Source organism: Mauremys mutica, chromosome 12, assembly GCF_020497125.1.
Source record: "Mauremys mutica isolate MM-2020 ecotype Southern chromosome 12, ASM2049712v1, whole genome shotgun sequence".
Taxonomy (NCBI): Eukaryota; Metazoa; Chordata; order Testudines; family Geoemydidae; genus Mauremys; species Mauremys mutica.
The window spans coordinates 53,830,026-53,946,171 of record NC_059083.1 but is presented as its reverse complement, the minus strand read 5'-3'; the positions used below and the strand labels follow the sequence as shown (position 1 = coordinate 53,946,171).

At 47.7% G+C, this 116,146-nt stretch overlaps 2 protein-coding genes and 2 pseudogenes across 2 annotated transcripts; 3 read left to right on the top strand and 1 right to left on the bottom strand.

The window, feature by feature from the left end:
- Positions 1–21,658: 21,658 nt before the first annotated feature.
- LOC123346167 lies at positions 21,659–22,580 on the bottom strand (annotated as a pseudogene).
- Positions 22,581–37,520: 14,940 nt separating this feature from the next.
- LOC123346983 (putative olfactory receptor 2B8) lies at positions 37,521–55,757 on the top strand. The gene is made up of 2 exons (XM_044984412.1): positions 37,521–38,115; positions 54,820–55,757. The coding sequence occupies exons 1-2, from the start codon at positions 37,584–37,586 to the stop codon at positions 55,755–55,757; spliced, it is 1,470 nt and encodes a 489-aa protein (XP_044840347.1). The 5' UTR covers positions 37,521–37,583.
- A 2,283-nt stretch (positions 55,758–58,040) lies between these two features.
- On the top strand, positions 58,041–91,966 carry LOC123346982 (annotated as a pseudogene).
- An 8,763-nt stretch (positions 91,967–100,729) lies between these two features.
- LOC123346981 (olfactory receptor 2B2-like) lies at positions 100,730–101,671 on the top strand. Its single transcript, XM_044984410.1, has one exon. The coding sequence runs from the start codon at positions 100,835–100,837 to the stop codon at positions 101,669–101,671; it is 837 nt and encodes a 278-aa protein (XP_044840345.1). The 5' UTR covers positions 100,730–100,834.
- The last annotated feature ends 14,475 nt before the right edge of the window (positions 101,672–116,146 follow it).

The window sequence follows — 116,146 nt, the reverse complement described above, 5'->3', positions numbered from 1 at the left end:
ATCCTGCCCTGATATTCCTATTACCTCCAGAGAAAGGGAAGAGCCTAGAAGATGTAATAGGAAACTTGGTATGATAGAATCCTGTCTGGCAAAAAATCATTTATCAATAGCTGGGATGTGAAATCCTCATTTCCGTCACTGTAGTATCCACTTCCCTATTGTTTGTCTGTATAATCTCTGTCTGGTTCTGTGATTGTTTCTGTCTGCTGTATAATTAATTTTGTTGGGTGTAAACCAATTAAGGTGGTGGGATATAATTGGTTAAATAACCATGTTACAATATGTTAGGATTGGTTAGTTAAATTTCAGTAAAATGATTGGTTAAGGTATAGCCAAGCAGAACTCAAGCTTTACGATATAGTCTGCAGTCAATCAGGAAGTAAGTGGGGAATGGAAACAGGGAATGGGAACAGGGACACAGGCAAGGCTCTGTGGTGTCAGAGCTGGGAAGGGGGACACTAAGGAAGGAAACTGGAATCATGCTTGCTGGAAGTTCACCCCAATAAACATTGAATTGTTTGCACCTTCGGACTTTGGGTATCGTTGCTCTCTGTTCATGCGAGAAGGACTAGGGAAGTGAGAGGGTGAAGGAATAATCCCCCTAACAGTAGATAAGCCCTAAACCTTATAATGGCTCCCTCTTTTAAAATCCACAACCTGAGGAATATTGGGCTCAAAATTAATAGGTTAAGCCTATGGTTGAAGACAATTTTTTTCTGCCTAATTTGAGGTCAGTTGGACAAGGAGTTCATGAATAATAATAACCACAGGCACAGACTTTGTCCTTTCAAGGGGGGTGCTTGAAGCCAACTCTGCACCAGGCTCCACCCACACTCCACCCCTTCCTCCAAATCCCCACCCCACCTCTTCCTGCCCCTGCCCTTCCCAGTCCCACCTCTTCCCACCCTGTTCTGCCCCCTCTCCTGAGTACGCCCCCCCTCCTCTCCCTGCCACATCACCTGCTAAACAACTGGGAGAGAGGGGAAGGCACTGATCAGTGGGGTTGTCGGTGGATGCTGAGTACTCACCATTTTTTTCCCATGGGTGTTCCAGCACTGGAGTCAGTGCCTATGTTGACAACACACACACACACACACAATGTTTATGAGAGTTTAAAATAAGGGAGGGGGGAAGAAGGCTCTTCCAAGAAAGAAAGAAAACAGAGGAGAGAAAGTTTACTGCACTCATTTAGCCAAAATCTGATGTAAACCATCGAACTTGAGGTTAGGGATTCTTGTTTTAAAAATTTAGGTGCGGAGGCTTGGTAAAGACAGTGTCACATAGGCTGAATCTGCCAATCAGTGCAAAGACAGGTGGTCAGTCTGTGATGTGGGAGCTGGAACTGAGACTCACCAAACTCATTTCACACAGGGCAAACCAGATCTTGACTAGATGGGATGGGAACAGCTGTCTGTCCTTGCTGAGCTGGGCTGGATTCCAGCTGGTGTCCCAGAGGTGCAGACTCTGGAATGCATTAGCTGCACCCTGAGGCATTTGGTCTCCCAGGAGGTGCTAATGGAAGTGGGGCATCCACAGCTATAATCTCCCTTACAGTACAAAGCAGAATCTTAGAACCTCATTCTTCAACTGCAAACACATATCACACTGCATAGTACAGCTTGGCACACGTGTGGGCATTAGAGAGTGACTAACAGCCGGCATCAGGCTGGCTGGAGTTGTCGAGACAGCAAACTCCAGGATCTGTTTTCCTCTTTCCTGTGTGCTCTCATTTCTCAGGAGTGTGGGTTCAAATCCCACTTCTCACATTCCAAGATAGCAATGACTCTGAAAAAGGGTCACAATGGACAAGCAACTCTACATGAGCTCCCAGGGTGATGCTGTGGCCGGAAGGGCTAAGGCAGTCCTTGGATGTGTGAAGAGAAGAGTGGGAGTAGGGAGGTTATTTTACCTGTCTATATGGCATTGGCCAGACCAACATTACAATGTTGTGCTCAGTTCTGGTGTCCACACTTCAAAAAGCTTGTTCAGGAAGGACAGGTATGGAGAAATTGGAGGAGATGACGCATCGTACATCAAGAATATATACACTTGTTCTGAGGTCCAGAAGGAGGTGGGAGACAAACCAGTTGAAAGTCTCTGGGTAAGGTAAATGGGGTGAAAAATAAAGGTGACATTATGGTAGGGGTCTAATATAGAACACCAAATCAGGAACTAGCTGAACAAATCTTGGAACCTTTAGCAATTATCTTTGAGAACTCCTGGAGGAAAAGTAAGGTCTCAAAGGACAGGAGAAGGGCAAAGTTGATAAGAGAACAAAGAGAACCCAGGGAACTATAAAGCAGTCATCCTAATTTCTATACCTGGAAAAAGAATGGAACAAATTAGTAAACAAACAGTTTGAAGAAACCTGGAGGATAATTGGGTTATAAGGAATAGCCAGCATGGATTTGTCAAGAACAAACCATGCCAGCAAACGTAATTTCCTTCTTTGACAGGGCTATTGGTGCAGTGGATGTGGGGGAAGCAGTACACGTGATATATCTTGATTTTAGGATTTTTGATATAGTCCCACATGGCATTCTCATCAGCAAAGTAGGGAAACATGGTCTAGATAAAATTACTATCAAGTGGGTTTCCCGGTTCCGGGTGACCACACCTGTATTTCCTCAACAATGTTTCAGCGAGGCAGCGGCGTATTATCGCCTAGGCCAACAAGGCCTAGGCCTAGGGCGGCAAATTTGCAGGGGCAGCAAATTTGCTCATGCCCCCTCCTCAACTCTGCCCCTTCCCCAAATCCCCAGCCTGCCTCCTCCCCCAGGCGCACCGCGCTTCCCTCCTTCCTCCCAGGTTTGCCGCGCGAAAGCGCTGGGAGGGAGGGAGAAGCGAGTAGCGGCGTGATCGGAGGAGGCAGAGCAGAGGTGAGCTGGGGCCCGCGGGTGCAGGGAGTAACCAGGGGAGGGGGGGATGGGAACCGCTCCCCGCCCAGCTAACCTCTGCTCCACCGCTGCCATCCCCCGAGCAACCGCAACTCTCCTTCTCCCCCCTCCCTCCCAGGCTTGCCGCGAGGGAGTGGAGGTGAGCTGGTGTGGGGGTGGCAATTTTTTGTGGGCCTAGGGGCGGCAAATTTGTTAATCCGCCACTGCTGCGAGGGCATCCACTCTTGGCTTTCAGCTCCTCAGGAGTTGCACACTCAATGTGTTCAGTTGCCTATTTATACCATTTTATATAGAAGCAGATATTTAGTATACAAAGGTTCTCTTTCCCCAGGGCTTATCTTCAAAAGGTTGGCTCCAGAGAGAGAGAGAATTTGCATCCTCCTCATCACTTCATCTCAGGGTATTTCCTAAGGAAATCCACTTAACACGTTGTTCCAAAAGGGACCCTAGAGGAATCCAAAAACTTATTGCCTTGACAGGTTTATTCCCTGGATGGCAGTTTTGCCGTTACTTTTCCCAAGTTTCCCATTTCTCCTGTTCAGTTGACAAACATTATACTAGAAAGCCAGCAGACAACCTTCTAAAATCCATACAGAGTTGTTTGTCAACCCTCCTGAATCAGTTCTCTATTTGAAACCAAGAGGCTTAGCTTTCACATAGATTCATAGATTTTAAGGTCAGAAGGGACCATTATGATCATCTAGTCTGACCTCCTGCACAATGCAGGCCCCACAATCTCATCCATCCACTTCTATAACAAACCCCTAACCTATGTCTGAGTTATTGAAGTCCTCAAATTGTGGTTTGAAGACTTCAAGCCGCAGAGAATCCTCCTGCAAGTGACCCATGCCCCATGCTGCAGAGGAAGGCGAAAAACCTCCAGGGCCTCTGCCAATCCGTCCTGGAGGAAAATTCCTTCTCGACCCCAAATATGGCGATCAGTTAAACCCTGAGCATGTGGGCAAGACTCACCAGCCAGCACCCAGGAAAGAATTCTCTGTAGTAACTCAGATCCCATCCCATCTAACATCCCATCACAGACCACTGGGCATACTTACCTGCTGATAATTAAAGATCAATTGCCCAATTAATTGCCAAAATTAGGCTACCACATCATACCATCCCCTCCATAAACTTATCAAGCTTAGTCTTAAAGCCAGATATGACTTTTGCCCCCACTACTCCCCTTGGAAGGCTGTTCCAGAACTTCACTCCTCTAATGGTTAGAAACCTTCGTCAAATTTCAAGTCTAAACTTCTTAGTGTCCAGTTTATATCCATTTGTTCTTGTGTCCACATTGGTACTAAGCTTAAATAATTCCTCTCCCTCTCTAATATTTATCCCTCTGATATATTTATAAAGAGCAATCATATCTCCCCTCAACCTTCTTTTGGTTAGGCTAAACAAGCCAAGCTCTTTGAGTCTCCTTTCATAAGACATGTTTTCCATTCCTCGGATCATCCTAGTAGCCTGTCTCTGAACCTGTTCCAGTTTGAATTCATCCTTCTTAAACATGGGAGACCAGAACTGCACACAGTATTCCAGATGAGGTCTCACCAGTGCCTTGTATAATGGTACTAACACCTCCTTATCTTTGCTGGAAATACCTCGCCTGATGCATCCTAAAACTGCATTAGCTTTTTTAACGGCCATATCACATTGGCGGCTCATAGTCATCCTGTGATCAACCAATACTCCAAGGTCCTTCTCCTCCTCTGTTACTTCCAACGGATGCGTCCCCAGTTTATAACTAAAATTCTTGTTATTAATCCCTAAATGCATGACCTTGCATTTTTCACTATTAAATTTCATCCTATTACTATTACTCCAGTTTACAAGGTCATCCAGATCTTCCTGTAGGATATCCCGGTCCTTCTCTGTGTTAGCAATACCTCCCAGCTTAGAGTCATATGCATACTTTATTAGCACATTCCCGCTTTTTGTGCCAAGGTCAGTAATAAAAAGGTTAAATAAGATTGGCCCCAAAACTGATCCCTGAGGAACTCCACTAGTAACCTCCTTCCAGCCTGACAGTTCACCTTTCAGTACGACCCGTTGTAGTCTCCCCTTTAACCAGTTCCTGATCCACCTTTCAATTTTCATATTGATTCCCATCTTTTCCAATTTAACTAATAATTTCCCATGTGGAACCGTGTCAAATGCCTTACTGAAATCGAGGTAAATTAGATCCACTGCATTTCCTTTGTGTAAAAAATCTGTTACCTTCTCAAAGAAGATCAGATTGGTTTGGCACGATCTACCTTTTGTAAAACCATGTTGTATTTTGTCCCAATTACCATTGACCTCAATATCCTTAACTACTTTCTCCTTCAAAATTTTTTCAAAGACCTTACATACTACAGATGTCAAACTAACAGGCCTATAGTTACTCGGATCACTTTTTTTCCCTTTCTTAAAAATAGGAACTATGTTAGCAATTCTCCAGTCGTACGGTACAACCCCTGAGTTTACTGATTCATTAATTATTCTTGCTAATGGGCTTGCAATTTCATGTGCCAGTTCTTTTAATATTCTTGGATGAAGATTATCTGGGCCCTCCGATTTTGTCCCATTAAGCTGTTTGAGTTTGGCTTCTACCTCGGATGTGGTAATATCTACCTCCATATCCTCATTCCCCTTTGTCATCCTACCATTATCCCTAAGCTCCTCATTAGCCTTATTAAAGACTGAGGCAAAGTATTTATTTAGATATTGGTCCATGCCTAGACTATCCTTAACCTCCATTCCATCCTCAGTGTTTAGCGGTCCCACTTCTTCTTTCTTTGTTTTCTTCTTATTTATATGGCTATAGAACCTTTTACTATTGGTTTTAATTCCCTTTGCAAGGTCCAATTCTACATGGCTTTTAGCCTTTCTCACTTCATCCCTACATGTTCTGACCTCAATAAGATAGCTTTCCTTGCTAATCCCACTCATCTTCCACTCCTTGTAGGCTTTCTGCTTTTTCTTAATTGCCTCTCTGAGATGCTTGCCCATCCAGCTTGGTCTACAACTCCTGCCTATGATTTTTTTCCTCTTTCTTGGGATGCAGGCTTCTGATAATTTCTGCAACTTTGACTTGAAGTAATTCCACGCCTCCTCCGCCTTTAGATCCCCAAGTTCTTCAGTCCAATCCACTTCCCTAACTAATTTCCTTAATTCTTTAAAGTTAGCCCTTTTGAAATAAAAAACCCTAGTCCCAGATCTATTTTTGTTTATCCTTCCATCTAGTTTGAACTGAATTAGCTCATGATCACTCAAACCAAGGTTGTCCCCTACAACCATTTCTTCTATGAGGTCCTCACTACTCACCAAAACCAAATCTAAAATGGCACCCCCTCTTTTTGGTTCTTCAACTACTTGGTGAAGAAATCCTTCAGCTATCACATCTAGAAAAATCTGAGCCCTATTATTGTTACTAGCACTTGTCCTCCAGTCTATATCTGGGAAGTTAAAGTCTCCCATGATCACACAATTCCCATTAGTGTTTACTTCATTAAAAACATTAAAGAGGTCTCTATCCATATCCAAATTAGATCCCGGTGGCCTGTAGCACACCCCAAGCACTATCGCAGGGGAGGCTCTAGTAGCTTTCTTTCCCAATGTGATTTTTGCCCAGACAGACTCTGTCTTATCCATTCCATCACTTCTTATTTCTTTACAGTCTACCTCATCATTGATATACCGTGCTACTCCACCACCTTTGCCTTTATTTCTGTCTTTCCTAAACAGCACATACCCTTCAATACCTGTACTCCAGTCATGACTACTATTCCACCATGTTTCTGTTATCCCTGTAATATCCGGTTTCACTTCCTGCACCAGTAGCTCTAGTTCCTCCGTTTTGTTTCCTAGGCTCCTCGCATTAGTGTACAGACAGCTTAATTTTTGCCGTTTGGCTTCACTGAGATTCTTTACCCGGTTAGGCACAGACATTCTATCACCAGTATCACCTATTAGACTGGTATCTACACTATCCTTCCTCCTTATGTCCACTCTTCTGCCCACGGCTGTATCCTCTCTTACTTTGTTTTCTTCCCTCTCAATGTTAAATTCCGGCGTGGAAATTACCTGGACATCTCCCAATGATCTCTCGCAAATTCCTAGTTTAAAGCTCTCTTAATCAGTTGTGCCAGTCTCCATCCTAGAAGTCTATTTCCCTCCTTACTCAGGTGAAGTCCATCCCGAGAGAACAGTCCTCTGTCCATGAATGCATCCCAAAGCCCTCCTTATAGCACCACTGCCTGAGCCATCTGTTGATCACCATAATCTTGTCACACCTTTGTTGCCCTTCTCTAGGAACAGGCAAAATCCCACTGAAGATCACCTGAGCCTCAATTTCCTTAAGCGTCTTCCCCAGTCTGGCATAGTCTCCCTTGATACGTTCCAGTGAGAATCTAGCCATATCATTCATTCCCACATGAAGGACAATCAACGGATTCTTTCCCGCTCCCGTTAGGATCCTTTTCAGCCTCAGGTCCAAATCCCGTATCTTAGCACTCGGCAGACAGCACACCTATCTGTTCTCCAGATCAGCTCTAGTTACAGGCCTGTCTATTCTTCTCAGTAAGGAGTCCCCAATCACATAGACCTGCCTTTTCCTGGTGACAGTGTGATTCTCTGATCTATCCCCTGCTCCCACTGGCTGCAAGTCCTCTTAATTCCTATTCACCCTTGCAATCCTCCACAACCCATCCCGTATCCTCCTGGGGCTCATATTTGGTGTTGTCTCCATTGATCTTCCCCTCTTCCTATAGGACTAGCTGCTCTTCTCTTTTTCCTTGCCCTCTCACCTTCAGCGACCACCTGCTGTGCCCCTTCTCATTTTCCAACTCTGCAAACCTGTTCCTGAGCTCTATTTCTCTTTCACTGGCCCGTCTTTTCCTCTGCCTGGTTCTCTTAGTCACATGCTTCCACCGTCCACTTTCCTCACCCAGCAGTCTATCCTCAGAGTTCTTTGGTCCTGCTTCCATCTGCAAGTCTGAGCTTATCCCTTCAGCCTCCTCATGACTTTGCTCCATCATCCGCTCAAACCCCCTTCTAAACTCAACCAGAGTTTCCACCTGCATCTCCAGTCCTCGGATCTTTTCTTCCATCAACTCTATCAGGCGGCACTTCATGCAGACAAAACTCTTTTCAGGTACCCCCTCCAGGATCATGTACATGCCGCAGCTTCCACATCCAGACATCTGCATTGTGTCTTTCACTGCTGCCTCTGTATCGGTCATAGCCTTCCCACCTAAAACCTGTTAGTCCAAGAAACACAAACCAAAACAAACCCCCAACAGGCACCAGAACACCGGCAGACCACCACCCACTCCCTTCACTTGGCTGTCAGTTCCTCTGCCTAGGTCTCTAAGTCTCCCTCGCAACCTCCCCCTGTAAACTCCCACTGAAACTCCCCTGTTTACAGCTCTGTTTGCTGGCTCCTGTGCAGCTGCAGCTGTCTATGCCGCTGCCTGACTGGCTGGCTACCTTTATAGGACGCCTAAGCAGAGAAGCCCCGCCCCCTAAGCAGGGCTCAGCTTCTCTCCCAGCACACTGCCCCTACCAGCCTCCACACATACAAACTACAAACTACAATACACAAAATACAGAAACCTGCTCCTCCAACAGAACTCCCACTGAAACTCCCCTGTTTACGGCTCTGTTTGCTGGCTGCTGTGTCGCTGCAGCTGTCTATGCCCCTCCCCCCCTCACCGCCATTACCCCAAGACATTTGGGCATAAACTTGAGACCTGGTTCTTCTTCCTGTCCCATTCGCTTTCTAGGGAGTGTGAGTGGGTCCCTTTTTACCCTAAATGAAGTAATCTGTCAGGACTGCCTCCCTCCATGCTCTCAGCCATGCATTGCTTTTAACAGCAAAAATGTCAGGCCAGGGAGAGTCTTCAAACCTCCCACACAGCCCAATTCCTTTCTCCATCCCACCTCCCCTCAGGCTGGAACCCGGCAACTCTGCTGGCCTAACCTCAGCTTTCCTGTGGGGAGGAGGAGGAGAATTGATTCCCCACCCCCCAATTCAGAGGTCAGAAAGTCACCATCCCAGCTGACCAGTGGGGTTGTGAAGTGGTGGTGGCTTGGTGCTTGGTCCAGTACCCTCTCCAACTCCTCATAAAAGGGTCGGGATGACAATGAGTTCCAGGTTGCAGTTCTAAGCCCTGGCTTTCCAATAGTCAGTCTTCCCTTTATCCACTCCCTGCGCTGGTCACCGGTTCAGTGACTCCCCAAGCTGCCAGCTTGTACCAGCGAGTAGCAAACACGTGGTCATTCCTGGAACTCTCCCTAAAGTCAAACTGTTTGCTCACCTTGTACAAGAGATTCACCAAATAGCCCTTTGTTCATGGTGCAATGTGGGAAAACTTGATTGTCCACTGCACATGTTCCAGGAAGTTTGACCAGCTTGCCAACACATCCTGCCGAGCCATCATTTTGCTCTCTGACCTCCCAGAAACCAGAGGCAGCAACATGGAAGAGGCATGATTGGAAGAATTTCTTGTTTGCTCGGGAATGTATTAGCTGGTCCTGAGGCATGTGTTCTCCCAGGAGGTGCTAATGTAAATGGGGCACCCAAAGATATGGTCTCCCTCCCAATACAGTGCAGAACCTCAGTTGCACTCTAACGCTTCTCCACCAAACATATACCATGCTGCATCTGGACACACATCAAAGCTGGTGTTGCTGGGGCTGTGATAAAATATTTGGATTGTACTGTGAGGAGATTAATGTACTCTGTTTGTTTGAATCCATGACCATGCAGAGTCTGACTATCAACGGAAACATGTTGAGTGGGTATTGTAATGTGGCTAGAGTTGTCTCGAGAGCAGATTCTGTCTTGCCTTTTCTTGTATGCTTTGTTTCTCAGTGGGGGTGTGGGTTCAAATGCCACTCCTTACACATTACTAGAAAGCAGTGACTCTGAAAAGGTTTCAGGGGTCATAATGGACAAGCAAACCAACATGAGTTCCCAGTGTGATGCTGTGGGACAAAGGGGCTAAGGCGATCTTTGGATGTGTAAAGAGAGGAGCATGGAGGTTATTTTCCCTCTCTACATGGCATTTGTCTGACCAATATTATAACATTGTATTTGGTTCCACTGTCCACACTTCCAAATGGATGCTGAAAAACTGGAGAAGGTGCAGAAGAGAGCCACAAAAATTATTCAAGGGCTCAAGCTATTTAGTTTATCTCAAAAGAAGGTTAAGAGGGGGAGAAAATACCAGGTCCTAGAGGCCTCTTTAATCTTTCAGATAAATGCAGAAGAAGAACCAATGATTGGGAACCTAAAGACACATGTATTTCAATTACAAATAAGGCATAATTTGTTAGTAGAGAGGGTGATTAACTCTTGGCACAAACTCCCAAGGAAAGAGGTGGATTCTCTATTTCTTGATGTCTACAATTCCAGACCAGGCTTTCTTGAAGATGCTTTAGTCAGACACAAGTTATTGGGCTCAATACCAGAGTAAGTGGATGACATTCTCTGTCCTGTGTTAAACAGGAGATCAAATGAGATAAATCATAGAATCACAGAAGATTAGAGTTGGAAGAGACCTCAGGATGTCATCTAGTCCAACCCCCTGCTCAAAGCAGGACCAACACCAACTAAATCATCCCAGCCAGGACTTTGTTAAGCCAGGCCTTAAAAACCTCTAAGGATGAAGATTCCACCACCTCCCTAGGTAACCCATTCCAGTGCTTCATCACCCTCCTAATGAAATAGTGTTTCCTAATATCCAACCTAGACCTCTTGTCCTTGATCTGCTGGAAATAGGGCAGACTGCTGACTCATATCCACCGTAATCCCCAGGTCCTTTCTGCAGAACTGCTGCTTAGACAGTCGGTCCTCAGCCTGAAGCGGTGCATGGGATTCTTCCGTCCTAAGTGCAGGACTCTGCACTTGTCCTTGTTGAACCTCATCAGATTTCTTTTGGCCAATCCTCCAATTTGTCTAGGTTACGTTGGACCTATCTCTACCCTCCAGTGTATCTACCTCTTCCCACAGCTTAGTGTCATCTGCAAACTTGCTGGAGGTGCAATCTAGCTCATTGTCCAGATCATTAATAAAGATGTTGAGCAAAACAGGCCCCAGAACCGCCCTCTAGGGCACTCTGCTTGATGCCATCTGCCAACTAGATATCAAGCTGTTGATCACTACCTGTTGAGCCCGACAATTTAGCCAGCTTTCTATCCACCTTATAGTCCATTCATCCAATCCATACTCTTTTAACTTGCTGGCAAGAATAGTGTGGGAGACTGTATCAAAAGCTTTGCTAAAGTCAAGATATATCACGTCCACCACTTTCCCCCTATCAGGGAGTTATCTCATCATAGAAGGCAATCAGGTTGGTCAGGCATGACTTGCCCTTCGTGAATCCGTATTGACTGTTCCTGATCACTAGCCCTCAGGCAGGGCTGAGCAGTAGCAATGGAAACAGTGGCAATAAGCCCAGGCCCTGGGTCAGGGCAGGGCAACAATGAGTCAGGAGCTCAGGCCCTCAGACAGGGGCTGATCAGTAGTAATACAAACAGTAGCAATAAGCCACGGCCCTGGGTCAGGGCAGGGCAACAATGAGTCAGGAGCTCAGGCAGGGCTGAGCAGTTGCAATGCAAACATTAGCAATGAACCCAGGCCTCCAAAGGGCCTGGGAGAGGGGGAGACGGCACCCGTGGGTTGGGTGGCAGGGGAGACGCAGGCCCTCCCACTCCACTGCATCCCAGCCCGGATCCCTAGCAGCGGCAGGAAGACTCACTGCTTAGTCAGTGGGGATCCTGGCTGCAGCACACTGATGTAGGCTCTGGCACTGCTGCAGCCATACTAGGGTTGGCTGCCCCCAGGATACTTCCAGACTCCCCCTTTGGAGGTACCTGGGTCATGGTGGTGTCCTCCGGGGGGTCCAGCACCATGGGTTCCTCTGGGTAGTTGGCGCGAAGCAGATCCAGCAACTCCTCCGGGTAGCTAGCTTGGGGCAGGCCCAGCAACTCCTCCGGGTAGTGGGTGAGGGGCAGGTCAGGCCAGTCCTTGGGTGCACATAGGACCACAGGGGCTTCCCAGTTGCAGGCCAGGCTGGAGGTGTCTGGCCTCCCCAGTGGCTGTCTCTCCAGTGAGTTCTGAGGTTGAGCCTTTGTACTTCCAGGGTACTGCCTGACCCTCTGAGGGGCGAGTTCAGAGCTCCCTAACTCCGCCCACTCCATTGTCCAGAAGGGCTGGTCCCTCTCCGGGGCAGCGGGGAGCCACACCGCCTCACTACAGGGTGATTGAGACCAGCTCCTGCCCTGCAAATGAAGGCAGATCTCCTCAAGGTGGGGAGGAGAGTGTATTGCCCGTTAGGGAGAAAACTGTCCAGGTTGTTAGCTGCCAACTGCTTGCAGATAGACCAAGGACAAGCCTCACTCTAGGGAGCATAAGCAGATGTGTCCTAGGGGGAGCCCAGATAAGGGTGATGGAATCATACAAACCACTGAGGAGATGGGTGAGGGTTCCTTTACCACTGCACCTGGGGGCAACACCACCTCAGGAAGTTAGGGGGGGTGTAGCCCCTGACTGTGAGACAACTATCCAAGCTGTCAGCTGTCAGCCCTTCATGGCTGAAAAGGGGAGAGATCCCACTCTAGAGAGCATAGGGGTATGTGCCTTAGAGGGGGTCCAGAGGAGGAAACTGGGGAAGAAATAGTGGGAGTACAGGAATGTCTCCTCGCTGATCACAGCTGGTTTGGCATCTGTACACCCAGGCACCCAACCTGTGGCTCAGGTTTTGAGAGGGAACTGTCTAACTGACCTCCCAGAGAGGAGCAGTCACACAACTGACCTCTCGGGAATAGAGAGATGGGTGATGGAGGGTACCCTAATCTAGGTCCCAATTTTTCAGGACTTTTTTCCTGACATGCTTGTGGCAACTAACTCTGTCTCTTTAAGACAAGATGCAGATCCTACTGAAGAGATGGTGGTCTGTGAAAATGCTGATGACTCACTTGAGAGAGAGGAGGAGGGACATAATTGGGAGAGGGATAACTCAGTGATTTGAGCATTTGTCTGCTAAACCCAGGGTTATGAGTTCAATCCTTGAGGGGGCCACTTAGGGAACTGGAGCAAAAATCAGTACTTAGTCCTGCTAACATCACATCCTTGGTGGCCTAGTAGTTAGGATTTGGTGCGCTCACTGTGGCAGCCTGGGTTCAATTCCTGGTGAGGGAAGGAAGCTTTCTGGGGGAGGTATAGCTCAGTGGGGTTTGAGCATTGGCTTGCTAAACCTAGGGTTATGAGTTCAATCCTTGATGGGGCCACTTAGAACTCTGGGGCAAAAATCTGTCTGGGGATTGGTCCTGCTTTGAGCAGGAGGTTGGACTAGATGACCTCCTGAGGTCCCTTCCAACCCTATTTAAAAAAAAAATCTCTGTGCTGGTAAGACACAGAAAGCAGCTGTGAAAGAACTTCTAGGAGAAGACACGCCTCTTAGCACAGATCACTAGTCCTTAGGACAGGAAGTGGGGATCACAGGGAAACCCCAATGGGTACTGGTGGAATTTCTGCATGGGCATAACCATGTGGTTGGGAAGCAGCTCCACAGAGGGATAGCCAACATGCAAAGTCCCCTTACATCCTTACCTCACCAGACCCTGGAATACCAAGACTCTAAAGATGACCTTAGACTGGGATCCCATTGTGACACTACCCCAAATATTCTTCATAGAGATATTGTTATGATATGAATATGTAATAACTACGTTATGTTTTATGCAAGATGGTCATGTGAGATATAATTGGAAAGGTTATTATTTACTATCCTATTTGTGTGCATGTATCATTTCTGTATCTGAAATTAGGAATATTGACTATGTATCAATTGCAAAAGTGTTTGCACCTGGGGAACGCCCAGCAAACGGTAGGCAATCAGCCTGAATGGGCCTTTAGAGAGAGCAACAGGACTTGGAATATGCTAATCTCCTACTTTCCTGAGAAGCTTCATGGGATTCTGCTTTGACACTGCAGGGTCATGTGATCATGTCACCTGGTACTGGACACCATCTTGGATTGCTGGTCCACTAATAGGGGGTGGGGATCAAACTGGGAAACAAAGGATTCCCGCCATATGTAAATCCTATTTAAGGCTGGAGAGTGAGTTATTCAGGGTCTGTTTTTCACTGAATTCCCACCCAAGATGACTGCTAAAAACACCTAAGACTGAGCTGGGGAAGAACTGGACCAAGGCTAGAAGGTGTCTGGCCTGTGAAAGGAATATCTGGAATTCTAAGCTGCAAGCAAAAGAAGTTTGTCTTCAAAAATCACTGTAACCTGCTTAACCCAACTTTTAGGGTGAGAAATTACTACTTGTAGCCAGGTGTTTTAGTGTATTAAGTTTAGTTTGCATGTTTGCTTTATTTGCTCAGTAATCTACTTTGATCTGTTTGCTATCCCTTATAATCACTTTAAATCTATCCTTTCTAGTTAATAAACTTGTTTTGTTTTCTTGTGCAATTCTTAACAGGGATGGATGCGGGGAAAGCTGTGCACATCTTCCTCCACATTGAGGGAGGGAGCGAATTGCATTAGCTTATGCTGTACACTCCGTGTGTGTGTGTGTGTGTGTGTGCGCGTGCGCGCACACGCACACTGGGCAATCCCTGATCTGAGTCTTCCCACACAGAGCTGATCTCAATGTCTGTCTTTTTGCAGCTGTGTGTAGCCCTACCCGTATGTGTGTGTGTGTGTGTGTGTGCTAGAGGAGGTTGAGCACCAGGACAGGATGAGGGAGCCCAGGCTGGTGGAACTGGTGGGCTCAGTGGGACCCCAGTACATCAGGTGGCACTCTGGAGGGGGTGGCAAGCCGGAACATCCACACGAAAGGGACACTGAGGGGAAAGGAAAACCAGTAACTGAACACATGCTATGGTTCAGGGAGGAGTTGAAAGACACAATGGGTACTGAACAAACCAAACAGTCCAAGCAGAAGTCATGGTATAATAAAAACACTTGGAAATGACTACCTATGATAAAATATTTGGTGTTATTGTTAAATCTCATGATGCAAAGTTTTTTGCTAATGGTAAACCTTATAACGAAGAATTTGGTACTGATGGTAAATCCTATGAAAAGGTGTAACATGCATGATATTTGGGAAATGCTTTTGGACATGCTAGGAGTGGTATCTAGGAAGCCCTATAATGATACTGCTTCTCAGCAAATACTGAGATCAACACACACACACCCCATCCGCCGCTCGCTGTCACCACTCGCTCCTCTAATCCTCCAATAGAGGAGTGAATCAGCAAGTGGCGGGGAGTGTGGGCTTCTGGGGAAGGGGTGGAATGGGGGGGAGGAAGAGAAGCAGTGTGGGTGAGGCCACAAGGGAAGAGCAGGAATGGGCCCTCATGGCAGAGTGTAGGTGGGGAACAACCCAGGCATCCATTCTCTCAAAAGTAGAATAGAATCATAGAATATCAGGGTTGTAAGGGACCTCAGGCGGCCACCATGTCCAACCCCTGCTCATAGCAAGACCAATCCCCAACTAAATCATCCCAGCCAGGGCTTTGTCAAGTCTGACCTTAAAAACCTCTAAGGAAGGAGATTCCACCACCTCCCTAGGTAACCCATTCCTGTGCTTCACCACCCTCCTAGTGAAAAAGTTTTTCCTAATATCTAACCTAAACCACCCCCACTGCAACTTGAGACCATTACTCCTTGTTCTGTCATTTGCTACCACTGAAAACAGTCTAGATCCATTGTCTTTGGAACCCCCTTTCAGGTAGTTGAAAGCAGCTATCAAATCTCCCCTCATTCTTCTCTTCTGCATGTGCTCCAGCCCCCTACTCATTTTTGTTGCCCTCCGCTGGACTCTTTCCAATTTTTCCACATCCTTCTTGTATTGTGGGGCCCAAAACCGGACACAGTACTCCAGATGAGGCCTCACTAATGTTGAATAGAGGGGAATGATCATGTCCCTCGATCTGCTGGCAATGCCCCTATTTATACAGCCCAAAATGCTGTTAGCCTTCTTGGCAACAAGGGCACACTGTTGACTCATATCCAGATTCTAATCCACTGTGACCCCTAGGTACTTTTCTGCAGAACTGCTTCCTAGCCATTCGGTCCCTAGTCTGTAGCAGTGCATGGGACACTTCTGTCCTAAGTGCAGGACTCTGCACTTGTCCTTGTTGAACCTCATCAGGTTTCTTTTGGCCCAGTCCTCTAATTCGTCTAGGTCCCTCTGTGTGCTATCCCTACCATCCGGTGTATCTACAACTCCTCCCAGTTTAGTGTCATCTGCAAACTTGCTGAGAGTGCAGTCCACACCATCCTCCAGATCATTAATGAAGATATTGAACAAAACCGGCCTCAGGACAGACCCTTGGAGAACTCTGCTTTATACTGGCTGCCAGCTAGACATGGAGCCATTGATGAACCCTGTTGAGCCCGATGATCTAGCCAGCTTTCTATCCACCTTACAGTCCATTCCTCCAGCCCATACTTCTTTAACTTGCTGGCAAGAATACTGTGGGAAACCGAATCAAACGCTTTGCTAAAGTCAAGGAATAACATGTCCACTGCTTTTCCCTCATCCACAGAGCCAGTTATCTCCTCATAGAAGGCAATTAGGTTAGTCAGGCATGACTTGCCCTTGGTGAAGCCATGCTGACTATTCCTGATCACTTTCCTCTCCTTAAGTGCTTCAGAATTGATTCCTTGAGGACTTGCTCCATGATTTTTCCAGGGACTGAGGTGAGGCTGACTGGCCTGTAGTTCCCTGGATCCTCCTTCTTCTCTTTTTTAAAGATGGGCATTACATTAGCCTTTTTCTAGTCATCCGGGACCTCCCCTGATTGTCATGAGTTTTCAAAGATAATGGCCAATGGCTCTGCAAGCACATCCGAGAACTCCTTTAGCACCCTTGGATGCAGCGCATCTGTCCCCATGGACTTGTGCTTGTCCATCTTTTCTAAATAGTCCTGAACCACTTCTTTCTCCACAAAGGGCTGGTCACCTCCTCCCTATGCTTTGCTGCCCAGCTCCCAGTAGTCTCGGATCTGTCCTTTTTCGTGAAGACAGAGGCAAAAAAAATCATTGAGTACATTAGTTTTTTCTACATCCTCTGTCACTAGGTTGCCTCCCTCATTCAGTAAGGGGCCCACACTTTCCTTGACTTTCTTCTTGTTGCTAACATACCTGAAGAAACCCTTCTTGTTACTCTTAACATCCTTTGCTAGCTGCAAATCCAAGTGTGATTTGGCCTTCCTGATTTCACACCTGCATGTATGAGCAACATTTTTATACTCCTCCCTGGTCATTTGTCCAATCTTCCACTTCTTGTAAGCTTCTTTCTTGTCTTTAAGATCAGCAAGGATTTCACTGTTAAGCCACGCTGGTCACCTGCCATATTTACTGTTCTTTCTATACATCGGGATGGTTTTTCCCTGCAACCTCAATAAGGATTCTTTAAAATACAGCCAGCTCTCCTGGACTCCTTTCTCCTTCATGTTATTTTCCTAGCCAGGGCCGGCTCCAGGCACCAGCCTACCAAGCATGTGCTTGGGGCGGCACCTTGGGATGGGGCGGCGATCCGGGTTTGTTTTTGTTGTTTTTGGTTTGGCCAGGCGGTGCTGTGGGGGCTGGGACTTGGGTGGCGCGATGCGGCGCTAGGGGGGCAGGGACTTGGGCGGTGCGATGCGACATGGCGCTGGGGGGCGGGGACTTGGGCGGTGCGATGTGATGCGGCGCTCAGGGGGGGCGGGGGGTGGCGCGCTGCGGCGCTAGGGGGGCAGGGACTTGGGCGGTGCGATGCGACATGGCGCTGGGGGGCGGGGACTTGGGCGGTGCGATGTGATGCGGCGCTCAGGGGGGCGGGGACTTGGGTGGCGCGATGCGGCGCTAGGGGGGCAGGGACTTGGGCGGTGCGATGCGACATGGCGCTGGGGGGCGGGGACTTGGGCGGTGCGATGTGATGCGGCGCTCAGGGGGGCGGGGACTTGGGCGGTGCGACGTGGCACTGGAGGGGCGGGGACTTGGGCGGTGCGACGTGGCACTGGAGGGGCGGGGACTTGGGCGGCACGACGCGGTGCTGCGGAGGAGGGGACATGGGCGGTGCGACACGACGCTCAGGGAGGGGTCGGGCGGCGCTCGTGGGGGCAGAGCAAATAGCAACTGTACCTCTATTGTTTTGTTGACTACCTCTTCTAGCCTGATTAAAGAAGAGTAAATGAACAGATGTGTCCCTGCGATATCAAAGCAAACTGCATACTTACCAGAGGTTCCTTCCTCTGCATCAGGCTCGCTCGTGCTGGACTGTAGGAGCAGGCTTGAGGTTTTCCATATATAGGGCCCCTAGATTAGGAATCCCCAGATTCTAGTTCACTGAGCTGACCCTCCATGGGAACAAGGTGCGTAAAGGTATGGTTGTGGTTTTGTTGTTGCAGGATTGGGGCAGAGGATCTGATATGATGCAATAGGAGAACGAGATGCACTGGGGCCTCAGAAGAGCAGGCTGAGTGCTGTTTTCAGGAGTGCTGTGTTTTCCACAGGCCTGCTGGGTAGCAGAGAATGGCTGCACCGCATTGGCCATGAACTGCCCTATACCCAGCCCCATCTATCTCACTGCCTCCCCCAGCTCACCCCTGTGACGTGATGGAGGACGGGAGCTGGGTAGAGTGCAGTCCTTTTGTCAAGGATTCCACTGGGGCATGAGCCTTGGTTTCCCATCTGTAAAATCCTGATCTTTGTCCTAAAGCACTTTGAGATATGGCTATTATTGCAGGAGGGCCAACAGATGCAGTGGGACAACTGTTAAATCGCTGCTGCCATCTCCTGGATAGAGTCAGAACTGCTCACCTGTGTGCCAGCAATTCCTTACCTCCAGCATCTGGGCTATTGGAGCAGAAGGGTCTGGGGTTAAAACTTGCATCCATTAAATTCTGAAAAGCTATGGCAGTGGCAATCACAAAGACCTTGCAGGCGGGGGGGTGAGGCATGCCCTGAGTAGGCATAACTCTTAGCACCTGCTGAGTTGGGGAAGGGGGGGCATTATTTAAGGAGAAGATTGAACTAGGGGAGGCAGCTTTGTCACCATGGTCCCGTGGACCTGCTGTTTTGCCCCAGCAAAGGAATTGGATCATCAGCAGGGATCCACTCAGGGAACTTCAGCCCTAATGGCGAGGCCCTTCACTACCTGAGCTATAGGAGCAGCTCACTCTGTGCTGCGGTAGTAGGCTGTTGTAGTTACGGTGGCTGGCTGCTGACTTGAGGACTGTTTGAGAGAAGCTTTGCAAAAGCAGACGGTGATTTGGTGCTGAGTGTGACATGATTGTCTCCTGATATTTGGTTTTCTGAGAGCCGCAGCTTCTGGACGCACATGGTTACAAGAGGATCCTGGCTATCATTTTGAAAAGGAAATGTCTGGCTTTCGTTGATATGGAGATAGCCTGAGAACATGGCCCGAGTCTGGCCTCAAGGCTCAGAAACCAAAAGGAAAAGAAAAAGAACCCACAGGTGTCAGGGGCGACAAATTCTTCTTAAAAGTGTGTGTGGGGACTCAGGGCCCCAGCTGCTCTGTGGCCCCACCCCTGCCCCTCCTCTTCTCCCCAAGGCCCTGCACTGGCCAAGTCAGAAGCTGGGCCTGGGAATCTGGGCCCCTCCACTTGTCTGGGGTGGTGGGCCTGAGAGCAGCCCCCAGCCTTTGTTCCCGACCCCTGGACTCCCACCCAGGGCAAGTGAAGAATCTGCAGCTCTGCACAGCTGCCCGCATGGCTCTTACCTCGACCTGGCTCTGACTTCCAGCCTGGCCTGGGGGCGGGGCCTCGGGGGTCAAAGAGCCACAACTGGGTTATGGTAAGAGGTGGGGAGCCGTGTACCCTTCACCTGCCCTAGACAGGGAGCCCAGAGAGGTGGAGACATGAGCCGGGTGCTGATCTCAGGCCTCCCCTCCCTGGGCAGGTGGAGGGTCTGCATCTCCCCATAGCTGCTGGAGCTCCCCAGGCCACTCTTACCTGGACCGGGCTCCAGCTTCTGGCCTGGCTAGGGAGTGGGTCCTCAGGGGGAAGAGGAGGAACAAGGGGCCGGGCCAGTGATGAAAAGTGGGGGGGCCATGACCCCTTGCCCCCCCGCCCCGCTCTGGTGCCCCTGACAGGTGTAGCCCATAGGGCTAGCTTAGCCGTCATCCTATTCAGCTGTAATACAAGGACCCTACAGATCTGTATCCTGTAAATCATTAGCTTAAGCAAGTTAGCATAAGTATAGTCAAGTATAGTAGCCCGTGAACTTTGGCCTAGCTAAATGGTCTGACAGTTACCCTCAGATTTTGGGGAACTCAGACTAGCTTGCTCAGTGGCAGGAGTTGGACCTTAACGGTGAATGGCAACGGCAGGAACATGGAAGTAATAGCTGCAAACTGGCGTAAGCAAGAAGTGACAGGTATGATAATCAGTTAAAATGATATTAACATGTTAACCTACAGGCTAAGAACAGCTCAATATTACGTGGGTGAGAAAGTTAGATTTGGGCACGGAAGGCTGAGCATTAGCATGAATATTCAAACCACCAGGTGGCGTTAAGTTTTTGGTTTTAGCTTCTTCCATCATTTAACCCTTCAGCTCTGCCATCAGTCTAGAGCCTGGAGGAACCTGGACCATTGGACTCATTCGGCATGCCAGAGACAGGGCTGGTCCTTTGTCTTTTGCCATCAGGTTCTCAAGGAAGGGTGTAAGAAGGCAGATTTAAAAGCATATGCCAAGAATGATACCACAGATATCACCAATACTGTGTTATTCCTATCTGTTTCCGTGGCTTGGAGCTTTCCTGGCTTTGTTCATTATTTTAATAAAGATCTCTATGCTTTTATGTTGTCCTCATTGTGTCATGCACCACAAGCCTGCCGACAAGGTACAAGTCATTGGCTTTAATGCTGTGTAGCCTGATTTGGGGACTAGAACCATATGAACTTCTGATTGATTGGCAAACCATCCAAATGTTATTCACCTTTAAAAGGGTCAGGCAACTTCAGTTATAATTTAATAACATATCATGTAATCTCATGCCTCTAGGAGCTTTAAGCAAAATGAGAAATATTGCGAGCCTGGTAATAAAATTGTGTGGGCAGTACTGTGTGTTGGCCCATGGAGGGGGATTCAGAAGATTGAGGTTCTATTCCCAGCATGCTTCTAACTTCCCGTGTGAATTACAGCAAGTCACTTTACTTCTCTGTGCCTCAGTTTCCCCTTTCACCTTTTCTCTATTTGGAGCATGAGCTCTTTGGGGCAAGGACTGTGTGTCTGTGCAGTGCCTGGCACAACCCTGATATCAACTGCTGCCTCCTTCCAATCAAAATCAAAATAAATAAAAATAATGTCTTTGGGCAGGAGAACAGGGATAGTTCCTAGAGGTACAGCTAGGATGGTGTTGACTGTATTGGAAAGCAGAGGGAAGGGGTGTTGTGTGAGCTGACAGAAGGGTTGTGTGGGGTGGGAGAGGGCAGGCAGGTTGTTTGTGTGGGAGGGTAAGGCAGTTTTATTCTATGGGGTGGTATAAGGGTTGTGTGCAGTAGGATAGGAAAGGCAGGTTGTATATGGGATGGGAGAGGGGTTGCATGGGATAGGAGAGGGAAGGCATGTTGTGGGGCAGATTATGGCAGGTTTTCTTTGTAGAGTGGGAGAGGACAGAAGGATTGTGTGGCTGGAGAGGTCTGGAGCTGTGGACAGAGCAGAAGGCTCCACATGGGCACAGAAGAGGTTACAGTAGTCATGAGAGGTACAGATGGTTCTGTGCCAATTGCTCACCCAGATCAGGTCCCCTTAGCAGTGGGGTTCCTCCCTAGCACCCTATGCAGGGCCCCATGCACCTCCTTGTTCCTTAGTGTGTAGATGAGGGGCTTGAACATGGGGGTCACCATGGTGTAGAAGGGGAGACCATCTTGTCTCGGTTCTGGGAGTAGCTAGATGGAGGCTGTAGATACATGGAAATGCCCGTGCTGAAAAAGAGCAACACCATGTCTAGGTGGGAGGTGCAGATGTTGAAGGCCTTGAACCTGCCCTCAGCTGACCGAATCCACAGCAAGGCAACACCACTGTACCCATAAGAGACCAGGATGAGGCATAGTGGCACCAGCAGGAAGATCACCGAGCTGGCAAAGATCTTGGATATGTTGGCAGAGGTGTTGACACAGGCCAACTTGAGCAAGGCTGGCACCTTGCAAAAGAGGTGGTCTATCTGGTTTCACCTGCATCGGGGCAGTCTCAGCATCAGGATGGTATGCATGGTGGAGTTGCCGAAGCCACACAACAAGGCGGTGGCCGCTATCTGCAGGCAAAGGCGGTGGCTCATGATGGCCATGTAGCGCAGTGACTGGCAGACAGCGGTGTAGTGGTCTTAGGCCATGATGGCCAGCAGGAGGCATTCGGTGCAACCCAGCGAGAGGGAGATGTAGAGCTGGGCCATGCATCCGGCCCAAGAAATGGATTTGCAAATGCTGCTGAAGTTCACCAGCATCTGGGGGCCAACACTGGTGGTGTAGCAGAGGTCCACGAAAGAGAGGTTGCTGAGGAAGAAATACATGGGCGTGTGGAGATGGGGGTCAAGCCATGAGACCACGATGATGGTGGTGTTTCCAAGCAAGATTATGATGTAGCAGATTAAGATGAGCACAAAGAGCAGCATCTCCAACTGCGGCTGGTCAGATACCCCTACAGGATGAATTCCCCGAAGGAGCTTTGAAATTAATCTTCCCGTGTCCCTTTGCCATACATCACCTGTAAGGTCCAGATTTTTTGCCGCCTGAAGTGGTGAAGCGAAAAAAAAAAGATAAAGCCGTGATCGGTGGCACTTCGGCGGCAGCTCCACTGTGCCGCTTCATTCTTTGGCAGCAATTTAGAGGTGTGTCCTTTGCTCTGAGAAGGACTGAGGGACTCGCCACTGAAAGGACTCGCCCTTTCCATTGGCCACCCCAAGCACCTGCTTCCTTAGCTGGTGCCTGGAGCTGGCCCTGTGTGCCAAAAAGAGTAAGGGTGAAAAATAACCCACAGCAAGGAGACTTGTGATAATAGGTGTTGGTGTTAGCATTGGGGTTGGCAGTGGGTATTTTTGGAATAATAACCTTGAGTCCTAGAAGACAGGTAAATGTTAAGTGAATGGGTTTGGGAAAGACTGGAATGTAGGATCTGTGCGTAGTGGTGGCAGTTGTGGGATCTATGATAGCGTTGGTAGGAAACGTGTATTTTTTGGGGGGAGGGGCTATGTGAGAATTACATATTTAGGTGTTTAAATCACTTAATGTGTAGGTATGTTCCAAAGAATGTAGAACCAGGATGATCTGGGAAGATGAGGATTTGGGGAATCAAACAAACATGAAGAAAGCTGACTTGGGAGAAGTTATAATGATCGATTGGTGCCAATCTGTGTTAGCAATGGGATCCAGAATAGCTTTTTTAGTTTGGTAGCCAATAATCCAAATTGGTGTGTGGGAGATGAGTGTCCAGGGACTAGAGGGGAGAGAGGATTAGCTAGAGGCTGGGCTGATGGGTTTGTGGGTACTGGTATCATCAGTGGGATCCATGATAGGCCTGGTGACAATAGCGAGATACCGGACAAGTCTTTTAGAGCCTATGTGAGAAACATCTGTTCAGAAGAGTGAGTGCTTCGAGATGCAAAAATCTAAATAATAGTATGTTAGCTATAAATAAGGGTGGTGGGCAGAGCTGATAGTTCATGGGTAAGCCACACACACAGTGGATTCAGATGGGACTGGGATGATGGATTTGGAACAATTGATGTTAACAGTGGGAATACATTAGTTATTTTTCTTTGGTCACCATGAATCCTGGATGGTTAGGGAGAAGGAACATTCAAGGCCTAGATACACAGAGAGAGGGAGAGAATGGATTTGGAGAGTTTGGGATAGTGGGTTTATGAGCATGAGATCCACAACAGGGGTTCACAAGAAGCAAAGGTTGGTGAAAACTAATGAAGATTTAAGTGTATTCCAAAGCTGTATGAAAGTTTGGCCACCATGAATCCTGCAAGGGCAAGCTAGCTGGGGAGATAGGGGGTAGGTACATGGGGACAAAATGGATTTGGGAGAGGCTAGGACAATGTATTTGGAATAACTGGTGTGAGTGTGGGCTCTGTTAGGGTTGGCATGGGGTCAAAATCAGCAAAACAGCCAGAATGCAGATCAAATAATCTGGAGTGGATTTTGTAGCTGAGGAATGACACTGATGAAAATTAGAGAGGCAGGAGGGTGAGGTAATATCTGTTACTGGACCAACTTCTGTGGGTTAGAGAGACAACACCACTGCATACAGTGACTAAACATATTACACTTTGCCATCTGAAATGGAAATGCCACAACATGAAGAAAGAGGAAGCAAAGTTTAACAGCAACTTTGGCTCTCTCACCAACAGAAGTTGGTCCAATATAAGGTATTTCCTCACCCACCTCTCTAATATCCTGGGACTGACCTGGCTACAACACTACATAGAATCACAGAAGATTAGGGTTGGAAGAGATATCAGGAGGTGACCTCATCCAACCCCCTGCTCAAAGCAGGACCAACCCCAACTAAATCATCTCAGCCAGAGCTTTGTCAAACCTGACCTTAAAAACCTCTAAGGATGGAGATTCCACCACTTCCCTAGGTAACCCATTCCAGTGCTTCACCACCCTCCTAGTGAAATAGTGTTTCCTAATATCCAACCTAGATCTTCCCCCTTGCAACTTGAGACCATTGCTCCTTGTTCTGTCATCTGCCACCACTGAGAAAGCCTAGCTACATCCTCTTTGGCACCCCTCTTCAGGTAGTTGAAGGCTGCTATCAAATCTCCCCTCAATCTTCTCTTCTCTTGGTGAGATTGGGGGGTTGTTTGAAGGCCAGAAGTGAGGGCTCAGGAAAGATTTCTTTCAGGATGTGGTCCCCATCAAGTATGCATTGTAAATTCATAACATTGCTAGACACTAAAAATTATGGATTGGATTTATGACATTACAACAAACAGTAACCCACTAACCCTCACCCCCAGTTGCTCTCACACCCACCCCTCCTTTCTCCACCATAATAGGAGAGGTGTTAACTGGCCACTTCACCTTGAATGGTCCCTTGAAATATGTGTTAACTGCTTCTTGGACCAGTTACTCCTGGTATCTTCAAGAGGAGAAGCAATTCTTGATTTAGTCCTAAATGGAGCACAGGATCTGGCCCAAGAGGTGACTATAGCTGAACCGCTTAGTAATAATGACCATAACATATTAAAATTTAACATCCCTCTGTGGGGGAAAACACCACAGAAGCCCACCATGGTAGCTTTTAACTTCAGAAAGGCGAACACAAAAATGAGGAGGTTAATTGACCAGAAATTAAAAGGTAGAGTGCCAAAAGTGAAGTTCCTGAAAACTGTATGGAGGTTTTGGAAGAAATTGATAAATTAAACAGTAATAAGTCACCAGGACCAGATGATAGTCACCAGGAGTTCTGAAGGATCTCAAATGTGAAATTGCACAACTACTAACTGTGGTATGTAGCCTGTAATTTAAATCAGCTTCTGTACCAAATGACTGGGGGATAGCTAATGTAACACCATTTTTTAAAAAAGTCTCCTGGAAATTACAGGCCTTTAAGCCTAATTTCAGTCCCAGGTAAATTGGTTGAAACTATAGTAAAGAACAGACACGTTGATAAACATGATTTTTTGGGGGAAGAGTGAACATGGTTTTGGTAAAGGGAAATTATGCCTCACCAATCTACTAGAATTCTTTGAGGGCATCAACAAGCATGTGGACCAGGGTGTTCCAGTAGATATAGTGTACTTAAATTTTCAGAAAGCCTTTGACAACGTCTGTCACCAAAGGCTCTTAAGTAAGCAGTCATGGGATAAGAGGGGCCTTCTCAGGGATCAGTAACTGGTTAAAAGTTAGGAACCAAAGGGTACGAATAAAAGGTCAGTTTTGAGAATGGAGAGAGATAAATAGTGGTGTCCACCAGGGGTCTGTATGGGACCAGTACTGTTCAACATATTCATAAATGATCTGGAAAAAGGAGTAAACAGTGAGGTGGCAAAATTTGCGGATGCTGCAAAACTGCTTAAGATAGTTAACTCCAAAGCAGACTGCGAAGAGTTACAAAGGTATCTCACAAAACTGGGTGACTGGGAAATAAAATGGCAGATATCAGTGTTCATAATGAAAAGTAATGCAGATTGGAAAACATAATCTCAACTATACATACAAAATGATGGGATCTAAATGAGCTGTTACCACTCAAGTGATTTTGGAGTCATTGTGGATAGTTCTCTGAAAACATCCACTTAATGTGCAGCAGCAGTCAAAAAAAACCATACAGAATGTTGGGAAAGGGACAGATAATAAGAGAAAATATCATATTGCCTCTATATAAATACATGATACTCCCACATCCTGAATATTGCTTGCAGATCTGGTCACCCCATCTGAAAATGATCTGGAGGATGATCTGGAGGATGGCATGGATTGCACCCTCAGCAAGTTTGCAGATGACACTAAACTGGAAGGAGTGGTAGATACGTTGGAGGGTAGGGATAGGATACAGAGGGACCTAGACATATTAGAAGATTGGGCCAAAAGAAATCTGATGAGGTTCAACAAGGACAAGTGCAGAGTCCTGCACTTAGGACGGAAGAATCCTATGCACTGCTACAGACGAGGGACCGAGTGACTAGGCAGCAGTTCTGAAGGAAAGGACCTAGGGGTTACAGTGGATGAGAAGCTGGATATGAGTTAACTGTGTGCCCTTATTGCCAAGAAGTCTAATGGCATTTTGGGCTGTAGAAGTAGGAGCATTGCCAGCAGATCGAGGGATGTGATCATTCCCCTCTATTCAACATTGGTGAGGCCTCACCTGGAGTACTGTAAGACTGTAACACAGTTCAAAAAAGAACTAGATACATTCATGGATGAGAGGTCCATCAATGGCTATTAGCCAGGATGGGCAGGATGGTGTCTGGCCTGTGTTTGCCAGAATGTGGGAATGGGCAACAGCATGGATCATTTGATGATTACCTGTTCTGTTCATTCCCTCTGAAGCACCTGGCATTTGTAGCCTGACCCAAAGTTGGGTAAATATAATTGTAACTTGAGGATTAACAGGTTCTTGTCCCAAGATCAGGCCCAGTAAGATTATTGTAAAACTATCATATAATTTGGGAACCCCGATGTGCACAGGTGCAACACTGACACTATAGGAACTCTTTCTCTCTCTCTATATATAAAACTATATGATTTATTAATAATTTAGCAAAGATTGTACACACACTTAAACTTAACAAAGCAGATACGGATAATACAGAAAGTACATTTGGACGTCTGTACTCCCCCCTTATCTTTCATACTTAACCATTATCTTTCTCATCACTGTCATCATCCTCATCTTCCCTGGTGGTCATCATTCTGGCCCCTCCCAAGGTCTACATCTTTCCAACCTATCTGCTGCCCCTGGGATGTTACTTTTATAGAAGGTTAGGCTGATGCTGCCATGATCAATGCATATTCAATAGAGGCCCTTATTTGTATTTCTTCCCTTTAAGGTGTCTGTATTCTATAGGTTAGTATATGTATGATGTTACCCTATTAGCATACTGTAGCAGGGTGCTTACCCTGCTCCTGCCCTGAAGGGGTTAAAGCCATCCCTGGGAGAGGGCTGAGGCTGGGAAGGAAAGCCTGGGCTGATTGGGAAAGGTGGTAACAGCTGGGGCCATGACCCAATCAGGCCCAGCGGGTCCCAATAAGAAGCTGTGAGCCAGAAGCCCCAAAAGTCTCCCTCTGCCTGCAGGGAGCGAGACACAGGGTACCTGAGTGGAGCAGGGCTGGGGAAAGGCAGAGGAGCTGGGGCGCTCCAGCATGGAAAGCCCCAGGCTGCGGCCTAGCATAAGGCCAACAGGTACTGGGTGTTGCAGGGGGCAGCCCAGGTGCAGGCCAAGGCAGCAAGTCCAAACCCAACCTTGCCAGTGATGAGTGGCTGATACTGCAGTCTGACCTGGGGTGTGGGGCCTAGATGATGACTGGCAGTAGTCTTATACTGAGGCAAGGTGGGGATAGTGAGTGGGGGTTCCCCAGGGAGGAGATACCCAGATCAGTGGGGTACTGCCAAGGAGCAGCACCCCAGTTAAAGGGGCACTGGGGTCCAGGGAGGGACACGAGGGCCAGAGGACAGGTGGATCACTGACCTGCAGAGGGCGCTCCTGCCTGGAAAAAGAGCTAATTCCCGGAAGTCACCAGCAGGAGGTGCTGCAGGGGTGAGTCCGCACGTCTACACATACACATCAATTTGCTGTCGTGGCAGCTTTGCCGTTGGAGGTCCTGTCTGGAACTTTCTGGATGCTGGAATCAGCTGTGTTCTGTGCTGGGATCAGCTGTGTTCTGTGGGTGACTGATGTCAGTATTCTGGACAAATTCTCCCTCTGACATGCCACTTTCAGTTTCCTATAACTTACGAGTTACTTAAGTTTATCTATGCCAAAGGTTATAGCCCTCAAGCCTCACACTATCTACTAAAGCCAAATCTTACAGGATAAAAGCCTGTATGTTTCTTGCATTACTATTAAATATAATAAAACAGGATAACAAAGCAATGAATATAATACAGGTAAGATGGCCCACTGGGCTACACATTGGCCACTGTAGGAAGACAGGATACTGGGCTAGATGGACCTTTCATCTGACTCCATATGGCTGTTCTTATTTATGCTTCTGTTTCACTTTGTATTTAGCTGTGACACTCGGAGTACCTTTCCCTGACCTGAAGAAGGGATGTGTGTATAGCTCCAAAGTTTGTCTCATGGTCCCATAAAAGATGTTACCTCACCAACCTTGTCTGTCTGTATTTATAAGACACTGGTCAATATGATAGCAAGTACTGTACGTATCTAGCATTTGTCACATCCTCATTCAGTCTTTTTTCCTCCTGGCTCTACATTTTAAACTTTCCCCCCGCCCTCAATTTCATCTTCACTCCCGTTCTGCCACCTCTTTCCTTCCTTTAACTCTATCAACGTTACCCAAAAGGGCTAAGAATTTTACAAATACATTGGACTCCCTGACAGGGAGTTACATCCATACATGTAAGAGTTGGAAGGGAGGGAAGGGGGAGCAGAGAAATCTGGGTGAGAAAGAAGACAGGAAGGAAGATACAGTCGGTGATCTTTGTCAGAGACCATTCCGTTTGGCCATTCTTTCAAAAATGGCTTCTGGCAGGGGAGTGAACCTGGCAATTGATGTCTGCCCAGTTTACCATCAATCCCTAACAATGTGGCGATGGCCCTGAGGTGAGGGCCACATGGGTGGAATGATGACACAGGAAGAGTCTAGAAGTGATTATGGAGAGTGAGTCAGGATGCAGAGATTTCATCACCAATGATGGTCCAGGGAGTAAGGCCTGGGCTGAGGACTCTGGAGAGCTGGCTTCAATAGCCAGCCCTGGCGCAGAGTCCCTGGGTAATTTTGGGCTAGTCACTTTGTCTCTTTGAGTGTGGGGTCCCATCTGTAAAGTGAGAACAATAATCTTCCTTTTCACCCAACAGTTATCTGTCTTGCCCACTTAGATTGGGGCATGGGTTGTGTGTCCCTCATTTACTGTGTGTCTGTGCAGCACCTGGCACAATGGGTCCCTGATCTTGGCTGGGGCAGGGACTGTTTCTTGCTCCGTGTCTGGGAAGTGCAACCATCATATAGCTCATTTGATCCACTGAGGATCTGCTGCAGAGAAAGATTGGGGGAGAAAGAAAACTTTAGGAGGAAAGTAAAGTGGGGGGGTTGGAGTGGTTAAAAAGAGAACTAGTCTTGATAATCCAGTGAGATCCACCCACTGGACATCCATGCACCCACCGGACTTCCACCAAGGCTCTGCCCAGCCATCAGTGCTGGTGGATCTGAGTTCAGACTGGGGACACAGCATCTGTGCTGTTGATAAACCCATGCTGGTAACAACACAGATTTTGAAGATGTGGCAGGAAACATCCATCCATCCTAATCAATCAGTCTGTCATAGAATATCAGGGTTGGAAAGGACCTCAGGAGGTCATCTAGTCCAACTCCCTGCTCAAAGCAGGACCAATCCCCAGATTTTTACCCCAGTTCCCCAAATGGCCCCCTCAAGGATTGAATTTACAACCCTGGGTTTAGCAGGCCAATGCTCAAACCACTGAGCTATCCCTCCCCCTGTCTGTCTGTTTGTCTTTCCATTCATTGTGCTGTTCCCATGCCCATGCTCTTTCTCTGTGTATTTCAAATTCCCTTCTCCCCAGACTCACCTCCATTCACCTCTGGCTCTCTCTCTCTGCTCTGGTGGCCAGGGAGCTGATAAAGTTATACTAGTGGGATTTAAACCCACAACTTTTGAATGACTACACCTAACTATTCCAGGGAGTAGTTTCTAGAAGCCCAACATGTTTTCCAGCATGAGGCTGAGCTCTGAAGAGTGCTTCTCTTCTCACTACTTTGCACCACTGGCATTGCTGTGGGAAAAGCAGAAGCACACCGTGCATTGGCTGGGAAGTGAAACCAGACCCATTGCTTGGAAAGCAGCAACATTAACCACTACCCCACCAACACGCCGTTGGTAAAAGCCCTCAAGACCCAAGAATGTGCACTGCCTAGAACCTTTCCTCAGCCAGAGTACAGCCAAAGTGAAGCTGGCAGGGTTCAGTCATCTACTCTGCTAGTTTTTTCAGTTCCCCCTGAGGCTGGGGGCAAGCCATCCTGAGAGGCCCTGGTGTCTGACTCCAACCGTCTGGCACGGAACGGATGCCACCCACTCCACGGACAGTCTTGGGTGGGGACTTTCAGTGAGGTGCTACACAAGCCAAATCCAAACACAGGTGTGTTAAGGCCAGCTCATGGTGGACAAAACCTTCCATGGAGCCAAAGGACTAAAGTTGGCTTCATCTTCAGTCTCAATAGAGAGGGTGAAAGCAGGGCCTTGGGACCAAGCAGAACAGCTCTCTGGCTGCGATCTCATCAAAATTGGCCTTTGAGACAAGCCTTTGCATTTCCCCCCCAAGACCTGCACTCCAGGGGGCCCCTCCAGCAGCCTGGGAAAGGGCCCCACAGGGAGCTTCCTTCTTTCTTGTTCCACTGTAATGCCAAAAGTCCTCAAAGACATTTAAGTGCCTAACTCCCATGGGAGTCACATTGTCTGAGACTGACCAGCCACCTAGTATCATGAGATCAAAACAAGCCATATTAGTCCTGTAGTGTTGTCCTATCTCTTCTGTCTGTTTTGTTAAAGGCAGGAAAGGTAACCACCACTCACAGCCATCAAGTCAAATAAAACCCTTTCTCCATGCTACGGGGGATTGTTTGTAAAAATAAGAGATTCTAATTGCTATCCTCTCTGAAAAAGGCCCTTTGAAAAGTTTTGGTTACGTTTGGTTTGCAAAACCATCCAATGGCAGATTCAAACTGATGTATGTCTTGAGTTGAAATTCTTTTTCCTCCGGTGCATCTGATTCAATACATTTCCAAGCCTCAGCATGGATTTCTAGTGTTTTGCTCATGGGATTGAGCCGGCTAAGGTCTCTGCCCTCAAACCTCTGAACCACGTTTCACTGCTTAGTGTTGTACAAATGACAGGGCCACGCTAACACCTGAGAGTCTCTGGGTCCCCTTATTCCACTGAAATTAACACAAAAGCTCTCCCGCTGCACGTGGGACCCACTTGAGTTCGGCTCCCTTTGGACTCACTTAGATTCCCTTTGGAATCTGGAACAGAAAACTTTTTAATGGCCCCACCAGGGGGCTCATCAGATGCCAAGTCGCAAATAGCACTTGTTTTTAATAACACCCAGAGTCCCCAATTGCTGGATCTCCCAGCTGGAACCAGGAGCCAAGACGCTAACAATGCCCAGAGTGTCACATCCCGAAGCCTAATGAGGAGCCCTGGGATATGATGTCTCCAGGCACTGACGCTGCAAGGGACAATTGGCACCGAGCCAATCCAAGACTTTCCTCTGTAATAAGCAGGGGTTGGATCTCTCAGCATGAGATCCTTGGCCAGCCAGCCCAGTACCCAGCACCAAGTCATTGTCCAGTTACTATAGTGCCCCAAACCCTTCTGCACCAGGTCATTGTCCAGTTACTGAAGAGGCTAGAAGAAGCTTCTTCCTCAGTTGTGAATGGAGGTATCTAAATATCTGTTCTGTGCTCCTGGACGCTGATACTACTCTTTTTTTCCATCAGGTTCTGGTTATAAATCAGGATTAAGCTTTTATTTACCAGCCGTCTGCCTGAATTAGCTTTTCCCAGGAAACCACCAACCCTGGTCCCCAGGGCTCCACAAACCTCACCAGCTGCGTGCCAGCCCCTTGGGGATAATGCAGAGAAACAACCATCCCATCACTCCCCAGCTCTGACACACATAAAGGTTTGTCTTCCTCCCCCACACAAAGACCTTTGGAGTTGGGGATGAGGATTCTGAGCTGTGTGGTGAGGAGACACCTGCAGTCTCAGAGACACGGCTGCGCTTTGGACCTTGGCTGGCCCAGACACACACAGATACCATCCCCGTGAGCCCGGAGCCACCAGGGCGTGGGCAGGGGTAGGGGTAGGGGTAGGGGTAGGGGCAGTGGAAGGTGTCTGGTTATTCAGCCACCTTTCCAGCTATTCACCGTACATCTCTACATCTGTCCAGCTCTCTCCTCTTCTGTCCATCTCTCTCTCTCTTTACTGTACAGCTTTCTCTCTGCCTTTCTCTGTCCTTCTACCAATTCACCTCTGACTTCCTCTCTTTCTCCACATCCATCCTTCTCTCTCTCTGATTCCCCCTCTCTATTTCCATCCACCCATGCCTAGCCTCTGTCAGCCCACACACACTCAGTGACTCTCTCTCTCTCTCATCTCTGGCTTTTCTAATGTTCCCAGCACTGCAGTCACTGGGCTTTCAGGAGTCCCTTCCCACTGAGACAGGCTTTGGGTATCCCCACCCAGCTGGGGCACATGTAGTTTGAGGCTCTGTCTCATCCTCAGACCTCTCATTTGCTCACAGAGCAGGTCTGGTTGCCCAGACGGGGGGACCCCAGGACTGTACTACACCAGCTCTGAATGCCCAGCCGATGCCTTCATTTGTCCCATTCTCCTCCCAGTAAGACCCCTGGAACCAAGCAGCAGGTGGGGTGATACCTGTGTCCTCTCGGTTTCCAGAGTCCGAGGTGGGTGTGCTGCCCCAGAATAGGGAGACAGCGTTAGCTGGTCTCCTCCCCACACCCCAAACCCCATAGGCATTCAGCCCTCAGCCTGGGGCTGCCTCCTTCCTGGGCTCTGCAAGCACACAGGGGATCTCAGCACAGTGGCGTGGGGACCACAGCTTAAGACTCTGCCCTGGCATTGGAGGGTCTGATCTGCTCGGAGCTGCCCAGTCAGGAGCGGTCTGGGGAGAGCAGAGCCAGAAGTGAATGGAGGTGAGTCTGGGGAGAAGGGGGTTTGAAATAGGCAGAGCGAGGGAGTGGGGAAGGGAACAGCATAATGAATGGAGACAAACAGACAGACTGACCCAGGGAATCACGATGATTAGGATGGATGGATATTTCTTTCCACATCTCCAAAATCTGGATTGTTGCCAGCATAGTCTTATTGATAGTACAGATGCTGTGGCCCCAATCTGAATTCAGATTCACCCACATCAGTGGCTGGACAGAGCCTTGTGGGGAGTTCAGTGGATTCATGGAACTCAGTGGTGGATTTCACTGAAGGATCAGGACCAGTTCTTCTTTCTGTCTCTGCCGCCTCTGTCTACTTCTCTGCTAAAGTTTTATTTCTCCCTCACAGTCTCTCTCGGGCAGTTCATCGGTGCCAACAAATTATATTATGGTTGAACCTAGAAACCATGACAGATACGGGTGCCCTGTAGTGCCAGACACTGCCCTGACACACAGGGAGGGAGAAAGTCCCTGCCCCAGCTGAGTTCAGAGCCCCATTGTTGCAGGCATTGCACAGACTCCTAGTGAGAAAAAGTCACTGCCGCAGATGAGATCAAGGCCCCAGGTGCTGCACAGACACACAGTAAATGAGGGACACACAATCCATGCCCCAATCTAAATAGGCAAGACAGATAAATGGCGGGTTAAAAGGAAGATTATTTTTCTCACTTTACAGATGGGAACCCAGACTCAGAGAGATGAAGTGACTAGCCCAAAATAATTCGGTCAGTCTGGGGTGAAATTAGAAATAGAGACTTACCAGTATGGAGCTGGGTTGGAGCCAGCTCTGGCCCCTGGAAGGGGCAGGGCCTCAGGCAGAAGGGGCGGGGATAGGGGGCTCAGAGCCAGCCCTGGCCCTCCCTGTACCAGTAAGTGCCATCCCCTGCTGGGGTAGCAGCGGCAGCTGGGGGCTCTGGCAGCAGTTTAAAGGGCCCAGAGCTCCACCGCTGCTACCGCCCTGGGCCCTTTAAACTGCTGCCAAAGCCCCCAGCTGCTGCTGCTACCCCAGGGGTCTGGCAGCAGGACTCTGGGAGCTATTTAAAGGGCCCTGGTCTCCCCTGCTTCTACCACCCCAGCCCTTTAAATAGCCCCCGGAGCCCTGGGGTAGCGGTTGCGGGGCTCCGGCAGCTATTTAAAGGGCCCAGGGCAGTAAAGGCAGTGGGAGCCCTGGCCCTTTAAATAACCACTGGAGCCCTGCTGCCACTACCCCAGGGCTCCAGCAGCAGGGCTCTGATGGCAATTTAAAGGGCCTGGGGAGGACGCACTGGCTCTTGCCGGGCCGCAGTACCAGGGCATACTGGCTTACTTTCACCGCTGGTGTCAGTGCTGGGTACAGAAGCCAGCTCTCCAGAGTCCTCAGCTCAGGACTCACCCACCCCACCCTACTCATCTTTGTGGGTTAAATCTCCCCTCCACTCTCACTCCCTCTCCTTACTCTCTTCTAGAGTCTTCCCTCGTCATCATTTCACTTGTGCTCCCGTCACCCCAGGGCCATCACTACATTGAGAGGGACTCAGGGTAAATTGGGCAGAGAGCAATTGCCAGGTTCATTGTTTTCCCATCACTCCCCCAACCCCTCTCCAGTTCTCGATAGCCAACAAACTAATGAGTTTAATTAATGGCTCTCAACTGTGCTGCTGAGGAGTCCATTTCATTTCTACTTATCTCCACTCCTTGTCTTTATCTTTCTGGCCACAGGCCATTTTTTAAAAGAACACCCAAACAGAATTGCTCTCTGACAACCATCACCAATTGTATCTCTCCCCCATCTTCCTTCTCTTCTTTCCCTTCTTCCCTTCCAAGTCTCACATGTATGCATGTAACTATTTATTCGCAGGTATAAAAGCTTCAGTAGGTGCCCATGCCCCTGTCAGGGAGTCCAATGTATTTGTAACATTCTTAGCCCTTTTGGGTGACAATGATAGAGTTAGAGGAGGGGAGGAGAGAGGTGAGAGAACAGGAATGAAGATGAAAGTGAGGATGGGGGAAAGTTGAAAATGTACAACCTGGGGGGAGAAGAGACTGAATGAGGATGTGATGAATGCTAGATATGTACAGTGCTTGGTATCAGTCATATTGACTGGTGTCTTAGAAATGCAGACAGACAGGGTGGGTGAGCTGATATCTTTTATTGAAGCAACTTCTGTTGGTGAGAGAGACAAGGTTTTGAGCTTACACAGAGCAGGGAAAGGTACTCCGAGGTAAAGTTCAAGGTAAAGTTGCCAATTAACACCTCTCCCCTCATGTAGGGGAAGCAGCAGGGGGAGAAGCTGGAGGAGGGGGCTCAGTGGATCACAGATTACTGTAATAAGCCACAAATCCAGTATCTCTGTTCAATCCATGATTTTTAGTGTCCAGGAAAGTTATGAATTTACAACACATATTTGATGGGGTCCACATCCTGAAAGAAATCCTTCCTGAGCGCCTTCTTCTCGTGCTCAACCTCTCCCCACACAAACCTTGCCAAGCTCAGCTTGAGAAGCAAGCTACCCACAGACCTTGACATATCAGCTCAAAGCAGAACCAGACCCTGCCAGAGCAACAGACACAAAACCTGCAGCCCCATCTCCGCTGCTATGATGACCAACACCATCCACAACACATCTTTGAAAATCCATGGGTCCTACACACGCCTATCACAACATGTGCTGTTCCTCATCCAGTGCACTAAATACCCCAACAACAGCTTTGTGGGTGAAACCAGACAATCACTACACTCTGAAATGAACTCACACAGGAAAACAAGAGAAGACAAAAACACCCTGTCACTGGTGGATGAACACATGATCACTCTATATCTGACCTCTCAGTCCTCATCCTCAACAGAAACCTGCACAACACCTTCAAAAGATGAGCCTGGGAGCTTAAATTCATAACTTGGCTAGACATTGAAAATCATGGACTGAACAGAGACAAAACCTATATCCCACTAACCACACCCCTTTTCACTTATTTCCCCTTCTATTTTCCCCCCATGACTGGAGGCATGTTAGAGGGCACTTCACCTTTCATGGTCCTTTGAAATATGTTTTAACTTCTTGTGCTAAACAGTCTGTTCCACCTTGTATTGAGCTGTGACACTTTGAGTACATTTCCGAGACCTGAAGAAGAGGTCCATGTAAGCTCAAAAGCTTGTTTCTCTCACAAATGGAAACTGGTCTGGATTTGAGGGGTGTGTGCACCCCAGAATGTTATCAAGCTAATTGCAACCATATTTTGTGCATTCGGCCACTCTGAATTAATAAAATAGAAAACCACATTGTTAAGGGTTAATTGGAAAACAGGCTTTTAGAGACAAGGTCAAAACTAGCTGGTAGTTTCTTCTAATCAGAATGAGAGTTAGGGAAAGAAAAGTCAAGAAGTGAGACTCAAAACCTTGGTGGATGGAAGACCTGGAGTCTGGGCACCTCTGATATTAGAAGTTTATTGAAAGTTAGGAAAAGTGACGTTTTTGTGGAGGCCATTATGACCTATGTGTTTTGTAGAAGTTACAAAACTTCTAAAAGTTCACTTCTAAAAGATCAGTGAATACAGTGGATTCGAGAGGAGTCCTCTGAAGCCATTTTGGGAGATGTTATTCTTGACACATTTTCTCCCTGGTGGTTGAGCAACTAGCCACTGAGAACTCGCTGCTAATTACTCAATACCGTTCCAGCTTTTAAGTAAATATCTGGGATGCTCTAAATCTATTGCTTATGTCTATGTGCGCATAAATCTAATAAACTGCAGGTTTAGATAGCATCTACTTACTTGTATTAATATTTCATCAGGCAGAAATGCTGTGTTCCCATTGATTTATCCCTGTCACCATCTGGAGTGAAACAGTTAAGTTGCCCCTGCTGTGGATTCTGAAAACTGTTGGTAACAGGTCCAATAAAAGATATTACTCATCTGCTTCATCTCTTCAATATCCTGGGACAGACCCGACTACAACACTGCAGACAGACAGATGAGAGATTTCCCTGACCTTTGCATAAATGTATGTAGTTCTGCAGGTGGGTCATTCCCAGGTTATTAGAGATTCCATCCTTTCCCTAATCCATTCACTTAACACTTACCTGTCGCCTAGGACTCAAGGCTACCACTCTGAAAATACCCACTGTCAGTCCCAGCACTAGCACCTATGGTCACAAATCTCCTTGCTGCAGAATATTTTTCATCCTTATTCTTTCTGGCCCCTACAGGTGATGTATGGCAAAGGGGCAGGGGAAGATGGAAACTGAAGCTCCTTGGGGGAATTCATCCTGCTAGGTGTGTCTGACCGGCCACAGTTGGAGATGCTGCTTTTTGTGCTCATCTTAATCTGCTACACCATGACCTTGCTTGGAAACACCACCATTATCATGGTCTCATGGCTAGACCCCCATCTCCACACGCCCATGTATTTCTTCCTCAGCAACCTCTCTTTCCTAGACCTCTGCTACACCACCAGCGTTGGCCCCCAGATGCTGGTGAACTTCCGAAGCACTCACAAATCCATCTCTTGGGCTGGCTGTGTGGCCCAGCTCTACATCTCCCTCTCGCTGGGTTGCACCGAGTGCCTCCTACTGGCTATCATGGCCTATGACCGCTATGCCGCTGTCTGCCAGCCACTGCGCTACACGGCCATCATGAGCCGCCGCCTCTGCCTGCAGCTGGCAGCCACCGCCTGGTTGTGCGGCTTCGGCAACTCCATGCTGCAGACCATCCTGACTCTGCAACTGCCCCGGTGTGGGCGGAACCAAATCGAGCACTTCCTCTGTGAGCTGCCAGCCCTGCTCAAGCTGGCCTGTGTCGACACATCTGCCAACGAGGCCGAGCTCCTTGCCAGTGCGTTTTTCTTTCTGCTGGTGCCACTAGGCCTCATCCTGGTCTCCTACGGCTACATCAGTGCTGCCGTTGTGAGGATTCGCTCAGTGAAGGGCAGGCTCAAGACCTTCAACACTTGTACCTCCCACCTGGCCGTGGTGTCACTCTTCTATGGCACAGCCATTTCCATGTATCTACAGCCTCCATCCAGCTACTCCCAGGACAGAGGCAAGATGGTCTCCCTCTTCTACACCATGGTGACCCCCATGCTCAACCCCCTCATCTACACGCTGAGGAACAAGGAGGTGCACAGGGCCCTGTGTAGGGTGCTGGGTAGGATCCTGACCACCCAGGGGACCTGAGCTGAGTGAGCAATTGGCATAGAACCATCTGTACCTCTCATGGCTTCTGTAACCTCTTCTGTGCCCACGTGGAGCCTTCTGCTCTCTCCACAGCCCCGGCCCTCTCCAGCCACACAATCCTTCTGTCCTCTCCCACTCTACCAAACAAACCTGCCCTAATCAACCCCACAACCTGCCTTCCTTTTCCTACCCCACATAACCCTTCTCGCACCCCACAGAACAACCTGCCCTGCCACCACACTCTACCTGCCTGGCCTCTCCCACCCCACACAACCCCTCTGTCATACCACATGGCCCCCTTACCCTCTGCTTTGCAATACAACCAAGCAAAATCCTGGCTGCACCTCTAGGAACAAAGAGATTATTCTTATTGCTTTCTATTGCAGTAACAAAGAGGATCTGACTGAGATTAGGGTTGTACCGAGCACTGCACAGACACACCGAGAGAGGCAGTCCCTGCCCTAGCTGAGATCAGGGCCCCATTGTGCCTGGTGCTGCACACACAGTGAGAGGCAGTCCCTGCCCTAGCTGAGATCCAGACCATGTTCCATGAGACAGGAAATATATGAGTTTAGTGCCTTCTGAGCAAAACTATTGGACATCACAATTGAAGACTGGATTGAATCAGTGAAGGTAGCTGTATGGGTGTTGAGAGTACCTGAAGAAGATCGTGGATTTTGTGGAAGAGCATTTCAAAGGCCAGGCCAAATCCACAGTGAAGTTCATGGCAACAGCTGATAAGCCAGACGTAGAGAAGACATTTCAGATTCTCATAGAAGTGTATGAGACAAAGTAACCATTGGAACCAAACTCAAAGAATTCTATGAGCTGACACAGAATCCAGGTGGGACCATTCGGGCCTGCTCATATGAGCTCCAGGAGAGAATGAGCCAGGTGAAATGCTAGGACCTACAACAAATTCCAGACATGGATATGGTCCTGAAAGTATAGTTAGTTCTGATGATTCCCTCCACTCTGAAATGAAGAAGAGGTTTAAAGATGAGCCCAGTAAGAATTTCCATGAACTCGTGTAAACTGCCATTACATGGTCTGAATTAGAGGAAGTTCCTGTGGAAGAGATGGCCAAGCCCAACCCCCCTACAAAAGGCGTAGGTAATGCAGCTACCAGGAAAAAAATTCTTCCCCAAACACAGTTAACACCAGAAAGTTTAAAAGAAGCTGTCCAGAAACTGGCCAGCTAACAGGGGGACACAATGATGACTGAGGTGATGAAAGGTAAAATCTCCCCTAGTATGCCAAAATATCCAAGGGCACTGGGATCCTGAAAATCCCCACCTTAAAGGCACCTGATTTTCAGAAGGCAAGTGCTCCGGGCTCCCTGAAAACCAACTATTTAAAAATCATGTATCATGCTCCAAAAATCGTGAGATTGTCTTTAAAACTGTGAGATTTAATTAAATTATAACTGTCAGGTTCTTTTTCTTTGCCTTCCAGTTACTGAGATTTAGATCACACTTGTATCACATTCCAGGGTTTTTCTCCATCTCCATGAGGGCTAGAAATGTTTCTTTTTAAAGCTATTTTTTAATTGTAAGCACATTCTTCCAGGCACTGCAGCTTTCAGAAGAAGATCTAGCACTGAGAGACTTTCGTTGGCAACACTGCATCAAATCAGATACCTAAAATCACCAGTCACTTTTGTAAATCTTGGTTCATATGCCTCTCTAGTAGCCTGTCCCTCACTAACTGCAGCAGTTTGTTACTGAAGCCCAGCCAAGGAAGTTGCTCTTTTGGTTCAATCTTCCCTTTATGCTCTGATGCCTCTGGGCAGAATTGTCATTCAGTGACTTTGCTCTGTAGCAACCGACCTCACCTCTGCAACGTGAAGGCTGAGTGCCTGAGTTAATAAATATGCCTCCAGCTTCACTTCATTCTCTGGTCTCTCTATACTGACTGAAGTTTTAGATAGCTAGCCCAGCAGGCTAGGAGGCTGGATAGGTGGATATATTTTAGTGAGACAAGGTTAGTGAGATAATATCTTTTATTGGACCAACTTCTGTCGAGCTACATGGAGAAGTTGGTCCAATAAAAGATATTACCTCACCACCTTCTCTCTCTAACATCCTGAGACCAACATGGCTACAATAAAACTGCAAACAACAGGTAGGTAGGTAGGTAGGTAGGTAAATAGATAGATAGCATCAGGATTTAGACAGATAGGTATAGGTATTCAATTTATTTTTAGGTCTGGAAAGTGCCCAGTTATTTGTCCAGCACAGACACCTAAATAGAACAGAATGTTAGGATATAGACCAGGGGTCGGCAACCTTTCAGAAGTGCTGTGCCAAATCTTCATTTATTCACTCTAATTTAAGGTTTCACGAGCCAGTAATACATTTTAACATTTTTAGAAGGTCTCTTTCAATAAGTCTATAATATATAACTAAACTATTGTTGTATGTAAAGTAAATAAGGTTTTTAAAATGTTTAAGAAGCTTCATTTAAATTAAAATGCAGAGTCCCCTGGACTGGTGGCCAGGACCCGGGCAGTGTGAATGCCACTGAAAATCAGCTCACGTGCAGCCTTCGGCACCCATGCCATAGGTTGCCTACCCCTGATATAGACACGTGTCTGAGCCAGTCCGCTCAACCTCGGGTTGGATCGGAGCCGGAGCCCCCTAGAGAAAAAGAAGCCCCATATTGCATTACTAGATCACTGCTGAGCTCATGGTTTTGAGAACGTCTTGGCAGGAGGAGATTTAGCATTATTTCCTGATGATTTTATCCCTGGTTTACACTGCAGGTGAGGGAGGGAAAGATCAGTTACACTGGACAGTGTGGGCATGTTTTTGTAGAGGTGTCATTCCCTAAGGTGTAAGTGAAACACGGACTTACAGGGTTTAGTAAGAAATTTCCCAGCTGTCCACGAAGCGTGTGATGACACTTCCTCTGAAGCTGGCACTGGCCACCGTTGAAGATGGGGACTGGAAGGACCCAGGTAGGATCTAGCCTGCGGACTGGTATGTTCCTGTTAGTTGTCTTTGTGCTGCGCTTCTCCCCAGCATGTGTAATGCTCCCCGAGGTTGGATCCCTCTTGACACACTTTGATTCACTTCTCAACCTAGCATAGAAAAAATATTAATGGTCTGTCTCTATTATGGAATATCATGAAGTCACCTAGTCCAACCCCCTGCTCAAAGCAGAACCAACCCCTAAACAGATTTTTACGTCAGTTCCCTAAATTGCCCCCTCAAGGATTAAAGTCACAACCCTGGATTTAGCAAGCTAATGCTTAAATCACTGAGCTATCCCTCCCCCAATTTGTGTATTGTTTTGCTGGGGGTCCTACAAGTTACTGTTTCCTGTTTGAGTCCCTGTTTAATAAACCAGTTTGCTTTATAGTTAATTCTGTCCTTAGTTTTCTCTCCATTGATAGATGAGCTTTGGGGGCACGAGTCTGCTGGGTGGGCAATCTGAGGTGTAGAGCCTAGAGTACATCCAGTTAACCAGAGGCAAGATCTCAGTTCCTGGTTAACAGGGTGACCCCAACACATTCCTAATCGAGAATTTCCCCTCCCCCCCAGATGTTAGTTTTGTACTGCCCAGCCCTCTCCTGGCCAGTTCAGATATTTTAGGTCTGTTGCCCTGTGAGGGGAGCAATATCCCACAGTTTGCTACTTTAAATGGAGTTACTCACACAATTCAGTTTAAATGCATCAATGGATCAGTTTGGATTCTGGAAAAAAACACGTTTATTTCACTACAAAGAGGGAGATTTTAAGTGAGTACAAGTATAAGGCATTAAGGTCAGAAATGGTTACAAGAGAAACAAAAATAAATCGCTTCCTACTACTAAACCTTAACAAAGTAGACTCGGTTCAAGGAGAAAGACTGTTCTTTTGTCTTCTTAGGGGAAAGAGAGAGAGATGGATAGGGAGAGATACCTTGGGTTGTTTCTGACACCCACTTTTATTGTCCAGTCCCCTTTGAAATGAATTTTATTGAGGGTTATGCCTTGATAAATTACATTCCTGCTGTGAGGATGGAGATAAGGAGTCTCATGGTGAAAGATGTGCCAGGTTGCTGTTTGTTTAAATGCAGATCAGGTTGTTCATGCCCCCCTTCCTTGCCTAAGACTGCCCACTTGATAGGCGATTGCTTATTGACTTTGATGACACCTGGCTACACTCCCTTGTGTTCAAGAAACTGCAAGTAAATGCATTTCAGACCTAATTTCAGCTTATGTTTATTACTTTGCACAGAATGTTGCTACAAACATTTTGTCATGATAGTATTCACAAGTGAGTTATTGGTTTTCAAAGCTCTCTCCAGCAGGCTTAGAGCAGCTGAGCCAATGCAGCTTTTTAAGTGTAGACTTGCGCTTAGGAAGTTTTCTTAATAGCTAAGCTGAATCTCTGTTAGTACAGGTTAAGGCCATTACTTCTTGTCCCACCCTGGATGGACATAGAGAACCATTGATCACCATCCTCTTTATAGCAACTTTTCCCATATTTGAACACTGTTTCCAGGTCCCCCTTCAGCCTTTTTTCCTCTAGACTAAACATGCCCAGTTCTTTCAGCCTTTCCTCATAGGTCATGTTTGCTAAACCTTTGATCGTTTTTGTTACTGTCCTCTGCACTCTCTCCAGTTTGTCCACATCTTTCTTAATGCACACTATATTATATTATTTGTTAATTAATAGTAATAATTGAGATAATCATTTAGACAACCTACACACATTAAATTATTTCAGTATTTCCATGTAATTAACTCCTTTCAGCCATAGATTGTAGACAGATAAGTCGATAAACAGAAATCTATCAGCCAGTTTTTCAAAGTGATCTAAAATCAACACAAATAGATAGATTACCCTGTAATTTGCCATGCCACATCAGGGACAGAGTGCAGTTAGAAGTGCAAATTTGGGATTTGGTCATGGGGATCCTGACATACATCCTCCTGCAAAAATAACCACTTCAGAATTGCCAGTGCTTATAATGTTTTCCTGAACAGAGCTGGGGAACAAACTAGTTGCAGAAACCACATGAAATGGAGACCAGTGGACTTTCCCTGGGCTCATCTAGTGTCACGCACCAAGAACCAGATGCAAAACGGAGTGGTTACAAAGTTATTGGGTTTGGATTCTGGGTCTATAGATTGGTAGGGATAGCTGATGAAACCTCTGAAAGTCAGGAAATGCAGTGTTAAATGATGCCTCTAGGTGTCATCATAGCAATTATTAATGGTTAGTTAATGTTTGATAATTAATTGACAACTCCAATAAACTGAAAAGCAACAGAGGTAACACAGATAAATGGAAATACTTTTTAGCATGACCCCAAATTAACCTGTGTTACTCATACTCCATGACATTACCAGGGAAAGATTAGGCATTTATTCTAGACATCGGTTCCTCACTGAGGTTGGTCGAGAACTCCTTGGTAAATAAGAAGTTAACTTAATGACATACAATGTTTCTATGACTGCTACAAAAATTACTAATAAGATGCATGACAGTTCATAAGAGTTATTCAAAAAATTGTAAATTAATTTGTAAATTATTTTAAGGGTCAGAGTTCAGGTTACAATCTGAGTTAAAAGCATTTTTCTTTCAAGTTTCTGAGAAGGGCATTGCATGTTGAAATGACCTCATCATATACACTATCAAGAATTCAAATGTTTCAAGAATATACGTTCCCATGATTTAGGATACAAGTCAGCCTCTAACTGTCTGCAGTGAGGAAGACATTTCTGTTATGTCTCATTGCCTATCCCCTGGCATACATATTGTAGAACTGCCACCAACTGCCACAGCTGCACTTTTCCATGACAACCTGTTTGAAGTATTTCTGTAGTCAGGTTGATCACAGGATATGAGCAAAGCAAAGAAGGTGAGATAATCTCTTTTATTTGACCAACTTATGTTGGAGGCTTCAAAAGAAAGCTGCACAACACCTTCAAAAGATGAGCCTGAGAACTTAAATTCATAAGTCTTCTTGTGACAGATTTATGTTACCAATCTGCCCGGGGTGTCAGGTGATCAGGCTGAGGCTGCAGGATCTTTAGAGAAGGCTGATCTGCCTCCCCATGGGACCCCCTGAGTGAGGGGGTCCTTGGGGTTGTGACATTCTGGACAGCCCTGGACTTAACAGAGACTCTGGTTTTATGACTCTGTAGTGAGGCCGAGTGGCCTCCCGTCAAGGGGCAGAGTGAGGCATCATTACACTCCCCTTGGAGGGTGGATCCTAGATTTCCCTGCCCACCTCACTGGAAGCAACGGGTCGTGGCTGGAAGTATAAAAGGCCAGCTCTGCAGCACAGTTGAGAGAGAGCCGGTGGAGGAGAAGGACGCTCGGCCTATTCGGCCACGTCCCCAAGAGAAACGTTCGCCTGACTGTTCCTGATCCTCAGACACTGATGAGGACTGGCCCGGCGTGCCTGCCGCCATGTACCTTGAGGAGCCAGAAGAGGCCTGGAAGCTAGAGGTACCAAACCCCAGGCTGGCAGGAAGTGGCCCGGAGCAGCCATGGAGCAGCGGGCTGCAGAGCCAGGGTTGGCTCAGTTGGCATGTTGCGGCTGGATCCCCACCAACACAGGAGCAGGCAATCCTGCCCCTGCCGGGGCCCTGATCTGGGACATGGTGGAGTAGGGTGGGCTCACATCTCCCTGCCACCCCATCTCAGGGTGGCTGACTCCTACACTGTTCAGAGAAGCCCTAGCCCTGAAGAGGAGCCTCCCTAACCAGCTCTCCTACAGACTGTTTGTTTGCTGGCTGCCTGTGCCCCACCCAGGCTGAAGCCAGCCCTAAGACTGCTTTGCTTGCTGGCCACATGATGCGGGGACTGGGAAACCAGAGGTCAGCCATCAGGAGCCCCAGAAGGCAGAAGACTGTGAAAAGGCTCAGTAGATGGTATTGGGCACTGCCCTGTGTCCTTCCTTGGCTCCATCCATGAACAAAGCTGGCTCTGCTTGGAGAAGACTGAGCAATCTGGGCATCTGGGAGTCATAAGCTCCAGCCAGCACAGACCAGACATACACCTAATATATAATCCCTCTGATTCTCTTTTATTGAATATTGATCTAAAATCCCCATTAACATTGCCCCCTCTCTATTTAATTCTCAGATATGGATAGTTTGGGGGCTTCTTCCCTCTTCTCATGTTAAACTCATGTTAAACTGCAGTTACTTCGCCACCTGGGCAGGATGTTCACCAGAGTCACCATCCTGCACCAGGTGCTCCTGCTCTCATCAATGCTCCTGCTATTCTGGCTGCATTGGTGGTACAGCACAGTGCCATCCACTCCTGGCAGGATGCATGTGCTCCTCCTCTCCATCTGGTGCTCGTGCTCTACCTTCTGCAGCCAGCTTTTCAGCCAGCATCCCGACATCTTCCACCTGATGGAGCTGGCCAAGCATATCTGCCACCTCCTGCCCAGAGGCAGCCCAGAGCTGCTGCAGGGGCCCGGCTGTGACCTGCTCCATTCCTTCTTCCGGTGGGAGGTGGCCATGCTACAGGACTTCATACTGCAGTCCCACTGGGTGTCATAGGTCTTCCAGCACATTGACATTGTGATGCCTTTGGGGTGCTAGGCCTGCTCCCAGGCCTGGAGGCACCAGCCTCCCTTTCACCAGGTGCAGATCTGCAAGACGGCCATGGAGGTCTTTGTGTACAGGCCAGTCATCTCGGAGGAAGAGCAGAGAGAACAAGTGCTTCTTAAAGAAGAGATTGAGGCTCCCACAAAGGGGTGGGGGCTTTTCTCCGATCTCCACTGAGGATTCGGCACAGTGGTTGTACTCTTTGATAAGAAGGCCTTCCAGAGCAGGGACATCATGATGTTCACAGAGTGCCAGGCTCGCAATGGCACCAGCCCCTTTGGGAATGTGGTGGGAGCCTGTGTCATCTACAGCCACATGGCACTGAAGGTTATCAAGTTCTTCCCGCTGGAGGCGCTCTACCCACTCTTTGCGTCCACATCATCCACCTGGTCCATGAACCCCAAGCCATTTACACCTCTCACCCAACGCCTATTTGGTCATGTTCAAAGACTGCCACAGCCAGGACAGCATGTATGTCGCCGCAGTGCACTGCCCACCTCCTGCCCTGTGTGACACTACCTCCTGACCTGCTATAATGACTTAGTCAGGGATCCACTGTGCCAGGTGGCCAAGTGGTACCGCTACACTGGCTTGGCATCCTCTCCAAGCTCAAGCCCTGGGTGCCCAACATCCCCCACTGATCCAGGCCTCTGGACCTTGTGGCACTACTGGTGTGGAGGGATTCAAGCAAGGTCTCCTGGCCCTGGAGGTACCAGCTCATCTTCCACCAGGTGCAGGAGATCTGTAAGCTGGCCATAGAGGTCTTTGTGTACAGGCCAGTTAGCTCAGAAGAGGGATGGAGGAACCTAACACTTCCTAGAAAAGAGATCAAGGACTAGACAAAGGGGTGGGGTCTTTTCTCCAATCTCCCCTGAGGATTCAGAGCAATGGTTGGATGGTTAGATAAGGAGGAGCTGCCTCCCTGAGCAGAGAACCCACTAGGGAATAAGTCACACACTTGTCCAATGATTTTCCCACAAACCAGGGGGTGGATGCTGTCAGTGGATGCTGTGTGGATCAGTCAGGAAATGCAGACCCAGCTACATTCTCTTGTGTGGAGCCAGAGATAGAACCCCTTTCCTACAGCACTAAATACACAAGACCAGTTCACCTAGAAGCAATCTGTCCTGCTGCTAGATCCTTTATCCGCCCTGCAGAGACAGCTAGTAGACAGGACTGGGAGTCAGGATTCTTGGCTTCTCTCCCATCTGTAGGAGGGGAGTGGGGTCTAATAAGTTAGAGCAGCATACTTGTCCTGGATGCTAAGACTGACGAGCCACCTCTTATCCAGATATCTAGAAAAGGTGTACTGCCATCCTATCTCCTGTGTCAGTCTTTTGTTAAAGATAGGAAACCACCAGTCACAGCCATCAACTAAACAAAAACCCTTTCTTTCCTACTATGAGCTATTGTCTGACAAAAGAAGAGAGTCTAATGGCCCCCTAAAATTAGGGTTGTGAGTTCAGTCCTTGAGGGGCCCATTTAGGGATCTCGGGAAAAAAATCTGTTCGGGGATTGGTCCTGCTTTGAGCAGGGGATTGGAGTAGATGACCTCCTAAGGTCCCTTCCAGCCCTGATATTGTATAATCATGTGAATTGCTATCCTCTCTGAAAGGGGCTTTTGAAAAGTTTGGGTAACGTTCGGTTCTCAAAACAAGCCAATGGCAGATTCAAACTGATGTATGTCTTGTGTTGAAATTCTTTTTCCTCTGGTGAATCTGATTCAATACATTTCCAGACTTTGGCATAAATTTTCTAGTATTTTGCCCATGGGATTGAGTCAGCTGAGGTCGCTGTCCTCAAAACCCTGAACCAGGTTTGACTGCTTAATGTTGTATAAGTGACAGGATCATGCTAATACCTGTGATCTCTGGGCCCCCTTATTCAACTAGAAATTAACACAAAAGCTCTCCCGCTGCTCATGGGGCTCGCTCGAATTTGACTCCCTTTGGATTCACTTCAATTCCCTTCTTAATCTGAAGCAGAAAACTTTTTAATGGCCCCACAAGGGGACTCATCAGAGGCCATGTCACAAATAGCATGTTTTTAATAAGCCCCAATTGCTGGATCCCCCCGCTGGAGCCAGGAGCCAAGACTCTAACGATGCCCAGCACATCACATTCTGAAGCCATTGGAGGGCACTAACTCTAACAGGACAGCTGGCACCAGTCCCAGAGTTTCCTCTGTCACAGACAGGGGCTGAATATCTTGGCACCAGATCCTTGACCAGCCAGACTGATAATACATATCCTTCTGCATCAGGTCATTGTCCAGTTACTTCAGTGCCACATACCCTTCTGTACCAGGTAACTGTCCAGTTATTCCAGTACCCCATGTCCTTCTGCAAAAGGTCATTGCCAAGTTTCTGTAATGTGTAGAACAAGCCTATTCATCAGGTGTAAATGCAGGTATCTGAAGTCTGAAAAGATTTGTTCTATGCTGTTGGACACTGATGCAATTCTTTTTTCCAGGTTCTGGGTATAAGCCAGGGTTCAGCTGTTATTTACCAGCCCCATGGCCTGACCTAACTTTCCCCACAAAACTGTCAACCGTGGTCCCTGGGGCTCCACAAACATCACCAGCTGAGTGCCAGCCCCTTTGGGACGATGCAGGGAGGAAACTCTCCCCATACTCTCCAGCTCTGACAACCATAAAGGTTTGTGTCCCTCCCCGCACACGGCCCTTAGAAGTCTGGGACGGAGATCCTGAGCTGTGTGGGAGGAGACACCTGCAGTCTCAGAGACGCGGGGCCCTTCCTGGCCATGCTTTGGACCTCAGCCCACCGAGACACATAGAGATACCATCCCCGTAAGCTTGGAGACACAAGGACGGCTGTAGAGTGGTCTGGCTTGCCAGCCATCCTTCTAGCCATCCACCGTACATTTCTGCATCTATCCAGCTCTCTCCTCTTCTGTCCATCTCTCTCTTTCTTTATTGTCCTCTGCCTTTCTCTGTCCTTCTACCAATTCACATCTGACTTCCTCTCTTTCTCCACATCCATCCTTCTCTCCATCTGACTCCCCCTCTCTATTTCCCTCCACCCATGCCTAGCCTCCGTCAGCCCCCACACACCCAGTAACTCTCTCTCTCTCATCTCTGGCTTTTCTAATGTTCCCAGCACTGCAGTCGCTGGGTTCTCAGGAGCCCCTTCCCACTGAGACAGGCTTTGGGCATCCCCACCCAGCTCGGGTTTCCAGAGCCAGAGGTGGGTGTGCTGCCCACAGGGCAGGTGGACAGAGTTAGCTTGTTTCCTTACCCCCCCTCCTCCCAAACCCTGTAGACATTCAGCCTCTCGGCCTGGGGTGCCTCATCTCCAGGCTCTGCAAGCACAGAGCGGGTTACAGTGAAGGGGAGCAGGGATTGCAGCTAAGACTCAGCCCTGGTATCGGAGTATCTGAACAGCCCGGAGCTGTTCCGGCAGGAGCGGTCTGGGGAGAGCAGATCCGGATGTGAATGGAGGTGAGTCAGGGGCGGAGGGGATTTGAAATAGGCAGAGTGAGGGAGTTGGAAAGGGAATAGCACAATGAATGGAGACAGACAGGCAGACAGACTGACCAGGGGATTATGATGATTAGGATGGATGGATGTTTCCTGCCACATCTCCAAAATCAGGGTTGTTACCAGCATAGGCTTATCAATAGCACAGATGCTGTAGCCCCAGTCTGAACTGGCTGGACAGAGCCTTGGTGGGAGTCCAGCGGGTGCATGGATCTCCAGAGGTGGATCTCACTGGAGTATCAGGAGTAGTTCTCTTTTTAACCAACCCTCTGTCCCACCTTACTTTCCTCCTAAAGTTTTCCTTCTCCCTCTGTCTCTCCCTTAAGCAGATCCTCAGTGGGTACCAACAAGTTATATTACAGTTGAACCTAGAAACTCCCACAGAGGTGGGGTCCCCATCATGCCAGGCACTGTACAGACACAGAGAGAGAGAGAGTCCCTGACCCAGCTGAGATCAGGAGAGTGACCAGATGTCCTGATTTTATAGGAACGGTCCCAATTTTTGGGTCTTTTTCTTACATAGGCTTCTATTACTCCCCACCCCATGTCCTGATTTTTCACACTTGCTGTCTGGTCACCCTAGAGATCAGGGCCTTGTACTTTTGGGTGGTGCACAGACTCACAGTAAATGAGGGACACACAATCCATGCCCCAATCATAGAATCATAGAATCATAGAATCTCAGGGTTGGAAGGGACCTCAGGAGGTCATCTAGTCCAACTCCCTGCTCAAAGCAGGACCAAACCCAACTAAATCATCCCAGCCAGGGCTTTGTCAAGCCTGACCTTAAAAACCTCTAAGGAAGGAGATTCCACCACCTCCCTAGGTAACCCATTCCAATTCTTTACCACCCTACTAGTGAAAAAGTTTTTCCTAATATCCAACCTAAACCTCCCCCTCTGCAACTTGAGACCATTACTCCTTGTTCTGTCATCTTCTACCACTGAGAACATTCTAGATCCATCCTCTTTGGAACCCCCTTTCAGGTAGTTGAAAGCAGCTATCAAATCTCCCTTCATTCTTCTCTTGTGCAGACTAAACAATCCCAGTTCCCTCAGCCTCTCCTCATAAGTCATGTGCTCCAGCCCCCTAATCATTTTTGTTGTCCTTTGCTGGACTCTTTCCAATTTATCCACATCTTTCTTGTAGTGTGGGGCCCAAAACTGGACACAGTACTCCAAATGAGGCCTCACCAGTGCTGAGTAGAGGGGAATGATCACATCCCTCGATCTGCTGGAAATGCCCCTATTTATACAACCCAAAATGCCATTAGCCTTCTTGGCAACAAGGGCACACTGTTGACTCATATTCAGCTTTTCATCCACCGTAACCCCTAGGTCCTTTTCTGCAGAACTGCTGCCCAGCCATTTGGTCCCTAGTCTGTAGCAGTGCATGGGATTCTTCCGTCCTAAGTGCAGGACTCTGCACTTGTCCTTGTTGAACCTCATCATATTTCTTTTGGCCCAATCCTCTAATTTGTCTAGGTCCCTCTGTATCCTATCCCTACCCACCAATTCCCCCGAATCGGGCCCCGCGCCTAAGAGGGCCCCGCGCCCAGTGAGAATCTCTTCCCTGGCTAGAGGCACCTTTTAAATTTTTACTCACCTGGCAGCGCTCCGGGTCTTCAGTGACACTTCGGCAGTGGGTCCTTCGCTTGCTCTGGGTCTTCAGCGGCACTTTGGCGGCGGGTCCTTCAGTGCCACCGAAGACCTGGAGCGAGTGAAGGACCCGCCGCCGAAGACTCGGAGCACTGCCTGGTGAGTACAAGCCCCATGTGTTTTTAAATTTTTTAAAATATATATATATATATATAGTCATCCCTGCCGGGGCCCCATTGAAATGGTTCGAATTGGGCCCCGCACTTGCTAAAGCTGGCCCTGCCTCTGTATCCTATCCCTACCCTCCAGCGTATCAACCACTCCTCCCAGTTTAGTGTCATCTGCAAACTTGCTAAGGGTGCAGTCCACACCATCCTTCAGATCGTTAATGAAGATATTGAACAAAACCGGCCCCAGCACCGACCCTTGGGGCACTACACTTGATACCGGCTGCCAACTAGACATGGAACCATTGATCACTACCTGTTGAGCCCGACCGTGTAGCCAGTTTTCTATCCACCTTACCGTCCATTCATCCAGCCCATGCTTCTTTAACTTGCTGGCAAGAATACTGTGGGAAACTGTATCAAAAGCTTTGCTAAAGTCCAGAAATAGCACATCCACTGCTTTCCCCTAAGTAGGCAAGACAGATAAATGGAGGGAGAAAAGGAAGATTATTGTTCTCACTTTTGAGATGGGACCCCAGACTGAGAGAGTCGAAGTCACTATCCCAAAATCACCCAGTGACTCTGTGTAAGTGCTGGGTACTGAAGCCAGCTCTCCAGAGTCCTCAGCCAGGACTTATCCTCTGGACCATTCTTGGGGATAAGATCTTCCCCTCCCTTCTCACTCACTCACCTTAATGTCTTCTAGACTCTTCCCATGTCATCATTCCATTCGTCATCCCGTCACCCCATGGCCATCACTACATTGTCTGGTACTGCAAGTAGATTGGGCAAAATACAATTGCCAAAGTCACTTTTTTATCCTGTTTTTCCATCAATCCCACAGCCCCTCTCCCGGTTCATCCCAGCTTTTTTTTTAAACAATAGCCAATGACCCAGCGAGTTTAACTAACGCCTGTCAAATGTGCTACTGAGGAGTCTGTTTCCTTTCAACTTATCTCCACTCCTTGTCTTCATCTTTCTGGCCAAAGGCCATTTTTGAATGAATGGACAAACAGCATTACTCTCTGACAACCATCACCAACTGTATCTTCCTCCTTCTCTTCTTTCTCACTCAGATTTCTCTCCCCCGCTTCTTCCTTCCAAGTCTCACATGTATGGGTGTACTTATTCAGAGGTATAAAAGCTTCAGTAGGTGCCCATGTTCCTGTCAGGGATTCCAAAGTATTTGTAACATTCTTAGCCCTTTTGCGTGACACTGATAGAGTTAGAGGAGGGAAGGAGAGAGGTGGGAGAAGAGGAATGAAGATGAAAGTGAGGATGGGGAGAAAGTTGAAAATGTACAACCTGGGGGGAGAAGAGATTGAATGAGGATGTGATGAATGCTAGGTACGTGCAGTGTTTGGTATCATATTGACCACTGTCTTAGAAATGCAGAGAGACAAGGTGGGTGAGCTGATATCTTTTATTGGAGCAACTTCTGTTGGTGAGAGAGACAAGGTTTTGAGCTTACACGGAGCAGGGAAAAGTACTCCGAGTGTCACAGCTAAGTACAAAGAGGAACAGAAGCCTAAATAGTTAACACATATTTCAAGGGATCATTCAAGGTAAAGTTGCCAGTGAAGTTGTCTCCCGTCATAGAGGGGAATGGGTGGGGGGAGAACCTGGAAGAGGCGGCTCAGTGGGTCACAGATTGTTATAATGAGCCATATATCCAGCCTCTCTGTTCAATTTGTGCTTTTAGTGTCTATCAACATTATGAATTTACAACACAGACTTGATGGGGTCCACATCCTGAGCCCCTTCTTCTGGCGTTCAAACAACCCCCCATGCTCACCATGCTCAGCATCGTAAGCAAGCTCCCCACAGAGCAGGACACACCAACTCAAAGTGGTACCAGACCCTGTCAGAACAACAGACACAAAACCCGCAGCCATATTTCCATTTCTATGATGATCAACACCATTCACAACACGGCATTCAAGATCCATTACTCTAAAACACAACAATCACAACATGTGGTGTATCTCCTCCAATGCACTAAGTGCCCCAACAACAAATATGTGGATGAAACCAGACAATGTCTATACTCTTGAATGAACTCACACAGGAACATGATAGAAGACAAAAATACCCTATCACTGGTGGGTGAAAACTTGACACAAAGCGACCACTGTATTAATGACTTATCAATCCTCATCCTCAAAGAAAACCTTCAGAAAACCATGAAAAGACCAGCCTGGGAGCTTAACTTCATAACTTTGCTGGACACTAAAAACCATGGACTGAACAGAGACAAAATTTATATCCCACTAACCCCACCTCCATAAGCTTATTTTCCCCCTCCTTTCCCCTCTATGACTGGAAGCATGTTACAGACCATTTCACCATGAATGGTCCATTGAAATATGTTTTAAGTACTTGTACTGAAAAATCTGCTTCACTTTGCATTTAGCTGTGACACTCTGAGTACATTTCCCAGACCTGCAGAAATGCTCTGTGTGAGCTCAAAAGCTTCTCTCTCTCACCAATGGAAGCTTGTCTGTTACCCTAGATTTTATGGATGTGAGTACCCCAGAATGCAATCAAGATAATTGCAATCATATTCTGTGCATTGAGACACCATGAATTAATAAAATGGAACACCAGATAGTTAAGAGTTAATTGGAAAACAGCTTTTAGAGGCAAGGTGAAAACTAGCTGGGAGTTTCTGCTAATCTGAATGGGAGGAGGGGAAAGAAAGGTCAACAAAGGAGATTGAAAACCTTGGTGGTTGGAAGACCTGGAGTCTGGGCACCTCTGATAGAAGTTTATTGAAAGTTAGGGAATGTGATGATTTTGTAGAGGTTATTATGACCTATGTGTTTTGTAGAAGTTAGTTTTAAAAGACCAGTGAATACAGTGGATTCTGGAGCAGTCCTCCGAAGCCATTTTGAAATATGTTTTTCTTGTTATCTTTTCTCCCCGGTAGGTGAGCAACTGGCCACTGACAACCTGCTGCTAATTACTCAGTACACTTCCATATTTTAGGTAAATATCTGGGATGCTCTAAATCTATTGCTTATGACTGTGTGAGCTTAAATCTAATAAACTGCAGGTTTAGATAGTGTCCGCGTAGTTGTATTAATATTTCATGAGGCAGAAATGCTGTGTTCCCATTGATTTATCCTTGACACCACCTGGAGTGAAACAGTTTAGTTACCCCTACTGTGGGTTCTGAAAACCCTTGGTAACAGGTCCAATAAAAGATATTACCTCATCCGCTTCATCTCTCCAATATCCTGGGACGGACCCGACTACAACAACATTGCAGACAGACAGATGAGAGATTTCCCTGAGCTTTACATAAATGTATGCAGTGCTGCAGGTGGGTCATTCCCAGGTTATTAAAGATTCTAGCCTTTCCCTAATACATTCACTTAACACTTACCTGTCTCCTAGGACTCAAGGCTAACACTCCGAAAATACCCACTGTCAATCACAGCAGTAGCACCTATGATCACAAATCTCCTTGCTGCAGGATATTTTTCACCCTTATTCTTTCTGGCCCCTACAGGTGATGTATGGCAAAGGGACACAGGAAGATGGAAACCAAAGCTCCTTGGGGGAATTCATCCTGCTAGGGGTGTCTGACCAGCCACAGTTGGAGCGGCTGCTCTTTGTGCTCATTTTAATCTCCTACACCATGACCTTGCTTGGAAACACCACCATCATTGTGGTCTCCTGGCTAGACCCTCATCTCCACACACCCATGTATTTCTTCCTCAGGAACCTCTCTTTCCTGGACCTCTGCTACACCACCAGTGTTGGCCCCCAGATGCTGGTGAATTTCCAAAGCACCCATAAATCCATCTCTTGGGCTGGCTGCGTGGCCCAGCTCTACATCTCCCTCTCACTGGGTTGCACCGAGTGCCTCCTGCTGGCCATCATGGCCTATGACCGCTATGCCGCCATCTGCCAGCCGCTGCGCTACACGGCCATTATGAGCCACCGCCTCTGCCTGCAGCTGGCGGCTACCGCCTGGTTGTGCAGCTTCGGCAACTCCATGCTGCAGACCATCCTGATCCTGAGGGTGCCCCGGTGTGGGCGGAACCAAATCGATAACCTATTCTGCGAGCTGCCAGCCCTGCTCAAACTGGCATGTGTCGACACCTCTGCCAATGAGGCCGAGGTCCTCGCCAGCTCAGTGATTTTCCTGCTGGTTCCACTGGGCTTCATCCTGATGTCCTACAGCTACATCGGCGCTGCCGTGCTGAAGATTCACTCAGCGAAAGGCAGGCTCAAGGCCTTCAACACCTGTGCCTCTCACCTGGCCGTGGTGTCGATCTTTTATGGCACAGGCATTTCCACGTATCTACAGCCTCCATCCAGCTACTCCCAGCACCAGGGTAAGATAGTAGGCCTCTTCTACACCATGGTGGCCCCCATGCTCAACCCCCTCATCTACACGCTGAGGAACAAGGAGGTGCACAGAGCGCTGCAGAGGGCACTGAGGAGAAACATGACCGCCCAGGGGGTCTGAGCTGGGAGAGCAATTGGTACAAAACCATCTCTGTCTCTCATGGCTACCGTAACCTCTTCTGTGCCCATGTGGAGCCTTCTGCTCTCTCCACAGCCCCGGCCCTCTCCACCCAAACAAACCCTCTGGCCTCTCCCACTCTGCAGAACAAGCCTGACCTAATCTGCCCCACAACATGCCTTCCCTTTCCCACCCCACACAAACCATCTCTCACTCACACAACACTCCTGCCCTCTTCTTTGCAATTCAACCAAGGACTATCTTTGGTGGACCTCCAGGAACAATCCCTGTTCTCCTGCCCAAAGAGATTATTCTTATTCCTTTCTGTTGTGGTAGCAAAGAGGCTGCAACTGAGATCAGGGCTGTGCCAAGCACGACACGGACACTAAACAAGTTACAATTCCTTCCCCAGCTGATATCAGGGCCCCATTGTGCCGGGCACTGCACTGACACACAGCGGCAGGCAGTCCCTTCTCCAACTGAGATGAGGGCTCAATTGTGCTTGGCGCTGCACAGACACAAAGCAAGGGACAGCCCCTGCTCCAGCTGAGATCAGGTCCATCTTCTATGGGACCAGAAGATATCTGAGTTCAGTGGCTTCTCAATGAAACTAGCGCACATCTGGATAGAAGAATGGATTAAGTCAGTGAAGGCAGCTCTATAGGTTTTGAGAGTACCTGAAGAAGACATTGTGCATTTTGTGGAAGAGCATCTCAAATTCCAGGCCAAATTCAGAAGTTCATGGCAACAGCTAACAAGCCAGACATAGAGAAGACATTTCAGCTGTATGCAGACAAAGCGGAACCAGACTAAAAGAATTCTATGAGCTGACACAGAATCCACGTGGGACCATTTTGGTCTACTCATATGAGCTCCAGGAGAGAATGAGCCAGGTAAAGCACTGGGACCCACAACAAGTTTGGGTCCTGAAAGCGCAGTTAGCGCTGGGGCCCAGGGATGACTCCCTCCATTGTGACATGAAGAAGAGGTCTAAAGAAGAGTCCAGTAAGAATTTCCATGAACTCATGCAAACTGCCACTACATGGTCTGAATTCTGCGAATGAGTCCAAAGCCCCAGGTACTCAAAACCAAAGGGGCATCAGGCCCATCTACAGTAGAAGACCAAGCAGTGGCAGAAGGATTCCTAGTCCTGTTCTTGGTGGAAAATCAGTCTGCATACAGCACTGAGAGGAGCTCGGACAGTGCCAACATATCTATTGACTTGTGTGAGCGAGCATTTGGAGACTCACTGCTGAAGTACTTATAGCCGAGGTGAAGATCAGTTGTTGATACTGGCTCAGAAATCACCACTATTAGTGAGTTGCATTTTCGAAAATATTTGAAAGATAAGGAGCCAATCATACACCAAATACACAGTTTGTATATGTAACAGCAGCTGATGAAATGGCAACCCCAGAAGTGGGATGCCTTGAAACAGATATAGAGTCTATGGAGTGAGTCTTTCTCTACCAGTAGGGTGGTAGGTGGTTTTGATCTTGGTCCATGTGGACCCTCCATTACAGCTGATTGGGAATTTTTCAAATCAAAATTCTCTTGTCAGAATATGCTGATTTATCCAACCTGAACATTTTGGGGTGGGGTGTCGGTGCGTGACAACATTTTTTGAGAAAAGTAAAAAAGCTTCAAAATTGTGGAAACCTCCCATTTGGACATTTAGTAAATGGAAATTTCCATCTTTATGGTCCAACACAAATTAAAGCTAACTAGAGATTTTTAAAAAATGAAAATATTTTGAAATTGTCAGAACAAAACAAAACATTTCAATTGACCCAAATTTTTGGTTCATTCAAATTTTCAAGATTTCAACCCTTCGTGCTGATTCCAGATGGGAAAAGGTTTAAAATCTCAAACAATTTCACAAATGTGAACAGCCTTTCCTACTCATCTCTGTTCTCCATCATTTGAGTGTCCTGCTCAAGATGGCATTGATCCGTGAGTTATGTGAGTGGAGCAGACAATGAATTCCTGCTCAAATATCCCTCACTTTAGTAAATTCTTGCTACATCATCTACTGACCAACTTTCCAAATAGAGGGCCCAGAGCTCTGCGAGTGTAATCACTTATCTCCACACACAGTATTAGTATTTATTATTTGTGTTAAGCTGACAGCACTGAGGTGCCCAGTCATTGACCAGGTCCCCACTGTGCCAGGTGCTGAACAAACACAGAACTTAGAGACAGTTGCTGCCCCAAGGAGCTGACAATCTAAGTATAAGACAAGAGACAACAGATAGATACAGACAGATGAAGGAGCACAAAGTAACGATGAGACAGTATCGGTCAGCAAGGTGAGCAGTGGTTTTGACACACCAGCAGCTGGTTCTCTGCATCGTGGAAATACTTAGGAGACCAGACCCCCTTGTGCTAGGCACTGTAGAAACACAGAACAAAATGACAATCACAAGGTATCAGGCGGGATGCAGAAGGTCAGGCTGAATGAACCTTGTAGTCTTTTCTGTCCTAAAGGGCTATGAATCTATTACTACAATTTTAAGGGTGTGTGTGTGTGTGTGAGAGAGAGGGGATTGGCTGACCTAAGGTGAAGCGTTGGGAATGGAATATGGGATCTTTCCCTTCTGTGGGGGTGCTGGTTGTAATCCAGTTCCAGCACAGATGTACTGGGGAATGTGTTATGGGACCTTTCCTCCCCATTAGTGTAGGCTCCAATCAGGCCCTTGGGCAGGCATAGTGCTGTGTGTGGGAATGGAATATGGGTCTTTTTTATTTTTTATAACAAATAAAAGACAGGGGAAGCTGACAGTAAAGAATATAAATCTGAAATTAGGAATTGTAGAAAATTGATCTGGGAAGCAAAAGGACAGAAGCAGACTTAAAGACAATAAGAAAAAGGTATTTAAAATACGTTGGGGGGCAGGAAGAATCCTGACAATGGTATTGGTTCATTACTAGATGGAAATGGTAGGCTTATCAATAATAATGCAGAAAAGACAGAGTTGTTCAATAAATGTTTCTGCTCTGTATTGGGGGAAAAATCAGGAGATATAGTCTCATTATATGGTGATTACACTTTTTCCATTCCATCTACATGTACTTGCAGCCCCCATCCCAGGACCAGGGCAAAATGGTCTCTCTCTTCTACACCCTGGTTACCCCCATACTCAGCCCCCTGATCAACATGCTGAGGAACAAGGAGGTGCACAGGACTCTGCAGAAATTGCTGGGGAGGAGCCCAACCACTCAGGGGACCCAAGCTGGTACAGTAGTTGGGAATGGAACCATCTATGCTCTTTTGGGTTCTGTAGCATCTTCCCTGCCCATATGGACTTTTCTACCCTCTGCCCGCTTCCACCCTTCACAACTGCCCTTGCCCTCTCCCACCTCAAAGAAAAACCTGCCGTCCCCGAGCCATACAAGTCCCCTGCCCTCTTTCAATCCATGCAACCCACCACCTCCTGGGGCATGTCTACACCTAAAACTCTGCATTGGTGCAGCTGCGCTGCTGTAGAGCTTTCATGGAAGAAGCATTCTACACTAATGCAAGAGAGGTCTCCCATCAACATAGTTAATCCACCTCCCTGAGAGGCAGTAGCTATGTGGCAGGAGAACCTGTCCTGCTGACATAGCGCGGTCTACTCAGGGGGTTAGGTTGATGTAACTACTTTGCTCAGGGGGGTGGATTTTTATACCAATATAGGTCTGTAGTGTAGACCAGATCTTGGAGTTCTGAGATTGCACCAGGATGTCAGCTTTCATTGAAAAAAAGCTTCTCTCCGTCTCACCCCTTATGGTTGGTTAGTACAACTGGAAAGATGACACCAGAATGACCTAAAGACTCAGAAAGCAGAAGGAAAAGGGGGAAAATTAAATTTATTATTTAAAACAAACCTTCTGATTTTAAGCCAATCTCCTGATTTTTAGGGCCTGACACACCCTTTTGGAATGCTCTGGGCTAGCAAGACTGCACACTGTCTATCGAGAGAGGAAGACACAATAGCCCTTCCTCCATTCATGTCTCTGCTCCTCTGGAGGGTTGGAAACTCCATTTACTGGACCACATGTCATGTGTTTGTTTGGGAGCCACCAGCCCAATTGTTGATTTTGAACTGCTTTGGCTATGGGATTTCTCCAAGGTTAATGGAAAGAGGCCTGTTGATTTCAAGGGGCATCAGATTGGTCCCCAAAGTGCATGTGACAATGGCTAAGGTTTGGGAAAGCGACAGATGATTTTGGATGATGAAAATGAGATACCGTAAAGGCATGAGATTTTCAGAAGGCAAGTGCCCAGGGCTTCCTGAAGAGCAAGCATTTAAAAATCATGAGTCCTGCTCCAAAAATCATGAGATCATCTTGAAAAACACGAGATTTCATTAAATTATAACTGTTGGGTTCTTTTATTTTGCCTTCAAATTTCTAATATTTAGATCGCACTTGGGTCACATTACACGGTTTTGCTCCATTTCAATGTGGGCTAGAAATGTTTCTTTTTTAAATTATTTTTTAGTTGTAACCACATTCTTCTAGGAGCTGCACCTTTCAGGAGAAGACCTAGCACTGCCAGACTTTCGTTGGCAAAACTCTGATACCCAAAATTGCGAGTCACTTGTGTAAATCTCGGTCCGTGTATCTCTCAAGTGACCTGAACCCATAATTACAACAGTCTGTTACTGAGCACATCCGAGGGAGTTCCTTTTTTGGTTCAATCTTCACTTTATGCTCTCATGTCTCTTGGTTGAATTGGCATTTTCACTGACTTTGCTCTGTAGCTGCTGACCACACCTCTCCAACATGAAGACTGAGTGACCTCTCCAACTTCAAGGCTGAGTTTCTGAGTTAATAAATATGTGTAACCCACACTTTCTGGGTATGATGTTCTGTCCCATCTAGTGGCACTGAGACACGAGAGAAAGAGAGAGATAGTTAATGAATCTGCTCTACAGTCTTAGCTAAGTGCCATTGGGCTTTTAACTCACGTAGCAGAGGCTCATACACTAAGCTCCACCCCTGCTCTGCCCCAAGACCCAACCTTCCTTCTGCTTCTTCCTGCCCTGTCCCCACTCCCTCCCCCAAGGTCCCGCCCTCACTCTATCTCTTCCCACCCTCATCTGTTCCCCCTCAAAGCTCCTGCTCTGCTGTCGCTCGCTGGTCTCCATCCTCCCCCAAACCCAGGGTTGGCAAACTTTTTGGCCAGAGGGCCACATCGGGGTTGCACAACTGTATGGAGGGCTGTGTAGGGAAGGCCTGCCTCCCCAAACAGGCTGGTCCCCTCCCTCTATCCACCCCCTCCCACTTCTCGCCCCCTGACTGTCCCCCTCAGAATCTCCAACCCATCCAACCCCCCGGTCCCTGTCCCCTGACTGCCCTCCTGACTCCTAACCACTGCCCTCCTGACTCCTATCCACATCCTCGCCCCCTGACAGGCCCCCCGACAGGCCTGCTGGGACTCCCACTCCCAACCCTCCCTGTTCCCCATCCGCTTACCAGCAGAAGGAGCTCACAGCCGCAACACCCGGCCAGAGCCTGCTGTGCTCCCCATGCCACCCAGTGGGAGTGGCGGGCCAGAGTGCGGCACACATGGCTGCAGGGGAGGGGGAACAGCGGTGGGGGCAGGGAGTAGGGTCCCTGGCTGGGAGTTCAGAGGCCGGGCAGGGCGGTCCCATGGACGAGATGTGGCAGGCAGACTGTAGTTTGCCCACGTCTGCCCTAACCCCTCCCTGAACTGCCAAACAGCTGTTTGGAGGCAGCCCTGATTAGCTGATCTGGGGCATGGCCAAACTGGTCGATTAACTGCAGCACCAAACAAGCCGTGGCTTGTGGGTGCTGAATGTGGGTTTCCCATCTCCCGTGGGGGGCCACTTGAACTGGGGTACCACTGAGCCAGTCTTTCCCACCAGCCTGGGTTCTCTTTAGACTGTACTGCTGTGCAGCCTGCCAAGCCCTCCTTCAGGCTTCAGACTTCACTTTACCGGGACACATACAGGTAGGGACACACGCAGCTGCAGAAACACAGAGACGCTGAAATCAGCTCTGCATGGGAAGGCTCAGCTAAGGAACTGCCCAGTACTCAAGTGCATCCCCCCACCCCCCAAGAGTAAACTCAAAATTATACCATTTTGCAATACACGAAAATTTGCCCCCACCCTCAGTGTGGAGGAAGGTATGCAACAGCTTTCACCCCTAAGCAATGTTTTCCATACACTGGTCTTAGATACAACAAAACAAGTTTATTAATTACAAAAGATAGATTTTAAGTGATTATAAGGAGAAGCAAACAGATCAAAGCAGATTACCTAGCAAATAAAACAAACATGCAATCTAAGCTTAATATAGTAAAGAAATTGGATATTTGTAGCAAAATCACACCTAAATGTTGTTTAGGCAGATTGCAGAGATTCTTGAAGGCAAGCTACATTTGTTTTTAGCTTAAAACCCCAACCTAGACCTCCCCCACTGCAACTTGAGACTATTGCTTCTTGTTCTGTCATCTTCCACCACTGAGAACAGCCAAGCTCCATCCTCTTTGGAACCCCCCTTCAGGTAGTTGAAGGCTGCTATCAAATCCCCCCTCAGGCTTCTCTTCTGCAGATTAAATAACCACAGTTTCCTCAGCCTCTCTTCGTAAGTCATGTGCCCCAGCCCCCTAATCATTTTTGTTGCCCTCCGCTGGACTCTCTCCAATTTGTCCTGTAGAGGAAAATTTACAAAGAACCTCAGACTTTGGTCAAGTTAGTAGGCCTGAAGTATGAGCTGAGCTTGCTTCTGTGTGTAAGGGGCATGAGGAGGCCAAAGTGGAATGGAAAGTCCCCAAAACAGAACAATGGCCTTCTGTGTACAAGGGGCAGGAGGAGGCGAAGTGAAAAGTCCCCAAACACAATTTGCCATAGCCAAGCTTGTTTTTTTATAATCACAATGGAAGCATTAGAAAAGTCAAACCACAGAAGAGCTAGATGCTTAATAACAATAACAGGAAAAGCCAAATAAGGGAGATGATTGTTTCTTTCTGCTTTTGACCTTTATTAAATTTTGCAATTATATTCCAAATAAGGTAATCAACACGAAATGTGTGTGTAATTTGTCTGTGGTTTTAAACTTTAAAAGGTTTGTATGTTTCTTGAATCGGTGGGCAGCTACTGGGAGCAGTTACCCCCCTGCGCTTGTAACAATAAAGGAGCCTCAGGCTGATCTGATACAAACTCAACATGTGGTTGATTTTCCACAACAGTCCAGATCTCTTCTGTAGTGGTGGACCAAAACTGGATGCAATACTCCAGGGGTGGACTCACCAGTGCAGAAAAGAGGGTAATAATAACTCGATCTGCTGGCAATGCTCCTACTAATACAGCCTGATATGACATTGGAACTTCTTGGCAACAAGGGCACACTGCTGACTCATATCCAGCTTCTCATCCACTGTAATCCTCAGGTTCTTTTCTGCAGAACTGCTGCTTAGCCAGTTGGTCCCCAGCCTGTAGCGGTTCATGGGATTCTTCCTTCCTAAGTGCAGGAATCTGCACTTGTCATTGTTAAACCTCATCAGATTTCTTTTGGCCCAAGCCTCCAATTTGTCTAGGTCACTCTGGACCCTATCCCTACCCTCCAGTGTATCTAACTGTTCCCAAAGCTTAGTGTCATCTGCTGAGGGTGCAATTCATCCCATCATCCAGAGGGTGCAGGGACTGGCAGCCCAATCTCCGTGACCATGACTTCCTGGCAGAACATAAACTTCTGTTGGATCTGTGTACTAAAACCAATATAACTGCACACCAATAGGACTTTGCAAAACATTCAGGCAATACTTTCCAGCTATGGCAGGTGATAATGACTGGATTCACAACCCCTTTGATGATAACACTTTCTCAACGAAGATATTGAGCACTGAGGAAAAAGATATATTGATTGAGATCTCCTGTGATAAAGAACTGAAGAGGAGTTTCAGTAGTCTCTCATCGATCAACTTTTCAAGAAAAGAGTACCCCCTGCTGGCCAAAAAAGCTACTATAGTTTTGTCACCATTTTCAACAACATACTTATGCGAGAAAGCATTTTCCTCTTATGCACATCGGAAAACAAAATACAGAAGAATAAGTTTAAGCTTTGTTGTAATTGTGTTCTGTTTGCCTGGACTGCTCAAGACCCAAATACTTGTGGGAGGAACTCTTTACTTGAGTTGGCTTCTTAAATACCTTCATGCTGTTTCACATCTGGTATTCCGTAATGAAATATGTATGAGGCTTAATTGAAGTGATATAAGCTACAGAAGTTAAATCTTGGAAGAGTGCTGCCATTTTCATAATGTAATAAAATTAATAATGTAATGATAAATAATAATAAGGGTTCACAAGATTTGATAGTTTCACGAAAGGTGTTTGCGCATTGTTAAAGCTTGGGAACCACTGATTTAGACAGACAGGTAGTCACTTAGTTTATTTTTAAGTCTAGAAAGTGACCAGGTATTTACCCAGCACAGACACCTAAATGGAGCAGAATGCTAGAATATAGATATGTCTCAGAGCTGGAGTCCCCAGAGGAAAAAAGGCCCCATATCCCATTGCTAGATCACAGCTGACCTCATGGCATTGAAAATGTCTGAGCATGAGGAAATCCATGACTCACGGTTTTATCCCTGATTTACACTGGAGGTAAGGGAGGGAAAGATCAGTGGCACTGAACAGCATGGACATGTTTTTTGTAGATGTGTCATTCCCTAAGGTGTACATGAATCACGGGCTGACAGGGGTTAGTAAGAAATTTCCCAGCTGTCCACTCGGAGTGTGCTGATGGTTCCTTTGATGCTGGGCCACTGTTGGTGATGGGGGCTAGATGTACCCGGGTGGGATCCAGCCTGGGGACTGGTATGTTCCTGTTAGATGTCCTTGTGTTGCGCTCCTCCCCAGCATGTGCAATGCACCCTGAGGTTGGGTTCCTCTTGACACACTTTGATTCACTTCTCAGTCTGGCACAATAAAAAATGTCAATGGCCGTCTGGCCCCGCTGTGAGCTCATCAAGATTGTTCACAAATAGCAAACGTCTTTAATAAGACCCAGATTTTCCAGACGCGAGTGGAAGCCGATGTGCTAATAATGCCTGGTGTGCTGCATCCTGACGCCTAATGAAGAGACCTGGGGCAACAATACCCTGCGTCTGGGCCCTAACTCCTCTGGGGGCGCGTAGCACCAGACAGCTCACAGACCTTTCTCTGTTGCAGGCAGGGGCTGGGGCTGTCTGCACAGAGCTACCATGGAACTCATTGAGGTGACACAGTGGAGAGTCCAGGGCTCAGCAGCTAAGGGCTGGGACAGGAAGGAGAGATGCCTGACTGAGATAACAGAAATGAGCCATTGGGGCAAGTGTCCTGCCCTCTGCCTGTGCCAGACACATCACTGGCCAGTTATTCCAGAACCCCATACCCCTCTGCCCCAGATCACTGGTTAGTTCCCCATGCACCCCGTGCCCAAATCACTGACCAGTTAAAAACAATGAGGAGTCTGATGGCACCTTAAAGACTAAAGATTTATTTGAGCATAAGCCTTTGTGGGTAAAAAAACCCACTTCTTTCATATGCCTGGAGTGAAAATTACAGATACAGGCATAAATATATAGGCACATGAAGAGAAGGGAGTTACGTTACAAGTGGAGAACCAAGTTGAAGGCCAATTCAGTCAGGGTGGATGTGGTCCACTCCCAATAACTGATGAGGAAGTGTCAATACCAAGAGAGAGAAAATTGCTTTTGTAGTGAGCCAGCCACTCCCAGTCCCTATTCAAGCCCAAATTGATGGTGTTAACATTGCAAATGAATTGCAACTCTGCATTTTCTCTTTGAAGTCTGTTTTTGAAGTTTTTTTTTAATTGAAGAATGGCTATTTTTATATTTGTTATTGAATATCCAGGGAGATTGAAGTGCTCTCCCACTGGTTTTGTATGTTACTATTCCTTATTTCTGATTTGTGTTCATTTATCCTTTTACATAGAGACTGTCCAGTTTGGCTAATGTACATGGCAGAGAGGCATTGCTGGCACATGATGGCATCTATCACATTAGTGGATGTGCAGGCAAATGAGCCCCTGATGTTGTGGCTGGTGTGGTGGGGTCCTATGATGATGTTGCGAGAGTACATATGGGGACAGAGATGGCAATGGGGTTTGTTACAGGGATTGGCCCCTGGATTAGAGTTTCTATGATGTGATGTGTAGTTGCTGGTGAGTATTTGCTTCAGGATGGGGGCCTGTCTGTAAACAAGGACTGGCCTGTCTCCTTAGAGGAGGGATCGTTTTCCGGTATAGGTTGTAGGGTGTAGATGATGTGCTGGAGAGGTCTGAGCTGGGGGCTGTATGGGATGGGTAGTGGTGATCTGTTATTTTCCTTGTTGGGCCTGTCCTGTAGTAGGTGCAGGAGTCTAGTGGCCAATTTGGCGTGTGGGGGACCCTGGGCAGAGTTGTAGCAAGCGCCCTCCGTACCCTCCGACCGGAGGGGGCCCCGCAAGGAAGGGGGCCCCTAAAAGTGGCAAAAAAAATGTAAGATATAACTAGGTATTGACATTTATTGACACTATTGCACAATCCATGTCGGTTTTACTGACAAAACCGTGAAGTCATTATGATACATCATAATGCTATTGGCTACATCAGTTGTCTGTCGGTTAGTTTCGAATTTTAGTTGGACCCATTCAAAGAATGTTTATTTGCGTTCATAATGGCGGTCGGTGGATAAATGTTATTAATTTAGTTGTTTAATTTTTTATCGTTTGAAACGATTCGTTTCTAACGCAGAAGCATGCTTTGTGATGTCCAAGAGAACGTATAAGAGCGGAACTAGTAAACGAAAGGCAGCAAAAGATGCGGAGAAGGAACTTGAGAAAATTCCAAAGTTGTCAACTTATTTTGCGCTGCAATCCAACGTACAGGTACAGGCACATGAAACGGACAGCGCTAACAGCGACGAATCGTATCCAGAAGTATCCAGAAATGCTTCAAGTGAGGTCGAAGGTGAAGCCAGTTGTTCTACCAAACAAACTGTGACAGATATTCCAGCTGCTGCTGGGAAAGAAGTATCTGAATCTGAACCACTGACTGATGATCCAGGAGATTGGCCGTCTATAATATCAGACAGGCAAGTGTGTGACATTGTTGCACGTGGCCCACTGCAGCAGAATGAAAGTTACGAATTTCCATTTAACGAGGAAAGACGGAGGTTCACAAGTACTCATTTCTATCGAACCATGGCAAATGGCGAGAAAATAAGACGTTCATGGTTAATGTACTCAGTTCAGAAAGATGCCATTTTTTGTTTTTGTTGTAAATTATTTGGCACTGGCAACATACCGCTACGTCGTGGAACATCTGCTTAGAAAGCACTGTCAAAAAGACTTCAGCAGCATGAAACAGGCAAAGGTCATCAAGACTGTATGGTGAAATGGTTTGACCTTCGGTCAGGCATAGTAAACCGTACATCTATTGACCAACTCGAATTGCAGGCTTTTCTGAAAGAAAGAGATTTCTGGAGAAATGTTGTCAAACGCATGGTTGATGTCGCTATTTTCTTGTCCGAAAGAAACTTGGCATTTCGAGGAAGTAATGAAAAGCTCGGCGATCCTTCGAATGGCAACTTTTGGGACTGTTTGAATTGCTTGCAAAGTATGATACTGTCCTCAGCGAACTTTTACAGAGAATTAAGAAGGCAGAGACACATGTTCAGTACCTCAGTCCACAGATCCAAAACGAGCTGATTCAACTTGTTGCCAGTAACATTCAAGAGGCCAACATAGCGCAGCTTAAAAAAGCAAAATATTATTCAGTTATTTTGGACTGTACTCCTGACGTGTCACATGAAGAACAGATGTCTGTGGTGTTACGCTTTGTTGAATGCAACGGTGAAGATGGTGTCAATATTCGTGAAGCGTTTGTTGGTTTTCTTAATGTTCAGGATACAACTGTCGAGGGCTTATTGGAAGCGTTTCTTGAAAAGGCAAACAACTTAGGAATAGACATTGCTAACATGAGAGGCCAAGCTTATGATAACGGTGCAAATATGAGAGGAAAGAATAAAGGAGTTCAAGCCCGCATGCTAGAAATAAATGACCGTGCCTTGTATGTACCATGTGGAGCTCACACTTGGAATCTTGTGATCTCAGATGCGGCAAAGTCATCGAAATATGCCGTTGACTTTTTCGGTTTGATTAACAGAATATACGTTATCTTTTCTTCGTCACCTTCACGTTGGGATATACTTCAAGAACATATGCCAATATCTGTTAAAGGGTTATCGGACACTCGTTGGGAGTCGAGAATTGATGCTGTGAAGCCATTGTGTTATCACCTTGAAGAATTGTGCAATGCTTTGTCATCTTTGCGGGAATATGCGCTCGAAAAGAAAGATGGCACTACAGCAACAGAAGCCGGTGTGCTTTTAGACCATGTTACTACGTGGCCTTTTGTTCTGACTGTGTACACGTGGTACGATATACTATTTCACGTCAATAAAACCAGCAAATTAATTCAGTCACCAGATGTGTCAATTGACGTACTGCAGGCAGAAATCGGTGCTACAATGAAGTTTTTGGAAGACTATCGAAATACAGGATATAACTCTGTGGTCACAAATGCACGTGAAATAGCAGAGCATATGGGTATTGAGCAGGTGTTTCCAGAAACCAGGGTGCGACGTAAGAAGAGAATGTTTGATTACAAATGTGCTGATGATTCGAGTCGTCTTTCTGCTGAAGAAAAATTCAAATCGCAGTTTTTTCTTGTTCTCACTGATCAGGCCATATCTTCTGTTTCGTCGCGATTTGACCAACTCATGGAGTGGTATAAGTTGTTTGGATTTCTGTACAACGCTAACAGCCTCTGTGAAGCAGTGTCACAGAGAAAATGAACTGGAGAATCACAGCAAAAATTTTGAAAGAAAAATGGGAGACATTGATGCCAACAAACTCATAATGGAATTGAATCGTTTTATTTATGTCATCGAGAAAGAGAGAGGACTTGTCACGGCAAACAATTTTTTAATGTACATATACAAGAACAGCCTTCAGGAGATATATCCGAATCTTTGCATTTGCATCAGAATTCTTCTGACCACACCAGTTACTGTCGCCGGTGCTGAAAGGAGCTTCAGCAGAATGAAACTGATCAAGAATATCCTGCGCTCAACTGTGACAGATGACAGGCTTTCTGCGCTTGCAGTTATCTCAGTCGAAAAAAAGATTGCCAGATCTCTGGACTATGACGCATTGATTAACCAATTTGCGGAGAACAAGGCTCGAAAGAAGCGCTTTGCGTAAATACGGAATACATGTACACTGTAGGCCTATGTATACATAATATGAACCCTGTATATTGTATAAAATAAATACCGCATTCCAGTTTCTGCATTGTAAGGGGCCCCGGACATATGTTCAGAGGGGACCACGTTCTTTGTTGCTACAGCCCTGACCCTGGGGCTCCACGAACCTCTCCAGCTGAGCTTCAGCTCCTTGGGAAGGCTTCAGGGAGGCACCTCCCTCCCAGTACTGAAATGCATAAGGGCACTGCCTCCTCCCTCCCCCCACCCATGGCCCTATGCAATCAGGGACAACTATCGTGATCTGCACAAGGAGGAGCCTCCTACAGTCACAGAGACACACGGCCCTTCTCAGCTGTGCTTCAGAACTGGGGAAGGCCAGGTACAGTGTGATACTATTCTCAGGAGCCCAGAGACCCCAGGCCTGGGGTAGGATGGGGAGCAGGGACACAGGCTGGGGATCTTACCTCCTTCCATCCATTCTTTCAGCCATCCACTGAACTTCTATGCAGCTCTCTGTGTTTCTCACCCACTCACTATCTGTCTGTTCATCCATCTCTCTTTCTCTCCCTCTATATTGTTCCATCCATCTACCTCTCCTCCCCTCCTGTCATAGGTTTCACCCCCACTTAGAGCTGTTCGGTTTCAAAATGGGGACCTGCATGGACTCCTCTAAACTAAAAATTCTAGTTTAGATCTGGTAAAAGCTGCCACCACCCAATAATGTACGTGTATTGGGACACAGTCCTTCCTCAAAATCCTTGGGGATCCCAAGAGCCCCAAATCCATGGAGTTTTTACACCTAGGAGAAGTAAACCATTTTTTCTTGCTTCCTCCCCCCTCCCTTTTCCTAGGAGAGATACCGGGATCCAACTACAGAGGGACGCCTTTCTTATCCCTCCTCCCCTTTCCCTGAGAATTCACCCAAGGAAAGATTAACCAAGTCCTTAACAGAAAAGATTTATTAAAGAAAAAAAAAGTAAACTATCTCTGTAATACCAAGATGGAACAATACACAGGGTCTAAACTTATTAATTTCTGGAGAGAATTCCCCCTCCCTTCTTTTTCAGTAAAAGCAATAACAGTACAGAATTAAAGAAATTTTATAGCAAAACACAGAATTGCAAATACAGAAATAAAAGTATAAGAATATTAGTTCCTTGCTAATACTCACTAGCTTGAATAGAAGAATTTATTGCAGAAATCTGGGAGGACTTGATTAAGATGTCTGGACTTCCTTAACTCCCAAGAGAGACTCTCTAAAAAAAAACAGAAAAAAACTTCCCTCCACAGGGATTTGAAAATATCTTGTCCCTGATTGGTCCTCTGGTCAGGTGTTCACAGGTACTGCTTGTTAACCCTTTACAGGTAGAAAAAAACCTTAACCCTTAACTAACTGTTTATGACACCTCCATCCTGCGATCTGTCCATGTCTCTGATCTTATATTGCCTCTTCATTGTTCTTTTTAATCCATCCTTCTCCCTGCCATTCATTCTGTCTTAACAATTCACCTCTCCCTCTCTTTCTCATCCATCCACTCTCTCTCTATATTCATCTCTCTCTCTCTCTGTCTCTCTCCTCCCCATCTCTGGGATTTCTTTCATTCTATCGCTGTGGATTCTGGGCTTCTAGGAGACCCTGCCAGTTGAGAGAGGCTCAGGGTATCCCTCCCAGCCGGGGGCAACCTTCCCCCAGGTAATTCACTCACACACTGAGCGGGTTTGGTCCCTGGGATGAGGGGTATTCTGTGACACTGGCTCTGAACATCCAGTTTGCTCCATTCCCCTCCTTTTGAGACCTGCCCCAGGGCCTCAGAAGAGTGTGGGGCAGCACCTACAGCCTCAGGGCTTATCTGCCTAGGGGTCCTATAAAGGTAGCCAGCCAGTCAGGCAGCAGCATAGACAGCTGCAGCATCACAGCAGCCAGCAAACAGAGCTGTAAACAGGGGAGTTTCACTGGGAGTTTACAGGGGGAGTTGTCAGAGGAGACTTAGACCTAGGCGGAAGAACTGACAGGCTAGTGAAGGGAGGGGGTGGTGGTCTGCCAGTGTTCTGGTGCCTGTTGGGGGTTTGTTTTGGTTTTTGTTTCTTTGCTTAACAGGTTTTCAGTGGGAAGGCTATGACCTATACAGAGGCAGCAGTGAAAGACACAATGAGGATGACCAGATGTGGAAGCTGCAGCATGTACATGATCCTGGAGGGGGTACCTGAAAAGAGTTTTGTCTGCATGAAGTGCCGCCTGATAGAGCTGATGGAAGAAAAGATCCGAGGACTGGAGATGCAGGTGGAAACTCAGGTCGAGTTTAGAAGGGGGTTCGAGCAGATGATGGAGCAAAGAAATGAGGCGGCTGAAGGGATAATCTCAGACTTGCAGATGGAAACAGGACCTAAGAATTCTGAGGGGAGACTGCTGAGTGAGGAAAGTGGACGGTGGAAGCATGTGACTAAGAGAACCAGGCAGAGGAAAAGATGGGCCAGTGAAGGAGAAATAGAGCTCAAGAACAGGTTTGCAGAGTTGGAAAATGAAGAAGGGACACAGCAGGTGGTCACTGAAGGTGAGAGGGCAAGGAAAAAGAGAAGAGCAGCTAGTCCTACAGGAAGAGGGGAAGAGTCAATGGAGACAATACCAAATATGAGCCCCAGGAGAATACAGGATGGGTTGCAGAGGATTGCAAGGGCGAATAGGAATCGAGAGGACTTGCAGCCAGTGGGAGCAGGGGATAGATCAGAGAATCACACTGTCACCAGGAAAAGGCAGGTCTATGTGATTGGGGACTCCTTACTGAGAAGAATAGACAGGCCTGTAACTAGAGCTGCTCCAGAGAACAGAAGGGTGTGCTGTCTGCCGAGTGCTAAGATACGGGATGTGGACCTGAGGCTGAAAAGGATCTTAATGGGAGCAGGAAAGAATCCGTTGATTATCCTTCATGTGGGAACGAATGATATGGCTAGGTTCTCGCTGGAATGTATCAAGGGAGACTATGCCAGACTGGGGAAGACGCTTAAGGAAATCGAGGCTCAGGTGATCTTCAGTGGGATTCTGCCTGTTCGTAGAGAAGGGCAACAAAGGTGTGACAAGATTTTGGCAATCAACAGATGGCTCAGGCAGTGGTGCTATAAGGAGGGCTTTGGGATGTACGGCCACTGGGAAGCATTCATGGACAGAGGACTGTTCTCTCGGGATGGACTTCACCTGAGTAAGGAGGGAAATAGACTTCTAGGATGGAGGCTCGCCCAACTGATTAAGAGAGGTTTAAACTAGGAATTTGGGGGAGATGGTTGGGAGATGTCCAGGTAATCTCCACGCCGGAATTTAACACCGAGAGGGAAGAAAACAAAGTAAGAGAGGATACAGCCATGAGCAGAAGAATGGACATAAGGAGGAAGGGTAGTGTAGATACCAGCCTAATAGGTGATACTGGTGGTAGAATGTCTGTGCCTAACCAGATAAAGAATGTCAGTGAAGCCAAACGGCAAAAATTAAGCTGTCTGTACACTAATGCGAGGAGCCTAGGAAACAAAACGGAGGAACTAGAGCTACTGGTGCAGGAAGTGAAACCGGATATTATAGGGATAACAGAAACATGGTGGAATAGTAGTCATGACTGGAGTACAGGTATTGAAGGCTATGTGCTGTTTAGGAAAGACAGAAATAAAGGCAAAGGTGGTAGAGTAGCATTGTATGTCAATGATGAGGTTAACTGTAAAGAAATAAGAAGAGATGGAATGGATAAGACAGAGTCTGTCTGGGCAAAAATCACATTGGGAAAGAAAGCTACTGGAGCCTCCCCTGAGATAGTGCTTGGGGTGTGCTACAGACCGCTGGGATCTGATTTGGAGATGGATAGAGACCTCTTTAATGTTTTTAATGAAGTAAACACTAATGGGAATTGTGTGATCATGGGAGACTTTAGCTTCCCAGATATAGACTAGGGGACAAGTGCTTGTAGTAGTAATAGGGCTCAGATTTTTCTGGATGTGATAGCTGATGGATTTCTTCATCAAGTAGTTGAAGAGCCAACAAGGGGGGATGCCATTTTAGATTTGGTTTTGGTGAGTAGTGAGGACCTCATAGAAGAAATGGTTGTAGGGGACAACCTTGGTTCGAGTGATCATGAGTTAATTCAGTTCAAACTAGATGGAAGGATAAACAAAAATAGATCTGGGACTAGGGTTTTTTATTTCAAAAGGGCTAACTTTAAAGAATTAAGGAAATTAGTTAGGGAAGTGGATTGGACTGAAGAACTCGTGGATCTAAAGGCAGAGGAGGCCTGGAATTACTTCAAGTCAAAGTTGCAGAAACTATCAGAAGCCTGCATCCCAAGAAAGGGGGAAAAAATCATAGACAGGAGTTGTAGACCAAGCTGGATGAGCAAGCATCTCAGAGAGGTGATTAAGAAAAAGCAGAAAGCCTACAGGGAGTGGAAGATGAGCGGGATTAGCAAGGAAAGCTACCTTTTTTTTGAAGGAGAGGGTAGTTAAGGACATTGAGGTCAATGGTAATTGGGACAAAATACAACATGGTTTCACAAAAGGTAGATCATGCCAAACCAACCTGATCTCCTTCTTTGAGAAAGTATCAGATTTTTTACACAAAGGAAATGCAGTGGATCTAATTTACCTCGATATCAGTAAGGCATTTGACACGGTTCCACATGGGGAATTATTAGTTAAATTGGAAAAGATGGGGATAAATATGAAAATTGAAAGGTGGATAAGGAACTGGTTAAAGGGGAGACTACAACGGGTTATACTGAAATGTGAACTGTCAGGCTGGAAGGAGGTTACTAGTGAAGTTCCTCAGGAATCAGGTTTGGGACCAATTTTATTTAACTTTTTTATTACTGACCTTGGCACAAAAAGCGGGAATGTGCTAATAAAGTTTGCGGATGACACAAAGCTGGGAGGTATTGCTAACACAGAGAAGGACCGGGATATCATACAGGAAGATCTGGATATCCTTGTAAACTGGAGTAATAGTAATAGAATTAAATTTAATAGTGAAAAGTGCAAGGTCATGCATTTAGGGATTAATAATAAGAATTTTAGTTATAAATTGGGGACGCATCAGTTGGAAGTAACGGAGGAGGAGAAGGACCTCGGAGTATTGGTTGATCACAGGATGACTATGAGCCGCCAATGTGATATGGCCGTAAAAAAAGCTAATGCGGTTTTAGGATGCATCAGGCGAGGTATTTCCAGCAAAGATAAGGAGGTGTTAGTACCGTTATATAAGGCACTGGTGAGACCTCATCTGGAATACTGTGGGGGCAAAAGACATATCTGTCTTTAAGACTAAGCTTGATAAGTTTATGGAGGGGATGGTATGATGGGGTAGCCTAATTTTGGCAATTAATTGGGCAATTGATCTTTGATTATCAGCAGGTAAGTATGCCCAGTGGTCTGTGATGGGATGCTAGATGGGTTGGGATCTGAATTACTACAGAGAATTCTTTCCTGGGTGCTGGCTGGTGAGTCTTGCCCACATGCTCAGGGTTTAACTGATCACCATATTTGGGATCGGGAAGGAATTTTCCTCCAGGGCAGATTGGCAGAGGCCCTGGAGGTTTTTCGCCTTCCTCTGCAGCATGGGGCACGGGTCACTTTCTGGAGGATTCTCTGCAGCTTGAGGTCTTCAAACCACAATTTGGGGACTTCGATAACTCAGACATAGGCTAGGGGTTTGTTATAGAAGTGGATGGGTGGGATTCTGTAGCCTGCATTGTGCAGGAGGTCAGACTAGATTATCATAATGGTCCCTTCTGACCTTAAAGTCTATGAGTCTATGAGTCTATGAGATTTCCAGAGCCAGATGCAGATGGTGCTGCCCCACAGCAGGGGGCAACGTTAGCTGGTCTCCCTGACCCCGGAGACTCTTAGACATTCAGCTTCACAGTTCGGGGCTGCTTCATCCCAGGCACTGGGGGCTCAGCTCAGGGGAGCAGGGACTCCAGACTCTACCCTGGTGTCCAAGCATGTGAGCATCAAGCAGCAGGGATCTGGGGACAGCAGAGCTTGAGGTGAACGGACGTGAGTCTGGGTTATTACTGGGGAGGGTCCAGGAGCTGGGGAGCATGTGGGATGGTTAGCTTTGTTAGCTCTGTCCTATGGGTATGGTAAAACTACTCTACCTCCCAGGGGTGATGTGAGGATAAACCCATTTGAGATTGTTAGGTGCTCAGATATTGTGGTGCTGAGGACCAGATAACTACCATAGATTGGTAGATTTGGTTAGGGTTGAAATCTGTCTTATCCAGGGCCCCTAACCCACAAACATATTCAGGAATAACTTTCTACTGGGGAGTAGGTAATCACTTGGGTATGCAGCCACACAGAGAAGTACATACAAATAATAGATTCATGTTTACAGTGGCAGTAGAATCATAGAACCATAGACATGTAGGACTAGAGGGTATTGCCAGAGGTGATATGGTTCACACCCCCATATCGAGACAGGAATAAGATTACCTAGACCATAGCTGACCAGTATTTGTCTAGCCTGTTCCTAAAAAACTCCCAGGATGTTATGGATTTCATGGTGCAATCCAGACTAGTGTCACCCCTGCACTGCAACCTTGGCTGCCCCACAATGTTTTCCTGTTGTAGATTCCAACACGGGTCACTCATGGATCAGCAGGTTGGTCACACCCTGCGTGTCTGTGTGCAGCCACAGCCTGGTCCAGCAACTCTTACCCAGCAGCTTGACCACGAACACCAGCCACACTCTGGCTTCTACCAGCCTGGGTTACTGTTTGTTGGGTGACTCCAACACATTCCTAGTCCAGAATCCCCACCCACACCTCCAAGATGTGTGTTCTGCACTGCCCAGAACTCTCCTGGACAGTTCAGATATTTTAGGTCTGTTGTCCCTGTGAGGGGATCAATATCCAACAGTTTGCTACTTTAAATGGAGTCACTCACACAATTCAGTTTCAACACAGCAATGGATCAGTTTGGATTACAAAATAAAAAACACGTTTATTTCACTACAAAGAGAGAGATTTTAACTGAGTAGAAGTATAAGGCATTAAAGGCAGAAATGGTTACAAGAGCAATAAAAATAAAGACATTTCTGTTATGTCTTGTTACCCATCCCCTGGCATATATATCCTAGAACTGCCACCAACGGCCACAGCTGCACTTTTCCATGACAACTTGTTTGAAGTATTGTTGTAGTCAGGTTGGTCCCAGGATATGAGCAAGGCAAAGTAGGTGAGGTAATCTCTTTATTGGACTTACTTAAGTTGGAGGCTTCAAAAGAAAGCTGCACAACACCTTCAAAAGATGGGCCTGAGAACTTAAATTCATAAGTGTTCTTGTGAAAGATTTATGTTACAAATCTGCCCGGGGTATCAGGTGATCAGGCTGAGGCCGCAGGATCTTAGGGGAGGTGATGGAGGAGCACACCAAGTGACTAAATTTTAAAGCTTTATTAATAAAATAATAAAATAACAGCGGCGAATGTTGGGAATGCTCCCACGTCACTCAGAGGAAGAAAGAAAGTATTAGTGCCCCGTGTTAGGATATAGACATTCAGGCCTGTCTGCAAAGGCCTATACTTTAAGTATTTAGGTGCATTCTTATCGCTTAGCTAGTTATAGAGGTATAAAAGAAAGAATCAAGATCACTGTCTGTGTAATGGCCTTCTCTTACTGTGACAGGCTAAGGCCTTCAGCTAAGATGTAGTTAGGCAGCCATAAGCTGGGAAGTGTATGGTCACATCCTCACATTCCAAACTAGTCACATTGAAATAAGGTGCTATTGGGCTGTTAGGAATACAATCCTGTCCTGATATTCCTATCACCTCCAGAGAAAGGGTAAAGCCTAGAAGATGTAAAAGGAAACTTAGTTTAATAGCATCCTGTCTGGCAAGAACTCACTTATCAATAGACACAGCTGGAAAACCCTTATGTCTGTATAGATGTAGTTGTGAAATCCTCACCTCTGTATTGTTTTGTATGTTTATTTGCATGGTCTCTGTCTGGTTCTGTGATTGTTTCTGTCTGCTGTATAATTAATTTTGTTGGGTGTAAACCAATGAAGGTGGTGGAATATAATTGGTTAAATAACCATGTTACAATATGTTAGGATTGGTTAGTTAAATTTCAGTGAAATGATTGGTTAAGGTATAGCTAAGCAAAATTCAAGTTTTACTATATAGTCTGCAGTCAATCAGGAAGGAGCGGGGGCGGGGGGAGAAATGGGAACAGGAACTGTGGATGGGGGAATTAAAATCATGTCTTGCTAAAGGGGAAAATGGGAACGGGAACAGGAACCGGGACACAGGCAAGACTCTGTGGTGTCAGAGCTGGGAAGGGGGACACTAAGGAAGGAAACTGGAATCATGCTTGCTGGAAGTTCACCCCAATAAACATTGAATTGTTTGCGCCTTTGGATTTTGGGTATTGTTGCTCTCTGTTCATGCGAGAAGGACCAGGGAAGTGAGAGGGTGAAGGAATAAGCCCCCTAAAACCCCTGACCTAACCCACTTTCATACTCATACCCACGTTACCCGAGACTGGCCAAGCCTGGGTGTAACATAAGAAGAAGAAGGGAAAGGGTGGATGGGAATTCTTCTCTTGTTCACGGGTCATCCAGGGTGCGCTGTTGATCTCCAACTTGCTTCAGCTCTCAGGAGGGTTTTTAAGTCCTGGGTTCTTTTTGGGGCATTTCGTTCAGGGACCTGTGTTCCTTGTGCTCTTTGTACCAGTCCAAACTGGTCCTCCATGGCTTTCTCAGCTTTCCCAAAACACACCAGCCTCAGGGAAGTGAAAATGGTTGTCTCCCTGCCCTCCTGCACTGGCCTTCACTGTCTCGCTCATTTTTGCAGCCCCTGTGGTTCTGTTCAGCTGAATCCTTTTTTCTCACGACTGGTCGGGGTGGAATAGGTCCCCATCTTTCTTGGCCGGCAGCTGAGAGTCAGATGTGTGCTGTGGCCTTGGGCTGGAGTCAGCATCTTATCTTCGGACTGAGGTAGATGAAGTGTGGAGTTAACCTGTTCTCTGCTCTCTCCCTCCCTCTTTGGCCTCTCACAACCTGTAAAAGAATCTTTCACTCCACTCTCACACCTTTGACCCTTCCCGACATGCTTTGCAATGCCTGCACCAGCATTATCAACATACAAGGCTGATCTGCCTCCCCATTGGACCCCCTGAGTGAGGGGGTCCTTGCAGCTGTGACATTCTGGACACTCAAAAGCATGGACTTAACTGAGACTCTGGTTTTATGACCTGTAGTGAGGCCGAGTTACCTCCCGCCGAGCGGGAGAGGGAGGCACCATTACATTTCTCTTGGAGGGTGGATCCAAGATTTCCCTGCCCGCCTCACTGGAAGCATCAGGGCATGGCTGGAAGTATAAAAGGCCAGCTCAGCATCACAGTTCGGAGAGACCGGTGGAGGAGAAGGATGCTCTGCCTATTCGGCCACATCTGCGAGAGGAACATTTGCCTGACTGTTCCTGATCCTCAGACGCTGACAAGGACTGGCCCCGCGTGCCTGCCGCAGTGTACCCTGAGGATCCGGAAGAAGCCTGGAGGCTAGATGTACTAAACCGCGGGCTGGCAGGAAGTGGCCCCGGGCAACCATGCAGCAGCTGGCTGCCAAGCCAGGGGTGGCTCAGTCTGTATGTTGCGGCTGGATCCCCATCAACGAAGGAGCAGACAATCCTGCCCCTGCCAGGGCCCTGGGCTGGGACATGGTGGAGTAGGGTGGGTCCACGTCCCCCCACCATCCCACCCCAAGGTGGCTGACTCCCTACACTGTTCAGAGAAGCCCTAGCCCTGAAGAGGAGCCTCCCTGACCAGCTGCCTGAGCCCCAGCCAGGCTGAAGCCAGCCCTGAGACTGCTTTGCTTGCTGGCCACCTGAGCCTCCTCAAGCCCAGGACAGCTCACCTAAGACCGTTTTTTTGCTGGCTGCCTGAGCTCCGCCAAGGCCAAGGCCAAGGCCAAAGCCAGCCCTGATAGACTCTGTTTAAGGGCTGACAGCTTGGGCCACCCAAAACCAGGCTAAAGCCTGACTAGAACTATTGATTACACAGCCCTATTGTGGGCTTGGGTCTGTCCTGCAGACTCTGGTCCTGGCCAGAAGGACCAGCGTGAGTGGCCTCCCTCTGAGCGGAAGAGGGAGGGACCATTACAGGCCCATTACAGCTGGGTCTGACTGTTATAAAAAGGCAGTCAACTGCGAACCAGCTGAGCAGCGAACAGCAGAGAGGCAAACAGAAGGAGTTTGCCTGGGAGTTCGCCTAGAGTGAGCTCTTAGAAGGAAGAGACCATGGATGCTGAGCGATCTGCCGTTGTGACCTGCACAGGATGCGCCATGTTTGTCTTCCTTCCACAGGATAGAAGCGACTTTGTCTGTACAAAGTGCAAGCTGATCTCCATATTGGAGGAGAAGATTCAAGGTCTGGAGAAACGGATTTCAACCCTGCGTTCCATAAAAGAAAATGAGGATTTCCTGGATAGACGTCAGGATCAGCTTCAGTGGTCACAATGTTCTGAAGATTCAGAGCAGGCTACGCAGCGGGGACAGAAGGCCAGTGAGGATAACTGGCGGCATGTGACATCCAGAAGAGGAAAGAGTACCAGAAACGTCCATGTACCAGAAACACAGATACAGGTGAGCAACCGTTTTCGTGTTCTCTCCACAGGTACTAGTGCAGAGAGTGGAATGGATGATACATCTGATGGAACAGAGCAGAAGGAGACTCCACTGATTGGAAGGCATGAGATGCGCCGTCCTAGGGATGGGGGTTCCACGACCACCACTCCCAGGAGGAGGAGGAGGGTGGTGGTGGTCGGGGACTCTCTCCTCAGGGGGACGGAGTCATCTATCTGCCACCCTGACCGGGAAAACCGAGAGGTGTGCTGCTTGCCAGGGGCTAGGATTCACGATGTGACGGAGAGACTGCCGAGACTCATCAAGCACTCGGATCGCTACCCCTTCCTGCTTCTCCACATGGGCACCAATGATACTGCCAAGAATGACCTTGAGCGTACCACTGCAGACTATGTGGCTCTATGAAGAAGGATAAAGGAGTTTGAGGCACAAGTGGTGTTCTCGTCTATCCTCCCTGTGGCAGGAAAAGGCCAGGATAGAGACCGTCGAATCGTGGAAATCAACGAATGGCTACGCAGATGGTGTCGGAGAGAAGGGTTTGGATTCTTTGACCATGGGATGGTCTTCCAAGAAGAAGGATTGCTAGGCAGAGACGGGCTCCACCTCATGAAGAGAGGGAAGAGCATCTTTGCAAGCAGGCTGGCTAACCTAGTGAGGAGGGCTTTAAACTAGGTTCACCGGGGGAAGGAGACCAAAGCCTCGAGGTAAGTGGGGCAGTGGGATACTGGGAGGAAGAACAAGCAGGAGACTGCAAGAGGGGAGGACTCCTGTCTCAGACTGAGAAAGCGGGACAATCAGCGAGTTATCTTAAGTGCCTATACACAAATGCAAGAAGCCTGGGGAACAAGCAGGGAGAACTAGAAGTCCTGGCACAGTAAGGGAATTATGATGTAATTGGAATAACATAGACTTGGTGGGATAACTCACATGATTGGAGTACTGTCATGGATGGATATAAACTGTTCAGGAAGGACAGGCAGGGCAGAAAAGGTGGGGGAGTTGCGTTGTATGTAAGAGAGCAGTATGATTGCTCAGAGCTCCGGTATGAAACTGCAGAAAAACCTGAGAGTCTCTGGATTAAATTTAGAAGTATGAACAACAAGGGTAATGTCGTGGTGGGAGTCCGCTAGAGACCACCAGACCAGGGGGATGAGGTGGACGAGGCTTTCTTCCAGCAACTAACAGAAGTTGCTAGATTGCAGGCCCTGGTTCTCATGGGTGACTTTAATCACCCTGATATCTGCTGGGAGAGCAATACAGCGGTGCACAGACAATCCAGGAAGTTTCTGGAAAGTGTAGGGGACAATTTCCTGGTGCAAGTGCTGGAGGAACCAACTAGGGGAAAAGCTCTTCTTGACCTGCTGCTCACAAACAGAGAAGAAATAGTAGAGGAAGCAATAGTGGATGGGAACCTGGGAGGCAGTGACCATGAGATGGTCGAGTTCAGGATCCTGACACAAGGAAAAAAGGAAAGCAGTAGAACAGAGACACTGGACTTCAGAAAAGCAGACTTTGACTCCCTCAGGGAACTGATGGGCAAGGTCCCCTGGGAGAATAACATGACGGGGAAAGGAGTTAAGGAAGGCTGGCTGTATTTTAAAGAAACCTTATTGAGGTTGCAGGAACAAACCATCTCGATGTGTAGGAAGAAAAGTAAATATGGCAGGCAACCAGCTTGGCTTAACAGTGAAATCCTTGCTCGTCTTAAACACAAAAAAACAGCTTACAAGAAGTGGAAGATTGGACATATAACCAGGGAGGAGTATAAAAGTATTGTTCAGGCATGCAGGTGTGAAATTAGGAAGGCCAAATCACACTTGGAGTTGCAGCTAGCCGGAGATGTTAGGAGTAACAAGAAGGGTTTCTTTAGGCATGTTAGCAACAGGAAGAAAGTCAAGGAAAGTGTGGGCCCCTTGCTGAATGAGGGAGGGAACCTAATGACAGAGGATGTGGAGAAAGCTAGTGTACTCAATGCTTTTTTTGCCTCTGTCTTCACAGACAAGGTCAGTTCCCAGACAGCTGCACTCTGCAGCACGGTATGGGGAGGAGGTGACCAGCTCTATGTGGAGAAAGAAGTAGTTCGGGACTATTTAGGAAAGCTGGACGAGCACAAGTCCATGGGGCTGGATGCGCTGCATCCGAGGGTGCTAAAGGAGTTGGCCGATGAAATTGCAGAGCCATTGGCCATTATCTTTGAAAAATCATGGCGATCGGGGGAGGTCCCGGACGACTGGAAAAAATCTAACGTAGTGCCCATGTCATGGGTCTACCCTCACTTGAAACTGGGCGGTTTCAAAGTGAGGACCCGCATGTCACCATGTCAAAGGTCTCACCCCCACTTTGAGCTTGTGGGTTCAAAGATGGGGACCCGCATGTATTCTGCCACCACCCTAACCCTTAGGGTGGGGTTCCTTCTCGCCGCCACCACTCAATCAAGAAATGTGGATTGAGACACAGTCCTTCCCCAAAATCCTAGGGGATTCCAAGAGCCCCAAATCCATGGAGTTCTTACACCCAGGAGAAACAAACCATTCCCCCTCCTTCCTCCCCCCTCCCTTTTCCTAGGAGAGATACCGGGATCCAACTACAGAGGGGTACCTCCCCCTCCCCTTTCCCTGAGAATCCACCCAAGGAAAGACCAACAAGTCCTTAATAGAAAAGAATTTATTAAGAGAACAAAAAGAAAGTACAGAATCTTTATGAGCCCAAGCTGGACACTCATAGGGTATAACCTTATCAATCTCTGGAGAGAATCCCCTCTCCCCCTTTTCTCAGTAAAAGCAATATCAGCAAACAGGAATAAAGCATTTCCTTTAGCAAACACACAATTGCAAATGTAGAAATCAAATCATAAGACTAATTCGCCTTTCTAATTAATACTCACTATTAATTAGTAGAAACTACTCCAGGAGAACTTGGAGACATGACTGTCCTCTGTTAGATCCAAAAACAGTTCTCACTAAAGCCTGGTCTACACTAGGCGTTTAAATCGGTTTTAGGAGCGTAAAACCGATTTAACGCCACAACCGTCCACACTAGGAGGCACCTTATATCGATTTTAATGGCTCTTTAAACCGGTTTCTGTACTCCTCCCTAACGAGAGGAGTAACGCTAGTATCGGTATTAACATATCGGATTAGGGTTAGTGTGGACGCTGATCGACGGCATTGGCCTCCGGGAGCTATCCCACAGTGCACCAGTGACCGCTCTGGACATCATTCTGAACTCGGATGCACTGGCCAGGTAGACAGGAAAAGCCCCGCGAACTTTTGAAATTCATTTCCTGCTTCCCCAGCGTGGAGATCTCATCTCATCAGCACAGGTGACCACGCACAGCTCATCAGCGTTAACAATGCAGTCTGCTGAGAATCGTAAAAGAGCCCCAGCATGGACTACACGGGAGGTACTGGATCTGATCGCTATCTGGGGAGAGGATTCAGTACTAACAGAACTGCGTTCCAAAAGACGAAATGAAAAAGTATTTGAAAGAATTTCTAAGGCTATGACGGATAAAGGCCACAGCCGGGACTCAGTGCAGTGCAGAGTGAAAGTTAAGGAGCTCAGACAAGGCTACCAGAAAACCAAAGAAGCAAATGGAAGGTCAGGGGCAGGTCGAAAAACATGCCGCTTCTATGCTGAGCTGCATGCAATTTTAGGGGGCTGCGCCACAAGTACCCCATCCCTGTTCGTGGATTCCGAGGTGGGGGTTGTAATCTCTGCCATGGCTGAGGATTATGCAGACGGGGAAGAGGAAGATGAAGAAGAGGAGGAAGACCTAGCAGAGAGCACACAGCACTCCGTGAGCCCCAGCAGCCAGGAGCTTTTTATCACCCTGACGGAATTACCGTCCTCCCAGCCCTCACAAGCCACTATCCCAGACAATGACGCCATGGAAGGGACCTCTGGTGAGTGTACCTTTGCAAATATCAAACATTTTTTTTAAAAAAAGCCTTTTTTAATGATTGATTTGCCCTGAGGTCTTGGGATGCATTCGCAGACAGTATAGTTACTTAGAAAAGTTTGTTAACATGTCCAGGGATTGAGAGGAAATCCTCCAGGGACATCTCGATGAAGCGCGCCTGTAGGTACTCCAGAAGCCTTTGCAGAAGGTTTCTGGGCAAGGCAGCCTTGTTCCGCCCACCATGGTAGGACACTTTACCACGCCATGCATGTAGCAAGTAATCAGGTATCATTGCGTGGCAAAGCATAGCAGCGTATGGTCCCGGTGACTGCTGGCATTCAAGAAGCATCCGTTCTTTATCTTGTTCTGTTATCCTCAGCAAAGTGATATCGTTCAGGATAACCTGGTTAAAAATCAGGAATTTAAGTAAGTGGGGGGTGGCCATTTTTCTACTGGGTTCGTGGACTGCATCAGCTTAAAAAAAAACTTTCCTGCACGTAGCGAAGCGGGGGGAGGGGAGGAGTGAAATGCCGATGATCTTTTCTGTGTTTGGTCACCGGCGATCTTCCCCAAGGCACCAGACACGCAGTGGGTGGGGGGGGGAAGGTTGTTGATTAGCAGGGAGCTAGCGTGGTATTAGCCATGCGTTGTTGGGGGGGAAGGGTTAAATCACTACAGAAGCCGAAAGACAGTGGCTTACCATGGCCGCATGCAAGCTGAATTATGATGCCTGGACCTGCGTCTGTGAGATCTGTAACTCCAGAGCTGCAGGCACTCACTATTAAGATGAAAAAATGCGACCTTGTAGGGAAATCACATGTGCTAGGTGGTGAATACTGCTGTTCACTGTGAAATAGTATAACCATTGTTCTGTAAAATGTATTTTTCTAAATATTTATCTCCCTCATGCAGCTGCAAATTTATCAACCATCCCTCCTCCATCCCAAAGGCTAGCACAGATAAGGCGGAGGAAAAAGAAGACGCGAGATGAGATGTTCTCGGATATTATGGAAGTTACACGCAATGAAAGAGCTCATCTGAATGAGTGGAAGGACGTGGTTTCAAATTACAGGAAAGAGGCCAGTGAACGTGAGGACAGGAGGGACAACCGAGATGAGAGGTGGCGGCAGGAAGATCAGCGGTGGCGGGATGCAACTCTGGGGCTGCTGCGTGATCAAACTGACATGCTCCGGCATCTTGTGGAGCTTCAGGAACGGCAGCAGGATCACAGAGTGCCGCTGCAGCCCCTGTATAACCACCCTCAACCCTCACCATGTTCCATATCCTCCTCACCCAGACGTGTAAGAACGCGTGGGGGGAGGCTCCGTGCACCCCCCACTCCACCCCCGTGGACAGCCCAACCAGAAGGATGTCGTTACTGTGAATTTTTTTTAATGGCCTTCTCCATCCCTCCTATCCTCCTCCCAAACCACACCCTTACTTCTCTCCCTCTTTTTATAATGAATCAATAAAGAATTCATGCTTTTTAAATGAGAGTGACTTTATTTGCATAAGTAAGCTGTACTCGAAGGGGGAGGGTGAGTTGCTAACAGGGAATGAGTCAGTCAAGGCGGGGTGGGTGTTCATCAACAAACACAGCAGTCACACTGTACCCTGGCCATTGATGAAGCTCGTTTTCAAAGCTTCTCTGATGCGCACCGCTTCCTGGTGTGCTCTTCTAATCTCCCTGGTGTCTGGCTGCGCGTAATCAGCGGCCAGGTGATTTGCCTCAGCCTCCCACCCCACCATAAAGGTCTCCCCCTTACTCTCACAGAGGTTGTGGAGAATACAGCAAGCAGTAATAACATAGGGGACATTGGTTTGGCTGAGGTCTGAGCGAGTCAGTAATGTCCGCCAGCGCGCCTTTAAACGGCCAAATGCACATTCCACCACCATTCTGCACTTGCTCAGCCTGTAATTGAACAGATCCTGACCCCTGTCCAGGCTGCCTGTGTATGGCTTCATGAGCCATGGCATCAAGGGGTAGGCTGGGTCCCCCAGGATAACGACAGGCATTTCAACATCCCCAACTGTTATTTTCTGGTCTGGGAAGTAATCCCCTTGCTGCAGCCGTTTAAACAGAGTAGTGCTTCTGAAGACGCGAGCGTCATGAACCCTCCCTGGCCATCCCACGTGGATGTTTGTGAAACGTCCCTTGTGATCTACCAGTGCTTGCAGCACCATTGAAAAGTACCCCTTGCGGTTTACGTACTGGGTGCCCTGGCGCTGCGGTGCCAAGATAGGGATATGGGTTCCATCTATCGCCCCCCCACAGTTAGGGAATCCCAGTGCAGCAAAGCCATCCACTATGGCCTGCACATTTCCCAGAGTCACAATCTTTTGTAGCAGCAGCTTAGTGATTGCTTTGGCTACTTGCATCACAGCAGCCCCCACAGTAGATTTTCCAACTCCAAATTGATTCCCGACTGACCGGTAGCTGTCTGGCGTTGCAAGCTTCCACAGGGCTATCGCCACTCGCTTCTCTACTGTGAGGGCTGCTCTCATCTTGGTATTATGGCGTTTCAGGGCAGGGGCAAGCAAGTCACAAAGTTCCATGAAAGTGCCCTTACGCATGCGAAAGTTTCGCAGCCACTGGGAATTGTCCCACACCTGCAACACAATGCGGTCCCACCAGTCAGTGCTTGTTTCCCGGGCCCAAAATCGGCGTTCAATGGATAGAATCTGCCCCATTACCATCAGGATCTCCAAAGCGCAGGGGCCCGCGGTTTGAGAGAATTCTGTGTCCATGTCCTCATCACTGTCATTGCCGCGCTGCCGTATCCGCCTCCTCCTCGCCTTGGATTGAAGGTCCTGGTTCAGCATATACTGCAGGAGAGTGCGCGAGGTGTTTAAAACATCCACGATTGCGGTATGGAGCTGAGCAGGGTCCATGCTTGCTGTGTTATGGCGTCTGCACAGTTCACCAAGCAAAAAAAGGCGCGAAACGGTTGTCTGCTGCTCAGGGAGGGAGGGGTGAGGCTGTACCCAGAACCACACGCGACAATGATTTTTGCCCCATCAGGCACTGGGATCTCAACCCGGAAATGCCAAGGGGCGGGGGAGGCTGCGGGAACTATGGGATAGCTACGGGATAGCTACCCACAGTGCAACGCTCCAGAAATCGACGCTAGCCTCGGACCATGGACGCACACTACCGATTTAATGTGCTTAGTGTGGCCGCGCGCACTCGATTTTATAAAATCTGTTTTACAAAACCGGTTTATGCAAATTCGGAATAGTCCCGTAGTGTAGACGTACCCTAAGACAAAGGCTTCCCTCCACAGAGATTTGAAATTATCTCATCTCTGATTGGTCCTCTGGTCAGGTGGTCACCAGGTACTACATGTTAACCCTTTACAGGTAAAACAGACCTTAACCCTTAACTATCTGTTTATGACACGCCCCCCAAATCGCCAACAGTGGGAACTACTGGTGGTGATTTCCTCCTAGAACTGTAAAATAAACAGATAAACAAAACACATGCACTATTACATATACTACTAAGTATGTAAACAACAAGATATTTGACATTGAAGAACACTTTGTATGCATTTGACCGGACATACTTGGCAACGTCCTTGCCCATCCTCCCCCAGTGGAAGGAATGTTTTTAACCTGTTTTTGCTTTGTTGACCCCAGAATGCCCACTGGGATGTTAGGGCCCAAGCTTAAGAGCTTGTCCCAGTACTTAGTTGGAACTACCAACTGTCTTTGAGGATGCTGGCCTTCCTGGTGTCCACCAGAAAGAATGTGCTTATATAAAAGTCCTTGTTTTACAACAACTGGAATTGGGTAGAAGAGCTGAGAGGCGGTGGGTTGCTGCGTGCCGCCGCCCAAGCTTTCTTAAGGCTGTTATCGGCTTCCTGCTCTGTCTGGAACTGTTTCCTTGAGGCGGGAGACACCAGTTGCTCTGGGAGCGATGTAGGTGATGAGGTTGTTTCCATTGACTGTGGACCGCTGTCCGCTGGTGCACAAGGTGATATATCAGGCTCTGGCTGAGCCTGTTGGGTAGAGTTGTTTGCTGCTTTTGCCAGTTTAGGCCCGTTGGCGCCCCCTGGCGGTGGAGTTGCAAGCGCTGGCATCAGTGCTGGCGCTGGTTCTGCCGCTGGTTGCTTTTCCAGTTCCGGTCCTGGGACTGGATGTACTATGGTTGCTGTAGTTGTTGGCATGAGATCCGGTTCCACCACCTCTGTCTGGGTCTCTGGTAACACAGACAGGGTCCTGGTGGATGGCTCAGGAACAGGGATGGGAGTGCCTGCTTGTTTGGCCTGGCCGCGGGTGACCACTCCCCCCCTCTTGGCCACCTGCACATGGTTGGCCAAGTCTTCCCCCAGTAGCATGGGGATGGAATAATGTGAGGTACTTAGCAAGTGCGACAAACAGGACAAACCAGTTTTTTTGGTCTTCTCAGTATATCAGCAAACAGCAACTACACATTTGCAAATGAAAAGGTTTTGTTTCTTTTCTATTCAGTCTCTCGGAAATAGAAAGGGTTAGGAATTGGGGAAACTAGTTCACTAACTGCAAAGGGGTGTGGCCAGCACCAAAAAGCAACACCAGCAAGCCACACATAAAATTCACTAACTGCAGAGGGGTGTGGCCAGCACCAGAAGGCACTGTTCCCCATCCCAACAAATTTCCCACCTACATGGAAGGTGAGCACACTAAGGCCTTCTTCAAAAAGGTTAAAAGGACCTGCCATGGGTACAGCATCCCTGAAGACCAGTACAAGGACTGGTCAGGAAAGTGTACTTTTGCTGTCTATTACAATTATTCCATCCCCATGCTACTGAAGAGTTTTTCCTCAGCATAGCCAGCAGAGAAAAAAACCTCCTAACCCTGAAAACTGCTTTAAACTGCCTTTTCCTCCAGCTGCCTGTCCAAGCAAACAGAAGAAAAACTGCTTCCAACAAAGCCCTCCGCTGCCACCATGTCATGGGTCTACCCTCACTTGAAACTGGGCGGTTTCAAAGTGAGGACCCGCATGTCACCATGTCAAAGGTCTCACCCCCACTTTGAGCTTGTGGGTTCAAAGATGGGGACCCGCATGTATTCTGCCACCACCCTAACCCTTAGGGTGGGGTTCCTTCTCGCCGCCACCACTCAATCAAGAAATGTGGATTGAGACACAGTCCTTCCCCAAAATCCTAGGGGATTCCAAGAGCCCCAAATCCATGGAGTTCTTACACCCAGGAGAAACAAACCATTCCCCCTTCTTCCTCCCCCCTCCCTTTTCCTAGGAGAGATACCGGGATCCAACTACAGAGGGGTACCTCCCCCTCCCCTTTCCCTGAGAATCCACCCAAGGAAAGACCAACAAGTCCTTAATAGAAAAGAATTTATTAAGAGAACAAAAAGAAAGTACAGAATCTTTATGAGCCCAAGCTGGACACTCATAGGGTATAACCTTATCAATCTCTGGAGAGAATCCCCTCTCCCCCTTTTCTCAGTAAAAGCAATATCAGCAAACAGGAATAAAGCATTTCCTTTAGCAAACACACAATTGCAAATGTAGAAATCAAATCATAAGACTAATTCGCCTTTCTAATTAATACTCACTATTAATTAGTAGAAACTACTCCAGGAGAACTTGGAGACATGACTGTCCTCTGTTAGATCCAAAAACAGTTCTCACTAAGACAAAGGCTTCCCTCCACAGAGATTTGAAATTATCTCATCTCTGATTGGTCCTCTGGTCAGGTGGTCACCAGGTACTACATGTTAACCCTTTACAGGTAAAACAGACCTTAACCCTTAACTATCTGTTTATGACAGCCCATCTTTAAAAAAGGGAAGAAGGAAGATCCAGGGAACTACAGGCCAGTCAGTCTCACCTCAGTCCCTGGAAAAATCATGGAACAGGTCCTCAAGGAATCAATCCTGAACCACTTAAAGGAGGGGAATGTGATCAGGAACAGTCAGCATGGATTCGCCAAGGGCAAGTCATGCCTGACTAACCTAATTGCCTTCTATGATGAGATAACCGGCTCTGTGGATGAGGGGAAAGCAGTGGATGTGCTATTTCTGGACTTTAGCAAAGCTTTTGATACAATCTCCCACAGTATTCTTGCCAGCAAGTTAAAGAAGTATGGGCTGGATGAATGGACGGTAAGATGGATAGAAAACTGGCTAGATGGTCCGGCTCAACGGGTAGTGATCAATGGTTCCATGTCTAGTTGGCAGCCGGTATCAAGTGGAGTGCCCCAAGTGTCGGTGCTGGGGCCGGTTTTATTCAATATCTTCATTAACGATCTGGAGGCTGGTGTGGACTGCACCCTTAGCAAGTTTGCAGATGACACTAAACTGGGAGGAGTGGTTGATATGCTGGAGGGTAGGGATAGGATACAGAGGGACCTAGACAAATTAGAGGATTGGGCCAAAAGAAATATAATGAGGGTCAACAAGGACAAGTGCAGAGTCCTGCACTTAGGACGGAAGAATCCCATGCACTGTTACAGACTAGGGAACGAATGGCTGGGCAGCAGTTCTGCAGAAAAGGACCTAGGGGTTACGGTGGACGAAAAGCTGAATATGAGTCAACAGTGTGCCCTTGTTGCCAAGAAGGCTAATGGCATTTTGGGTTGTATAAGTAGGGGCATTTCCAGCAGATCGAGGGATGTGATCATTCCCCTCTACTCAGCACTGGTGAGGCCTCATCTGGAGTACTGTGTCCAGTTTTGGGCCCCACACTACAAGAAGGATGTGGATAAATTGGAGAGAGTCCAGCGGAGGGCAACCAAAATGATTAGGGGGCTGGAGCACATGACTTATGAGGAGAGGCTGAGGGAACTGGGATTGTTTAGTCTGCAGAAGAGAAGAATGAGGGGGGATTTGATAGCTGCTTTCAACTATCTGAAAGGGGGTCCAAAGAGGATGGATCTAGATTGTTCTCAGTGGTAGAAGATGACAGAACAAGGAGTAATGGTCTCAAGTTGCAGAGGGGGAGGTTTAGGTTGGACATTAGGAAAAACTTTTTCACTAGTAGGGTGGTGAAGCACTGGAATGGGTTACCTAGGGAGGTAGTGGAATCTCCTTCCTTAGAGGTTTTTAAGGTCAGGCTTGACAAAGCCCTGGCTGGGATGATTTAGTTGGGTTTGGTCCTGCTTTGAGCAGGGGGTTGGACTAGATGACCTCCTGAGTTCCCTTCCAACCCTGAGATTCTATGATTCTATGATTAGAACAATTTGTAACACACCCTGCTGTCTACTTACCTTCCATTGTCTGACAACTGCAGAGGTGTTAATTTCCCACTTCATGTTTATTGCCACTTCATTTTAAATGGGCTCCTGCAACATGTTTAACCAAGGCCGGCCAGTGGAAGTGTGTTCCTAATAAAGAGCCAGCGGGGAAGGGAACAGGAGGTGGAAGCTGTCAAGTTGAGCTCCAGCTCAGAAGGGCTGGGAGTGATGGCTTTATGAAGTGGTGACTGGGACAGAAGAGGAGCCCTGGGTGTGGTAGAAGACCCCAAAGCTGAATATAAACTTTTGTGTTGCTGTGATGGGCTTTCTTTTGGGACCTGGAGGATTGTTTTGAACTGTTTCTGTTATTGAATGAGCCCCGGGCAGGGCTGCTGTTAGTCATGAGACAGACTGTATGGATTTCTTAAGGAGTCCTGAAGAGGACAAAGAGAGGCTAGCCACCACAGACCTAACCTGGCCATGAGAGGGCTCTCGGGAGGCAGGCAGAGAGGGGGGCTGTTAAAGTATCTTATGACTGCTATCGATTGCCACAGATCCACTGCTCTATGATTTAATTACTCGGCATATTATTCTTATGGATAAGAATAAAACTGGAGTCATAGTTAGGAGACACAGTCACAACCAGGACCAGCAGAAATAAAGAAAAAAAAGTCCCTGTTGGAAAGAGCTTACAATCTAAGCATCAATTTTCAATGACAAATCCATTTCTTGGCATTTGGATCCTATTACTCCCACCAACTGTCACAGATCCAGTTTTCTAGATCTAGCCACTGTTTGGTTGTGCAGCTTTGGCAACTCCATCCTGCAGACCATTCTGACCATGCTGCTGCCCCAGTGCGACCAGAACTGGGTCAACCACTTCTTCTATGAGGTGCTAGCCCTGCTCAAGCTGGCCTGTGTCGACACCTCTGTCAATGAGGCCCAGGGATTTGCTGTCAGTGGTCTCTTCCTGATGGTGCCACTGGCCCTCATCCCGGTCTCCTACAACTACATTGTTACCACAGTGCTGAGGATTCGCTCAGCCCAGGGCAAGCTCAAGCCTTCAACACCTGCGTCTCCCGCCTGGCCATGGTGTCACTCTTGTACGGCTCCACCATTTCCATGTATCCACAGCCTCCATCCAGCTACTCGCAGGACCAGGGCAAGATGGTCTCCATCTTCTATGGCATCATCGCCCCCATGCTCAACTCCCCGATCTATACGCTGAGGAACAAGGATGTCCAGGGGCCCTAAAGCAGGGGGCTGGGGAGGCTATTGTGGAGAAAAAGGACATGAGCCAGAGAAATGAGTTGGGACTGGCTGGCTTGGTTCTCTATGGGGCAGCAGCTCCGATCCAGTCTCAGGTGAGGGAGACTGGCTGGCTCAGGGGGCCAGACAATGGGATATGGAGCCTTTCCCATCTTGGAGGTTTGCATTTTAATCTCTCTGATCATGTGCCCACATGCTGCTGGGACTGGGAAACCAGAGGTCAGTCACCAGGAGTCCCAGAAGGCAGAAGAGTGTGAAAAAGGCCCAGCAGATGGTGTTGGGCCCTGCACCGTGTCCTTCCTTGGCTCCATCCATGAACAAAGCTGGCTCTGCTTGGAGAAGACTGAGCGATGTGGGCATCTGAGAATCTTCAGCTCCAGCCAGCACAGACCAGACATACACCTAATATTTAATCCCTCTGATTCTCTCTTACTGAATATTGATCTAAAATCACCATCAACATTGCCCCCCTCTGTATTTAATTCTCAGATACGGATAGTTTGGGGGCTTCTTCCCTCTTCTCATGTTAAACTGCAGCTACTTCACCACCTGGGCAGAATGTTCACCAGAGTCAGCACCCTGCACCAGGTGCTCCTGCTCTCATCAATGCTCCTGCTCTTCTGGCTGCGCTGGTGGTACAGCACCATGCCATCCACTCCTGGCAGGACCCATGTGCTCCTCCTCTCCAGCTGGCACTCGTGCTCCACCTTCTCCAGCCAGCTCTTCAGCCAGCATCCCGACATCTTCCACCTGATGGAGCTGGCCAAGAATATCTGCCACCTCCTGCCTGAAGGCAGCCCAGAGTTACTGCAGGGGCCCACCTAGGACCTGCTCCATTCCCTCTTCTGGTGGGAGGTGGCCACGATACAGGACTTCATGCTGCAGCCCCATTGGGTGTCATAGGTCTTCCAGCATGTTGACATTGTGAGGTCTGTGGGGTGCCAGGCCTGCTCTCAGGCCTGGAGGCACCAGCCTCGCTTCCACCAGGTGCAGATCTGAAAGACGGCCATGGAGGTCTTTGTGTACAGGCCAGTCAGCTCAGAGGAAGAGCAGACAGAACAAGTGCTTCCTAAAGAAGAGACTGAGGCTCCCACAAAGGGGTGGGATCTTTTCTACGATCTCCACTGAGGATTCAACGCAGTGGTTGGACTCTTTGATAAGAAGGCCTTCCAGAGCAGGGACATCATGACGTCCACAGAGTGCCAGGCTCACTGCAGCACCAACCCCCATGGGAATGTGGTGGAGGCCTGTGTCATCTACAGCCACATAGCACTGAAGGTCATCAGGTTCTTCCAGCTGGAGGCGCTCTACCCGCTCTTTGCGTCCACATCATTCACCTGGTCCAGGACCCCCGAGCCATCTATGCCTCTCGCCTCTCACCTCTCACCCAACACCTATCTGGTCATATTCAAAGACTGCCACAGCCAGGACAGCATGTACGTGGCTGCAGTGCGCTGCCCACCTCCTGCCCTGTGTGACACTACCTCCTGACCTGCTATAATGACTTGGTCAGGGATCCACTGTGCCAGGCGGCCAAGTGGTACCACTACACTGGCCTGGCGTCCTCCCTCAGCTCAAGCCCTGGGTGCACAACATCACCCACTGATCCAAGCCTCTGGACCTTGTGACACTCCTGGTGTGGAGGGATTCCAGCAAGGTCTCCTGGCCCTGGAGGCACCAGCTAATCTTGCACCAGGTGCAGGAGATCTGGAAGCTGGCAATGGAGATCTTTGTGTACAGGCCAGTCAGCTCAGAGGAGTGGTAGAGGGACCTAGCACTTCCTAGAAAAGAGATCAAGGCCTAGAGAAAGGGTGGGGTCTTTTCTCCAATCTCCCCTGAGTATTCAGAGCAATGGTTGGATGGTTGGATAAGGAGGAGCTGCCTCCTCAAGCAGAGAACCCACTAGGGAATATGTCACACACTTGTCCGGTGATTTTCCAACAAACCAGGGGGTGGATGCTGTGAGGATCAGTTAGGAAATGCAGACCCAGCTACCTGCACTTCTGTGGAGCCAGAGATAGAATCCCTTTCCTACAGCACTAAATACACAAGACCAGTTCACCTAGAAGCAATCTGTCCTGCTGCTAGATCCTTTATCCACCCTGCAGAGACAGATAGTAGACAGGACTGGGAGTCAGGACTCCTGGGTTCTCTCCCCAGCTGTGGGAGGGAAGTGGGGAAGGTTTGGGAGTCAGGATTCTTGGCTTGTCTCCCAGCTGTGGAGGGGAGTGGGGTTTAATGAGTTAGAGCAGCATACTTGTCCTGGATGCTAAGACTGATCAGCCAGCTCTTATCCAGAGATCTAGAAAAGCTGTACTGCCATCCCATCTCCTGTGTCAGTCTTTTGTTAAAGACAGGAAACCACCAGTCACAGCCATCAATTGAACTAAAGCCCTTTCTTTCCCACTATGAGGGATTGTCTGACAAAAGAAAGGAATCTAATTGCTATCCTCTCTGAAAGGGGCTTTTGAAAAGTTTGGGTTCCGTTCAGTTCTCAGAACAAGTCAATGGCGGATTGAAACTGATGAAATTCTTTTTCCTCTGGTGCATCTGATTCAATACATTTCCAGACTTTGGCATGAATTTTCTAGTGTTTCGCCCATGAGATTGAGCCGGCTGAGGTCTCTGTCCTCAGAACCCTGAACCAGGTTTGACTGCTTAGTGTTGTATAAGTGACAGGATCATGCTAACACCTGTGATCTCTGGGCCCCCTTATTCCACTGGAAATGAACACAAAAGCTTTCCCGCTGCTCATGGGGCTCCCTCGAGTTTGGCTCCCTTTGGATTCACTTCAATTCCCTTCTTAATCTGAAGCAGAAAACTTTTAAATGGCCCCACAAGGGGACTCATCAGAGGCCATGTCACAAATAGCATGTTTTTAAAAAGTCCCAATTGCTGGATCCCCCAGCTGCAGCCAGGATCCAAGACTCTAACGATGCCCAGCACGTCGCATTCTGAAGCCTAATGAGGGCACTTACTCTGCCAGGGACAGTTGGCACCAAACCCACACTTTCCTCTGTCACAGACAGGGGCCGAATATCTTGGCACCAGATCCTTGGCCAGCCAGACTGATACTACATATCCTTCTGCATCAGGTCATTGTCCAGTTACTCCAGTACCACATACCCTACTGTACCAGGTAACTGTCCAGTTATTCCAGTATGCCCTTCTGAAAATGGTCGTTGTCAAGTTTCTGTAGTGTGTAGAACAAGCCCATTCATCAGGTGTAAATGCAGGTATCCGAAGGTTGAAAAGATTTGTTCTATGCTATTGGACACTGATGCAATTCTTTTTTCCAGGCTCTAGGTATAAACCAGGGTTAAGCTGTTATTTACCAGCCCCCTGGCCTGACCTAACTTTCCTCACAAAACTGTTAACCCTGCTACCTGGGGCTCCGCAAACATCACCAGCTGAGTGCCAGCCCCTTGGGGATGATGCAGGGAGGAAACTCTCCCCACATTCTCCAGCTCTGACAACCATAAAGGTTTGTCTCCCTCCCCGCACACGGCCCTTAGAAGTCTGGGACGGAGACCCTGAGCTGTATGGGAGGAGACACCTGCAGTCTCATAGACGCGGGGCCCTTCCTGTCCATGCTTTGGACCTCAGCCCACCCAGACACATAGAGATACCATCCCCGTAAGCTTGGAGACACAAGGACGGCTGCAGAGGAGTCTGGCTTGCCAGCCATCCTTCTAGCCATCCACTGTACAATTCTGCATCTATCCAGTTCTCTCTTCTTCTGTCCATCTCTCTCTTTCTTTATTGTCCTTTGCCTTTCTCTGTCCTTGTACCAATTCACTTCTGACTTCCTCTCTTTCTCCACATCCATCCTTCTCTCCATCTGACTCCCCCTTTCTATTTCCATCCACCCATGCCTAGCCTCCTTCAGCCCCCACACACCCAGTAACTCTCTCTCACTCTCATCTCTGGCTTTTCTAATGTTCCCAGAACTGCAGTCACTGGGTTCTCAGGAGCCCCTTCCCATTGAGACAGGCTTTGGGCATCCCCACCTGGCTCCAGTTTCCAGAGCCAGAGGTGTCTGTGCTGCCCAAAGGGCAGGTGGACAGAGTTAGCTGGTTTTCTTACCCCCCTCCTCCCAAACCCCGTAGACATTCAGCCTCTCGGCCTGGGGTGCCTCATCTCCGGGATCCGCAAGCACAGAGTCGGTTTCAGTGAATGGGAGCAGGGATTGCAGCTAAGACTCTGCCCTGGTATCGGAACATCTGAACAGCCCGGAGCTGTTCAGGCAGGAGAGGTCTGGGGAGAGCAAAGTTGGAGGTGAATGGAGGTGAGTCAGGGGCGGAGGGGGTTTGAAATAGGCAGAGCGAGAGAGTGGGGAAGGGAACAGCACAATGAATGGAGACAGACAGGCAGACAGACTGACCAGGGGTTTATGATGATTAGGATGGATGGATGTTTCCTGCCACACCTCCAAAATCAGGGTTGTTACCAGCATAGGCTTATCAATAGCACAGATGCTGTAGCCCCAATCTGAATTGGCTGGACAGAGCCTTGGTGGGAGTCCAACGGGTGCATGGTCTCCAGTGGTGGATCTCACTGGAGTATCAGGAGCAGTTCTCTTTTTAACCAACCCTCTTCCCCACCTTACTTTCCTCCTAAAGTTTTCTTTCTCCCTCAGTCTCTCTCTGGAGCAGATCCTCAGTGGGTACTAACAAGTTATATTACAGTTGAACCTAGAAACTCCCACAGAGGTGAGGTACCAATTGTGCCAGGCACTGCACAGACACACAGCGAGAGACAGTCCCTGACCCAGCTGAGATCAGCAGGGTGACCAGATGTCCCGATTTTCTAGGAACCGTCCCAATTTTTGGGTCTTTTTTTTATATAGGCTTCTATTACTCCCCACCCCATGTCCCGAATTTTCACATTTGCTGTCTGGTCACCTTAGAGATCAGGGCCCTGTTCTTTTGGGTGCTGCACAGACTCACAGTAAATGAGGGACACACAATCCATGCCCCAGTCTAAGTAGGCAAGACAGATAAATGGAGGGTGAAAAGGCAGATTATTGTTCTCACTTTAGAGATGGGACCCCAGACTGAGAGAGTCAAAGTCACTATCCCCAAATCACCCAGTGACTCTGGGTCAGTGCTGGGTACTGAAGCCAGGTCTCCAGAATCCTCAGCCAGGACTTATCCCCTGGACCATTCTTGGGGATAAGATCCTCCCCTTCCCTCTCACTCACGTTAATGTATTCTAGACTCTTCCCATAGAATCATAGAACATTAGTGTTGGAAGGGACCTCGGAAGGTCATCTAGTCCAACCCCCTTCTCAAAGCGGGACGGATCCCCATGTCATCATTCCATTCGTACTCCCATCACCCCACGGCCATCACCACATTGTGTGGGACTGCAAGTAGATTGGGCAGAATGAAATTGCCAGAGTAACTTTTTTATACTGTTTTTCCATCAATCCCACAACCCCTGCCCAGCTCTTCCCAGCCTTTTTTTAAACAATATCCAGTGACCCAGCAAGTTTAACTAACACGTCTCAACTGTGCTGCTGAGGACTCTGTTTCCTTTCAACTTATCTCCACTCCTTGTCTTCATCTTTCTGGTTGCAAGCCATTTTTGAAAGAATGGCCAAACAGCATTGCTCTCTGACAACCTTCACCAACTATATCTTCCTCCCTGTCTTCTTTCTCACTCAGATTTCTCTCCCCCGCTTCTTCCTTCCAAGTCTAACATGTATGGATGTACTTATTCGGAGGTATAAAAGCCTCAGTAGGTGCCCATGTTCCTGTCAGGGAGTCCAAAGTGTTTGTAACATTCTTAGCCTTTTTGGGTGATTCTGATAGAGTTAGAGGAGGGAAGGAGAGAGGTGGGAGAAGAGGAATGAAGATGAAAGTGAGGATGGGGAGAAAGTTGAAAATGTACAACCTGGGGGGAGAAGAGATTGAATGAGGATGTGATGAATGCTAGATACGTACAGTGTTTGTATCATATTGACCACTGTCTTAGAAATGCAGAGAGACAAGGTGGGTGAGCTGATATCTTTTATTGGAGTAACTTCTGTTGGTGAGAGAGACAAGGTTTTGAGCTTACACGGAGCAGGGAAAGGTACTCGGAGTGTCACAGCTAAGTACAAAGAGGAACAGAAGCCTAAATAGTTAACACTTTTTCAAGGGATCGTTCAAGGTAAAGTTGCCAGTGAACTTGTCTCCCGTCATAGAGGGGAATGGGCAGGCGGGAGAACCTGGAAGAGGAGGCTCAGTGGGTCACAGATTGTTATAATGAGCCATATATCCAGCCTCTGTGTTCAATTCGTGATTTTAGTGTCTATCAACATTATGAATTTACAACACAGACTTGATGGGGTCCACATCCTGAGCCCCTTCTTCTGGCATTCAAACAACCCCCCACAGCATCATAAGCAAGCTCCCCACAGAGCAGGAAACACCAACTCAAAGTGGTACCAGACCCTGCCAGAACAACAGACAGAACCCGCAGCCATATTTCCATTTCTATGATAATCAACACTATTCACAAAACGGCTTTCAAGATCCATTCCTCTAAAACACACCAGTTGCAACATGTGGTGTATCTCCTCCAGTGCCCCAACAACAAATATGTGGGTGAAACCAGACAATCACTATACTCTTGAATAAACTCACACAAGAAAATGATAGAAGACAAAAATACCCTATCACTGATGGGTCAAAATTTGACACAAAGTGATCACTGTATTTATCACCTATCAATCCTTGTCCTCAAAGAAATCCTTCACAAAACCTTCAAAAGACCAGCCTGGGAGCTTAAATTCATAACTTTGCTGGACACTAAAAATCATGGACTGAACAGAGACAAAATCTATATCCCACTAACCCCAGCCCCATCAGCTTATTTTCCCCCTCCTTTCCCCTCTGTGTGAACTCAAAAGCTTCTCTCTCTCACCAATGGAAGCTTGTCTGTTACCCTAGATTTGATGGATGTGTGTACCCCAGAAAGCAATCAAGGTAATTGCACCCATATTATGTACATTGAGACATCGTGAATTAATAAAATGGAACACCAGATAGTTAAGAGTTAATTGGAAAACAGGCTTTTAGAAGCAAGGTGAAAACTAGCTGGCAGTTTCTGCTAATCTGAATGGGAGGAGGGGAAAGAAAGGTCAACAGAGGAGATTGAAAACCTTGGTGGATGGAAGACCTGGAGTCTGGGCACCTCTGATAGAAGTTTATTGAAAGTTAGGAAATGTGATGATTTTGTAAAGGTTATTGTGACCTATGTGTTTTGTAGAAGTTAGTTATAAAAGATCAGTGAATACAGTGGATTCTGGAGCAGTCCTCTGAAGCCATTTAGAGAGATTTTTTCTTGACATCTTTTCTCCCCGGTAGGTGAGCAACTGGCCACTCACAACCTGCTGCTAATTACTCAATACCAATCCAGTTTTTAAGTAAATATCTGGGATGCTCTAAATCTATTGCTTATGTCTGTGGGCTTGGCTACACTTGAAAGTTGCAGCGCTGGTGGAGGCACATCCTGCAAGGCACATCCAGTGCTGCAACTCCCTGGCTGCAGCGCTGGCTGTACACCTGGTCTGGTTGGGGTGTAGCGATTGCAGCGCTGGTGATCCAGCGCTGCTCGTCAAGTGTGGACACACACCAGCGCTGTTATTGGCCTCCAGGGTATTAGCAGATATCCCAGAGTGCTTTTAACTAAATTACTCTCTTTGTTTTGTTATGCAGCCTCTTTTTGTTTTGTGGTGAACTCGGAGCTCCTGGAGCTGCTTATCTAAAAAACAAACAAAGCTCCTGTTTGCTGTGAACAATCAAATGAGATAATGAGGCAGGCAGGGAGTGAGTGTTTGCTTGACAGAAACGGGGCAGAGGGGAGAGAGGGAGTCCGTTGGCTGCAGGCTGTTTGCAGTTAAGAGTTAAGGGTAAGGGATCAGGAACATTTTCTGATTTCTCAAGGCAGGAAGGTAACACACAGTGTTGGCTCCAAAAATCCACTCTCTCTCTCTCGCCCGCTCCCTGTCACAATACGCCCCACCTCACCCCACCCACCTCTTTTTGAAAAGCACGTTGCTGCCACTTGAATGCTGGGATAGCTGCCCATAATGCATTACTCCCAACAGCGCTGCAAATGCTGCAAATGTGGCCACACTGCAGCGCTGGTAGCTGTGAGTGTGGCCACACACCAGCGCTGTTCCTACACAGCTACATGACCAGCGCTGTAACTCCCAGCGCTGCAACTCTCAAGTGTAGCCAAGCCTTGTGTGCACTTAAATCTAATAAACTACACGTTTAGATAGAGACTGCTTACTTGTATTAATATTTCATCAGACAGGAATGCTGTGTTCATATTGATTTATCCCAGACACCACCTGGAGTGAAACAGTTAAGTTGCCCCTCCTGTGGGTTCTGAAAGCCATTGGTTACAGGTCCAATAAAAGATATTACCTCATCTGCTTCATCTCTCCAATATCCTGGGACTGTCCTGACTACAACAACACTGCAGACAGACAGATGAGAGATTTCCCTGAGCTTTACATAAATGTATGTAGTGCTGCAGGTGAGTCATTCCCAAGTTATTAGAGATTCTAGCCTTTCCCTAATCCATTCACTTAACACTTACCTGTCTCCTAGGACTCAAGGCTACCACTCCGAAAATACCCACTGTCAATCACAGCAGTAGCACCTATGATCACAAATCTCCTTGCTGCAGGATATTTTTCACCCTTATTCTTTCTGGCCCCTACAGGTGATGTATGGCAAAGGGACACAGGAAGATGGAAACCAAAGCTCCTTGGGGGAATTCATCCTGCTAGGGGTGTCTGACCGGCCACGGTTGGAGCAGCTGCTCTTTGTGCTCATTTTAATCTCCTACACCATGACCTTGCTTGGAAACACCACCATCATTGTGGTCTCATGGCTAGACCCTCATCTCCAAAAACCCATGTATTTCTTCCTCAGGAACCTCTCTTTCCTGGACCTCTGCTACACCACCAGTGTTGGCCCCCAGATGCTGGTGAATTTCCGAGGCACTCACAAATCCATCTCTTGGGCTGGCTGCGTGGCCCAGCTCTACATCTCCCTCTCACTGGGTTGCACCGAGTGCCTCCTGCTGGCCATCATGGCCTATGACCGCTATGCCGCCATCTGCCAGCCACTGCGCTACATGGCCATCATGAGCCACCGCCTCTGCCTGCAGCTGGCGGCCACCGCCTGGTTGTGCGGCTTCGGCAACTCCACGCTGCAGACCATCCGGACCCTGAGGCTACCCCGGTGTGGGCGGAACCAAATCGATAACCTATTCTGCGAGGTGCCGGCCCTGCTCAAACTGGCATGTGTCGACACCTCTGCCAATGAGGCCGAGCTCCTCGCAGGCGCCATGATTTACCTGCTGGTCCCACTGGGCTTCATCCTGATAACCTATGGCTACATAGGCGCCGCCGTGCTGAAGATTCGCTCAGTGAAAGGCAGGCTCAAGGCCTTCAACACCTGTGCCTCCCACCTGGCCGTAGTGTTGATCTTTTATGGCACGGGCATTTCCATGTATCTACAGCCTCCATCCACCTACTCTCAGCAGCGGGGCAAAATAGTAGCCCTCTTCTACACCATGGTGGCCCCCATGCTCAACCCCCTCATCTACACTCTGAGGAACAAGGAGGTGCACAGGGCGCTGCAGAGGGCACTGAGGAGAAACATGACCGCCCAGGGGGTCTGAGCTGGGAGACCAATGGGCACAAAACCATCTCTACCTCTCATGGCTACCGTAACCTCTTCTGTGCCCATGTGGAGCCTTCTGCTCTCTCCACAGCCCCGGCCCTCTCCACCCACACAAACCCTCTGGCCTCTCCCACTCTGCAGAACAAGTCTGACCTAATCTGCCCCACAACCTGCCTTCCCTTTTCCACCCCACACAAACCATCTCTCACCCACACAACACCCCTGCCCTCTGCTTTGCAATTCGACCAAGGACTATCTTTGGTGGACCTCCAGAAACAATCCCTGTTCTCCTGCCCAAAGAGATTATTCTTATTCCTTTCTGTTGTGGTAGCAAAGAGGCTGCAACTGAGATCAGGGTTGTGCCAAGCGCGACACAGACACTGAACAAGTTACAATTCCTTCCCCAGCTGATATCAGGGCCCCATTGTGCTGGGCACTGCACTGACACACAGCGGCAGGCAGTCCCTTCTCCAGCTGAGATCAGTGCCCCATTGTACTGGGCGCTGCACAGACACAAAGCAAGGGACAGCCCCTGCTCCAGCTGAGATCAGGGCCATCTTCTATGGGACCAGAAGATATCTCAGTTCAGTGGCTTCTCAATGAAACTAGCGCACATCTGGATAGAAGAATGGATTAAGTCAATGAAGGCAGCTCTATAGGTTTTGAGAGCACCTGAAGAAGACCATGTGGATTTTGTGGAAGAGCATCTCAAATTCCAGGCCAGATCCACAGTGAAGTTCATGGCAACAGCTAACAAGCCAGTCATAGAGAATACAATTTCAGCTGTATGCAGAAAAGTGAAATCAGACTAAAATAATTCTACGAGCTTACACAGTATCAAGGTGGGACCATTCGGGTCTACTCATATGAGTTCCAGGAGAGAATGAGCCAGGTGAAGCACTGGGACCCACACCAAGTTTGGGTCCTGGAAGCGTAGTTAGTGCTGGGGCTCCAGGATGACTCCCTCCATTGTGAAATGAAGAAGAGGTCTAAAGAAGAGTCCAGTAAGAATTTCCATGAACTCGTGCAAGCTGCCATTATATGGTCTGAATTAGAGCAAGTTCCTGTGGAAGAGATGGCCAAGCCCAACCCCCCTACACAAAGTGGAGGCCTAGGTAATGCATCTAACATGGGAAATGCTTTTCCCCAAACACAGTTAACACTGGAAAGTTTAAATGAAACTGGCCAGCAAACAGCAGGTGATGGTGCAAACAATGACTGAGGGAATGAAAGGTAAAATCTCCCTTAGTATGCCAAAGGATCCCAAAGATTCCCACTGAAGGATATCCAGGGAAGGTACATTTGCTACACTTGTGAAGGGTCAGGGCGTACTAGCTGAGAATGTCCACTGCGAAAGAGCCCAGAGCCCCAGGTACTCAAAACCAAAACGGCATCAGAAATGAGTGGCCCATCTACAGTAGAAGGCCAAGCAGTGGCAGAAGGATTCCTAGGCCTGTCTTTGGTGGAAAATCAGTCTGCATACAGCGCTGAGAGGCGCTCGGACAGTGCCAGCATATCTATCAACTTGTGTGAGCGAGCATTTGTAGACTAACTGCTGAAGTACTTATAGCCAAGGTGAAGATCAGTTGTTTGTTTGATACTGGCTCAGAAATCACAACTATTACTGAGCTGCATTTTCAAATATTTTTGAAATATAAGGAGCCAATCATTCACCAAATACACAGTTTGCATATGTAACAGCAGCTGATGAAATGGCAACCCCAGAGGTGGGATGCCTTGAAACAGATATAGAGTCTATGGAGTGAATCTTTCTCTACCAGTAGGGTGGTAGGTGGCTTTGATCTTAGTCCATGTGGACCCTCCATTACAGCTGGTTGGGAATTTTTAAACTCAAAATTCTCTTGTCAGAATATGCTGATTCATCCCACCTGGACATTTTGGTTTGGGGTGTCGGTGGGTGACAATATTTTTTGAGAAAAGTAAAAAAGCTTCAAAATTGTGGAAACCTCCCATTTGGACATTTAGTAAATGGAAATTTCCATCTTTATAGTTCAGCAGAAATTAAAACTAACTAGAGATTTTGAAATTGTCAAAAAAACCAAAACATTTCAATTGACCCTAACTAATTTATTTTTTTAATTTTTTGTTCAGTCAAATTTTCAGGATTTCAATCCTTCATGCTGATTCCAGATGGGAAATGGTTTAAAATCTAAAAACAATTTCACAAGATGTGAACAGCTTTTCCTACCCATCTTTGTTTTCCATCATTCGAGTGCCCTGCTCAAGATGGCATTAGTTTGTGAGTTATGTGAGCAGAGCAGAGAATGAATTCCTGCCCAAATATCCCTCACTTTAGCAAACTCTTGCTACATGATCTACCAGCCAACTTGGTAACTAGAGGGCCAGAGCTCTTCGAGTGTAATCGCTTATCTCCACACACCGTATTAATATTTATCATTTGTGTTAAGCTGACAGCGCCGAGGTGCCCAGTCATAGACCAGGTCCCCACTGTGCCAGGTGCTGAACAAACACAGAACAAAGAGACAATTGTTGCCCCAAAAAGTTGACAATCTAAGTATAAGAAAAGAGACAACAGATACATACAGACAGATGCGAGAGCACAAAGTAACAATGAGACAATATTGGTCATCAAGGTGAGCAGTGGTCTCGACACACGAGCAGCTGGTTCTCTGCATCATGGAAATACTTAGGAGACCAGACCCCCTTGTGCTAGGCGCTGTACAACCATTGAACAAAATGACAATCACAAGGTATCAGGCTGGATGCAGGAGGTCAGGCTGGATGGACCTTGTAGTCCTTACTGTCCTTAAAGGCTATGAATCTATTACTACAATTTTAAAGGAGTGGTGGGATTGGCTGGCCTAGGGTGGAGGGTTGGGAATGGAATATAGGGTCTTTCCCTTCTCTGGGGATGCTGACTCTAATCCAGCTCCAGCACAGATGGACTGAGGAAGGTGTTATGGGACCTTTCCTCACTGGGAGTGCCAGCTTCAATCAGGCCTTTGGGCAGGCATAGGGCTGTGTGTGGGAATGGAATATGGGGCTTTTTTATTTTTTATAACAAATAAAAGACGGGGGAGCTGACAGTAAAGAATATGAATCTGAAGTTAGGAATTGTAGAAAACTGATGAGGAAAGCAAAGGGACACAAGCAGACTTACAGACAATAAGGAAAAGGTATTTAAAATATGTTGAGGAGCAGGAAGAATCCTGACAATGGTATTGTTTCATTACAAGATGGAAATAGTAGGCTTACCAACAATAATGCAGAAAAGACAGAATTGTTCAATAAACATTTCTGCTCTGTATTTGGGGGAAAAACAGGAAATTTAGCCTCATCATATGGTGATAACATATATCTATCCATTCCCATCTACATGTACCTGCAGCCCCCATCCCTGGACAAGGGCAAAATGGTCTCTCTCTTCTATACTCAACCCCCTGATCAACATGCTGAGGAACAAGGAGGTGCACAGAGCTCTGCAGAAAGTGCTGGGGAGGAGCCCAACCACCCAGGGGGCCCAAGCTGGTGCAGTAGTTGGGCATGGAACCATCTGTGCCTCTTTTGGGTTCTGTAGCATCTTCCCTGCCCATATGGACTCTTCTACCCTCTGCCCGTTTCCACCCTTCACAACTGCCCTTGCCCTCTCCCACCTCAAAGAAAAACCTGCCCTCCCTGAGCCATACAAGTCCCCTGCCCTCTTTCAACCCATGCAACCCACCAGCTCCTGGGGCATGTCTACACCTAAAACTCTGCATCGGTGCAGCTGCGCTGCTGTAGAGCTTTCATGGGAGAAGCGCTCTACACTAATGCAAGAGAGGTCTCCATCAGCATAGTTAATCTACCTCCCTGAGAGGCAGTAGCTATGTTGACAGGAGAACCTGTCCTGCTGACACAGCACTGTCTACTCAGGGGGGTTAGGTTGATATAACTACTTTGCTCAGGGATTTGGATTTTTATACCAATATAGATCTGTAGTGTAGACCAGATGTTGGAGTTCTGAGAATGCACCAGGATGTCAGCTTTCATTAAAAAATTTTCTCTCTGTCCTACCCTCTATGGTTAGTTAGTACAGCTGGAAAGTTGACATCAGAATGACCTAAAGACTCAGAAAGCAGAAGGAAAAGGGGGAAAAATAACAAATTTATTATTTAAAAAAAAATTCTGTTTTAAATTCCAATCTCCTCATTTTTAAGGCCTGATACACTCTTTTGGAATGCTCTGGCCTGGCAAGACTGCACACTCCCTATCGAGAGAGGAAGACACGCATTATTTTTTTAATTGTGACCACAGTCTTCTAGGAGCTGCACCTTTCAGGAGAAGACCTAGGACTGTGAGACTTTCGTTGGCAACACTGTGGTACCCAAAATTGTGAGTCACTTTTATAAATCTTGCTCTGTGCATCTCTCTAGTGACCTGAACCTATAGTTACGACAGTCTGTTACTGAAGCACATCCAAGGGAGTTCCTCTTTTGGTTCAATCTTCACTTTACGCTCTCATGTTTCTTGGTTGAATTGGCATTTTCACTGACTTTGCTCTGTAGCTGTTGACTGCACCCCTCCAATTTGAAGGCTGAGTGACCTCTCCAGAGGTGAAATTAAGCCGGTCCGGTCTGGCATACTAGCAAAAGCTGGTACGCTGTGCCAGACTGGACTGGCTTTCCTGGCGGGTGATTTAAAGGGCCTGGAGCTCCAGCCACTGTGGGAAGCCCCGGGCCCTTTAAAGCGCCACTGCCAGAGCTCCGGCAGCGAGGCTTGGGCAGCGCTTTAAAGTGCCTGGGGTTTCCCACAATGGCCGGAGCCCCTGGCTCTTTAAATCCCCACCGGAGCCCAGCATCCGGGCTTGGGTGGGGATTTAAAAGGCCCGGGGCTCCTCCTGGAGCTGGTCTCCATCCTCCCCCTAACCCAGGGGTGGGCAAACTTTTTGGCCTGAGGGCCACATCAGGGTTACGCAACTGTATGGAGGGCCGGGTAGGGAAGGTTGTGCCTCCCCAAAAAGCCTGGTCCCCACCCTCTGTCTGCCCCCTCCCACTTCCCACCCCCTGACTGTCCCCCTCTGAATCCCCAAGCCATCCAACCCCCTGCTCCCTGTCTCCTTACTGCCCCAACCCCTATCCACACCCCTGCCACCTGACAGCCCCCCGGGACTCCCATCCCCTATCCAACTGCCCTCTGCAACTCATCCCCTGACCACCCCCTGCCGGGACCTCCCCTGCTCCCTGTCCCCTGACTTCCCTCCCGACCACTGTCCACATCCCCACCCCCGGACAAGCCCCTAGACAGGCCCCCTGGGACTCCCATTCCCAACCCTCCCTGTTCCCCATCCCCTGACTGCCCCTCAGAACCCTCCGCTCTCTTATGCACTCCCCCTCCACACCCCCTTACTAGCAGAAGGAGCTAGCAGCTGCAACACCTGGCCAGAGCCAGCTGTGCTCCCCATGCTGCCCTGCGGGAGCGGCAGGCCAGAGCACAACCCGTGCAGTGGCGTGGCTGTGGGGGAGGTGGAACAGCGGGGGAGGGGCCGGGGACTAGTGTCCCTGGCTGGGAGCTCAGAGGCCGGGCAGGACGGTCCCATGGGCCGGATGTGGCACACAGGCTGAAGTTTGCCCACGTCTGCAAACTTTGGTGGTGCCGCCTACCAGCTGTTTGATGGCATCCCCAATCAGCTGTTTGGAGGCAGCCCTGATTAGCTGATCTGGGGTGTGGCCAAACTGGTGGATTAGTTGCAGACCAAACAGTTGTGGTTTGTGGGTGCTGAATGTGGGTTTCCCATCCCCAGTGGGGGTCCACTTGAAACAGGGGTACCACTGAGCCAGTCTTTCCCACCAGCCTGGGTTCTCTGTACACTGTACTGCTGTGCAGCCTGCCAAGCCCTCCTTCAGGCTTCAGACACATACAGGTAGGGACACACACAGCTGCAGAAATACACAGACGCTGAAATCAGCTCTGCATGGGAAGGCTCAGCTAAGGAACTGCCCAGTACTCAAGTGTCCCCCCCTCACCCCTCAGAGAGTAAACCCAAAATTATACCATCTTGTAATACACAGAGATCTGTACAGAGTAAATCCATGAAATTTGCCCCCACGCTCAATGTGGAGGAAGGTATGGAACAGCTTTTGTCCCCAAGTAATGTTTTCCACACACTGGTCTTAGACAAAACAAAAAAAGTTTATTAATTACAAAAGATAAATTTTAAGTGATTATAAGGAAAAGGAAACAGATCAAAGCAGATTACCTAGCAAATAAAACAAACACACAATCTTAGCTTAATATGCTAAAGAAATTGGATATGTGTAGCAAATTCACACCTAAATGTTGTTTAGGCAGATTGCAGAGATTCTTGAAGGCAAGCTACACTTGTTTTTAGCTTAAAACCCCACTTATTCCTTTCACAGGCTAGACAACCCTCTAGCCTGGGTGCAGCCTTACTCCCTTAGTTCAGTCTTTTTGTTTCTCCAGGTGTTTCCAGCAGTCTTCTTTCTTGGACGGGGAGTCAGTGAAGAATGAACTATGATGATGTCAGTCCCCTGCCTGAAATAGCTTTAACATATGGCGGGAACCCTTTGTCTCCCAGTTTGATTCCCACACCCGGTCAGTAGAAAAACACAAGTATTATCATGGATTGCAGTGACAGGTTACTTGGTCACATGTCCCCGTAGGGCCACCACATCCATGACTCAGGCCTGGTCTACACTACAAGTTTATCTCGAATTTAACAACGTTAAATCGCATTAACCCTGCACCCGTCCATACAACGAAGCCCTTTATATCGATAAAAAGGGCTTTTAATACTGATATCTGTACTCCTCTCTGGCAAGGGGAGTAGTGCTGAAATCGGTATTGCCATTTCGGATTAGGGTTAGTGTGGCCGCAATTTGACGGTATTGGCCTCCTGGCGCTATCCCACAGTGCACCATTGCCACTGCTCTGGACAGCAATCTGAACTCGGATGGACTGGCCAGGTAGACAGGAAAAGCCCCGCAAACTTTTGAATTTCATTTCCTGTTTGCCCAGAGTGGAGTGCCGATCAGCACAGGTGACCATGCAGTCCCAGAATCAAAAAAGAGCTCCAGCATGGAGCGTACCAGAGATACTGAAGCTGATCTCTGTATGGGGAGATGAATCTGTTCTATCAGAACTCAGTTCCAAAAGACGAAATGCCAAAGCATTTGAAAAAATCTCCAAGCCTATGATAGACGGAGGCCACAATAGGGACTCAACACAGTGCTGCGTGAAACGTAAGGAGTTGAGACAAGCATAACGGAAAGCCAAAGAATCAAATGGACGCTCATAGAGGGAGGGAGGGAGGGAGGGAGGGGCGACTGATGACTGCAGCTATCTCACAGTTCCCGCTCTCTCCAAAAACTATTTACATTCTTGGCTGAGCTCCCAAAGCCTGAAGGGTCAAAAACACTGTCGCGGGTGGTTCAGGGTATATGTCGTCAGCCTCCCCCATCCCCCACATGAAAGAAAAGGAGAAAAAAATCATTTCTCGCCTTTTTTCAATGTCACCGTATGTGTACTGGATGCTGCTGGCAGACGCACTGCTACAGCACTACACAGAAGCATTCCCTTCCCGATGGCAGATGGTACAATATACCTGGTGTCCGTCATCATCATCCCATGAGTGCTCCTGGCTGGCCTCGGTGAGGTCGGCTGGGGGCGCCTGGGCAAAAACGGGAATGACTCCAGTCATTTCCTTCTTTAAGCTTTGTCTACTGGAGATCAGTCCTGGCTGGAATATCATAGCACCTGGAGGCTGCCTCCTCACCCCCTTTTATCTCTTCTTACAGAGGCAATAAAGTCAAAGTTGTTTCTTATTCATGCATTCTTGATTACTTCATCACACAAATGGGGGGATAACTGCCATGGTAGCCCAGGAGGGATGGAGTAGGAGGGAAGCAACGGGTGAGGTTTTTGCAGGGGCACCCCCTAGAATGGAATGCAGCTCATCATTTCTGCGGGATACCTGGGTCTCTGACCCGGAGCGACTGTTTGCCTCTCTGGTTCTTTAGTAGACTTGCCTGATATTCTAGGCAGGACTGACTCTCCATTAGACAAAATTTAAAGAAGGGAATGACCTGGGGAGTCGTTTCCATTTTTGTTCATGTGCCCCCAGCTGACCTCACCGAGGCCAGCCAGGAGCACCCATGACAGCAGCAGATGGTACAATATGACTGGTTCTGTCATCTGCCACCACTGAGAACAGCCAAGCTCCATCCTCTTTGGAACCCCCCTTCAGGTAGTTGAAGGCTGCTATCAAATCCCCCCTCTGGCTTCTCTTCTGCAGACTAAATAACCACAGTTCCCTCAGCCTCTCTTCGTAAGTCATGTGCCCCAGCCCCCTAATCATTTTTGTTGCCCTCTGCTGGACTCTCTCCAATTTGTCCTGTAGAGGAAAATTTACAAAGAGCCTCAGGCTTTGATCAAATTAGTAGGCCTGAAGTATGAGCTGAGCTTGCTTCTGTGTGTAAGGGGCATGAGGAGGCCAAAGTGGGATGGAAAGTCCCCAAAACAGAACAATGGCCTTCTGTGAACAAGGGGCACAAGGAGGTGAAGTGGAAAGCCCCCAAATACAATTTGCCATAGCCAAGCTTGTTTTTCTATAACCACAGAAGAGCTAGATAAGGAATAACAACAGGAAAAGCCAAATAAGGGAGATGATTGTTTCTTTCTGTTTTTGACCTTTATTAAATTTTGCAGCTATATTCCAAATAAGGTAATCAACAGGAAATGTATGTGTATTTTGTCTATGGTTTTAAGCTTTAAAAGGCTTGTGTGTTTCTTGAATCGGAGGGCAGCTACTGGGAGCTGTTACCCCCCTGCACTTGTAACAATAAAGGAGCCTCATACTTATAAGAACATAACATAAGAATGTAAGAATGGCCGTACCGGGTCAGACCAAAGGTCCATCTAGCCCAGTATCTGTCTACCGACAGTGGCCAATGCCAGGTGCCCCAAAGGCAGTGAACCTAACAGGCAATGATCAAGTGATCTCTCTCCTGCCGTCCATCTCCATCCTCTGACGAACAGAGGCTAGGGACACCATTCTTTACCCATCCTGGCTAATAGCCATTTATGGACTTAGCTGTTGCATCGCAGAGGAGCAGGGACAGAGTCTGACAACCCATGTGATCATAAGCAGAGAGTTCTTTATTCATTTCCAGCATGCTCTTATATCCCATTATGGCAAGCAATCAGACAGTTGCTAATTGGTTAACAAAATTAACACAGACTTAGCCACCATGAATTTATCCAGTTCCCTTTTAAACATTGTTATAGTCCTAGCCTTCACAACCTCCTCAGGTAAGGAGTTCCACAAGTTGACTGTGCGCTGCGTGAAGAAGAACTTCCTTTTATTTGTTTTAAACCTGCAGCCTATTAATTTCATTTGGTGACCCCTAGTTCTTGTATTATGGGAATAAGTAAATAACTTTTCCTTATCCACTTTCTCCACATCACTCATGATTTTATATACCTCTATCATAACCCCCCTTAGTCTCCTCTTTTCCAAGCTGAAGAGTCCTAGCCTCTTTAATCTTTCCTCATATGGGACCCTCTCCAAACCCCTAATCATTTTAGTTGCCCTTTTCTGAACCTTTTCTAGTGCTAGAATATCCTTTTTGAGGTGAGGAGACCACATCTGTACACGGTATTCAAGATGTGGGCATACCATGGATTTCTATAAGGGCAATAATATATTCTCAGTCTTATTCTCTATCCCCTTTTTAATGATTCCTAACATCCTGTTTGCTTTTTTGACCGCCTCTGCACACTGCGTGGACATCTTAAGAGAACTATCCACGATGACTCCAAGATCTTTTTCCTGATTCGTTGTAGCTAAATTAGCCCCCATCATATTGTATGTAGAGTTGGGGCAATTTTTTCCAATGTGCATTACTTTACATTTATCCACATTAAATTTCATTTGCCATTTTGTTGCCCTATCACTTAGTTTTGTGAGATCTTTTTGAAGTTCTTCACAATCTGCTTTGGTCTTAACTATATTGAGCAGTTTAGTATCAGCTGCAAACTTTGCCACCTCACTGTTTACCCCTTTCTCCAGATCATTTATGAATAAATTGAATAGGATTGGTCCTAGGACTGACCCTTGGGGAACACCACTAGTTACCCCTCTCCATTTTGAGAATTTACCATTAATTCCTACCCTTTGTTCCCTGTCTTTTAACCAGTTCTCAATCCATGAAAGGACCTTCCCTTTTATCTGATCCAAACTCAACGTGTGGTTGATTTTCCACAACAGTCCAGATCCCTTCTATAGTGGTCGACCAAAACTGGAGGCAATACTCCAGGTGTGGCCTCACCAGTGCAGAAAAGAGGGTAATAATAACTTGATCTGCTGGCAATGCTCCTACTAATACAGCCTGATATGCCATTGGAACTTCTTGGCAACAAGAGCACACTGCTGACTCATATCCAGCTTCTCATCCACTGTCCTTTTCTGCAGAACTGCTGCTTAGCCAGTTGGTCCCCAGCCTGTAGCAATTCATGGGATTCTTCTTTCCTAAGTGCAGGACTCTGCACTTGTCCTTATTGAACCACATCAGATTTCTTTTGGCCCAGTCCTCCCATTTATCTAGGTCACTCTGGACCCTATCCCTACCCTCCAGTGTATCTACCTGTCTCCCAAGCTTAGTGTCATCTGCTGAGGGTGCAATTCATCCCATCATCCAGAGGATGCAGGGACTGGCAGCACGAGCCCTGTGACCATGACTTCCTGGCAGAACATAAACTTCTGCTCGATCACTGTACTAAAACCAATATAACTGCACACCAAAAGGACTTTGCAAAACATTCAGGCAATACTTTCCAGCTATGGCAGGTGATAATGACTGGATTCGCAACACCTTTGATGATAAAACTTTCTCAACGAAGATATTGAGCACTGAGGAAATAGAGAAATTGATTGAGATCTCCTGTGATTAAGAACTGAAAAGGAGTTTCAGTAGTCTCTCATCGATCAACTTTTGGCTGAGTTCAAGAAACGGATACCCCCTGCTGGCCAAAAAAGTTACAATAGTTTTGTCACCATTTTCAACAACATACTTATGCGAGCAAACATTTTTCTCTTATGCATGTCTTAAAATGAAATACAGAAGAACAAGTTTATCCTTTTTTGTAGTTGTATTTTATTTGCCTGGACTGCTCAAGACCCGAAAGCTTGTGGGAGGAACTCTTTACTTGAGTTGGCATCTTAAATACCTTCATGCTGTTTCATGTCTGGTATTCCTTGATGAAATATGTAGGAGGCTTAATTGAAGTGATATGATCTACAAAAGTGAAATCTTGGAAGAGTGTTGCCATTTTCATAATGTAATAAAATTAATAATGTAAAGATAAATAATAATAAGGGTTCACGAGATTTGATATTTTCAGGAAAGGGGTTTGCGCGTTGTTAAAGTTTGGGAACCACTGATTTAGACAGACAGGTAGTTACTTAGTTTATTTTTAAGTCTAGAAAGTGGCCAGGTATTTGCCCAGCACAGACACCTAAATGGAACCGAATGCTAGAATATAGACATGTCTCAGCCAGTCCCCTTGACCTGGGGCTGGATTAGAGCCGAAGTCCCCGGAGGACAAAAGGCCCCATATCCCATTGCTAGATCACAGCTGACCTCATGGCTTTGAAAATGTCTGAGCATGAGGAAATCCATGACTGACGGTTTTATCCCTGATCTACACTGGAGGTAAGGGAGGGAAAGATCAGTGGTACTGAACAGCATGGACATGCTTTTTGCAGAGGTGCCATTCCGTAAGTGTACATGAATCATGAGCTGAAGGGGGTTAGTAAGAAATTTCCCAGCTGTCCACTCGGAGTGTGTTGATGGTTCCTTTGATGCTGGGCCACTGTTGGAGATGGGGGCTAGATGTACCCGGGTGGGATCCAGCCTGGGGACTGGTATGTTCCTGTTAGATATCTTTGTGCTGAGCTCCTCCCCAGCATGTGCAACACACCCTGAGGTTGGGTTCCTCTGACACGCTTTGATTCACTTCTCAGTCTTTCACAGAAAAAAATGCCAATGGCCTGTCTGGCCGCGCTGTGAGCTCATCAACATTGTTCACAAATAGCAGACGTCTTTAATAAGACCCAGATTTTTCCAGACATGAGTGGAAGCCGATGTTCTAACAATGCCTGGTGTGCTGCTTCCTGACACCTAATGAAGAGACCTGGGGCAACAGCACCCTGCATCCAGGCTGTAACTCCTCAGGGGGCGCCTGGCACCAGGCAGCTCCCAGACCTTTCTCTGTTGCAGGCAGGGTCTGTCTGCACGGAGCTGCCATGAAACTCATTGATGTGACACAGTGGAGAGTCCAGGGCTCAGCAGCCAAGGGCTGGGACAGGAAGAAGAGATGCCTGACTGAGATCACAGAAATGAGCCATTGGGGCAAGTGTCCTGCCCTCTGCCTGTGCCAGACACATCACTGGCCAGTTACTCCAGAACCCCATACCCCTCTGCCTCAGATCACTGGCCGGCTAGTCCAGTACCCCATGCAACCCTGCTCCAGATCCCTGGCCACTTACTACTGTACCCCACACTCCCCTGCCCCAGATCACTGGCTAGTTCCCCATGCACCGCGTGCCCAAGACACTGACCAGATAGAAACAGTGATGGCGCCTTAAAGACTAAAGGTTTATTTGAGCATAAGCTTTTCTGGGTAAAAATTCCACTTCTTCAGATGCCTGAAATGAAAATTACAGATACAGCCTAAATATATATTGGCACATGAAGAGAAGGAGGTTACATTACAAGTGGAGAACCAGGCTGAAGGCCAATTCAGTCAGGGTGGATGTGGTCCACTCCCAATAATTGATGAGGAGGTGTCACTATCAAGAGAGGAAAAATTGCTTTTGTAGTGAGCCAGCCATTCCCAGTCTCTATTCAAGCCCAAATTAATGGTGCTAAGTTTGCAAATGAACTGCAGCTCTGCAGTTTCTCTTTGAAGTCTGTTTCTGAAGTTTTTTTTTATTGAAAAATGGCTACTTTTATATCTGTTATTGAATGTCCAGTGAGATTGAAGTGTTCTCCCACTGGCTTTTGTATGTTACTATTCCTTATGTCTGATTTGTGTTCATTTATCCTTTTACATAGAGACTGTCCAGTTTGTCTAATGTACATGGCAGAGAGGCATTGCTGGCACATGATGGCATCTATCACATTAGTGGATGTGCAGGTGAATGAGCCCCTGATGTTGTGGCTGGTGTGGTTGGGGCCTATGATGATGTTGGGGGAGTACATATGGGGACAGAGATGGCAATGGGGTTTGTTACAGGGATTGGTTCCTGGGTTAGTGTTTCTATGATGTGATGTGTAGTTGCTGGTGAGTATTTGCTTCAGGTTGGGGAGGCTGTCTGTAAGCAAGGACTGGCCTGTCTCCCAAGCCCTGTAGAGTGGGGGATCATTTTCCGGTTTAGGTTGTAGGGCGTAGATGACGTGCTGCAGAGGTTTGAGCTGGGGGCTGTATGGGATGGGCAGTGGTGATCTGTTATTTTCCTTGTTGGGCCTGTCTTGTAGTAGGTGCAGGAGTCTAGTGGCCAATTTGGCATGTGGGGGACCCTGGGGCTCCGCAAACCTTTCCAGATGGATTCCAGCGCCTTGGGGAGGCTTCAGGGAGGCACCTACCCCCCCCAGCTCTGAAATGCATAAAGGCGCTGCCTGCTTCCCCTCCCCACCCATGGCCCTATGGAATCAGGGACAACTATCGTGATCTGCACAAGTAGAAGCCTCCTACAGTCACAGAGACACGGGGCCCTTCTCAGCTCTGCTTCAGAACTGGGGAAGGCCAGGTACAGTGTGATACTTATTCTCAGAAGCCCAGAGACCACGGGGCTGGGGCAGCATGGGGTGCAGGGACACAGGCTGGGGATCTTACCTCCTTCCATCCATTCTTCCAGCCATCCACTATCCAGTTCTCTGCGTCAATCACCCACTCGCTATCTGTCTGTTCATCCATCTCTCTTTCTCTTCCTCTATATCCTTCCATCCATCTACCTCTCCCCCACTCCATCCTGCAATCCGTCCATCTCTCTGATCTTATATTGCCTCTTAATTGTTCTTTTTAATCCATCCTTCTCTCTGCCTTTCTTTCTGTCATAACAATTCACCTCCCTCTCCTTCTCTTTCTCATCAATCCACTCTCTCTATATATCCATCTCTCTCGCACTCTCCTCCCCATCTCTGGGATTTATTTCATTCTATCACTGTGGACTCTGGGCTTCTAGGAGACCCTGCCAGTTGAGAGAGGCTCAGGGTGTCCCTCCCAGCCTGGGGCAACCTGCCCCCCAGGTACTTCAGTCACACACTGAGCAGGTTTCATCCCTGGGATGAGGGGTATTCTGTGATCATGTGACACTGACTCTGAACATCCAGTTTGCTCCATTCTCCTCCTTTTGAGAGCTGTCCCAGGGCCTCAGAAGAGTGTGGGGCAGCACCTACAGCCTCAGGGCCTCCAGAGCCAGATGCAGATGGTG

Bases quoted from the DNA above. Each gene is read 5' to 3' on its own strand.
- LOC123346983 (XM_044984412.1), top strand. From the start codon at position 37,584: ATGCTGCTTTTTGTGCTCATCTTAATCTGCTACACCATGACCTTGCTT. The intron at 38,116-54,819 runs GTGCGTTTTTCT...GGACACAGGAAG, and splicing joins CGAGGCCGAGCTCCTTGCCA to ATGGAAACCAAAGCTCCTTG.
- LOC123346981 (XM_044984410.1), top strand. From the start codon at position 100,835: ATGACCTTGCTTGGAAACACCACCATCATTGTGGTCTCATGGCTAGAC.